Genomic DNA, 144,179 nt, shown 5'->3' on the forward strand with positions numbered 1-144,179 from the left:
AATTGCTTTAAAATTAAAAAAAAGAATGAATACGAGAAACTGTACATTCTATTGTTTCTTCCAATGAAAGGTTGAAACAATATTAGTTTTCTTTCACTTGGTATCGTTTACTTGAATCTTCACATTGATGTAAAGGACTGCAATCGATCAGTCTCCGATTGACATATGTGCATTCTGTGTGTTTTGCCTTGATATTGCCTTAATTCAAATGAATTATAAGCAAAGATGGATAGTGGTTAGTAGTGGAATCCAGGAGGTGTGTTTCATCCTATTCGGGACTCGTCAGCTGGATGCATTTGCATACCACAGTAGTCACTCAGTGAACATCAACTCTGGAATGTAAGTATATTTAACTAACAAATCCCAAATCGGTTGAAACTCGTATCCTATATTCCACTGTTAACCATCATTCATCTCTGCTTATAATGCTTGTGAATTTAAACTTCACTCCATTGCACAAGTAGCTGTGTATCAGGAATCGTTAGCTAAGTGGATAACGCGATGGTGTTTGAAGCGAACGATACTAGATTCAAGTATTGGAGTGAATATCAACTCTGGGATATAGGTACATCCATCTCATGAGTCCCAAATAGGGTGAAAAGCGCATCTTAGATTCCACTATCCATCTTTGCTATTATTATATATAATAATGATCTCTAAAAATAATACAGTAAATAAACATTTTACTTGTAAGCAATACATTTTTCACTTATTAAAATGTGAAATGGTAATAAATGTCTAGTTGATATCTCCTATATTCGTTTGTTGGTAGAGACTATAATTTATGGACGAACCAATCAGGAATAAGATAACAAGTCTCGAATTTCGGTGTGAAATTCATTCATCCATTTGTCTAAATACAAAATTGGCATTATAACTGATGTCAGTTCATGATGAAAACCCTAAATCTAGTTCTTAATATTACCATAAATTGTAAATCATAATTCTAATTCCTCACACAGGTTTATGACCCTCATTTAGCCGTATTATGTAGGTGGATATTCTTAAGGTCTTTTTAGTGTCGCTCGAAGGTCGTCCACAAATTATAGTCTCACCGTTTGTTGCGTACCATGATGATGGACTGTGTAATTGAATTTATTACAATATACATTAAAAGTGACAATGTTAGTTGAATTCCCTTAAATATTTTAATGTTCCTAGTACACTAGTACTTAAATTTTCAAATCATTTAATTATTAGCGTATATCAAGAGTTGTACTATCATAACAGAATACTTACTCGCTAGTTACAAAGATGTATACTATAAGTATGAACTACGTTCTATGGAATCATATGAAAACATAAGAGATAATACACAATTTAATTCAAATTTGCCTCCAAAAGATCACCATAGGGTAAATAAGTTATCATCTGTTATGCATATGAAATAAATCAATGAAGTACCGATGAGTTATTCCTTTTTTCAAGGAACCCAAGTATAGTCATTTTCAAGTTATTAGTATCATAACTTAAATATAAAGTTTATTGCATTTCCCGATTAAGATAACAACAAAAAAGTACTTAATAACACTTATTATCATTATACTCATGGAAACTATGAAATCTGTTAGATGTTTGTTTAAAATCTAGATGTATATACTTAAGTATATGATGGGATAAATTAAATTAAATGACGAGTCCTTTAAATGAATCATTGTTATCATCCTATAACAGTTAACCTCTAAGTAAAGAAAAGATAACAGATATACAAAATATTTGTGAAACGATTTGAAAGTTCAATTCTACTACCATAGATTTGTACTTCATCAAGAAAATAATCAAAATAGAAATTATTAATAATATTTGATGATTGAATTCATGAGTCGATCTAAGCTAGACCATCACTGAAAATATGAAAACACTAGACAACCGCTTCATCCTAATATGAGATTCGTCAGCATTGTGCGTACACGATCCCGTGTGTTGGACTCGAACCCTGGACTTTCGATTTCGCTTACAAAAGCTTGATCCCTGAACTAGTGAGCCAGGACCCGACGGTATTAATGTCTAACTTCAATCGACCCATGATCTTGAGAAGGTCCTGCGTCCGAGTCCCGCATGAGGGATCATATATGTGCACTGCCGAAGTTCCATGCTAGGACAAAACGGTCGTTCAATGTTCCCGAACTTTCAATGGTGATCTAGTTTAGATTAACGCTTGAATTCAACTATTAAATTCACTATAATCTCCATAAATCCTCACTCTCATAATAATATTTAAGCTTGTAAATAATGATATATGAAACAACTGGACAATCATATTAAGATGTTGATTGATATATCAATATGAGTATTAGTCGTTTAGGGTGAATTATAATAAAGTTGTATCATATGATATAATGTTAATCTAACTATTTATTAAGAATTATATGATGAGGAAAAATGTAGACAAGTAATAAAGGATTAAACTAATGTTAGTGAGAAAAAATGTAATTTTTTCATAGGATCAATGCATTATTATTCACGCAACTTTAACAAATCAAGAGTGAATTAGTCTTTATAATACCTAGTTATTATTATTATTATTATTATTATTATTATTATTAGTAGTAGTAGTAGTAGTAGTAGTAATAGTAGTAGTATGAAATATTATATGTGACTTTGCATAAATCTAAGCAGTATGTGAGCAGTAATTTTAATGCTTCCAAAGCTATATTATTACTATGAACGTTATTATTACTCTTAGTTTCACAGAGATTAATGTGATAAAATGGATCAGAGGGTAGAAACTAGGGTGATTGTTCCATCTGATGGAAGTTTAGTTTATTTTCTGACGTCATCAAAACAACCAGTAGAAAATAAGAAACAATCCATCAATCTTTAGTCAGTAGTTTGGTTATCTTTGATACTTTGAAATAAAAATTAGTGAGTTTCAAATCAGCTATACAAACTTAAAACATTCTTCCTTACAAACAACAGCTGTATGTTTTGTCTGATGGCTGGATAGGGCAAGTTCATTGTTGAAGAAAATCAAATTAAGACGAAATAGATCTTAAGTACTTTATGCCTTCCACAGATTTGTTAAATTCATCCTAAAATCTAAACTACATAAAACTATAATGAATATTCTTAAAATGTACGTTTGTTTAAGTTAAGTGAATTATTTCCTATTTACCACAATTCAAATTCAATAGATATTGCTTTACCGACGAAATAATAAACAAACAAATTTGTAATTATCAGAAAGGTGTTTTGTGGATAATATAGTGATTTTAATATTTAAATTAATGAGTTAATTGAAGCTAGACTATCATGGAAAATCTGGAATCACTGGACGGCTGTTTCATCATGAAGCGAGCCTCCTCACCATCCATGATCACGCCTCAGGAGATTCGAATCCAGGACCTATCGGCCTAGCGCTCGATCACTTAACCTCTAGACCATTCAACGGTTTTAATTTCTAACGATGAGACTATAATTTATGGATGACCTTTGGACGACTCTAAAATAACCATGAAACTGTTCATTTAATAACTAGGACTAAATGCAGTTTATAAAAGATTGTGAAAAATTAGAATTATGATTTACAGTTTATGGTTAGGGTTGGCAATTAAATTTAGGGTTTTCATCATGAACTGACATCAATTATAATGTCAAAAACTCTATTTAGCCAAATGGATGAGTGAATTTCACGCCAAAATTCGAGGCCTGTTATATTACACCTGATTGGTTCGTCCATAAATTATAGTCTTGCCTAAGTTTATAACAAAATTTCATTTTTGAGTCAGTTAAAATGTAATTTATCTTTCCATTGATTCAACCTTACCGATCACAATACTCTAGAAACTGACGACTGTTAAGATTAAATGTTTTAAAGTATAAAAATGGGAATAAAACAGTAATGGTTTAATTGATTTCCTTCAGTAAATGTGAATGTTTTTTAATTTTTAATTTTTTAATTTTTGTCTATAATAGTTGAATTCATGAATTGATCTAAGCTAGGCCATCATTGAAAACCTGGAAGCATTAGATGAGATTATGAATGAGCACTACTGATGAGTCTCATACTAGGATGAAGCAGTCTTCTAATATTTACAGATTTTCAATGGTGGTCTAGCTTAGATCAATTCATGAAATCAACTATTAAATTTATTACAATCTCCATAACTCCCTATTCAGATTATAATATTATAGTTTTAAAAGTAGATTATTGAAACTTTACCAACTACTGATTACTTCGTATTACTTTCTAGATCTATATCTATATACATACTGTTTAGCTTCGGAAAGAATAAATATCCGATTCAATCGATGTTTAACAATCATTATAAGTCCAAGATAATTATATTGTGTACAAGTATCCTTTGTTTATTATTTATTTAATAATCAATTCTCTCTTATTTATTCTCATGAATTTATACTTAATAGACTATAATTGATATTATAAAATAAATGATTTATAATGCATATGATCTATTATAGGTCATAATTGTTTGTTAGATATAATTTAATATAAAAACATTTAAAGTAGATTTGAATAGATTTAGGTTTGCATTATTATCTTCATAAATCTACTCATTCCATTTTTAAAATGAGTTGAATGGACTTTAAATATTTATCTCGTTTAAAGATAATGATTTATTTTTTAAAACATTTTGCTGATCATAAAAAAATTTCGTATACCACAAATGAAATCTTCAATATTTTGAACGTATCAGTATGAGTTCTAAATGTGAAAGCGCAGATCGGTAAAGCAAGAGCAGAGTATTGACAACTGAAGGACATCTGGAACTCAAGGAAATTGTCAACCAACACCAAGGTCAGAATTTTCAATACAAATGTCAAGACAGTTCTATTGTATGGCGCGGAAACTTGGAGAACTACGAAAGCAATCATCCAGAAGATACAGGTGTTTATTAACAGTTGTCTACGCAAAATACTTCGGATCCGTTGGCCAGACACTATCAGCAACAACGTACTGTGGGAGAGAACAAACCAGATCCTAAAGAAGGAAGAAATTAGGAAGAAGCGCTAGAAGTGGATATGACACACATTGAGGAAAGCACCCAACTGCATCGCAAGACAAGCCCTCACATGGAATCCTCAGGGATAAAAAGAGAAGAGGAAGACCAAAGAAAACATTACGCCAGGAAATGGAGATAGACATGAGAAAAATGAATAAGAATTGGACGGAACTAGAAAGAAAGGCCCGGGAAAGTGTGGGTTGGAGAATGCTGGTCCGCGGCCTATGCTCCAGTGGGAGTAACGGGCGTAAGTGAGTAAGTAATCAGTAAAGGTTTGTGGAGATTATTAAGTTGTTAATTGAGATCATGAACCGATTGATGTCAGACCACCATTGAAAACCTGGAAGCACCGGACATACGTTTAGGCTTATTGTGAGACTCTTCAGAAGTGCGAATCCACGATCTCGCTCACGGGATTCGAACCCAGGGCCCTGGGTCACGCGTGCGAACGCTTAGCCTCTAAATATCTAAGTTGACACCGAAAGGTGTTACGTTTTATTGTAACTTTTATTGAGGACCCCTAGCAGATGATAACCAATAGAAATATATATGAAACGACTGATGTTTTGTTTCATTGTTATTTAGCTCAACTGTTCACATTGTCCCAATATTTGCAGTACTTATGAATCTAAAACATTTGAGAAATATGTTTATGAAGTTAAAAGTGCTCATACTTGACTACAAACTGAAGGAAGTTGAGAAACTATCCTAATAGCGTTTATCATACCAACGTGATAGGTTGTGAATATTACTTGAGTCACGAACTAAGTCAAATTCCCTGTTTAATGCATTGGAGTCATATGTTGTTGTTCAACTATTGTCAGTTTGTAATGATGATAAAGTTTTCAGTGTACGAAACTTTCAAAAGACGGATTTCTGAATAGACAGTGCTGTCTTACGATCTGGTTCAGTTTCGTCTTGATAAACCATCTCATTTATGCCCGGAAATTCATTACGTTATCAAACACTCTTCTGACTTGAATTTATTGTCCATTTAACATTATGAACTACTGATCATATTCTAAATGTTATGTTTCTGATCAGTTTTGAATTACCAGCATGTTGTCAACTTGGATGGTCACAAAAATTGATCATGATTATTAAATCAATTAGATATTGACTTTGAAAAATCTTTATTCTATCACTTTATTAAACTATTTTGATGCCATGTAGATTCTTTGTACTCGACGATATCGATGGTAGTAAATGTCATAAATTAGAATTGTTAATGGATAGTTTCATTGTATTTTTATTTATAGAACAACATTCTCAACATTTAGAAGTGATTTTTTATATGGTTTTCAGTTTTAGTTGGAGTAAATATTAACTTGTTTTGCCTGAATTCTAAATTTTTTCCCAGCCGTGGCTACTACCTGGACATGATGGTCGGGTTTGTTTTTCTTGATGACACGATTGAGCTGTATTGGTTGGAATATTCATCATTACATTTTCGGGCATGTCGGCTGGTAAGCTATATGATTAAACACAGAGCGGTCATGGTCCCAAAGCGTTGTCACGCTACACTATACTCGAGAACAACGACAGTATGGTGTTCCTTCACACGACCGTGACCTACTACAACGATGCCTTCTCGTAACTGGTATGTTGGGTTTAGCAAGGCCAGCACACCTCGTCTTACTTCGTGGGTCTTCGTTACTGGCGACAATATTTTGAACGTACACAGCCAGTTCACCAAAAACCACTCACAAACATGACGTACATGTCAGGTCACAAAAGGTTGTTTTTTAAACTCTGTCAATAGCTTCCTAGGTACTGGAAAGCATTCTAAAGTCAATCTTGTTTTCAGGTGCCTTAATTAAAAGATTCTTCTAAGATGTAAACAGATGGCTCGGAAAAATTGCTCTCACACTGTTAATGTCAACTCGTTCATAATCTAATTTCATCTTCATCACCTAAATTTCTTACATATAAAATTTCTTAATCTAAATAAAGTCAAAATGAATCCCACAAGCAATTATAATAGCATAGAAAACTATGAGATAATATTGAATTTTACGTGTACGTATGTTTACACATGAATATAAACTAATTTAAAGGTAAAAATGAAAAGCGAAAAGATATCACAGATCCAAGGGAAGAACATTTACTTTATATAAAATAAATGTCCATTTCTCTCTCTATATATATATACTAAATGAAAATACAGAAGAGAGACTTGAACAGCACGGAAAAGAAACAAATTTATTCCTTAACTCATATTGTTCATATAATCTAATTGAATTTGACATTCATTTACTTGTGTAATTCTAATACCGTATGAATAAATAATAAATAAACAAAATTTTGGGAGATATGAATTTGATGTTTCCGCTAGATCGTATTAATGGACATTGAATACTATTGTATTTTTTAAATAATTGATCAAAATTCATCTGTTGTGACATTTTCTAAATTTCACCATTTACATCAGCTAGTTCATATATATATATTTCGTGGAGTTCTAGTGAGAAGTAGTGACCGTTAGTGTTCAATCGATTTTGTCGTCAGATAGTAACTCATCGAAGACAATGGTGGATGTGTCGGTCAATTTCGTGGATTAGTTGAAGTTAATCATTAACACCGTTGGATGTCGACTCAATGGTCTAGAGTTTAATCGCTCGCTCGCAAAACTGATAGGTCTTGGGTTTGAATCTCGCCGGGTGGGATTATGGACGAGTACTGCTGAGGAGTTTCATTTTAGAACGAAACAACCTTCTAGTGTCTCCAGGTTTTCTATGGTGGTTTGGCATCAATTGTTTCATGAATTTAACTATAAAATTAGTAAAATAGTTTTTACATAGCTTAGTAATAGCCTTTAGTTTAAAATACCACCGGTAACTTCTATTCATAACGAAAAGATTTCGATAAATAAAATAAACATTGAACTTCACAATGTAACCTACGTGATGATTACCATTATTTATAATGATGATTATTACATTTTTCAGTAGATTACATAATTGTAAGTATTATTGCCAAAGTCAAACATGATAGTTTTGAGTATTGAATAGAAAGTTAATTATAAATATATTATTTATGATATCCCAATAAGAAGAGAATAGTCGATTGGTTATTTCAATGGTTGAAATCATGAGTCAATTGAAGCTAGACCACCTGGAAGCACTGGACGGACGTTTCGTCCTAGTATGGGATCCCTCAGCAGTGAGCATTTTAAAGAAATGACTTACAATAAGTCACGAAATGTCAGAAATACAATTTGTCTACTCATTCGATTATCATAAATAGTATATTTATCATTAGAGTAAAAAACAAACGATGTTTCGGTAAAAATGACTCAATGGTTATCTGTTTTCTATTCTTCATTGTTAAGCTTTACAGCGGAAAATATTTGAAATGTTCTGATGAACTAATACTATTACTACTATTATAGTTCCTGTTATTTATATTGACAAACATAATTAGTATGTAGCATCAATCAAAAGTGGAATACCTGGACACAGAAAGCTATAAAGATTGTTCTGAAGAAAATACGAAAGAATTGAGAAGTGAAAGAATCCTACATAATGTAAATGACAACTGATAAAAGATTTACAAATGAAGTATTTAATGTATAGAGTATTGACACTTTACCAAGGAACTCTGTTATGTGTTCATTCACTTCACTTATACTGCAAGTCGTTCTCTTAAAGTATATTTTTTCAAATATCTTTATCATTATAGAAACACTGCTTATTACTATTCACTATATAGTTTGAAAAGTTCTGTTTATCTTTAAGACAATACAAACATCGTAACTGGATTTACTTCATTTAATATTATTGTTTTTCGTATAACATCAATTTCATTTATAACGCCTTTTGGATATTCAAATCAGTTTACTTTATCATAATAAAACAGTAAATTGTGTCCTATATACCGACATTATTTTTATGTAATGAATATAAATGTTAATTCATTAATTGGATAATGAGAGATGACCAATTTCATGGTTGCATTGTTTTTATTGACGATTTCATTGTGTAGATTAAGTTGCAGTATACTGACAAGTCCAAGTGATCATGCCTCTCATAAAGTTGTTTTTATGGTCAGAAGGAAATGGTAAGTTTCTTGCTAGCTGATACTGCAGTGAACAAGAACACTAGCGGGAACAATCGAATGTATTAAACACAAAATTACAGGACTTTTTAGTAAAATCTAACAATCATAAAGTAAATGCTTAATTTGCAAAATGTTCACCAATTGACTAAAAATGACTCAGACTTCATTCTTCTTGTATTTTCATACAAATTGCATCCTGTTTCTATTATTTACTGTTCGATCCTCTTGTCTCTCTACTGCCAGACCTTCTGTTCACGACTAACATCATATACTACTTATGACACACAACACAATACCAGCAAGTAACTTCTTAAATCTTATGGTTTTGATATGAAGAACTGAACCTCCGCTACTTAAAGTGATTTGTTGATTGATCCTCCACTTAAAATATATTACGCTCATTTATAACATATTAAGTAATCATATGGATATACAAACCAGAAATATTAGTCATAATTCTAATTGCCTTTTATAGTAATGAGGTATGTTAGACGTTCATTGATACATAACTAACGTCATTTCACTTAAAGTTGTTTATCAAAATGTATTGCATAGATACAATACGGTCTTTATTGTCGAAAATAAACTAATGTTAATGAATAAAGATTGTTTTAATTACACAAAAATATTGTATGACAACTCACAAGTTATTTCAAAATACTGGGCTTATCAAACAATATTTCAGTCAGCTTAAATAAAACGATATTATAGAAAGTATTTTACTGGTCGATAAATCGTTTTGAAAGCTTATTCATTATGTAATAATATAAAGATCGATATTATTATCGCGGATCACATCCCTGTGTATAGTAGTCCTTCAAATGTAGTTCTTATAATGTTTCATAAAGAATTTTAACACACACGAATAATATCAAAGGCCGCCTGATTGAATATCTGGGCTACCTGTTCCTACCATTTAAATATTTCAACAAGTTATCTGTCGTTTGTTGCCTTTAATAGATTATTGTATCTATGAATTTCATAACGTATTCAGGTACGTTTCTGAAAAGTGTACAACCTTTCATTGTACAAGTTGTAAAGGGTTCAATTAGAGATATTGTGGTTCCTGGGACTATACATCGAAAAGGATGTACATTATTTAGATGTCGATTGATTAGACTGCTAACTTCTAGCTGACGAACACTGAATATTTAACGTCAGGATCGACCAAGAAGTAAGAAATGGAAAGTTGTTGAAATACTTTGTGCTGAGAATTCTATATTGTACCAAAAATGCAATATTGAATAAAGCTAATAATAACAATTTTAAATAATAGAAGGTTAAAAGTTGACAATTTTATGGTGAGCGATATTTTGTAGAAGTAGATCTGTGGATTTTCGGATTGATCGCTTGAAATCTTGTAATCTTATAACTAAATAATGATTAACCACAAAAAAATGAACATCAAAAGGTTGAACATCTGATTAACCAAAGGAAAATTTACACAGCTAAATAAAGTTGGACGGTGGTGCAATTTCCTGGATTGGTTGAAGTTAGACATTAACGTCGTTGGATGCCGGCTCAGTGATCTAGTGGTTAAGCGCTCACGCGTGAGACCAATAGGTCATGCTTTTTAATCCCATGAGGCGAGATCGTAAATGCGCGCAGCTGAGAAGTCCCACAATAGGATGAAATGACCGTCCAGTACTTCCAGACTTTTCATGATTGTCTAGCTTCAATCGACTCATGAATTCAACTATTAAATTACTATAATATCCAAAAAACCCCTCTCTGCTTAAAATACGAAATTGTTTAAAATAAACCTAAACAGTTGACCCGTTCTAAATAGGATGAAACACGTATTGTGGTTTCCACTTCTAACCACCATCCATCGTTGCTCATAAATAAATCTAATAGAAACAATTGGAAGATATGCATTTTTTAAAAAAATCATTCCCCCAAAATTTACTTCATTATTAAAATTACCCATTTTCTCTAATATTCATATCGTAATTCCATTTGGTGAATTTTTTAATTTTTAAAAACCCGCAAAAAAATAATTTAATAATGTTATGTAATACAATATAGTGTATTGAAGATGTAACTACATTGGTTAAGTAATAATTATAATCATTTCTATTTCCTTCATTAATGAAACGAATGTTAATTAAACTAATGGATTCCATGATTTTACTGATGTGTATACCTTAATCAAACTTGAAAGGAAAATACTAGAAAGCTAATAAGTAGTTATTATGAAATGACGAAAAAAGATATCTGCTAATAGCTTTTATTATTAATTATAAACCATAACGATTGCATACTTTATATGATAAATAGAATCTAGTCGATAGTGACCGAAATAGTTGTAGGCAAGTCTTTATAATTGTAAACATAAATGTTATCAGTAAATAATAATCATTACATAACTGTCTAATACTTAGGTCTAAACGCATTCATGAACTATTGTTAGATCTTTTTTAATATATTATGTTTTCTTTGGTTGAATAACTCATGAATCGTTGGGTATTCTATGAGATAGTAATAACTTTTTGTATTAATAACATCAAAACCGAACAATAAATGGATGACTACCGCTCTTATGAAAATGAATATGTATTGTCTGGTATGGAGATTGACGCACATGTACTTCTGATAACGAAATTTAAAGAATTCGAAGGTGTGGATACTTAGTTTCAGATTGTGTGCTATTTTGTTCTATTACTGACAGTAGTCACTAAAAGAGCTGATCAAAATTTAAATCTTGGGACAGACCTGTATACTTAGGATATCTAACCATAGATAAGTCTGGTGAAATTGAAAACTAATTAAGAATACTATTACTTTGTATTCAATAAACACTCAGTGCACTAGTTGCAAATGATCTTCGAATGATTACGTAATCGGCGAAGATAAAAGGCTTTTCACAATATTTAGTCAAGTCACTGAGATCTTCAACTCCATATAAAGACGACATAGACTGAGAGTGAGCAACGGAAATGGTTGGGGATTTGCAAGCTTATCTACGTTCAACAAAACGGTTGTAGGTGGTACAATACTCACTCACAAACGCAAATACAAAGCCACATGAGTCTCACACGATCACACTACAGAGAACCAGATCGATCATATTTGCATCACTAAAATATCCACAAGGTTAATGGAAGATGTGAGAAGGAAGAGAGGATCTGCTTTAGCTTCAGATCACCACCTGATGGTTGCTGAGATGAAACTGAAGCTAAACAGGCACTGTACAACTGAGGACACAGCATTACAAAGGTTTCATACAGCCTTACTTCAAGATACTCACAAACTCAACCAATTCAAGAAGACTTTCAGCAACAGGTTCAAAGTCTTACAGGATCAACCCAAAGAAGAGGAGACTAGTATTTAGGACAACTGGAAAGGGATCAAAGAAGAGTTAACTTCAATATATCAGGAGGTTCCGGGTCGCAATTAGCATCACCAAAATGAATGGATCTCTACCGAAACCCTAAAGATGATTCAAGAAAGGAAGAACAAGAAAGAAGCCATTAACAACAGTTGGACAAGAACAGAGAAAGTCAAGGCACAAGCAGAATACACAGAAGTAAACAAGCGAGTTATGAGGAGCATTAGAGCTAACAAGCAGAATTCTGTGGAAGATCCAGCAACGAGTGTGGAGATAGCTGCAACAGAAAGAAATATGCGACAACTATATTACACAACGAAGAAATTGGCAAGGAAATATATTAAACCAGAGAGGCCGGTCAAGGACAAAGAAATAAAGACAATCACTGAGATTTAAGAACAGAAGAACAGATGGGTAGAACCGGTTGGGAACTCTTAAATAGACCAGCTTCATTGAATCCACCGGACATCGAAGCAGCACACAAAGACCTTCCTACAGATGTCACTCCACCAACGATCAAAGAAAACAGGATGGCCATCAAACATTTCAAGTGTGGGAGTAAGTAAGCAAGTACGGCTTTCTTTAATCTCCTAGACTTCATGCTCAGGTTGAGATAATATGGTATTTTCACTAGGTCTATCTCCATCACTGATGTAGGTAGTATCTAATATTGTTTGTATCGTACAAATCACATTCAAGTTTCATGGTCTAACTTGTTGAAGTACGATTATTGAAGATGCTTCACACCAAACAGCATCTCCTCTCAATCATTGAGAAGACTACACATGCCATAAATACCTCACAATATTGACTGCGCTTATATTTACTGATGTTATGTATTATCATTGTCATGATAATAGTTTGAGTGTTTCTATATCTCTATTACAACAGGTTTTCTGACTTATATATAAATGATTTCTTAACTTCACGTTACTTATCAGTTGACATTACCCTAATGGCATCACTTAACTAAACAAGTAAATATAGTGACATAAATAAACAAGGAGAATAATTAGATTGATGCCAATACTTAGTAAACGGATAAAGATCTTTGACTTAGATGAAACTATGACATTATTCAACCGAAACTCTGGAATTTCTGATATTAAAAAACAAGTTCGGTTAACTTAATGCTAAATGCAACTATATCCTAAAGCTGATAAGTTAACACGAACATTGAACTAAATGAGATGACTGTTGAAGGATGCTTTAAAAAAATTGTATCACTAAAGCACTGCCGTCAACTGCTAAACAATACAGTTCTGCTGGTTCAAGAAATATATAGTCATTAGGAATATCATTTAAAAATTCCTGACTTACTCATGACACTTTATTCAAATGATAAAGTATATCGTAAAAGATAAATTCAATAGATAACACCAATATCCGCTTAAAATTGCATTCGCTATTTTCTCAACTTGGATGAATACTTACTTACATACGCCTGTTACTCCCAATGGAGCATAGGAGGCTGACCAGCATTCTCCGACCCACTCTGTCCTGAGCCTTCTTTTCTAATTCTATCCAATTCTTATTCATTTTTCTCATGTCTATCTCCATTTCCTGGCGTAATGTTTTCTTTGGTCTTCCTCTTCTCTTTTTATCCCTGAGGATTCCATGTGAGGGCTTGTCTTGCGATGCAGTTGGGTGCTTTCCTCAATGTGTGTCATATCCACTTCTAGCGCTTCTTCCTAATTTCTTCCTTCTTTAGGATCTGGTTTGTTCTCTCCCACAGTACGTTGTTGCTGATAGTGTCTGGCCAACGGATCCGAAGTATTTTGCGTAGACAACTGTTAATAAACACCTGTATCTTCTGGATGATTGCTTTCGTAGTTCTCCAAGTTTCCGCGCCATACAATAGAACTGTCTTGACATTTGTATTGAAAATTCTGACCTTGGTGTTGGTTGACAATTTCCTTGAGTTCCAGATGTTCTTCACTTGTAAATATGCTGATCTTGCTTTGCCGATCCGCGCTTTCACATCCGCATCAGATCCATCATGTTCATTAATGATGCTGTCCAAATGTGTAAAGGTTTTTACATCTTCCAAACCTTCTCCGTCACTTGTGACTGGATTGGTGCATGCTGTGTTGTATCGGAGAATCTTGCTTTTTCTTTTTTAACTTGGATGAATACCATCACTTAATTCAATCAAAACTCTTCTCATTTCAGTTTTTGTCATTAAATTGTACTAGTTAATTAAGAATCGCTCCAAATGAAAATAGAACTGAATAGATAAGTAATTAACTTCTATTTTTAATAATTAAATTAAATATTCATTAATTACAAATACAATTATTTGGTTGGATACAAAATCACTTGATTACATTAAAATAATCAAGTGATGAAAAACATAATCGATTAATATCAGAAGGGGTTTTGTGGAGATTTTAATAATTTCAATAGTTGAAATCATGAGTCAATTGAAGCTAGACCACCATTTGCTCACTAGTAACTAACTTCAAGAGGCATTTCCATACCAATCACTCTCTGTTCTCGTTCTATTCTCTTCGATCTTCTTAACCTTCTGCCGCCAGACATTTTATTTTTGATCGGTGATACATACTAATTATATTGATTGACATCAGGAACACATACCATAATAGTACTGAACACATTCATGTTTATTATTTTAGGATATGCATTTTAACTAGAATACTGTTATCAATATTTTTATGTCCAACAAACTGTTGACTTGTTATGACGAAAACTTTTTTTACCTAATACTCTATCAAATAAATAGTTTTTTTCAGAAACATCTATTATCATTCTTTGCTTATAAAGCTCGTGATTTAAGGTAATCCGAACAGGATGCCCTTACACCAACAAGAGACGGATCAATTGAAGTTTTAAATAACAATGAGGAAATACAAGCAAACAATACCAAATGAATTTACACTTATTAAATATCTATATTCTAATGAATCCATTTAAGAAAACTATCATACGATACTGATTGGAAATAGTGGACGAGTTTTATGCATAGTTTACTATTACTAATGTCAAGTGAAATTACTTCACATGAATAGTATTAATAATAATGCATTGTATATGTGGTTTTTATTTTTGAAGGTCCTTTTTCTTATCAAAATAATGAAAGTGATAGAACTTCGATAAACAATCGAGTGAGCAGTTTGTCTTAATTTGAGACTTATCAGAATTGTTTATTTAGTATGTTACATTTCGTTATGTTTGGTGACTGACATTAAGTTCAAATATGGAAATAAATGCAGTAAATATATGTTCAATTGGCGTTATGTTAAGATGTCAGATAAAATTGGTCTAAACATCATTATGAAAAGTAATTAGGAGGATAAACTGTGGTGCGTGCTACTTATATGGATATAAGTAGTATATGACGCGAGTCAGGAATATAATGTTTGGCAGCAGAAGATGGGGAAGATCTAGAAAGGAAGAGCGGGAATAGTAAGCAATTAGTATGGAAATGCAAGTACAATGAAGTCCAAGACAATTATTGAACATTTTGCAAATTAGGTATTATAGTATTGTATTTTTCTATTTTACCAAGTAACTCTGTAATTTTGTGCTAAACATAATTTGATTATCACAACCTGTGTTCTGTTTACTGCAAAACAACATTAATTGGTCTGTTAATTTCATACTATTTTCTTAGATATGTGATTCATTTAGTAATAGCGAGTTATGATGAAATGTTCTACAATTACTGACTAACATAAATGCATTCACAATCAATATTCTACTTGGTTTATCTTTGTCAAGCGACTATTATAGAATATTTCACTGATTGAAGCTATGAGTCAATTGAAGCTAAACCACCATTGAAAACCTGGAAGCACCGGACGGCCGTTTCGTCCCAGTATGGGACTCCTCAGCAGTGCGCATCTACGATCCCGTCCCTCGCGAGATTTGAACCTAGGACCCCAAAGAATAATAAAATCAATTCAATCCTGACTGAATTTTTGTAATGTATTACTTAAATGTTATATAATCATGTTTCATTATGTAGCTGTAATAGATGTGTTTCTTTGATACAATGTAAATTACTTGTAAGTGTAAACAATCAAAATCAATTTTATTACAATCAACTAACTTTGAAAAGACAGTATTCAATTTAAGCTTAAAATATCGTCTACAAAAAGTGAATATTATTAGTTCTTTTTCAAAGAGCATTCTATTATTTCATTTAATCATAGTCATGTTTTCAAAATATTACACACAAATGACGAAAATATTTACATCCCTATTACTTCATAATTAGCACACAGTTTTCATTTTGATATTATTTTCGAGAAAAATGGATATTGAATATATCCCTTATTATCAGAAGGGGGCTTTGTGGAGATTTTAGTAATTTTATAATTAAATTCATGTGTCACTAGTGACTGGCTTCAAGAGGTATTTCCTGTCATTATAGTAAGAAGCAATAACAAGTGGAGTTCAACCAGGTCTGTTGTGAGATAGTAACTCACTGAACATAATGGTGAACGGTGGCTCAATTTCGTGGGTTGGTTGGAGTTAAACATTAACACCAATGGATGCCGGCTCAGTGGTCTAGAGGTTAAGAGTTCACGCGCTAGACCAATATATCCTGGGTTCGAATCCCGCGGGACGATATGGTGATCGCGCACTGCTGAGGAGTCCCACACTTGGATGAAACAGTAGTCCAGTGTTTCCAGGTTTCCTATGATAATCTAGATTCAATTGACTCATGAATTCAACTATAAAATTACATCCCTTATTATTGAATTTACTGAAAATTATACAGTAATTAGAATAGAAAATAATTAAATGATATATTTATCATTAATCAAACATGTACTGATCATTATACTATAGAACGCTTTAATACATGCAATATCCAAATTGATTAATTTCAATACATATTTTGATATTTATAATTCTCTTCAGTATATTTTCAAATTTGTCGTGTTGCTGTATAAAATATCGTGTATCCCTGTTGAAAAATAATAAAAAAATTTTCCATAGAAACAAATAAAATAAATCATACCCAGAAACAAAAACAAAAGGACTGTTGAAAACCAAAAAGAAAAAAAACAGTTATATCACATAAATCATTTTCATTATTTATAATTAGTTTATTTATTTTTCGCACAAATTATTTTTCAACCATTAATTTTGTTTGAAGTTTATCATTATTTAATTTATCATTGTTTTCTTTTAAAATTTTATTATTTATCTAAATTATTCCCTGAACAAATCCACTTGGTGTTGTTTTACTTCTATCCAGCTGACGAGTCCTAATAGGGCGAAACACGCGACCTGGATTCCACTGTTATCCACTATCCATATTTATTTATTCCCCGAAAATTTATGAAAAGATTGTAATATGTGGATGTGAACTAGATTAATGTTGAAAACCCGGAAATAGTGGATAGTCGTTTCGTCCTAGTATAGGACTCGTCAGTAGTGGATATTCATCATTCCAAATACGGGACTCTAGCTTAGATTGAATCATGAATTCATTTGTTAAAATTATTACAAAATTTACAAACCCTCATACTGATAAAAATCTAGGTATGTGTTGTAACATTATTGACGAATATATATAATATCAGGAGTTTTTGTGGATATTATAGTAATTTCAATGGATAACCTGTAATCACAATAGGACGAAACGGCCATCCAGTGCTTCCAGGTTATCCATGGTGGTCTAGCTTCAATCGACTCGTGGTCTCAACTATTAGAACTCCGCCTGGAGACCCCTGGAGGCTACTGCCGGTCCCAAGCCCGGATAAACGAGCAGGGTTGAACATTGGGTTAGCGGACCCATCCCGTAGAAAACTAACTCGCTAAAAAAAAACACTAACCAGAAAAAATTATTCAAACCACTTAAACTCTGCCCTGGAAGTCAGAAGGTCTTCATTTAGAAGCGTAATGACGCCTTATGATGAAAACCAAGTTCCTTCGGCAGTCACGAAGCTGATGCCCCATCTGACAACCAGAGCAACCATTTATTTGGGTACATGGAGTACTCGTACAATGTGGGAGACCAGGAGAGTCTTACAAATTGCTGCTATTGGAGTCTGTATTATCTAAAGGGAATGAATCTAAATATTTCAACTCCTATGTACCGTTTTTATTGGTTAAATGACATTCAATTTTTCTTGTAACTGTTTTATATTATTCAATTAGTATATAAGAAACATACATTTTTGTGTATTTACAGTTATATTATGGATCTATGTTAAACATTTGAACACATCTTATATGAACTATGTGTATGAACTTGTTTTATAATTCTATTAAACAAGCTGTACATATTCAAGTGAATATTTCCTAACTTTTCTCCATCTACATTCTTATTTATGTATAATTGTATGTAGGGTAATTCTTTTTATCTTATTTATTAACAATTTGAACTATATGAACCTACTCAATAATTCATACTTACTGACTGGTTATCAAAAAAACTCCACACAACACTATAGTTGTTTCCCACTTCAATTCGTATTGTACACAATTCAGTCCACATAATTATTTAATCTTTTCGCCTTTACACATTTAATTTAATAGTTACCAAGTATTTGAAATACTACTGTATTTCTAAAATACTTTATATGAGATTTTTCAAATCATGAATTTGATTACACAACAGAGTTAACTATACGAAATGAATAAGGATTTATAACTTATGTGAACAGATTAGTAACTCGATAAAGTTACTCGTTCTCTTTCTCTCTCTTTCATTCAATACCTTGATATATTAGTGTAACATATTGAAGGTCCTAAACACACATTATTACAACTTTGAGTAACCAACAAAAAAGAAACCATTATCTAGTACTTCATTGTTGAATAATCTTTCTTTTCGTTCTCAATACATCGATTTCAAGATAAACTGAAAAGGAATATGAAAACTTAAAAATGATATAAATCAAAATTGTTGTTATAAATCAAGATATCCATATAAACAATCTATTTTGTCATTCATATTTATATTTTTAATTTCTTGTTATTAATTTTTTTCTTTCTTCTTTTTTTTTAATTCCTTTAACCTTGAATTATCGTTTTATGAATCTAGAATGTTCTCTCTATTAAATTTCTTTTAAATATTTTATTCATCTTATAGTTTGTTTAACTTAATTAATTACCAGTTTGTTGTTTTCTTTAAAAGAAAAATAAATAATTATGAAGATATAAATTCATCATTTTAGTTTATTTTTTTTTCTTAGATTGTCAAATATCAATATAAAGATTATCATTTGACATTGATTATAGATAAGTTTCAATCTTTGTTTTTATTATTGTCATTAACGAAATAAATATGTATTTATATGGAAAGATTGTTTAAATTCGAAGTATAAAATCTATTTAATAGTTGAATCTATGAGTCGATTGAAGTTAGATCATCATAGAAAACCTGAAAGCATTGGACGGGCGTTTCGTCTTAGTATGAGATTTCTCAGCAGTGCGTATCCACGATCTCGCTCATCGGGTTGAAACCAAGGATCTATCGGTTTCGCAGATGCGTGTTGTTAAGATGTTCCATGTTAGGAGGAGACAGCCGTCCAGTGATTCTAGGTTTTCCATGGTGGTCTAGCTTCAAATGACTCATGATCTCAACTATCAAAATGTTTTTGTTACAATAATTAAAGGTCATAGAAGTGTAAAAAAAGTAAGTAAAGTGATATCATCAGCAATTGTGAATAAAATAATAGGAATATGAGATTTAAATAAAAGAGGAAATTCAGTAACGATAACGATAGGATGTACCTTTTTTGTACGCATAGTTCTGGCTTGAGCTTGTGGATGATAAGTGCTTCGGTTAGTTTTAGGAGTCGGATACGAAGAAATCTAAGTAGATCTGGATGAATCGTATATACAATCTTGAAATTAACCTGTGGATCAGTGAAATGATTACAATCGATTAGATTTTCATAAATATATATACTATTGTACAGCTTGATAATAAATTCGTTGAAAAGAGATCGCTATTCTGAACTTCGTGTTTTCAATGTTTACAGTTAGCTTAAAATTAGAGAATGTATTCCGTTTATTCCAAGTTCTTAATATATTTTTAGGCAACAAATAAATTTCGACTTTGAATGAATTAAATCTGAATTATTTCAATAACTAGGGCCCCAATATATATATATATATATATGAAAATTATATTTGAAATAATTTCAGTGAATGAAATTTATATGATCTCCTAACGTTTCGTCCAATAAACTTAACTTCTTCAGGATAATAATCAAAATCAAAATTATCAAAGAAATCTGTAGTAATTTCAATGGTTAAGATCATGAGTCAGTTGAAGCTAGAACACCATGGAAAATCTGGAAGCACTGGACGGCCGTTTCGTCCTATTGTGGGACTCTTCAGCAGTACGCATCTATAGTGTTCAAACAGTCAAATCAAATGATTATTGTGCTTGATGAAACACTAGAATCATACAGATTTTAATCATTGAAATTATTTCAAATATAATTTTCACCTATAATTACTTGTCTATAGTCGGTGTCCAATTTCTATCAAACTATTCATTCTAATATTGACAAATACTTGTACAAACCTAAATAGTTTATTTAGACAATAGTTGTAATTCAATTCCGATTTCAGACTGAATAGAAGATTAATTTTAGTTTCAAATTAATAATTTAATGATAAATAACAAATTCTAATTCTTTGTACGAGGCATTTATTATGACTATTTATCAGAAATTAATAGTAACATTGTGATATGAATTGTCCTAGACAAGTCGGAATTTGTCTCATTAAATGAATATTTGTTTTTATTAATAGAAGAATATAAAGTTTGATTTATGTAATCTGTAAAAGCATCCTATCTACATTGATTAACAGATTAATCAATAATAAAAATGAATCTGAGATCAAACTAGCCATTATCCATCCTTGCTTAAAAAGCTGGTGACTTAAGGCAGTATCGAGGCAGTCCGTACAAGGTGCACATATGCCAATAAGAGACCGATCAATTTCAGTCCTAAATAACGATGGGAAGATACAAGTAAACAATACCAAGTAAATTTAAACTTCACTTCAGGCAGCTGTCTATCAGGATTCAGTAACTAAGTGGATAACGCGATGGTGTTTGAAGCAAACGGTACTGGATTCACGTCCTAGAGTGAACATGAACTCTGAGATGCAGTTACATTCAGCTGACTAGTACCAAATAGGACGAAACGCGTGTCAAATTGGATTCCACTATCCATCAATGCTTATAAAGCCTGTCACCTAAGACAATATCGAGGCAGTCCTCACAGGATGCACATGTGCCAATGAGAGACTGATCAATCGCAGTCCTAAATAACAGTGGAAAGATACGAGTAAAATAACATCAAACCAGTTTTGTCGCTGGATAAATTGACAACATATGTGTTATATCCTAGTGAATATTAAATCACGAGTAACTTCCGAGAACTGTTAATGGGCTAATATTCCATAAGTGTTCTTATTGTATAACTATTCAGTAACTAGATTATATATATTTATTTTTCTCTTATTATAAGCTTCATTTTGACATGTAGACTATTATTATACGTTTCACTGTTCTTGAGTTATGTTCAACTTATTAATTACCGTCCCAACGTTCACAGCCACTTTTTGGTTTGATTTTTTACAGTTGTTATTTCCTATTTTATGGTGTGATGTGATTCGTTTTGGCTTGTATATAAACCGAGTACGTTTGAAATAAATGATTCACATAGTAGAAGCTGTTATTGGTGTTCTAAATTCAACTGACAGGGCTAGGAGTAAAAAGGACCAATAGGAGCGCTAGGCTGCTCATTGGCTTAGCACAGTACAAAAATTCAATAAGTCGTATTTCGATTGACGAATATATCACAACAATATGTGCTTACGTTCACTATATGATGTTATACAATGTATTTATGACATCTTCCTAAGTATATGTAAAAACTTCTATGACTTCGTCTACCTACTATAATATATTAACAGGCAATAAATTACTGATAAATTGTTGAATTTGTTTTGAAACAACTAAACAATATTTTCAGAAGGGGTTTTGTGGAGATTTTTAGAAATTTCACTGATTGAAATCATGAGTCAATTGAAGCTAGACCACAATGGTGACGGTGGCGCAACTTCGTGGATTGGTTGAGGTTAGACATTAACACCAATGGATGCCGGCTCTGTGGTCTAGTTGGTTAAGCGCTCGTGGGCGAAATTGATAGGTCCTGGGTTTGGATCTCGCGGGGTGCGGGATCGTGGATGCGCATTACTGAGGAGTCCCATACTAGGACGAAACGGCCGTCCAGTGCTTCCAGGTTTTCCATGGTGTTCTAGCTTCAATCGACTGATGATTTCAACCAGTAAACAATGTTTCTTATTTTTTCATTCGAAAAAGACAATAAATGAGGTTAGAAGCTATTAAGTTTAAACTCAGTAAACAACATATATTTATGTTGATCGTAATGTTGTAAAATACAATCTTCATCCTAGTTCAACTAATAAATAAGGATTAGTTATAATTCAATGGTTTGTCCTTATTCATCAGAGAGCATCGTGATAAAAAATTTGAGATTAAACCTTATTATCAAGTCTAACTTCAATAATCGATATTCATTCATTGTGTATAGTAACAAGATCTAGAATAAAACATTATGATTCACAACTACAACTCGTACATGAAATAAAATATCAGTATGATATGTGTACTGTTTTGCTGGCAAACTAGATTTCATGAAAAGTAATGTTCATTCGTATTATCAAAAGTTCTATCACTTCTAGCTGTGATTTTTATTTTATAGTTTAACTATTGGTTACATTAAGTTTCAGAATGTCAAAAATGAAGGAGGAACACCTCAACAATTCAGAACTAATAATTATACCAAATGTAATTAGTACTAAGGTCAAACTTATTAGATTGTTGGTTAATTGACTGATAATTAATTACCTGATAAAATTGTTTGTAAGCTTTATTTTCTTGATAAACCTGAATAATGGTAACAATAACCCTAACCAATGACGTTTTAGATAGATGGAATCAGGACAATGTTTGTGAACAGTTTAAAACGATTTCTATATAACAAAAGATATATATTTTAGAGACATAAAGTCTAAGAAAGAATATTACGGAACAGTAAGAAACAACACATGATATAAACGATTTTACAAATTATGAAACCAACTGTCAAATTAATACTAGGAACACCTAAGATATTTTTATCATAAATAAGATGACAAACGTTTCATATTCATAAACAAAGAATGAACATAAGAGGTCAGAGTAAAAACCTACAGAATCTCCAACAGTACAAGCTACTTGTGGTTTTAACAGGTTGTTTAGGAACTAATCACGTCTCAAGCTAAAACTAACAGTTTGATATTTTTTTAAGGAATAAGTGATCCTCAGAGAGATATTAGCAGTTCAGAAACAAGTGTCGGATTAGCGTTCATTCTTTGTAATGTACCCTGCCAACCGCTTCGTTGCCTCTGATTGCGTTCTACTATATTTTGTAAATCAGTGAGTCCTAAACTTTCTATATACTAGCCCCCCTGGGCTACTGCCGGTCCCAAGCACGGATAAAGGAGGAGGATTGGGCATGGGGTTTGACTCCATCTCGTAGAAAACTAACTCACTAAAAACACCAACCAGAAAAAGATCATTCAAACCAGCTGTAATTTATAATTATAGACATTAAGGGACTATAAATTAGAAAATGTTTCGTCTGTAAGCGTATAGTGGCTGGCCCTATATCGAGCCCATAATAGTTATTCTAGTTTCTGGACAGATAAATCTATTCATTTTTCTTAAACCACCTTTTGACCTTGTTAATTATTCGCCTCCCTCTGCTTAGCTTTTGTCCTGTATTTTTTCTCTTCGATTCGATTTGATTATGAATATTGAGTAACGCTTAATTGAGGTGAGTTCACATGCCTTCTCCAATTCGTCTCGCTTCGCTCTCTTATTTTCGCTTCATTTGCTCTGTCTCTCAGATTGTCTGTTTTGACCAACGATTGTACAAAATATGCATGTTCAAAACTTCATTCTCGTATTTGACTGATTACATTCCGTTACACACCAATGTGATTTAAGTCAATGATTATATACGAAGATTGGCGATATGTATGTTTCGATAGCAATTATCATACGAAACAATTAGATTCAGATATCAGGCCACTAAAGGCAGTATTTCCTGTCATTAAATCTTAATTAAAAATTTATAGAACCTCAAATATTTCTTAATTCCACAATTAATTATTAGTGATTTCTGAACTTTTCAATCCAGTATTTACTTCAGATGCAGTTGAAAATGTGAGCAAAATCTGATTTTCGTCGAAATGTAGCCTTTTGACCGAATTACTAAGTCAGAGAGGAGTTTTGTTGAGATGTAGTAATTTAATGGCTGAGTTCATGAATCAATTAAAGTTAGACAGCATTTGCGCGCGAGATCGAAGGTCCTCTGTTCGAATCCCCCTAGTGGGATCGTGGATGAGCACTGCTGTAAAGTCCTATACTAGGACTAAACGGCCGTCCAGTGCTTCCAGATTTTCCATAGTGGTCTAGCTTCAATTGATTCATGAATTCAACTATTAAATTACCAAGTATTCATTCAATATATTGTCAGTTAAACAGTGACACAGAAAAATATATGCCAGTTTTAATAATGATGATTTTATTCCAAGTTATATCTTACTTTGTAAAATAACTTGATTTCAATATATCACATCTTGCATACAGTTTTAAATTTTATGTAACATTAACACTTATAACGGCATATGTTAGAGCATTCGTGAAATATTATTTATTTGTATTGAAAACGTATTGTATCCCTTGTGGTGGTCAGTATTCAATATAATCCTTAAACATCGTATACAGGTCATCCTGATAACCGTAACTAGATAACGCTCCAGCGGTGTATTAATCAGGAGAATACGAAGTGTTGATTAAGTTTATTATTGCACCACGCATAGATAACCAAAATTATCAAGCATGAAAGAGTAGTGCCGAAAAGCAAACAGGCAAGCGAGTGAGCATGCGAGTCTAATGAGTGAGTCAGCGAGTCGATGAACAAGATTAAAATGTACATATATATACATAGTGAAATGAATGAATCATCGAATCAATTAAGCGACTAACAGTAAGGCTAGCAGAATGAATACATGCGTACTCAGTAAGCAATTATCAAGCATAAATATTCATACAAGTGCATCAATAATAAAGGTACAATGGTATACCCCAAACGGTTGATTGATTTCTTATGATCATCACTGAATGTTCAACACCAAAGTTTATCATAGAAGGTAAAATTCTTAGGTCTTAGTTATCCTTTCATTGTAAATTAGATTATAAATGACTGAATACAGTATATAATAGTAAAAATCCACTGATTGACTAGTCGTTAGATAATCAAACGAAAATGTTTATTATCTCTGAACACAAAAGATGATATGAAAGCACTTTAAAGTTGATATTACAGCAGTTGCAAAAAGAATTAACGATTTTATGCTTTATCGAATGACATAGTGCTCTAACAGTGACCATTTTGAAGTATCTCTCTGTCACAAAATAATATAATCATTCAATAAATTTTTAATAGCATTGGTCATAAATATATGGGAGAGAGAGAGCTCATTATTAGCCTAGATATCTTGCCTTTACACTCAGAAATAATCAACTGTTACGTCACTGTCGTCTGTTATTTATTCTTAAGATTTTATGACATGCCAACAGTAACATAATGCTAATAAATCATTCTATTACATAACAGTAAAACATTAACAGATGTAATAATTAATACACACGTCAATAATAATTATCATAAATGTAACTAATGAAGATCATTCCATGAATAAATTATTCAATATTTTATTGCTATCACATCATTCTGACTGGATGAATGTTTTGTTGTTGATAGTTAATATAAATGCATATATACATACATAAACAATATGCGCCCAAGACCAAAGGCCCTGGGTTCTAGTCACGCATATAGGATGGTTGATGTGCACTGCTGAATAGTCGCATACCAGGATGAAAGAGCCGTCCAATGCTTCCAGATTTTTATTAGTGGTTTAATATTGATCGATTTACGATCTCGATGGAAACTCAACAACCTCCACAATCCTATACTAATAATACGCTATTTGATTCAGATTCGTATTGATACATTGGATTATGCTATAAATATATATCTATTCAACAGTTCGTTCTATCTGGTTGGTAGACAATCAGAATTTCTTTTTGTCTTACTTTTTCTTCTACCAAGAAATCAGAATAGCATGAAATTTATTTAATATGAAAAATAACTTTCATTCCCTTTGATTATCTTCTCTAATCTTCATCAACATTTCTTTCTATGCACATGTAATGTTGTTATTATTATGCGTGTTTTTTGAAGTAATTTCATCTTAAACATTGATTGAACAAGTAGAGCCACAACAATGAAACTATTCAAAAAGTTATTTCAATGTTAAAACAAGTATTTTTATGATTCTTAATCTAATGGATAACAGAATGAGCATAAATGTTTTCTTCATGACTCATAAAGAGATCAAAGTGTTATATTTTGCTCGAATAAAAACAGGAGTCAATCTAAACTATCATTGATCATTTTAATATTTCCAGTGTTCATCAAGAGAATATTTAATTTGTAGTTCTATTAAATTGAATTCTTATTAGCATAACCATAGGCATTTATTCAGTTTGAAGTTAATATTCATAACAGATTGGACCCAATTACGGTATTGAACCCAAAGTCTTCAGTTCTCAAGATGAGAGTTCAATAATTAAATCATTAGGTTGACATGCAAAAGTACATATTCTTTATGTCCAATATATGAGAACATTTATTATTTATGTTATTCATGATAACGTCCTATGAGGATACTTTAAGCCAAGATAACAACATACTGTTAATGAGTACATACTTACGAATACATTTTGCAAATAATAAAAAACTAGTTTCCCATGTCTGCAAACAAAATAGGTTGACCGTGGATTAATTAGTTTCAGCATATAAATTAAACTAATGATCAAATAAACGTACACGTAAATAGATGTCTAGTTCCTCAATGTCTTTATGTTCATGAGAAACATTGACAATTAAAATTAATGAACAGTCATCAGGACAAATAAACCAGAACTATCCTAATTACCTTTATGTCAAACTGTTTATATATTCTGGAAGAAAATTATGCTTTGTTTCTGGACGGATCATCGATTAACGCTACAAATGAGCAGATAACATGTGACGAAATGATTTTTAATTACACGCATTTTCATTAGTTAATAAGCTGATGAAAAGCTAACAATATATTCTGTCAAACCACAATAAAATCAATTCAACAAGTAATTTTATTATATCTCCAAAAAGCGATCAAATTCTATTCAAAATCAAATCGGTGTTGTTTATTTGTATCTTCCCATCGTTATTTAGGACTGTAATTGATCAGTCTCTTATTGGCATATGTGCATGCTGTGAGGACTGCCTCGATATTGATTTCGGTGACAAGCTTTATAAACAATAATGGATAGTGGCTAACAGTGGAATCCAGTTTGATGCGTGTTTCGTCCTATTTGGTACTAGTCAGCTGGATGTACCTCATTTCAGAGTTGATGTTCACTCTGAGACTCGAACCAGGTACCGTTTGCTTCAAACACCATCGTGTTATCCACTTAGTTACTGATTCCTGATAGCCGCTCGCTTGTGCAATGATGTGAAGTTTAAATTCACTCGGTATTGTTTACTTGTATCTTCACATTGTTTAACAACATCAAGTGAATTTAAAACTTCATGCCATTGTACAAGCAGTTGTCCATCAGGACTCAGTAACTAAGTGGATAACGCGATGGCGTTTGAAGCGAACGGTACTGGATTCATGTCCTAGAGTGAACATGAACTCTGAGATGCAGTTACATTCAGCTGACTAGTACCAAATATGACGAAACGTGTGTCAAACTGGATTCTACTGCTACCCACTATCCATCTATGTTTATAAAGGTTGTGACCTATTCAAAATCTTTTATACTTTCAAGTTTATTCTCTTTTATATTCATTCACAAGAATCTATGAAAAAAACTTAGTCTTTAATGTTAAAAGCGTTTTCTTCACAATCTCTATATATTTACTGGTCATCAAGCGAATATCAAGTATAAACTTAAATTTGCCACTTTCGTTTATTAGTATTAATAACCAACTGAATGATTAAAAATATTTCCATTCATTTTATGATTAACTCAGTTACATTAATACAAATAACATCATACTTAGATATATGTTCTTAACAAGTAACAACCAGGTGGTTGACACTGATTTTACATTGATATATATAACTTAAGTCATATTAGTATAGAACTATGATGGAAACCTAAGTGAAGAGGAATATTCCTCATTAGAAACTGCATTTTTAAATTTATTCTAACCAAACTACTAAAGAAGACAAACATCAATCCTATATCATTTATAAGCTTCCTAAAATCATAAATCTACCTATCAACAATATCCTACAAAAAAAGAAACTGAAGGAAACTAAACAAACGCATGTCGAATTCGTCAAAAGATTACTAAAAAAAAACAACAACAGCTTAAGGAAACTAACTGTATTCATCGAATCCAAAATCAATGTTTTCACACCTTCTAAACTATAAGCCTACAAACTGTTGTTAAACTATGGGCAATATTTCAATTAGCTTTACTGGATGAGACATTTAAAGACATAAACAATTGTCTTAAATTAGTGTTTTTTTTCTTCATTCTTCCATACAACAAACAGTGTTAATTGATGCTGTCTATAAAGATTAAAGTATTTTTGTACAAATTCATTTCTATGTTATATACATAATGGAGAAAAAGTAGTTATGAAAATGCTTTTAACCATTCCAAGAGAAAGAGAAAAAGAAAAGAAAAGAAAATGGTGAAAAGTGACCAAATGTGGATTGTTACATAATTTAGTGTGAAAAATTTGTGTAAGGTTGATTGTATTTGACAATTCAATTACCATCAATGATATTAGTCCGTATATTAATCATATTTAGATTAAGTAAATTAGTGACATGGTAGTATTTCACACGTCGTTTTGAAAGGTAAGAACAGTATGGTTTGTAATTACTTTAAACTTTGTATTGATCTTTAAGATTAAAATGTTGGTTTACAATACGGATTGACTTAAACTAAATAACTAGCAAAAAAATTAGAAGTACTGAACAGTTGTAAGTACTTTCAACATTATCTGTTCATGATCCTATCAGAGATAAAACTTAAAACCTCCAGTTCTTGAGAGCTATGAAGTAGATATAGCTGACAAAACCAACGATCAATGAAAAAACGGTAGACTTTCATTTGAACAAATGGGAGACAAAAGCAGGAATTAAAAGACAATGTGCTAATGATAATGTTTGACGTTTCTTAGTTTGATTTCCGAAAACGTAGTCAGTTTGAAATACGACAAATCGATCAAATTATAGAATTAATCAAGCAAATAAAATACCTATGCGGTGAAATACTCTATAGATATATCATCGAAGTATTAATATACACCTAAATATTTGCATACAACAAAACAAAATCATTGGAGAGAGGTCAATTAAGACACAAGCTTGTACTATCAAAAATTTTAATTTTAATTGTTGACACATCCCCTCATATCCCTGAAGAAATATTTGAATAAGCTAAAAGTATCTGGCTTATCTTATAAAACAAATTAGGTGAGCTGTACTGTAAAGCATGATATATAATTCTATGGTAGTAATAAAATAGGCTTAGTATATTATTCGGCCTATTACATTCAATATATGTTGGTCAGCAAATAAAACTCAATCAAAAATAGTTCATTACTGTGATTGGACATAACTGATTTGCGCATTGAAAAAAAAAATCCTTACTTCTGATACCAAGTGAATGAAAGTCAATAGGAAATACAGTCGATTACAAACAGAAGTCAAATTTTCTTATTGTTTTGAAAAAGAAATTTCGTTCTATTTACTTATTTGTATACATTAGCAATATTATTCACACGGTGGGACAGCTACTCAAATGTTTGTTATTTCATACGTTTTACGATTTACAAAAGTGAGAATAAGGAAGCAGAAAGACATTACAACTAAGATGTTATTTGTCCTGACTATGTAATCACTGATTGATAAAAAACTACATTAAATAGCCCCACAAATTTTTTATTTTCATCTTCTTTGAAATGCTCATGTTTTACCTGATGAATTATTTTATAATAAAAACAATGATCACTAAAAACTCAATGTCTTTATACGTTAATTTAATAGTTGAGTTCATGAGTCAATTGAAAGTAAACCACCATGGAAAACCTAGAAGCACTTGATGGCCGTTTCGTCCTATTTTGAGACTCCTCAGTAGTGTGCATCCACGACTCAACCCTGTGAGATTCAAACCTATCAGTCTCGCACACTAGCGCTTAACCACTAGACCTCTGAGTCGGCATCCAACGGTGTTAATGTCTAACTTCAACCAATTCACCAAATCGAGAGACATATCCACCATTATGTTCAGTGAGTTACTATTTCACAACAGACCCAGTTGAACTCCACTGGTCACTGCTTCTCTCTAGAACTCCACGAAATACCTCTTGAAGCCAGTCACTAGTGAGCATATGATGATTATTACCAGAAAGGGTTTTTTGTAGATACTGACTCATAAACTTAATTATTAAATTACTGTAATATCCACAAAAACCCCTTCTGATAGTATTCATATTCGTTCAAATTATTAACTCTTAAGGCTACATAAAATCGCTTATAATAACATTTATAAATAACAAAACATTTATAACATATCTGATAACATCACTGATGATTTGATGTCTCTTAGTCTCCTACTTTCAAAAGATTACAACTTGCAACATTTACAAACCAAATTGATTCTTGAAAAAAGAGAAAAATAAGAATAATGGAGAGAAAGAGGGAGAGTTGATAAAAAACACTTTGATTTATTTGAATAAAATTGTAGAATAAAAGTTTTTATTAAAATGATATGATGTTCAGTAAAGGAAATCTTACAAAAGACAAGCAAAGAAATTGATTCATTCCTTTATCAATGACGAGTCAATGTCAAAGTAAAATATTTCAATTTCCTCAGTGTGATTATATAATGAATGAAAAACTGTTCTTGTCATATTTCAAACTTAGTGGTAACATCTCTGACTACGAAGCTGAGTGACATGGGATCGAATCCATCAAGGAGCACCAGTTCCTTCAAGATTTTAGGTACCCGTTACTGACGAGTGCAAAATAGCACGAAACGTAGGTACAAGGTTTTCTGTTAACTACCTCTAATCACCCATTTTATCATATATTAAGAAAGTCAGCAAACTGCATCACGAGGCAATCCCTAACTTGAAATCCTGAAGATAAACAAAAAAAGAAGAAAACTAAAGAACACACTGAGTTTGAAATTGTAAGCAGACATCAGAAGAATGATTATCAACCAGAAACAACTGGAAAAAATTTCCAAGGACAGAGTTCAATAGAGAATGCTACAGGGCAGCTTATGTTCTTCCACAAGAGTTAACAGGTGTAAGTAAATAATTATTGGGATTTCTTGATAGTAATTAAGAACAAGAATAATCTTAAATGTAAGATAGACTTGATTGAATATATATCTTTCGATAGAATGATCACTTAAGCGGTTGGTCAAATTTTTCAACAATAAAATTTAGTATCAAAAGGGGTTTGTGGAGATTTTAGACATCTCACAGATTGAAATCATGAGTCAATTGAAGCTAGACCACCGTGGAAAACCTGGAAGCACTGGACCGGTATCCATTTCTAGTGAGAAGCCGTTACCAGTGAAGTTCAACCAGGTCTGTTGTGAGATATCAACTCACTGAAGACAATCGTATACGGTGGCGCAATTTCGTGGATTGGTTGAAGTTAGACATTAACACCAATGGATGCCGGCCCAGTTGTCTGGTTGATTAAGCGCTCGTCGCGAGTCTGATAAGTCCTGGGTTCGAGTCTCGCGGGGTGTGGGATCGTGGATGCGTACTGCTGAGGAGTCCCATACTAGGACGAAACGGCCGTCCAGTGCTTCCAGGTTTTTCACGGTGGTCTAGCTTCAATTGACTTATGATTTCAATCTGTGAAATAAAATTTAAGATTTCTCTTTCTGTAGTAAATTTAAAATTTAAAAAAAACACTAAGCGATTAACGAGAATATCCTATTTCATTTTCATCACAAACACTTTTCATTATGTTAATATGTAAATGAGTTAAATCCAACTGAAAGTCACATAAATTCAACATTGAATCAAATAAGTTATAAGAGAATTGTATTTGCAATAAAAAATTGTTAAAACATTCATACATTGAAATGATGTTGTTAGTTTTCTTTGTTTTCTCTCAATGAACAGAAACACTCAACAGTCCTAACTAAAGTTACTTGTACAACGAATAAATAACACTTTCTCTAGTTAAATCATATTTGATAAAAAACGTTTTCAGTGAATGTTTGATTAAGTGGTCAGGATTTTTTTCCTTTTTTTTCTTTTCTTTTTATCGCGGATACTCAAATATGAAGTACGTTTTTCCTGTACTAGTCAGATAGGTTAGTGAGTATATATATATATATATATATATATATATATATGAGATCTATATTTTTTGTTGGTAAAAATGATTTCATAATGTATGTATATTTATAACATGGGTTTGATCGAATTGTATAAATGTTTATGGTTGGTTAATATTAGGGGAATGATGATAAATCAGTTGATGAGGTTGTGATTCTTCATCGACTGAGATGGTTTAGTCAAGTGTTGCGTTTACCTGAACATCGATTATCGCGGCGCGCAATGCTAACTAGTGTTAGAGACAGTTGGAAGAAAGTGAGGGGCGGCCAAAGCAAAACGTGGCATCAGTACTTGAAGTCACTAACTTCTAGTCTGAGCCATGTTGGTAGATGCAGACTACTTGGTTGGGGTCAGCACGACTATCGTAACCAATGGTTGGAGACTCTTGGTGACATGGTTCAGAATCGGTCACAAAGGCGTCGGTGTATACGCTTTCTGTCTTCCCTCAAACTATGAGATTAAAATCGCCTCATATCTTTCTTTCTACAAACTAATTCTTTCTTCCTGTACTATGTCCTTATATACAATCTTTCTTTAATATATTACCATCACTGAATTAATTGCTTCTATGAATCCGGTGTTCATTTTGTTGTGCCAATGAGGTATAGCAACTTGGACCGATGCACACATGTCCCTGGTCCTAGATTGTAGCTGACTGACTGAACTAAATTTAAGAAGGATTCAATCTTCTTAGTAAAAATTACCAACTACTGTTATATTTGTTTTAACCAACTATACACATTAAGAAATAATGTAACCATGAAAGTAATTATTGTTTTCTAATTCATTAATAAAATAACATTACTCAGCTCAATAAAATATATCAAGATAATAGAGAGAGGTGAAGACAGGGCAGTTCTTCAGATTTATCATCTACATCTAAATGAATACAACATAGTAAAGTTATATATATGCCAACAAGATGTAGATTTTATTCATTAATTGATTCCATGAAAAGAATTACACAACAACAAGAAAATAATAACGAAGTAACCAAATATATTATTACGCAATTTGCAAACAAACTGCAATAGTTTCGAAAATCATTACATGTGACGTTACTAACGTGAGTCTGATTTTCTTATTGCAGAGCAGCGAAGAGTGAATGTACTGGGAGAAGAGGAACAAACCCTACGTAAGTTGAATCTGCAGAACTATGGATAAAACTATTTTGTAATAAGTTTTCTCCTATTATATGTTGATGACGTTATTGCGTATGGCTGCACATCCAAACAACACAATGCTAAATTGAAAGCTGTTCTTCAACGCCTTAAACAACACAACTTAAAAGTAAAACCGTCACAGTTTTACTCTTGTGGTTTGTTGCATGATCACTCCAGCTTCCAAGTAAACGCTAATAGTACGTGCTAAAAAACATTTTTTTTGAAAAAAAATTATACTCTAGCATTTATTAAAACAATTAAATTAAAAGTCAACAGTCAAAACATTTTGTTACTATGATAGTATGAATGTTGAAATAATCAAGATGACAGTTGTTTTACAAGTAAGTTGGATTTTGTAAATGACATGATATTCAACAATGGAGAAATTTAAACAAATGGAATGTACTTTTTAAGCAAAGATGGATAGTGGTTGGCAGTGGAATCCAGGACACGCGTTTCGTCCTATTCGGGACTAGTCAGCTGGATGTTCCTACATCCCAAAGGTGATGTTCACTTCGGGACTCGAACCCAGTACCGTTCGATTCAAGCGCCATCACGTTATCCATTCAGCTAGGACGAAATGTGTGTCCTAGATTTCACTGCTAGACACTATCCATCTTTGCTTATAAAGCTTGTGACTTAAGGCAATATCGAGGCAGTCCTCACAGGATGTACTGATCAATTGCAGTCCTAAACAACAATGGGAAGATATAACCAAACAATACCAAGTGAACTTGAGCTTCAAATACTTTTGTAAATCACTGATCTTTAGAAAAGACATATTTAAGATAGTAACTAAATCAAATGATAATATTGTTAATAACTGTACTACTCAAAGTTCACTCCAAAAACTCTGCAATTACACATTCGTAATGTTCCCATACGCTATTCAAACTCCTCATATAAATCAGTTACACTTCTGTTATAGTGAACAAGAACACGAGTGGGGAAAATCGAATGTATTTAACACGAAATTACAGAGGATCTCAATAAAATCTGAGAACTATATAGTAAAGAGTTGGTTTGCAAAATATCAATCCATCGTCTCAAACTTGACTATTCCTGTTGCACACATCAATCCATTGCCTCAGATTTCATTGTTCATGCGTTTTCATACCAATTGCGTTCCGTTTCCGTTCTTTCCTTATCGATCTTCTACTGATATACATCCTATGCCTGACCATCGTTATATACTACTTATGTGAATATAAGTAACCCACACCACAATATAAGTAATTTATTTCATTGAGAATTATTCGTGAAAATAAAAGAAGAATGGTTGATGAATTGAAACCCTTCTCAAAAAGAATTAATATTATAAAAAAACAAAAAAAAGAAACTCATTGGTCAATAAAAAGAGTCAATTTTTTGTTTGGTTTTATTTCTTCAAAGTAAAATGTTACATAACAGTTTTTTTCTCGATACAATTTATCCCTAAGAACAATATTATTCTACCTCTTTCAATAGGTAACTGTAAAATTTACTACCATTTTATTGAGCATGTTTTGTTCAACTAACCAAGTATTCATTAAAAACTTTCAATTCAATTGATATTCATTTATGAAAGAAAAGAAAAGAAAAAAGACAGACAAATCATTTAGGAATCAAAAGGGGTTTTATAGAGATTGTAGTCATTTCAATGGTGACCTAACTTCAATGGATTCATGATCTCAATTACTGAAATTTAGAAATCATTAAGGAAAAAAACATATTTTTTCTTCATTTTCTTCTTGGATATTCCAGATCATAAAATTAAATTGTAAAATGTAATAAAAGAAAATGGCAAAGAAAGTAAAAACAAACAGAAGCGAAAAATAGTTACACATTTATTCATATTTTTTTAAGAATGTAGGTGTGATAAAATGGATGAAAAAGATTCATTACAATCATTAAATTGTATTCATTTTATTGTTAAAATATGATTTTGTGGAGGCCCGTTATTTAATCGTCATTTTGGTCGAACGATGTTGTCGAAAGGGCTCTCCACTTTAGTGGCCCGAGATCTGACTCCAAGGTGATCGTAATGATGATTGTTGGTGAAATATATATGTCTCCTATCCTCGTATATGATCATCGACTTTAATCGTGTTAGTCAATAATGGATTTAGGTAAGTCAAATAACGAGAATGGACTTTTGCGTACATATATATTTTGTATATGAAGCAAATGGAATAGAGAGAAGAGAAACGACGCCGAGTGGCGATGGCTGGTAAGCCAACTCCCATTTAATCAAGCGTTATTCAATAATTATAGTTACACAAAAGTAAGTTACAAACATGTGATGAGTAATGGGATAAGAAATGTACACACACCTACGCGCTCGTATAAAAAGTCAAGATTGATAAGCGAATAATTAACAAGGCCAGAATGTGACTCAAGTAGAATGAATAGAATAGGCTGTCCGAATGCTACAATAAGGTATATGGGCTTAGCATAATAACCGACACTATAATGATATTGAAGCTTTATGAAAATTATATGGAGACTGTCAACCTTAGTTAATATGTTTGATGTCTATACTAGAAATCAGTTATTTGGATTTATAAAAAATAAGATAATAGATTTGTTGTATTTCACTGGAATAAAAATAGAATTTCTTATGTCTAGTTATTTAGAATAACTTTCCTCGATCAATATCAAAGTGAGAATCTTTAATGAGGATGTCAAGACAGTTCTATAGTACGAAGCTGAAACCTGGATAACTAATACAACAATCATCAAAGAAGTACAAGTATTTATAAACAATTGTCTATGCAAGATATTCAATATCTGTTGACCGGATACCATAAGCAACAACCAAATGTGGGAGAGAACAAACTAACTTCCAGCTGTAGAGGAAATTGGGAAAAGACGTTGAAAGTGCATAGGACACACATTGAGGAAATCGTCAAATTCCATTGCAAGGCAAGCCCTAAGTTGAAATCCTGAAGAGAAACAGAAAAGTGAAAAGTCGAAGAATAAATTACGTTGGGAAATGAAAACAAATTTGAAAAGCATGAATAGCAAATGGAAAGAACTGGCAAGGATTGCCTAGGATAGAGTTGAATGGAGAGTGTTGCTGGGTGATCTATGCTCCTCCACGAGAGGTAAAAGGCGTAAGTAAGTAAGCAAGTTAAATTTCCAGAAAATAAATAACTAACTCAAATTAAAATTAAAATATTATAGAATAGTAATTCAAACTTGAAAAGTGTAATTATATGCTTACTCACTTTGATAAAAAGTAATTTAATTGAATAAAAAATAATTTAGCTTACTGTTCAGCTAGGTTAGAAGTTCCTTCACTTAAGAATCGGTTTATTGCTTCTGTGTGTGTGTGTTGTGAATAATCTTATCTGTCAGTTTATTCTTTTCACTTTCATAATTTCTTAAAGGATAGTTTTGGTCATATGACCCTAATTAAATAACGTTTTTCATCGAATAAAATCTAGTTGAAGATAAACATTTTATTCTCTGATGTAAAATTTTTATCAGTTAATGGTCTGTGCTATTGAACAATAGTAAAAGTGATATGACGATCTACAAAACTATTTAATAGCTTCAATGTGAGTTATTGTGGATAATATTCTGTACAATGTAATGTAAAACAACTACGCTGTGACTACAAATCTTAAAATGACATATATATTAAGCATGTGATATAAAATAGAAAAAGTCAATTTAGTTCGAGACCAATTAATTAGGTTTTAGTCATCAAATATTCTAGGAGTGGAGGGAATGAAACTTCAATAAATATTTTAATTATAATTATTCATGTTATTGATGGATTTATGATGTAATTTAATTAACTATGCAATTAAGAGTTAATTTTTGATTAACTTCACCTGTAGCTTACACTACTAGTAGCTTATCTACGGTTAATGCTTGACCAAATCCCGGGGAAAGGAGTAGGATCGAGCATCGGGTCAGCAACCCAATGAAAACCACCCTGCTAAAAAAATGTTAACCAGAATTAACAATTTAAACCATACCCTCCTAGTTGAAGGATCTATTTTCAGAAGAATTATGACGCACCACAGTGAAAACCGAGATTCTTTGTAAGTCACGAGGCTGATGCCTCTTCTAACAATCAGAACAACAATTAACATAGACACATGGAATATCCCAACAACATGAGAGACCGAAACGAGCGATCCAATAACTGCGCAAATGAGAAGATATAACTTGACGATTCTCACAATGAGTAATACCCATTCGACCCAAGCTGGACAGAAAAGATTAGATTCGGGAGAGATACAAATGTACGAAAGTTCTTAAGAAGAAAACACCCGACACACACAGGGAGTTGAACTGATGCTGCCCTAAGAAACAAGAAAAGTACTTATACGGTGGCAATCTCATGGATCCAGGATCACAAAAGCATCCTTCAAAACGAAGAAGGAAGGAATCACAATGAATGTTATCCAATCCTATGGACTCATCGACGAAACCAACGAGGACAATAAAGATCAGTTTGACGAGTGGCTGAAGTCGATCGTAGACAAGTGCCCAGTAAACGACCCGACCATCCTGATGGTAGATCTAAACGTTAAAGTTGGAATGGACAACACTGGATATGATGATATCATGAGACGACACGGACTGACAATGAGCAACGGAAATGGTTAGGGATTTGCAAGCTTATCTACGTTCAACAAAACGGTTGTAGGTGGTACAATACTCACTTACAAACGCAAATACAAAGCCACATGAGTCTCACACGATCACACTACAGAGAACCAGATCGATCATATTTGCATCACTAAAATATCCACAAGGTTAATGGAAGATGTGAGAAGGAAGAGAGGATCTGCTTTAGCTTCAGATCACCACCTGATGGTTGCTGAGATGGAACTGAAGCTAAACAGGCACTGTACAACTGAGGACACAGCATTACAAAGGTTTCATACAGCCTTACTTCAAGATACTCACAAACTCAACCAATTCAAGAAGACTTTCAGCAACAGGTTCAAAGTCTTACAGGATCGACCCAAAGAAGAGACTAGTATTTAGGACAACTGGAAAGGGATCAAAGAAGAGTTAACTTCAATATATCAGGAGGTTCTGGGTCGCAATTAGCATCACCAAAATGAATGGATCTCTACCGAAACCCTAAAGATGATTCAAGAAAGGAAGAACAAGAAAGAAGCCATTAACAACAGTTGGACAAGAACAGAGAAATTCAAGGCACAAGCCGAATACACAGGAATAATTAAGTGATGAAAAGCATTAGAGCTGACGAGCAGAAATACGTGAAATACCTAGCAACGACAGCGGAAAAAGCTATAAGAGAAGGAGATACGGGACAGCTATATGATACAACAAAGAAACTAGCAAAGAAATGCAGTAAACAAGATAAATCGGTCAAGGAAAAGGAAGTCAGGACAATCACTGAAATTCAAGAACATAGGGACAGATAGGTAGAATACTTCGAAAGTTTTTTGAATAGGCCAGCCCCAATGAATCCACTGGACATCGAAGCACCACCTAAAGACCTTCCTATAGATATCACTCCACCAAAGATCGAAGAAATCACGATGACCATCAGACAAATCAAGAGTGGGAAATCAGTAGTACCTGACAATATACCACCTGAAGCACTGAAGCCAGATATAGAAGTAACTGTAAACGTGCTCGACGTTCTATTTAGGAAGATTTGTGAGAAAGAACATGTGCAGATGAAGTGGAAAGAACGATACCTCATCAAGATACTAAAGAAATAAGGTCTGAGCGATTGTGAGAACCACAGAGACATCAAAGTATTGTCAGTACCACCAAACGTTTTTAACAGAGTGTTACTGAACGTTTCGGTAGATACCCAACTTCGGGATCAACAGGTTGTATCCCGTAAGAATCAGTTGTGCACATATCAAATCGCGACACTATGGATCATCGCTGTAGAGTGTGAATAGGAGAACATTATGGAATCTTATTCGACACTATCGAATATCTGAGATAATCGTCAATATAATCCAGTATTCATAAAACGGCCACTGCAAAGTGGTACATAGAAGACAGCTGACGGATGTATTCTAAGTAAGAATCCTCAAATATAGCACGGAGAACATCAACCTAATCACACTTGATGACGAAACTCTGAAAGAGTTGGAAATTTTTACGTACCTGGACAACATCATCGATCAACAAGGTGGATCTGATGTAGAAGCAAAAGCAAGGATTGGCAATGTAAGGGAGTCACTCCTGCTGTCGATGAAAATATGGAACTCAAACCATCCGCCAGTCAATATCAAATTGAGAATCCTCTATACAAACGACAAAACAGTTCTACTGTGCGGAGGTGAAATAGGGTATAAAAGGCAAGCAAATATTAGGCGAAACATGGTAATATTTAGGTATCAGAAAAAAAATTGCACAAATTTGAAATGAATTATTAAATTATTAGTTTAATTTAAAGTTGATGTCATTTTATTAAATGTATTTAGTTGTATACAGTATTCAATTAGTGAATGTAAATCATACTGAAAAGATAGTTAGATCAATAAATGATTCCGTATTTCAATGCTGTATTAATCAAAATGGACCCTTTTTTATTGTTTTAACTGTGTAGAATATATAAATAAATTTAGATATAAACTTTAACAGAACAATTAAGCTGATAAATCCTAAGTATTTATAGTATCTTCATTTCGAGATTACTCTTTAGTTTTCACATATCAATCATCCCGATAACTGTTATTAAATACATTCAAAATTCAATACGAAGCACCAACTACAGTTTATCATTGAATATCACATAAAAAGCTCTGAGCACACTAAATGAATTTGAGCAAGAAGGTTAATACGACCGAGCAGAGTCGAATCAATTAATTTGGCAAGGGCGGCCTGCTTGATCATCTGGGTTACCTGTTCCTGCCATCTAGATATTTCAACAAGTTATCTATTTTTGTTTGTTTTAATATATCACTATGTTTATTAATCGCATAGCCTATTCTGCTGCGTTTCTGAAATGTGTACAACCTTTCGTTGTCAAAGTTACAAAAAACTCAATAAGATACAATGTGGTTGCTGGCAATATACAACGGAAAGAATGCACATTATTCAGATGTTCATTTAGTGAAATGCTAACATCTAACTGGCGATCACTAAATATTTATCGCCAGGACCGACCAAGAAGAAAGAAACGGAAACTTGTTGAAATACTTTACGCTGAGAATTCTATATTGTACCAAAAATATAATATTGAATAAAGCTAATAATAATAATAATAATAATAATAATAATAATAATAATAATATGATTCAAACACATACATATATGGGAAAGCAAACAATTCATTGAGCGATATTTAAGCAACTAACATTTAAGCCAAATAGAGGAATATGTGATTAGGCTGTCACATGTGATATCAAGCATACATAATCATATAGACATGATAGTAATAATAAAAATACAGACATAAACAAATTGTTACTGTCTTGATTACGGTATCTGTAATATAAGTTAAAACAAGGACTTAACAAAATTAACCGTTAACAAACTTAATTGTATGAGAGGTGATATATATTATTTGTGAAAAGTAAAAAGCAGTCGATGATTTTTTAAAATATTGAGAAATGTGAAACAGTGACTGTAGTTGTCAACTTTGATAGCAAATAACTTTATCTTACAAAACAGATGTCAGATTTCTTTAGTTAGGGAGCTACGGTTTGATTTAGAATAAGATGTACAAGACATGTGACCTCAGACTATAAAGCATTGAATTCCAGAAAGTACTTCTATTTTATATTTTAACCATAAGATTTACCTTTCAATGAATATACAAGAGAATAGCATCATGAAATATCCTGAAAGTTCCAAAAAATCTTATTTATTGAGAATGGATTATTTCAGAAATGAATCCCTTATTTACCAGTATCCGTTTTTGGTTAGGTGAAATCTTCACCATGAGACTATAAAATTTTAGGTTTGATCTCTGTTCCATTCATGCGTCTCGTATAAAACGGAACAACTATTTAACATTGGTTTGAAGTTAGTCAGTAATGAAAACTATCTTCACACTAAACTTCTTATAATTTTCGATCAAATATAAGATGACATCAATTAAAATTGGATGAAACACAAACTATCTTTATAGTAGAATGTCAAAACTTTGAACTATAATTGAACCATATCGAAGCTTGTTATATACATAATGTAACCTGGTAATAACTAGATATATGCACGTATATATTCGTCTAATGAAATGTAACTACCTTTAAGTAAAAAATTCATAGACGTTCTATGAAATTTCTGAAAGCCTAATGTTTAGATCAGTCAATCAATAACATATAAGTAGGTACTGATCTATCCTGTTGTCTAACAATATCCGTTGTAAAATTCTATTTGAAGATTTGAACACAAATAAATTGATTGATCACTGGGTGGTGATCAATGTCATATGTGTCAGGTCCTTCTTACTGCAGATCGAATGCTATCAACCAAGTTGGAATGTGGTCACTAGTCTAGGTAACTCGACACTGCGTGCACTATGTTGAGATATGATGGTGATTTGAGGTAGTCAAAAGAAAACCCTGGATCCGGGTTTCCTGTTGAGTGAGTGAGTGTATTTAAATATTTCCTATCAAGTAGCGTTTTATTTTTTATGATTCCATGCAATTTTTGAATAATAAGACGAATATCAACCAAGTGTTGATTACTTATTTAACAATAATATAAATTTAATAATTGAATTCATGAGTCAATTGAAGCTACCACCATGGAAGACCTGAAATCAGTGAATAGCCATTCCATCCTAGTATAGGACTCCTCAGTAGTGCGCATCCACGATCCCACACCCCGAGATTCGAACCCGGGACATATCGGTCTCGCGCGTGAATGCTTTAACTCTAGACCACTTAGCCGACATCCGATGGTGTTAATGTTTAACTTCAACTAATCCATGAAATCGCGCCACCATCCACCGTTATCTTAAGTGAGTTACTATCTCTTAACAGACCCGGTTGAACTCCACTGATCACTGCTTCTCAATAGAGCTCCAGGAAATAACTCTTAGAGGCAGTCACTAGTGCTTCAATGTTTTCCATGGTGGTCTAGCTTCAATTGACTCATGAGTTCAATTATTAAATTCCTACAATCTCCACAAAACCTCTCTTTGATAATAATATAAATTTTGAATTTATATCTATGAAAATAACGATTAAAAGTTAAAGGATTGACTGAAATAAAAAAGTGAAGAGGTTAATTATAAAGTGTGAAGAGATTATTTAATAAATAAATCTGAATTATGTCATTATAAGGTTGGCAGTTTACATAATAATTACTGAGATAGTTGACCTAATTCAAATGATTGATTAAATAATATCTTTGATTATTATAATTGGTCTATTCACCTTCAATCACTTCCGTAATTATTTTCGGTAATAATTATAAATTCGTAATATTATTCATCAACATAACTTCAGTTAGTTGGTATAGATTTCCCTATCAAATGTAGAACGTATATCAAGCTTTGAAACCATTTTCATTATGAATTAGCTTCAGCTAATAAACCACCAAATAGCTGTTACACACTTTTTTAACATTGTATATCCATGATCCCTGACCAGGTTGTGTGCAAAACAGCTACATCTCGTGGCAACCAATAAGTCCAACACATTGTCTTCTAAGTACCAACGATTTGTTAAGCTACCAAGTTGAGTTGATCAGGTTATCATTGTAGGAATAATATCAGTTCAATTATGGTAAATATGTGAATATCGAGAGATAGGTAAATCTTAATGAATATTTTTATTGTTATGGTTTTGTGGAGTTTCTGATAAATTATCTATGTCTTTTATTATCAAGGAACGTAATGACGTGGAGATATTTTGGTGTAAGATAAACTTCCCTGACAAGTTATAACTAAAACGTTCAAATAATTCTGGCTATCACAATAGTGAACTGATCTTTGTTTCCTGATAACTTTATCTATATTTAACACCTTCCCTCTCTAGTCATCTGATTGTAAGTGTAGACCGTGTTTGTTAATATTTTGTCTGATTTAATCAGCTCGAAATAATGTCTGGGATTTTTTTTAAATTACTACAGATGTATTGAACGAAGAATGAAGGTGGGGAGGACCAATTTATTGTTTAATGCATAGTCACACAGTGCTTTAGTAAACTCTGTAAATCATACATCAAATACATCATTTGCAAAACTCCTTGAATTGTCTCTTACAAACTTCATTGTCCCTTTATTCCTGTTTTTATCTTGATTACTTTCAGTTATCTTCTCTCTTCTATTCATTTCAATTTTCTCAATCTTCTGCTACCAGGCATTTTACTTCTGATTGGTGTTACATACTACTTATATCTGTCGACCTAAGTAGCATACACCACACAGACAATGAGCGAAATATTTGGGTAAAAAGCAAATGAATCTTAGCGTAATCAATGTCTAGTTAACCTATAAGACTAAAGATGATACTTATTAGTGAAATACAAATATCTACTATAAATTATGTTATAAAGGCACTGATTGACCGGAAATTCGGTAAAAGTTTTACTTCATTTCTCTGAATCACTGAAATTGATTACAATGTCAAAAATTTCTTGACTGAAAGTAAAAAGTATTAAAAATAACGTTTAAGTTAAGCGTTATGTAAAGAAGGTAGCTGTTTTAGTAAGAAAAGAAACTTTGCTATTAGGAAACTTAGATAAATGATCTTCAGATGTAATAAGATTATATTATTTGTATATTCATTCAAAATCTGTTAACCAAGTTATTAACCTAAATTCATTTAGTGTTGTTTGGTTTGATCAGTCTCTTGTTGGCATATGTGCATCCTGTGCCGACTGCCTTGATATCGCCTCAAGTCACAAACATTATAAGCAATAATGGATTGTGGTTAGCAGTAGGGAGCTTTACCTGGTTAATCGTAGTAGAATTCTTTGCATAAATTCATCCATAAATATCTATCTATCTCGTTAAGAAAATCAAGCCAGTAGCATATAAATATATATCTTCCCACAGAAAGTCAATTCAAATCTTATCCAATAACGTACACTCGTCAACAGCCCACACATTATTTAGCTTTAAATTAACATGTCGGATAAGTACAGCATATCATCTGTCCTTCTTGATAAAATAAACTTTACTTTTTGAATTTAACTACAGGAGTCGAGGTGAGTAGGGTTGAAATGAATCACAACTTCAATTGAATTCTGAGTATTGACGGCAAATTACAAACTATTAAAATTGTTTACCATTATAATTTTATCAGAAGGGGTTTCTGTGGATAGTATAATAATTTCAATAACTGAGATTATGAGTCAATTGAAGCTAGACCACCATAGAAAACCTGGATGTGTCGCTCAATTTCGTGGATTAGTTGAAGTTAGACATTAACACCGTTGGATGTCAGCTCAGTGGTCTAGGGGTTGAGCGTTCGCGCGCGAGACCGGTAGATTTTGGGTTCGAATGTTGCGAGGCGGGATCGTGGATGCGCGCTACTGAGGAGTCCTGTACTAGGACGAAACGGCCATCCAGTGTTTCCAGGTTTCCCATGGTGATCCAGCTTCAATTGACTCATGATCTCAACTATTGAAATTACTATAACATCCACAAAACCCCTTCCAAGATTATCATATGTTTAATATGCATCTAGTATAAGTAACTGATTCTGTATATTTTAACGTTTAAAATTGTAACAATTCAATTACGAATGAAATAAATAAACATATATCTTGTACTAACATTGTACGATAACTAGTTCATTCTCAGACAAGTTTAAAGAACCTGGTCTTTGTCTCAATGTAAAATGAATGATGAGAATTAATGGAATGTTTTTCTTAATATATATTTTGATTTTCAGTCTACATAGATATGTAAATAAAAGATTTAATTCAAATTTAATCCCTTATTAAGATTTTATTCACAAGATTAAACAAGTAAACTAAACGAAAATAATAAATTTTTGTTTGAATTCATGAATCGATTGATGTTAGACTACCATTGAAAACCTGGAAGCACTGGATGGCTGCTTCGTCCTAGTGTGACACTCCTCAGTAGTGCGTGATACCGAAGGTCCTGGGTTCGAATCCCGCGTGCGGAATCGTGGATGCACACTGTTGAGGAGTGTTATACTAGGACGAAACGCTGTCTGGTGCTTTGAAGTTTTCAATGGTGGTCTAACATCGATCAATTCATGATCTCAATCAAAAACTTATTAATTTTCACAATCCCATACTGATAAAGATTTTAATGTAAGGAATATTTTAATACATTTTTTATATTTTCTTCCAAGATTTTCTATTAATCAGATACACAGAAAACTATGATGAATTGAAAAGAAATGGGTTTGAAATTTTTTTCTATGGTAAGAGTTTCATAATCAGTTATTAGTTAAAATCATAAACTGAATTAACCTAGAAAAGTATTAAAAATTAATGAGTACTGACCAGTTGATTATTTTTTCTATCATAGAACTGTTTATCAAAGCATACAATTCCACCTAGGATAGAAGCTAAGACCTTTAGATTTCTGATAAGATACCGTTCAAATTAAATAATCCCAGCGAAATATTATGTCCTTATGCCCGATTAATTATATCACGTGATATGAGCGTCAATTAGAACACTGACTTACTGACCAGGATAATGACTCAGAAACCTGTACGAATAGCTTACGTTTCTTATTAGTCTCATGAGATAGTAGCTTCTCGTTTAACCCAGCTGATTTAGTCCAGAACCCCAATATCAGCCTCCACGATAAAATATTTGGGCCACCTGTCCCTGACCTCTAGATATTTTAACAACTTATCTGCTTTTGCATGTTTCAACACATAATTATGTTTAATAATCGCACAACTTTACAACCTTTCGCTATACAAGTTACATAAAAATACAATCACAGATATCGTGGTTGCTGGTAATATGCATGGAAAAGAATATACATTATTCACATGTCGATTCCTGAACTGATAACTTCCAACTGGCGACCACTCAATATACAAGATCAAGTCAAAAAGTGGCTGTGATTGTGAGATACTGTAGTAACTAATAAAGTGGGAATAACTTAAGAATGGTAAATCGTATAATAACAGTTAACAGGTCAAATAAATGCTCATAATGAAAGGAATATGAATATACATAGAATATAGTTACTTAATGTTATGTAATAATCCACAAAATAAATCCCAGAGGTTACTATTCACTTATTTTTCGTCTGGATATAACAGAGATGTACACTAAGTAGTTGCACATCAAAGTTTTGATATACAATTAAGACTATTGTTGATTAGCTTATCGATTTACACTTAAAAAATGTTGTATATTTGTAAGGGTAGGTTGAACTTGTTCAATAAATAACACTTGTCATATTTTTAACCATTTTTAAGTAAATTTATAAGAGCTTGCGTATTTTTGTTGTTGATGTGAAGGACTACACTTGATCAGTTGTTATCAAAATATGTCTATACTCAGTAAATTACCTTGATATTGTCATTTAATAATTATAATAAAGTTGAACAATTGATAACAATGGAATCTATGATGCACATTACATCATATTACGAACTCGTAAATGTTGTGATTCATGTACATCTGGCTGATTAGTCCCCAAAAATTAGATGAAACCCATATCGTAGATTCCATTGTACACTACTATCTAACTTTACTAAATACTGAACATTTAAATCACCTAAACTAGAAAAAAATTACTAGAGTACATTAACAGAAACATTGATAAACATAGTGATTGTTTTCAACCAAAACATAAGTCATTTTGATACTTTCTATGTAAATAATTCAATATGTCCTGGCAAACTTGTTTATCGTATACATAAAATGAAAAGATGATATTTATATCACTGAATAAAGCAATTTTTTCCAATCACAACAACAGATCAACAGCTTATGTTGTAACTTCATATTGGTATAGCTCATTATTATCTCAGGCGATATCTAGGATATTTGTGTTTATAATAATACTCCAATTAAATGTGTTAGTCAGTTGTTAAATTTATTGTTTTGATGAATAACCTATGGAAAAAAATACCCTTATCTGACAATTGTAAACATGTTAAATATTTTGTTTTTGGGATTTACATAAGTTCTCCAGTTGTTATCGATCCATGAAAAACATTCAACTTTAACTAATTGCTACAGTGTTCGTAATTTAACAATATGTCAAAAGGGGTTTAGTGGACATTGTAGTAGTTTTATTGGTTGAGATCATGAGTCAATTGAAGCTAGACCACCATGGAAAACCTGGAAGCATTGTACGGCCGTTTCGTCCTAGTACAAAACTCCTCAGTAGTGCGCATCCACGATACCGTTTCTCGAGATTCAAACGGAGGAACTATCAGTTTCGCGAGTGAGCGCTTAACGTCTAGACCACTGAGTCGATATCTAACGGTGTTAATGTCTAACTTCAACTAACTCACGAAATCGGGCGACACATCCACCATCGTCTTCAATAAGTTACTACCTCACGACAGCCAGGTGCTGAGGAGTCCCACAATAGGATGAAACGGCTGTCCCGTGCTTCCAGTTTTTCAATGGTGGTGTAGCTTCAATAGATTCATGATCTCAACTATTAAAATTCACAATATGTATTATTGCTAATAAATGAATTTTGAATGAGTTCTTGAACTTTTAATGAGAATTCATTTATTGGTTGAACTCATCAAACATTAGGATTTAGACAGTTACCTACAAATAGTATTGGATTGTTGAAATATAGCATAAGTTGACTGAAACTGAAGATATGGATTATTACATTCTTATTCAGTGATCTGACAATAACAAATTGATTACAAGATATGAAAGCTCTAGATTCAACACTTCTAGTAGCATTGAATACATACTGTTTAAGAACCCTACACTTGAAAAAGCAAATGACACAACAAAACTTGGTTTCTAATCGTATAATAATTATTATATTTTTCTATGATAACATTAGATCACAATTTCAAATAATTACCACGAACCTCTGTATAACATATCAAAGTAATGTTCTTATCTAATCTTTTAATATCCAATCATTTTGTATACTTCAATAACATAAATTAAGTTTTGTTTTCTTTGAATAACAATTGAACAATTAGGCATTCAATTCATAAGGTACTGATCAGTGCAAAACAATAAAGATCATGTATCTCATCGATATTATAACTCAAAAAAAAATGTATATATTCTTTATGATTTCCGTTTATTAATTATCTTTTAAGCTATTAGCATTACGTATCACAAGAGAGGCATAAATATTGTTACACTAGACAAATAATTATATAAAAAAAACATACACATTAACATATGATTTGTTATAATGCCTCAGGATATAATAACAGACTAAAAACAATAACAGCAATTTAGATTTGTATAAACTTAACAAAAAAGGTTCTAATTAATTTAAGAATCAAAGCTAATGATAATTACTAATTTAATTAACTACAATGAATTTTATCAACCAATATAGGATAGTATTATTGTGGTGCATGCTTCTTATATTGACATAAGTAGTATATGACGCGAGTCAGGAATGTAGTGTCTGCCAGCAGGAGATGAGGAAGATCAAGAAAGGAAGAACGGGAATAGAAAGCAACTAGTATAGAAATGCAAGTACAATGAAGTTCGAGACAATTATTGAACATTTTGCAAATTAAGTATTATAGTATGATTTTTCTATTTGACCAAGTAACTCGGTAATGGTGTGCTCAATATAACTCGGTTGTCCTCACTTGTGTTCTCCTTCACTGCATTATCATGAACCAATTTATTATTTGATCAGATTAGATAGAAAATGTTTGATACTTGCTTGGCAGATAAAAATCAATGGTAAATTTGAATCAATAGACTCTGGATCATGAAATCCATCAGTCATTAAATCATACTAGAAATCATACTGAAATAAGCCACTAACAAATTATTATTAGTTTAGTTGAAAGAATTTTATAGAATTCAGACATATCGGTACTGAAATCATTGTCATTAACGTCACTAAATTATTATTAAGTTTTAGTGGTTAAGCATTTATCTAGAGACCTGATGACTATGTGTTAAATACCTGATAGGATCATTAGTTTGTAATGTCGGTTATTATGTTAAGCCTACATAACTTTTTCTAGCTTCTAGACAGTCCAATTTATTCATTCTTCTTGTGTCACATTTTAACCTTGTCAATTATTCGCTTATTAACACTGACTGTTTTTATATGAACGTACATCTTATCCTACTCATCAAATGTCTGAAGCTTGTATTTGTTTGACTATAAATATCGGTTTACGCTTGATTAAATGGAGTTGGTTTATATATCTTCTCCACCGTGCATCATTTCGCTTCGCTCCTCTTTGCTTCGTCCCCTTGATTGCCTGTCCAGATGATAGCAACCGATGGTTAGAGACCCTGAATGACATGGCTCAAAATCGTTTGCAATGGCGTAGGTGCATACACTCTTTGTGTTCTCCCAAATTTTGATATCCTTATTCCTCCTTGTCTCTTTCTTTTTTCTCTTTCCAAATTTATTTCACTGGATTATACTCTTTAAATAACATCTCCAAACCCTAATCTTCCCGATTACTGCTTATACTCTTATTACATCTACCACTACAGGATTTGAATCGACAACTGCATCTCTGTGCTAATGTGGTATGGCAACTCGAACTGATGTACGTACGTACAAAGTTCTACGTTGTTACTGACTGACTGATTGCCTGTCCAGATCAATGGGTGTACAAAATATATGTATTCAAAATCCACTCTCACATTTGACTTCATTAATTTCATTATTCATTAACGCAATTTAAGTCGATAAATCTATACAAGAATAGCCAAGATGTATATTTTAACAACAATTATTCATACGATATAACTGAAATGAAATAATAGAACCATTAAAAGTTCACATTTCTAAGATGTTTCACATTAGAATCAAATAATTTTCTGGTGACCCATGATTTCTTCTTTTTTTTTAAAAAAAACAACAACATAGTATCCCAACTAAAATTAATCAATAATAAAATCAATACATAAATTAAATCCATCACCAGAAAAAAACCCCCTTCCCTAAATAGTTATCATGGAGATTAAAATACAAAAATATATTGATTAATAAAATTATTTTTATTAATAATGAAAAAAATTTTTTAATTAATATTTGATTTAGTATTGTAACTTATTTTTCATTATTTTATTCCCTTTTTTTCTTTCTTGTTTATTATTTTATTTAAAAAATTTTTTAAAAAAACAAACAAATTCTTCTTTTTCAATATTTTAGTTAAGTAAAAAGAAAAAAAAGAAAAAAAATTAGTAAAGAAAATAAAAGAACCATAAATTGTTTCAATTTGTTTTTCTATTTAGAAATTATAAAATGTAAAAGAGAAAATTTTATGAGTTTGAAAGAATGTTACATTTTAATAAAATATTTACAAATAAATCTTATAAGCAAAGATGGATAGTGGTTAGTAGTGGAATCCAGTGGATGAGCGTTTTTATCCTATTTCAGACTCGTCAAATGGATTTATCTGCATCTTAGAGTTGATACTCATCTTAGGATTTGAATCCATTACCATTCATTTTGAATGCCATTGCATTAACAACTTAACTACTGAGTCCTGATAGCCAGTTGTTAGTACAATTGAGTGAACCTTAATTCACTTGGTATTGTTTTACTTGAATCTTCTCATTGATGTTTAGGACTGCAATTGATCAGTGGCTATCAGGACTCAGTAGCTAAATGGATAACGCGATGGTGTTTGAAGTGAACGGTACTGGGTTCGAGTCCCAGAATGAGTATTAACTCTGAGATGCAGGTACATCCAGCTGATGGGTCCCAAATAGGACGAAATGCGAGTCCTGGATTCCACTGCTAGCCAATATCTATCTTTGCTTATAATACTTGTGAATTAGGGTTATATCTAGGTAATACGCAGAGTATTCGCCATATACCGATAAGAGACTGATCGACTGCGGTCCTAAACATCAATGGGAGTATTCAAACAAACAATACCAAGTGAATTTAAATCTATTTTCTTTTGGAATCAAATTAGTCATGGTTTAGCTTATCCATTTTATGAGATCTTGACTAAGTTTTGATCGGTATATGTACATCTTGGAGAGACTATAATTCATGGACAAATCAATCAAATTTAGGTTGACAGGTTTCGAATTATGACGCGAAATTCATTCACCCAATTGTCTAAATAGCGTTCCTGGCATTTTAGGTTATGTCAGTTCGTGACGAAAACTCTAAATCTAATTCCTATCCCTAACCATCAACTGAAAATCATAATTTTAATTCCTCATTTTGGTTTATAACCAACAGTTAGTCCTAGTTAGTAGGTGAACATTCAGGTCATTTTAGCGTCGCTCAAAGGTCGTCCATAAATTATAGTTTCACCTACATCCTTTTGTGGAATAGACAATGTCGGTAGCGGTCGACCTGCAGAGGTGTATTTTGCCCTGTTTAGGACTTATTATACGTATTACATAGGTAATTGGATATCTGGACTCAATAAGTGGATAACGCGATAGCGTTTGAAGCGAAAGGTACACCTAGGTGACAAGTCCCAAACAAGATGAAAGAACTTGGTCGAACAGGCTATGGTATGATCACTAATCTAAACGACTCAATATCACTTATACTTCGACTTAATCTTAAATAGTCGGAAGTAGTAGACTAGAAGCCATGGTTGTAAGATTTGTTTCGGCGGGAACTATTCAAAAAGACCAATCTGCATTCTTGATAAAACTAATAAATTTTTATAAAATATTATGATCTTTAGTTATTTTTCAGGATTAATTTAACAAAACATACTAAGCCATTATTAATATTATTAGCTATATTCAATATTATATTTTTGGTACAGTATAGAATTCTCAGCAAAAATTATTTCACCAAATTTCCTCCTCTTATTTCTTGATCGATCCTGATGATAAATATTGAGTGGTCACCAGTTGAAAGTTATCAGTTCAGGAATCGACATGTGAATAATGTATATTCTTTTCCATGCATATTGCCAGCAACCACGATATCTGTGATTGTACTTTTATGTAACTTGTATAGCGAAAGGTTGTAAAGTTTTCACAAACGCACCTGAATACGTTGTGCGATTATTAAACATAATTATGTGTTGAAATATGCAAAAGCAGATAACTTGTTAAAATATCTAGATGGCAGGAACAGGTAGCTTAGATATTCAAGTAGGCTGACTTGTCAGATTGTACATTGCTTACTGTTAGCATCAAATAACCAATCAACAAACTACAGCCAACAAAAACGTTTACATAGCATTACCTCTCCCCAGAATAAGTGCGGACATATCTTCCTTCTATAATGGTAATAAATAACAATAGGATTCCAAATATAAAAGAAAATAAACAGTTTCAGTCTAAGAATAGATTTAGAAGATGAATCGAATATGTTTAGGGATGAAAGGTTTGATGGGACTGTTCAGTAGAAGTATAGCTTACATTACTAGATGATTACAGAGAAACAACCACATAAAGGCCACCTAAGGGTCGTTTCCCGAAAATATGAAACTTTTGGACGTGCTTCTCTTCAGTCCAACTATGTATGAGACCAAAGTGTCCCAGACCTCTAAACAAACGAGTGAACTTCAGACTAGTGAGTTAGCAAACAATGGCTCACATTTTCAATTCGTTCACTTTGTTGATACTCACTCTTGAGGAATTTTATACAAGGGAAAAACAAATGCCAACTGTTTGCTAGTTTTCTACTTAGTTTTTCTGTTTCGTAACATTTTTTCGTATTGCACGATTTATCGATTTAGTTGTCATTAGCTTATAATGATAACATATTACTGACAGCTAGGTGTACAGAATTTCGACAAACCATTCGGGCAATACACCCATGAATTTCAGAAGATAGGTGAATAACCAAGTGAGTTTTAAAGCGCAGGGAAAAAATAAATTCAATTTATCTATAAAGTTTTCTTTAGACTTCGGATAGTTGAGCATATTATCAAGTAAGATTTGACATACACAATAGTAACACCCATCCTAACAGTTTTGAAGATTCATAAAAATATATGTGATATGATGATTCAAACATACTGAAACTTATAACAAAAACTCTATCTAATTCACTTAAAATCCACATATCCCAACTAAAATCAACAAAAACACTATACAGAATATCAATGAAACAATCTAAATCTTTACGGATAAACACTATATTTATTGGATAAGTTACTGAAATAATGGATAACGTTTTGGAGCTTAAAATAATATGTACTGGGTTTCGTTCTCAGTGTAATAACAAATACTGTGATACAGCTGACGAGTTCGAAACAGGTAATGAATACCATTGTTAGACATAATACAAATAAGCTGGAAGCATATTACAAAAGATTTGATCGAGAAAAAATCAGTCAGGATGCTCATATACCAACAAAGACTGATCAAAATAAAATCCTGAATATCAAAACTGAATTGATTCCCAACCCATACAAATAAATTGTACTATTAATGTTATTATCTGTCTGCATACAATTCATGAATATGTCTAGAAACATTAGTGATAGATAGTATTTCCTGTTATTTTCAGGTATTTTATCATACAGACTTAGTTTTCCCATTATTTTTCTCTCCATTATAATTACGTGAAAAAATCTTTTGTTGATATCCTGAAAATGATTAATATCAACCAGTTGATGAATTAATTTCTACCTAAAATGATTAAGTTTCTCCTTTTTTACTAATTCTTCTAAATGAAAAAATTGTTATCAGAAATGGATTTTGTGGAGATTGTAGGAATTCAATAGCTGAGTTCATGAGTCAATTAAAACTAGACTACCATGGTAAACCTGGAAGCACTAAACGGTCGTTTCATCCTAGTATGCGACACTTCAGCAGTGCATATCCACGATCCCGCTCGTGGGATTCAAACCCAGGACCTTCACTGGAAGATAACTTACTTCATGAATTGATATCAGCAGGAAAAGCAATAGAAAAACAAGACGCACGAGATACGTTTTGACCTGATGTTAAATACTAGTTCTCAGCTTGCATAGTGATTGCTTCAGTTTTAGTGACAAATCGTGAATGGGGTTGAGCAACGTCACATCATCAATTAACAAATGTTCTGACTGTAGACTGCCGAATTCCCAATTGTTGATTTTGAAATATATTCTTCGCCGAAATATATATGAGCGGTTGGGCTGAATACCGCGTAACGTTACAGGTGCATAATGTCAGTGAGTCTCAAAATAGGAAGAAACACCTATCACAACAGACGACATCATTTCATGATAAAAAGCCTTCAAAAATAAATATTGAAATTCTGGTATTACAATACTGTTATAATCTATAATTTGCTAAGACATTTGCTTATCTATTGAATCTGTTCAGAATTACAGCTCCAGTCATCACAAACTAGTTCCACAAAAGGTTTTAAATAGAATTTTAAATCCCTATTGTAAATTGGTTCCAAGAATTAAAACGCCGTTTATTTTGCCAATGCTGAACATTATCATAACGTACCTCTTTCGTGATAAACATTACTCTTACATCTATTAAGTAACCTGATTTTCAAGTGTTTAGACTTTTTGATTTTAGATTTTTTCTTATTATCAGCAGTTTGTGATGTAACTAAAAATTACGCAAATAATGATAAGACAGTATTTCTTCAAAATATCTTTATGTCGTGTGATTTATTGAAGATTTCTTTCAGTGATTTGGAAGCTATTTCCCCAAGCAGTAACATCAGTTCTATCACTGACATCTTAAACAATTTAATTAAACATTAAAATATTCAAAGTTAACAAACTGATAATTTCATCGTACCACCGAATCTTAAACCTCAACTATATGCATTTCAGAAGAATAAGACAATTAGCCGACAGATTGAGTATACAACTATATATTAGGGTATAAAAAGTCAGTCAGCTACAACGCTAGACCAGGCACATATATGCATCTGTCCAAGTTGCCATACCGCATGAGAATAAAATTCCATACATAAACAGTTATGCACTTATAATCAACAATGACACACTGCAGAACTATTGAAAATCAGGATATAACAGATTATTATTTCCATTTTAGTTTGAAATTCATCAGCTGCACAAACTTAAGTCAAGACATGATATTGAACGAAGACCTTCATATCTTGTATCAAGAATGTAATTTTTCATTACTTAAACTAAGACCGTATATAAATAAATACTATATTTGTAATATCCCAATCAGTAGTAAAATTATTAGATTTTCTGGTGTTTCGTGACTTAGTGTAAGCCACTTCTTCAGAGAATAAATAACCAAATTAAAATTAATCCAAGTTTAAATAATACAATGGAACAACACGAATATTATTAATTTGGTCATTTATTATCTGAAGAAGTGGCTTACACCAAGTCACGTAACGTTAGAAAATCTCATTTTTCTACTCATTGAGATATTCCAAACATATTCGTTTTATTTATAACAATCTACCCAATGCTCAATTTATTCGAAATTATCAAATCAAACCTTGGTAATGATGTCTATAAGACCGTATATGTTATTAAATTTATAATTCAATGCATTAAACATACACTGATTTGTAATGATTAGAATGTTTCACTTATCTTGTAAATAATAATGTTTTCTAAATAGTTGTAAAGCATTTTACATCAACAGTCCTATCAAATTGAATGTAGGCATTATATTCAATATAAGAATATAATGGTACATAGAAAAACTTACCTGCGTTCTCTATTTATAGATTCTTCAATTTAATTAGCAAGATATTTAGATGTTGGAAATTATATCATTAGTACATTAGTACAACCTACTAAATTAAAACTAGGTGATTAAAAACACTATTGTAATGCACTAATCCAAATATTAACTTTTAATATTATAGTGACATTTAGTAATTTTGACAATTGACCTTAAAAAGAAAATCAACCTTAACAAATCAATCATTACGTAATCAAGAATTGTAACCTATAGATGATTTCATGATGGATTGTCATAATTTAATTCCGACTTGTCAAACTTATTGATGGTACATCGTATTGTATCAAACTAATAAGTTGGCAACTAGGTTGATAATTAGATTAATATAGTGAATAAAAGGTTGTAAATAAATAAGTACCAATCCATCTAATATTAAACCATAAAAGTTTTTCTTCTGTGATGAAAAAAAACAAACGATTAAATTGATTGAACAGATTGATTGCTTGATTCGACATGATTGGTACAGTAGAATGATAAATACTTATGAAAACCGACTTATTAACATAAGAGCCCAAAGAATGGATATGAAACAATATACTAACGGGTCAGAAAATGAAATTAGTTTAAAGTAGCATAAGTATATAAAGATATGTAGAAAATTTAAAATGAAAATAGCTACATGATGATAGAATTCGTATTTGACAGATGATTAACAAAGAAATAATCATATGACCCAGTTATTGCCTCTACATCAGGTCGTCTTTCAGAAAAACCTAAATATTCGATAACGTCTAGAAAATACTCAGTGTTCATATATTAATCAATCCACTTTAAATTTTAAAACAAATTAGGTAACTTTACATAAGTACCAAGTAGTTTCGTGATATACACAACACTGATTTAATAAACACCTAAAATAGATAACATTTGGTAAATTGAAGGTAAAATTTGAGTACGTACTTTATAGACCATAGCTTCGTTTATATGATGCAATAAGAGCTTAGCTTCACATCGAATTTGCCAACGTAGCAGTACAATTAATTATGGAGAGGACGGATAGAGAAGTCTTGGTTGTATTTAATTCATACAAGTAAGTAGTCGAATAGTCAGTATACGACAGTATTTAGCTTTACCGTGTTGTAAACTAGGAATATTTTGATGGGGTTTTGTTCTCTGAGCTCAGAGAACAAAACCCCATCAAAATTATCCACCTGAACAACAAATCTTCTCCAGTATCTCAACACTAGGAATAATTAGTCGGATGTGTAAGTGAAGATAATGATTATTTGGTTACACTACAACTCCCGTGCACTATAAGTTTGAGATAAGCACTAGTAGATTTGAACGAAGAAATTCTACCGAAAAACCGAAACTGGTGAATATAAAATTGACTGGAACATTAATAAAATATTCGATATACATCCAACAATTAGTGAACGTGTTTTTATGGTCGAATCATAGACTCAAGACTGCATGGTTCTACTGAGAATTAGACCAAATATTTGGATACCCTACATAAATAGAACATTTATCCCAAAGAATTTTACTTGAAAATGTTTATAATTTGATTAAAAACATCTCTGAAGATATAAAATTTACAAGAAAAGAGTCACAAAATAAAATTTCATTCTTGGATGCCTCAATAAGTAAAGTAAATGAAGGAACTCTGCGAACACAAATGTACGGAAAGCTAAGTTACATAGAAAAAATATTAAATTGTAATAGTAAGAACCTACGGTGCGCACTAGAAGAGTTGTGTATAGATACTATTCACAAACCCTATGACTCACTACAGCAGTCTCACTATGCAAAAAAAGCCCATCTTATATCTGTCTCCATTAAAAATGACCACTCCAAAAACTTCATTAAAACGTATCTTGTAGTTCGTCCCTTATAGTAAAACTAACCTCTCAAAGATGACTTTTTCTCACACGCATGTTAATATTGTTATCGCTACGAAGAGTATGAATTAGGAATGTGGATTATTTTTAAAGAGTCGACTGACTACTGATTTAGTATTAGTAGACTGAAACTTTTAATGAAACCGTAGTGCTCTTTGGATAGGTATCCATTTTGATGAATTTATTCAAAATAATTCGTTGGAATACCAATAGCGGAGAACCTAACATTTAAAAAACTTTTGTATTGTCAGAATTCTGGAGTAAAAAAGCCAAAGAATGAACACTCGCCTACAAAAACTACAGAGCCATGATTAAGATAAGTTGAGAGAAGTCAGTTCGGATCTTAAATACTTAGTGATTGTTCTACGATAATCGACGCCTTAATAATCTTTTTACTTTCTCAAGCCTAAATATCGAACTTTTCCAATGGTAAAATCTGATGGAACAACTTAGTAGAAAACATTGGGTCATTTCTTTCTTCATATGATTGAATCATTTGAGAAATCTTTAATTGTCAGACTCCAGTGTTCTGCTGAGAATATCCAAGATTTCTAGGATTGACCAAGTAATCGAGAGATATCCAACTAAAATCGGGAGTCTTGTCATATGCTGTGTCACCATCTAACTTACTAGAAGAATACAGAAACCCCCCTTGCTAAAAGCAGTTAACATGTAGTCAAGAGAAGTATCTAAAGAGAATTCAACGATATACGACGATGGTAGATTTGACTAAAGGAACAGTAAATATTCTGTAAACCACTGACCATAAACTTCAGGTAACACGACTGGCAAGAATTGAGCCTGATGCTCATAACTTTATTGGTCGAATAGTAAGTGGCCTACGAACTGATTTCCTTCAACCACCAACGTCAACTTATTTCTCGTATTAATATTTTGCACATTATTATTATTATTATTATTATTATTATTATTATTACACCACCTTACACTAATCTGCTCGTTATTGTACTTTTTCTTCGGATTCTTATTGTTTTGTGTGGCGCATATATATTTGGTGCCCTCTTGTACCAATATTTATGTGTTCAAATAAGTAAATTTTGTAAATAGGTACATCATTTTATTGCATTAAAAGAATTCTTCATGGTGGTGCCTTGTACTTGACCTCAAATTACTAAATAACTTGTGTCACTAATTTGGTCTTGTGAACAACCATCACTTAGTCACACTATAACACTGCATATCATCGATTGAAGCTCTATTTGAACATGTAGATAACGAAGTCCTGTTTGATGAGAGCGATGAAACAGTCCAAAGACCTTTAAAATTCTTACGTAACAAAACAACAATGGTTAGGATTTGTTTCGGTCTCTTTAAATGTAAATTGTTATTTTACGATTGGTCAGTACTTACACATGGCTTAACCACAGGAAGTGAAGTAATTGGGTTATAAAATTACTATACAGCTAATACCTGACCTAAGAGGTACATAACAAACGTAAGTTTTTAATACCCAGTTATAAAACCCTTCAAGGCATTACTCGCAGATGAGATCACCAACTGATTAACAGTGAGATTCATGAAGTTGTGTACGTTTATAAAACAAGGCAATTGTTACATAATACTTAATACCAACCATCGCCTATCCCTATCTACAGATTTCCTGGTATGAGAAAACTAGTAGTGACCAAATTAAGACTAAGAATCAGTAGATGAAGCCACTGAGTGTTAGACTGAAGCCTATCGAGAGATTAGGCTCAGAGTGGTGTTACTAATTAGCCGTTCAGCGATATGGCATACAATCAGCTGCATTAACACAGATCCACTCATTCTTTATATGCTCCTACATCATGAGTAATAATATTATTTCACACTTTATGCCCACCAAATCATTACTATTTTTTGAATTATATTTCCTTTGCTTAGTCTTTTTCATAATAAAATATACTAACATTACTTCGACTACCATGCCATTTATCCTACTAACTTCATGAAGCTATGCTAATGTAAAGTGTGGTAACTTGGACCAATACAAATTGACCCCAGGTTCTACGTTTTCATTGAATGCATTTAAAAATGTGGATCCATACGGATTCCTTATGATGTGAAATAAAAATTCATCACAAACAATGTAATTAACAACAGTTGTATTAGTAAATAAAGTGGAAACAGTTTAACTTCTGCATAATAAATTATTCCAGTTGATCTTACTCACATTGGGCACATAGCGTATAGTTACTGAAACACGTTTACCACGATGACATAACTGTGAGTGAATACTTCCCAAATCGCTAGCAGTCCAATTATGAATAACAGCAGCATTTTCAACCGATTCCTCAGGACGTTTCAAACAGTCTTCATAATTTATTAATAAGTCAGTTGTACGTTCAGTAATCCCATGCATATAATGTGTATACATTTTTTCAGTAACAATATTTAAGCTACGAGGTTTCAAATAAACTGAGCCAATATAACGATCATTAAATAACGTTGATTTTGTTTGCTATAGGAAAATACGATTATACTAACATAAATAGTTACTGGGTCTGCAGAAGTATCCAACGGCTCATAAAAGTCCAGAATTCCATAAGAATTCAGATTGATTGTAGCAACAACAGGATAGTAAAGTGGTCCATCATGATGAGGCTATTGGAATTAATTTTAAAAACATGAAAAATTAAATTCAACACAGTGATATCAGTAACTTTGTAAACATTGATTTACTGGAGTAAGTCTCACCTTCGGAACAAAAGCAAAAGAAATTTAATCAGGTTGAATATATGGATAGTGTGAAGTTTAACTAGTACCCAAGAAAAAGTCATAATCCAACTTTGCTGAACTTAATTATAACTTAAAGGTGGCCAAAATCGTAAAACGGAAACTGAATAGCTTATTACTAGGTCGGAAATATGTTATACAATGTAACTTTGGGCCCATCAATTAAGTTTATGCACTCTTAGAAATGGATATCACGTTTCGTGACCTAAAGTACTTCTTTAAAGGAAATAAGTAACTGAATTAAACCTAAGTTTAAAGTTGTGTCATAATTATTGTGATATTACAAAAACATCATTATGCATATGTATTGGATATATTCGTCCATCTATTTATTTATCCTATCCATTATTTGGTTTTGTAAATCAAATAACTAATTGGCAAGCTGATCGATTTTCCGACCAATCCAAATAACATAAGATTCAGCTCTCAAGTTAAAATTCGCATACCGTACGATTCGTCGACATTCATCTTCCTCATTGCCGATTAGTGTGTGCAGAGTATGAAATATCCAACGCATTTCGTATTTAATCTCTAAAGTCACGTTATTAGTTGAACTTGCTACAAAACAGGCTAAGTTTAAGTCTAAATATAAAAGTGACTCAGAATCTAGAACGACTAGAAACATATGTGTTTACATATATTATGTTATTTTACCCAGATAAACCCAAGAATGGCATTTATTAGGCCATATGATAAAAGAACAAGGAAAATTAGAGTCCATTCTCTAAATAGCTATATATAAGATGATACGATTTGAACTTATCAGGCTTACAATCACTTAAGAACTGCCATCATGATATTTAGTAACAATCTATGTTAAATATGCTGTCTTGTAAGTCAATTCTATATTGGCATTGTATTGTCAAACGCTGTCCATTAGAATTAAAAAACATGAATCAGACAACTAACATTTCATTTATTTTGGTGAATATTTAAATGCTTCACTATATATCTCGAGGAATAAGATCATCACGTTACTCATATTAACATTTCAAAAAAAGAAACAAAACGGTATAAGACTTCGGGATCCAGTAGCTAAAGAGAAAAAGTAAATGTTTTTATGCCATTGTGAACAATTCAGGGTCTGACCAGTGATTACGATAATTGGGCGGACCCCAACCATGTAATCTACACCGATTTACATGGGTCAGTTCAACAGTCAAATATTTTACAGACCAATGGTACGTTTTTGTTTAACCACGGACAGATTTCCAGCCTTCTCTCATATCATACAACGTCGCCCGTCAACGTAGTTGGTGGTTAGGCATACATAACACCCAACCACATCAGTTGAAAAATCATCTAGCCCACGCCACGGGTGGGAAAAGTTGGCAAAAGGCAACTGAGCTTTCTGAATACGTGTCAAGATTTCATACGACAGCAATGGCACATGGTAAGTGAACGCTTAAAAAGTAAATAATGAATGCGAATGCTATTATGTGATTGATTTTTATCAATATTAGGCCGTAAATAATCAAGAAGACAGATGAAATAAAATGTACAGAGGATTTTGAGGGAAACAATTAAAATCAATGATGGACGTAATTTTCATGTTTTAATAATGAGATTAAGTAAAAACATTCACTTACAAATATACCTTGCCCTGGTTCATATTCATTCACCAAAACATGATTCGCCTTATTATTGTTGTTATTATCAAATAAACACAATTCAGAAACATGATCCATGTACTTCTGTAGCCACTAAATAGACTAAATTGTTAACTCATTCATATGAATTAAAAAACCTGTGGAACGTTTTCAACTAACATTCCTTTAACATGTGGAATACCACCCCAATTTTGTAAGCGTCTACCACGTAGAGAAACCCACTTCGGTAATGGGGCAGAATAAATATGTTTTAGTAGTTCTTGTTCTTCTTCTTCATTTATAAAATCTGGTATATAAAGAATATTTGGTGGCAATGTTTTGACGCAGTAACTGTCTAACAATCTTAACATAACTACCTATATTCAATTAACACAGGATAAAAACGAATTTGCTGAAACTAAAATAACATTAAGTAGAATAATATGGATTTTATAAAACCTAGTGGTTAATCTAGGAGTTGAAAATATATAGTGCGCACAAGTATCAAAGAAGACAAATAATATATTAAGATGAAAGGTGAAACCTAAACTAAACAATAATTGGCAGAATAGCAACTCGATCACATTATTTCATATTAGAAACTGAAGACGTGGTACACTATTCAATGATTAAATGGCATGAAACCATTCCTGAAGATATGTTAACATTCATTAGATCCTGGTAATTTTCAAAACTAAGAGATAACATCTATATCTTGAAAAACATCAGTTTTCACGACATTTTGTAAAGTATCTTGAAAATAAACATATCGAAGATATGTCTTTAATATACGTTGAAGTTCCCGGATAGTGTTGTATAAAACTCCACTTTTGGGCTGAAATCTCGATAAATTAGGGAAAATTGCAAACGACAGCACTGAATTCCGACTTCTTTAGTTTACATAAGCAAAATCACAACTTTGCTGAAATTTTTCGGACACCCCGAAAAAGCCAGTGGAAGTCCCAAAGAAAAAACTACTTTTCATGAGACTGAAGTTATTTTAGATAGAAATCACAAAACGAATACAGCGCAGTTGGCGAAACATGAAGCTGCTAGGTACGGAATTAGTTATGCCTTTCAATCAAAAATCACAATCTCAATTACTTTTTATTTAAGATCATAGTTAATTACATACTCCGAGATCAAACTTCCGACTTTATTTCACAATGTCATTCTGGCACTAAGAAATGAAGCCTTTGTTTTGGGCCACTTTTACAACCTAACACTATTCAGCTGAGTTTGGTTATGACCTTTGATTAGTTCAGCCTATGCAAAGTTTACATTTCTTTTAAACAGATTATATGGAAAGTACTGAGAGATGAATATAAGCCAAGTGTCAAACTTGAATGGGCTGTCGTTGGTGGGCCTTTTGTAGTAGATCGAATAGGTTAAAAAAAGTTCGAAAAGCACGAGTCAGCCATGAATAAAAGTTTTCATCAAAACCGTTTTTGTCAAGCAAGAGTTTTAAAGTGTTGCTTCGTAAGGATCTCTCTATGAAAAACCTTGCAACCTCCCAAAGCTAGAAATAATTTCGAAACTTTGTCGAAGTCCCATTAAGACTCTCAGACAAAATCCAACTAAAACCCCTAAATTTTCCCCTGGTCTGAAGTTTTCCCTCGAAATTCCAACTTATCTTGAGAAAAACCTCAAACATTGCGGAAATGTTTGAGTTTCCCTTAATATTTCCCAAAAAATTTCCACAGACCAAAGCCCTGCGGTCAGTTCGTAAGTTGAAACAATTGTTTTATTGAAATAAAGATGACAAAACTGCCGGTGATTATCAGGAGCAATCTTTGTAAGTCCATGAAGATGATTTTGGTCTACATAATGACGTCAGAACTGGTGAGTACACCACATGAAACTAAAACCAAAATGGATACAATTGGTTAGAGATTCCACCGGACAACTCGCAGTAAGTCGAAGTCAGAGCAGACACTTTTGTCAGATGTTCTGTGTTCCGTATTCGAAAATGCTACCAGTCAGGAAAACGATATTATATGAACGTTTGGTACTGCGAGTCAGGATTTCTTACAAGACGCAACAGATAAAAAAATAAGCGTAGGGTGTGACCCGAAATAGTGTAAACATAAAACAATAAAAGTGCGTTATTGCATAGATATATATGCGTTCGTATATTTCGTCCATAGGTTTATGTAGAAACCACTGTATATTTTCACTTTCCAGATGGTTTCAAAAGTACTCATCGACGTCACTGTAATTTATTTTCGTATGTATTATCTTATATGACCTTTTGTAACACATGTACATTTCTTAGACATTTCCTGTGTGTACTCAGTCAGAAAAATATGAGCCAGGTTTTATGTGCTTTATTATATTAAGCAAAATTATTTTACTGGAGTGTCATTGCAGACCCATTCCACTGAAATAGTATTTATATTAACTTTAAATTGGTTGAATTGCAAACTAACATTTTAGCTTCTGACGAACATTGCGGATGAAAGTTGAAACTAAATATGTTTGGTTTCTAAATGTAACCTACATGAAAAAAAGCAGCTCCTGGAAAATGAATATATTTTCACTTCGGTTTACTATAGAATATTATATATTATATGTTAGTCTTATAATTATAGAGAAGCATCAACATATTATAAGTTATTACAAGCGTCCATGACGTGTGACTACTTTGATGTCATTGAGGTTGCATATATCATATGTTAAGGAACATTTACTTAGTTGTTTGCTGTCGGACAGTTTTACAGGCAAAGTGTTTCTGATATTATATAGCAGTATATTTCCCCTAAAGTCGGTGTAAATTCTAGGGGAATATTAGAGAACCCCAAAATGGAGACTCACCCTGATCTCCGAAGTTTGTGGTATTTTGGGGAAACCCACAAAGTCAAATGACCTTCACCATAGTTTGGGTAAATTTTGAGGAAATCCCCCAAGTCAAATGACCTTGTAAACCACCAGTCTAGATGATCTATGTCGAATAATCGGAGGCCTACTTGAGTTAGACGGGAATGGTGTGACGAACCAGCTAAGGTCGGAGTCACACTTTGTGTTCAGCACCTTATGTGGACTACTATAAATGTTTTGAAGACTGTACAACACAGATGACGTTATTATAGGAATATATGGGGTACAATTAACTGATGCGCGTTGTTTATACTTGACCTTGACAGGGAACGAAGATCGTTTCGATATTCAGTGACCCAACCGCTAGATGATATGGTCAGGGCTTAATGACATTTCGCCGGCCCCACAACCTTTACCAAGATTAAGTGAAAATTTTATGGAAATATTGTGGAATGTCCCCAGGTTTGGGGAAGTTTCGGTGTTTTGTTGCCATTTCCTCAAAGTTTTCTTTAGCGTCTTCCCCAAAATTTGACGAAATGGGTTGAATTTTCCTCAAAATTGTGAGCACGAGATATTCGTACGATGTTCTCTAACCGTAATTTACTCAGACACGAGAAAAAATAAAAGAATGGGTTTGTAGCGGTAAATAAATCTCCAAAATAAATAGCTCTAAGTTTTCGACATTGGATGCTGACCATATGTTTTAGTGGACTCATCTAGCTGAAGGCGCTCGGTCATGCATCCGTACCATATCACGTGTGGTAACGCCGTGCTCAACATCAACCGCAATCGCTAGCCAGATTAGATCAGAGAATTCCGATATATTGGTCATCGCCAAATATACTCTTCCGATCTCCTCGACTCTGTCTTTTGATTTCTCTGGGTGGGAACGAAATATATTAGGTGTTACTGGTAGAAGCGTTGTCAAACACTGAATACCTGTGACATCATCATAGGTGAGCCCAACGCGATCTGGTACACCTAATTGCAACTGTGAGTCTGTTCCTTTTTGGGATTTTTATATATCATTGCCTTATTTTTTATTTTTTTTCCCCTCGTTCATTATCGTACTTCATATTTCATCATGACTGAACAGACACCTAAAGTACTCAAGCTTAAGACTTTGTCCCCGCCCTCGTTTCAACTGATGCCTTTCTGGCCCGACAACATCGAAGCCTGGTTCTGCTACGCAGAAGCCGACTTCCACGAGCACGGCGTGATCGACACACGTGCACAATTCCTCTCAGTAGTCAAGGTACTACCGCGCGAATTCAACAGGTACGTAACACCTAGTATGTTTACTAGTGATGTTTCCGATCCTTACGAAATCTTAAAACGCTCGATTCTTGAACGAGGAGACCTAACCGATCGACGAAGGTTAGATAAACTCTTCAATAACATCGACCTGCAACACGGTTCTGCGACGGACATGTTGCAACGGATGAGAGAGGTAATAGGCCCAAGAACTTTCGACGAAGGTCTATTCAAACAACTCTTCTTGTCAAAACTTCCCCAACAGGTGCAAGCAGTTCTGGTCTCGTTTCAGAACAACGCCTTAGACGAGCTAGCTGCATCTGCCGACCGCATTTTAGAAATTACTAAACCTTCTACTACCGAGGTATTTTCAGTCAAAGAAAAACCTCAAACGACTCAGAATGATATAAACGACTTATTTCACACACTCACGCGTTATCTTAGTTTTCGTACCGACCGTAAGAGATCGCGCACACCACGTAGAAGCATTTCTCGTAAGCGATCTGTCTCTAGACCACGAGAGACAGATAACCCCGACTGGTGCTGGTATCATAACCAGAATGGAAAGTTTTCCAGAAATTGTAGAAAACCCTGCAATTTTCCCAACACGAAACCGACTGACTCGAAAAACAATTCGGGAAACTTCCAAGCCGGCACGCGTTAACGGCAACCGTAGCCGGCGAACATAGCCGTCTGTTATACGTCACAGATGTGACAACGAGAGTTCGCTACCTCGTCGACACTGGCGCAGAAGTTAGCGTTCTCCCAGCGAATTCCAACGACCGACTTCACGAATCGACCCTAAACTTACAGGCGGCAAATAGAAAACCGATCGCTACGTATGGCAAAAGGTACGTTTACCTTAACGTGGGTTTACGCAAACCCATACACTGGATTTTCGTTGTTGCAGATGTTTCTATGCCAATCATTGGTATGGACCTTCTACAAAATCACAATCTGATCATCGATACGCGCAAACGGAGGCTAGTAGACGGAAACACTAATTCATCCGTTTGCGTAACTTCCTTCTCTGGTTGTAAATTATCCCCAGTCACAATTAAACATATGATAGACCCACTCTATTAGCCACTTCTCGATAAGTACCCTGGGATACAACAAACTCAACCGAAACTACCGTGTGTAACCAGCAACGTTACACATCACATCACGACTACAGGACCACCTGTATTTTTTAAAGCACGACGACTAGCTCCCGAAAAGCTAAGGTTAGCGAAAAACGAGCTTGACCGTATGATAGACTTAGGAATCATACGACCGTCAAGTAGCCCATATGCATCTCCGTTGCACATGGTCCCTAAAAAGGACAGCAACGATTGGCGTCCAACTGGTGACTATCGGCGATTGAACGCGAAAACCATTCCCGATCGTTACCTGTTGCCTCACATTCACGATTTGACAGCTACCTTGAAAGGTACAACTGTCTTTTCGAAAATCGACTTGGTTAAAGCGTATAACCAAATCCCTATGGCTACTGACGACATACCGAAAACAGCTATCATAACTCCTTTCGGACTCTATGAATTTTTGCGAATGCCTTTCGGTCTAAGGAATGCTGCTCAAACATTCCAAAGATTCATAGACGACGTTTTTCGAGGTCTCAACTTCGTACACGCGTATGTTGATGACTGTCTAATCGCAAGTCCGGACAGAACAAAACACATCTCGAGCATCTGGATCTTGTTTTCGAACGACTTCAAAAACATGGCATTACTGTAAACGTTCAGAAATGCCAATTCGGAACCGACTCGTTAGACTTCCTGGGACACACTATCGATGCTCAAGGTATCCGACCCTTAGAACCAAAGTGGCGGCCATTCTGGATTACCCAGAACCGACCACCGTCAAGCAATTACGCACGTTTAACGGCCTGGTAAGTTTCTATAGACGTTTCATACCCAAATGCGCATTACTTATGAAACCGCTAACCGACCAACTTCGTGGAAATGCGAAATCCATCAATTTGGACGACACCGCACGAAAAGCATTCTCCACAGTTAAGGAACTGATCGCTAAAGCAACAATGCTCGCACATCAGGACACCGAAGCACCCATTAGTATCGCAGTAGACGCATCGGACTCGGCAATCGGTGGCGTCTTACAACAATGGGTTAACAACTCCTGGCAACCCTTGGCATTTTTCTCTAGAAGGTTGCTAGACACCGAATCGAGGTACAGCACATTCGGTAGGGAACTCCTAGCTATGTATTGTGTTGTACGGATTTTCAAAACTATATCGAAGGCCGTGAATTCACTCTTTTCACTGACCACAAATCACTCACCTTCTCTCTAAGCTCTACTTCAGATAAGTACTGTCCCCGTGAGTCTCGACAACTGGACTACATTTCGCAGTTTACTTCAGATATTCAACATATTTCTGGAGCAAACAATGTAGTTGCAGACGCCTTATCTCACATAACTTCCTTGAACAGTTTCCAAGGAATCGACCTTCTTAAACTCGCCGAGCTTCAAAAGAAGACACTGATCTTCAGCACGAGTTATCGTCCACAACACTTAAACTACGCATCAAACACATGGGAACAGGTAAGGAAACCTTACTTTGTGACACATCTACAGGTAGGGATCGCCCAATCGTGCCGAAACATTATCGACGCAATGTCTTCAATACATTGCACAAACTTTCTCATCCAGGCGTTCGTGCAACCATCAAGCTTATAGTAGAACGGTTTCGCTGGCCTGGCATGAATAAAGACGTGAGGGAGTGGGCACGCTCCTATGTAAGCTGCCAAAAATCTAAGGTTATCAGACACAATAAATGTCTCCTAGGCTCGTTTAAAACTCCCGATGCTCGTTTCTACCATGTTCATCTGGATTTGGTAGGACCTTTACCAGATTCAAATGGATACGCTTACCTCTTAACCTGCGTAGACCGGTTCACTCGATGGCCAGAAGCAGTACCTATCAAGGACATCACTGCTGAAACAGTGGCCCGCGCCTTCGTCGAACGATGGGTAGCAAACTTCGGCTGCCCTTCAACCATCACTACAGATCGCGGACGTCAGTTTGAATCTGATCTTTTCCGTCGTCTGACAACACTTTTAGGAATCACTCGCTTCCGAACGACCGCCTACCATCCACAAGCAAACGGGTTGGTAGAACGTTTTCACCGACAACTAAAAGCTTCACTATCAGCTGCAAACGTTTCACAGTGGACCGACGCTCTTCCACTCGTCTTACTAGCTATTCGCAATGCAGTGAAAGCTGACATTGGATACACTGCGGCTCAACTCGTTTATGGAACGACACTTCGACTTCCAGGAGAGTTCGTGGATCCTTCATCCTCTACAATGAACATGGATCTAACCTCCTACACGAACAGGCTTACAAACGCAATGCGTTCAGTTAAACCTGCTTCCACTCGACCTCAATCAACTGATGTATTCGTTCAACCTGACTTACGATATAGTACACACGTTTTCATTCGTCGAGACTCGCATCGACGATCCTTCGAATCAGCATACGAAGGACCTTTCAAAGTTCTTCAGTACGAACCGAAGTACTATCTAATCGGTAAGAACGGAACCAACGATAGCATCAGCATCGATCGCTTAAAAGCAGCGTATTTAGAAGGAAATCCTATCTACGTCGATTTTCCTTCGGTACAATCGAACGACACGACTCCTACACTCATAATTCCTAAACCGACAACCGACACTAGCGATGATACTCCGAATGTATCTGAAAATATACCTAAAACGACGAGTTCTGGAAGAAGAGTAAGATTTCCAGAACCTTTAAACGACTACTGCACGTAAGGCACTACTCGACATTTTATATCATCTCGATTTTTCTTCTTACGATATATGATTTTTTTGAAAAAAGGACAATTTTAATATGCTTATATACTTTTATTTTCATTTAAAAAAAACATAAAAAAACATTTTTTTAACGCTATTACGTGTGCTTGAGTATATTTTCCATTTTTTCGCCGACATTGTGTTTCTACGCCCATACGAGTGTATTTCGACATGCACTTACACTTTCTTTTTTCTTTTCCAGGACGGCTGGAAAAGAACGATGCAGGTTACGAGGAGTCGAAATTTGCGTTGTAACTATGTTGTACCTCGGTCCCATATAGTAAGGAAAGATGACCAGACGCTGCTACACTTAGTAAGCTATCAGAAGAGTGTTTACCAACGACAAACTCGTTGGGTTTAAACTTCTGACTGGCTACGTCTTAGGGTCGTCACTGCCCCACTAGGGGAGGAATGATCTGTAGCGGTAAATAAATCCCCAAAATAAATAGCTCTAAGTTTTCGACATTGGATGCTGACCATATGTTTTAGTGGACTCATCTAGCTGAAGGCGCTCGGTCATGCATCCGTACCATATCACGTGTGGTAACGCTGTGCTCAACTACTACTGCAAACGCTAGCCAGATTAGATCAGAGAATTCCGATATATTGGTCATCGCCAAATATACTCTTCCGATTTCCTCGACTCTGTCTTTTGATTTCTCTGGGTGGGAACGAAATATATTAGGTGTTACTGGTAGAAGCGTTGTCAAACACTGAATACCTGTGACAACATCAGGTTAGTACACCAAAGTTTCGCAACAAGCCACATTGGAACGCTAGTTGTACGTTGGCTTAGATAGAATTCACTACTCACTCTGTTCTAAATTAAGCTTGAAAATCAATACAGCCCATATGGTACCATCAATAATGATGTGCTGTACGATGTTTCCAGTGAATTAAATAGTAATATTATAATGTTTTGAAATAATTGAATTATAGCACGAACTAAGAGACCCAGAAATAATGCAATTGAATTAAGAAGTAAGACACAAGCACAAACGGATGTATTGTATTTGGAATTCGAAATCGAGCATTCAACAAGTACAAGGGTATTATTAGTTCGTTCAAACACCACAAATATGCTGATAAAAAGAGTGCTGATCAGGTTGAAGATGTCACAGGTATTCAGTGTTTGACAACGCTTCTACCAGTAACACCTAATATATTTCGTTCCCACCCAGAGAAATCAAAAGACAGAGTCGAGGAAATCGGAAGAGTATATTTGGCGATGACCAATATATCGGAATTCTCTGATCTAATCTGGCTAGCGTTTGCAGTAGTAGTTGAGCACAGCGTTACCACACGTGATATGGTACGGATGCATGACCGAGCGCCTTCAGCTAGATGAGTCCACTAAAACATATTGTCAGCATCCAATGTCGAAAACTTAGAGCTATTTATTTTGGAGATTTATTTACCGCTACAGGGTAATGCACCTGCTGTAGCCAAGTGCAGTATAACTTTCAAACCATTCCTATGATAGTGGTCCGAACCTCCAGTCAACGTTTTAATGAATATGTCAGTATTACTTTCAGTTTGCAGGAGACTTGTCTGGACGATTTCAGCTATAATTTGCTTAAGTGGCTGCTGTCAAACCTCTAGTAAAACTGATAACGTTCGTAGCACTTACTAAGGGACCAACTGGCATGAAAATTTATCGAAACCATCAGTGTCAGGTAAAGGTAAATTCGAGAATACAACACTATTTGTGATAATAGTTGTTGGTTAGGTTATCGACTAATTTGGTTTTTAGTTTCATGGCTTAAATCAACCATATTACGTGATTGATAATTTGAAACAAAGCTTTATGAGGATGTCGGAAAACAATTAATGATGGCTACGTATAGTTTTTATTTGATATTGACTATGGCAAAAAATTGATAGCACTGATTAGATTTCGAATATTTTCAATAGTCCTCCACGTGCAGTATACACAACACTCATCACAGTCGAAGATTCTCCATTCATTTATGACTCAAACACGCTGTTGTGTTGTATTATATTTATTTTTAGTCGTTGGATTGTTTGGAATAAACGAGTCATACACATTTATTATAAAAAACAATGTGACCCATACACACCAAAAGAAAGCAATCGGAAGAGGGGCGCGTGAGATTACTATTTTGTTAATTTGTTTTAAAGTGTGACAATAACAGTGCGTACAAACAACTTTCATTTTTCGTCTTTATTATTTGAACAAATATACATAGTTTAATAAGCCAAAATTTTGTTACATGCTTGGCTTAAGACAAAACTTTAGGTGTACCATTTTGAAATAATCCGTTTCGCCTATCTAACGTTTTGGTCGCCTGTGTAGAATTCTCGTTGAAACTAGTCAAATCTGTAATTCCTTCGTAAGATAATAGGTTTGACAATAGGTATAATGGTTCATAATATAGAAAGACCGTTCTATCAATACTTACCGAGTCGGTGTTTCCCTGTTTTGTACGATGAAATATTTCGATTTTCTCGGAACATTGTTTCGGCTGTGAATTCGGTTATCGATTTGGCTGTGGGAAACGTTGTGAATCTATCTATGCATGTCAGTAGATAATACAAGCCATTAGAACGTAGTAAAGAACCTACCAATTCTGTATTAACGCAGGCAAACTGTGCATCTGATTTTCAGAAAACTCCGATAGAAAAATTTGTGTGACGGTTAACCTTTGATTTCGGGCATACCAAACACTCTTTAACCGAATTGTGTACACTATTTTGTAAATTTGGCTATACGAATCTGGCATTGATTAGTTTGGTAGTAGCCTTTGTGCATAGTTTTCAGGGTCAAGGCATTGCCTTCGTTGCGTCCCAGTACATGAAACTGCCTTCAGTAGGTGATGGTTCTTCGCTGCAAATGGTTTTTGCAATTCTTGATACCGTTTATAATCGTCTCGAAACTTACTGTAGATTGTTGTATTATTTTCATTTCCATCCGAAATAATGCATTTGCCGCCCGATTGTCTACCTTTAGATATCCTTTAAATAAACTTAACGTACTGACCAGACACCGTCTTATGTATTCGATCTTAAGCTACATTGATTGTGTGATGGCTAGTACTACGCCAGTCGCCTTCATTTTTCGGACCATGTTTAGAGCGAATGCCCATTGGCTGTCAGAGAGACAAATAATACACAGCCGTATTGTGTGGTCAAATTAGACTCGAGCTATTTTAAGTTTATATATTGATATTCTCCTGGGTCTAGTAAACACAGGTGCAGCTTCAGTTCAGATCGTATGACTTACCTTTAATTTACTTTTTAAAGTCTGAGGGTTCGGTTTGGTTAGGTTTGTAAATTTTGCGAGTATATCATGGAATTTCCCAGCTGTTACTGAGGGAGTTTGTATCAAATTAAGACAAGTAATACGACTTTCTTTGCTATAGTGTACACGCAGGTGAATCGGCTCGTAAACTTGAACTCTAGTGTCAAAGCTTTCTGCTCAGACATCGCGCTCCTATTTTTGTTGGTATTTTTTAGTGTAACCGGGGAAATTTGTCGGCTTAGCTCAGTATTTATCTGAAGGATGATACCGGCATCTACCGAAAAGTTTAAACACGAATATCTTCTGATATAAAACAAGCGACCGTTTGGGCAGCCCTCCTTGGCCGTTTAGACCTGTGAAGCGGTTATTCGTTTTCTATATTCCTGGAAGCCTCATTACGCTATGAACAATGTTGACTGCACAGAGTTGACTTGGCACGAAACTTCCAGTAGTACCAACAGGACTGTCCAGACTGTCTGCACGTCTGTGATCTGCTCTGAGACTTGGGTCTTGGTGGTTAAGTTGACCCGCTCTTATCTCTATTGTTTATTTGTATTTTGGCACCAGCCTTCATTAAAATATTAACATTCGCAATTAGTTCTGTTATGACAGGATCTTTTGAAAATTCTTTTTGTGTATGATGTATTATACGTGATCCAGTGAGAGGGCGTCTTTCCATTATTCTAACTGCAGTTTTAGTGGTTAGAGTAGATCTTTACTCAAATCATAGGACAGGACAGTTGGAGCGCTAGTTTTTTTGTAAGCGCAGTTTCCAACACTCAATTCCGGCTAATGGAGAGTATAATCCAATTGAAATTATGAACGAACCAATCTTAACCCAAATGCACTGGACGGTCGTTCCTTTCTAATAGGAGACTCAGCAGCGAGTATTCACAATCTCACATGCGGCATTTGAACTCAGTACCTTTAACCTCACCAGAATTGTCAGCCCTAGACCAATTTCTAACGTCAGAAAATCCACGATGTCCTGTTTCCTTCAATTTTACTTTATGGCAATCACTCACTAACTGTAGTAAGATCATCTGATCTACTATCTGCCGGTTTGAAGACCCATACAAAACATGTCAGATAGAAAATTGTCACAGGATAAACCAAATTCACTGGTTGAGTGGATGTGCAGGTGATCGTTAGAAGTTAACTCTAACAAGAACGTGATAATGCAAATAAATACCCACGATGATTCATATCACTACACAATATGTGGAGCTGTATTACCTGAGGTAATTGACTATAAAGATTTATAAGTCATACTAAGCAATGACCTCAGAGCTGCAGGTGACTGATAGGCTGCCACTGCCAAAAACGTGATTATCCTATGGGCTATTCGTGCGTCATTTCATTACTTGGACAAAGAAATATTTAACGTACTAAATTGGCTTTTATAGGGCCACAATTAGAATCTGGGATTCTATCTGAGAATCCTTTATTCAAATATGAAGCGGATACGCCAGAGTTCCACAGAGGAGACAAAAAGGTAAAAGCTCCATCTGTTTCATCTCATGAAAGCGAAATGCAAGGCCTGAACTTACTACAGTTATCTTGCCACAGGTTACGGTGTGATCTAATACTGACTTAACATATATTGAACGATGAACTTTGTATTCATCTGTCTTATCTTTACCCTTCATCTAGAATTGACCATCTGAAGGTATATTCTGAATAACTTCAGAAGGTTAGATCAAACTGTTTACATCCGGAGTTCTGTTTCCCTCAACAAAGGAATGAGTTACTGACATTCTCTACCAGAACACGTGATATCGCCACTTTCCGTTGATATTTTCAAAAAGAAACTACAGACTGCAATGATTAATACAGGTCGACTGAGCTTTCCTTATATCTAACAGCCGGTGTTTGAATTCTCTGCATTCAGGGTCATTGACATTGTGACTGCTTAAATGTCGTGAATTATGACTGAAGGTGACCAGGAAAGCACCATAAAATATTTGCGTTTCGTCTTAGATAACTGTAAAGAAAATAATGTGTACCTAGTTTTCGATCAGGTACATAATTCCCTCCGGTCCTTATTGCTTAGGAAAAAGTATGCAAACCTTTACCAAAACATTAATTCCAGGAAATTAAAAAATGATGAAGTCGAGTCCATATATAGAACATATAGTCATCTGTTCAAAATTTCTGCTAACATTGATAGATCTAAAGCCTGTGTTGAATTCCTAGACGACATGAGTACTGTTTTGTACCTGATCACAACTGAAAATCCTGACTGTAAATTATGGTCATTGTTGTCTGAAGAATGTTGTCTGGCTTTTACTTCAGCACTAAAAACCTTGTTTTCGTCTATAAGATACAAGCAAGTTTCTAGCTTCCTTAATTATGTAGTGAAGTAATGTCAGTTACTGCACCAGAATGTCTGCCGATCATCAGCCACATCTGCTCCTTCTTATTAGATTTGAGCGAATATTCCAAGAATCGCAATGTATGCTGCAATTCACTTAGTACTTTGTCGCTTATCGCCCTCCCTGTAAATGTTTTTCATGAGGTGAATGATAACGCTGATGATTTACTCAAAGGTCATCTCGCCAATTCGTTAAAGAGCTTCTTACCAGGATTTTCCCAATCATTCTACAGAATTATAACCGCCAATCATAAGGTGTGGTCAAGTATCAGAGTGGTATGTACAGTACCCATTATAAATTGATCCATTCAGGCTGCATTCAATGCTTGGTCTTCCATACTGATTTCTGTTTTTCAAAACGAACCTGGTTCTAGTAACGTGCAAAAGAGTATGTTTCACTGTTCTAAATTCTATTTTATGTATATCATATACCTTAAACTCAGGAGTATATCGTAAGGAGGATAAAAAGTCGTTATAAAGTTTCATAGATATATGCAACTGAGTTTTTTTGTTGGATGTATCCTAAAATATATTAACTATTTTTCAACACTACCTGTATGTAAGGATCTCTTTTAAAAGACTGGTCTTCCACCTCCAAATCTTGTTATATTTGAAGGCAATATTAAGAAACATCAGCTAAACAACAGTAATCAGGTTAGTAAAATAACACATCAACTTATTTATCTTCATGGCGGTCGCATATTAGTGTGTCCAGACTAACTTGTATCCTTTCTTATCGTCGTTACTTTACATACTCAGATATACCTTAAAGTCATTCTTATATATTATAGTAGACCACTTTTTAAGGTAATTGTCATATCGCGATAAGAATAACGAATGGTAACTTTTGGGATATATTGATGAACCAATACTAAACGTATATTTCTATTGTATAATTATTAAGTAACTAAACTATGCATATTCATATTCCTCTTATTATAAGCTTTATTTTGACCCATAAACTATTATTATACGTTTTACCATTCTTGAGTTATACCTAGTATATTAATTACTACCTCCCTCCTTCACAGCCACATCTGGCTAATTCTTGTACAAATGTTGTTTCATATTTTATTGGTACGTTGTGGTCTGTTTGATTGATATATAAACTCAGTATGTTTGAAATATAAGGATTCATATTGGAGAGGCTGAGATTGGGGTTCTGGACTCAACTGACTGGGCTAGGCGGAAAGCAGGACCAATCAGGGCTCTAGGCTGCCCGCATGTGGTTTATGCGTCACTGGTTCGATCGATAGTTCATTGCTCTCTGATTGGTGGTATCGTTGCATTATACAGTAAACTGGGCACACAGGTTCACAAGTTGTAACAGTAATCACAAGGATTCTGTCAAAACTCCAGTTTTTTAATCTTCGATTTAATTCAGCAACGTCCTCTTCTTTCTTACTGTTCAAATCATACTAATGACTTTTTATGAATGTTTGCTTGGGTTATTTATCAAATAGAGTTATCCTCTGGGCATTTTTCTCCAAAGTTTCGATTTCAAATTCCTTAGCCTCAATGTGAACCTACTTTTCAAGTTTCTCTGGCCAGTAGTAAATCATTTACAAATAATCTACGTTTCTCCCGAAATTTTTGACTCATTTTCCCTAGGGCTTGGTCCTGACCCAAACAACCCTACACAGGTATAACGCTTGTTTATTAGACCTACTTCCCAAACGTTACTTATTTTCATACAGCGAACCGTCTTCTCTGTCATAACGAAATCACCAGACTATTTCAATGAAAATACTTTTACCTTAAAGTTCTACAGCTCCAGTCGTGTCGTCTGGATAACTTTAAGACTAAAAGCAGCAAGTAATAAAATAGACACCAGGGTTTGAATAAGGTCAGAGTTAAGTAGCATCAATCTACAAAATCACTGGCTGTTCAAATTTTCTGAGAAAGTACATACCTTTTAGTTCGAGCTGTGGTTTAGGATTTTGGACGGGTTATATGGTCCCAAATCGATCATGTTCGCGCAGTTGGATTGTTCAAATCCTGAGCTAAGTATTACGGAAATTTCGTTTCTCGACCTTTTCTTGTCCTGTTTGAATTTTATTTTTCACAATGGACGTTTCATCCCATTTGTATTTCTCATTCTTTGCTTCTCAGATTGTTGGGTTATCCTTCTGAGTTTAAGTGAGGTGTAACAACTTGAACGGAATACGTATTCTTAAAAGGTCTAGTGTTTAATATGACCAGATAAACTGCTTTATGCTGTATTAGATTTTAGTGAACAAAATACGTCATTGTTTCGTAACAATTTGAGTTGGAAATTTACGTGAAGTTCGTGTTTCAATTTAGAGAGCGCTTTTTCCGTTACCATACGTTTTGTGATTGAAGGGATATTAAAATTTGGTGAACAGCTATGAAATATGAAGGAACGTTGTTCAACTTTATTATTGTACAAGTTGTTTTTCCCAGTTTAGCTATCGGAATAATGTATGGTAAATTCGCAGACTGCTAACATTCTATCGCCTTTGTTTTCGAATCATTACTCTTATTTGGTGAAACAACTAAATGAACGGTCTAGAATTTAAGACAGTTCAGTTCATTAATTGTGGATAGGTTTGTTCTCTGGGATTGTCTATTTAGGAAGAGTGTGCCTGAGAAGTTTATTAACAACCTAAAAGCCCTATATACAAACACCTCGGGCAGAGTGAGGGCATACAACCACCTCTCTCCATTGTTCTATTCTAGCAGGGGTTAGGCAGGGTTGCCCAATCTCACCATTCCTCTTCAACTTTGCCATCGACGACATTCTGGAAACAGCTCTGATGGATGTAAGCAAGGGCGGTGTGGATCTGTTGCCTGGAGAAAGACGTCTCAACCTTGAGTATGCGGATGATATTGTCTTACTGTGCGATAATGCCCAAGGCATGCGATCCGCACTTAATCAGTTGGCAATCACTGTCCGTAGGTACGGTATGTGCTTTGCACCTTCGAACTGCAAAGTACTTCTACAAGACTGGCAGGATTCTAATCCTGTACTCACTCTGGATGGTGAGCAGATAGAAGTAGTCGAGAAGTTCGTGTATCTGGGTAGCTGCATAAGTGCTGGTGGGAGTGTGAGTGATGAGATCGATTCACGTATCGTGAAAGCCAGAGCGGCTTATGCCAATCTGGGCCACCTTTGTCGCCTTCGTGATGTTAGTCTGGCTGTAAAAGGTCGGATTTACAACGCGTCGATGAGAGCAGTTTTGCTCTATGCTTGTGAAACCTGGCTTCTCCGAGTTGGGGACTTTCTGTGTTTGATCATCGCTGTCTCCGAAGGATTGCTGACATCCAGTGGCAACACCATATTAGTAATGCAGAGGTTCGGCACCGTGTGTTCGGGCGCAGAGACGATAATGCAGTTGGTGTCACCATCTTGAAACACCGACTTCGGTGGCTTGGACATGTTCTACGAATGTCGTCCCAGAGAATTCCATGTCGTGCATTATTTGCTGACTCTGGGACTGGTTGGAAAAAGCGGAGAGGTGGTCAGTATATGACATGGTGTCGTGGCAAGAAAGAAAGCTGCAAAGGACTGGCTTGTGTCGGTCCTTCACGACTCCCTGGTTGGGGTCCGAGAGATGGTGCGAAATAATGGTTAGAGACGTTATCAGATATGGCTGAGAATAGAAGCCAGTGGCGATCCTGCTGTAACCTTCTTTTACTTTCTTCATAAAAAGTGGTTGTATCTTCCTTAACTGAAAGATTTCTTCTGATTGTATTCTTCTGTTCCCCTACTATTATTATTATTATTATTATAAGCCTTATTCAATATTATATTTTCGGTACAATATAGAATTCTCAGCACAAAGTATTTCAACAAGTTTCCGTTTCTTTCTTCTTGGTCGATCCTGACGATAAATATTGAGTGATAGCCAGTTAGATGTTAGCAGTCCAGTAAATAAACATCTGAATAATGTATATTCTTTTCTCTGCATATTGCCAGCGACCACATTATCTCTTATTGAGCTTTTTGTAACTTTGACAACGAAAGGTTGTAAACTTTTCAGAAATGCACTAGGATGGGCTATGCGATTAATATACATAATGATATATTAAAACAAACAAAAATAGATAACTTGTTGAAATATTTAGATGACAGGAACAGGTAGCCCAGATGCTCAAGCAGGCCGCCCTACCTTACACCAATCTCTTCGTTATTGTTTTTTATTTTTATTATTATTATTTTTTTACGTTCCTCACTTTTTTTCTTCTTAAATTCTCGTTGTTTTGTGTGGCGCATATATATTCAACGCACTCCTGTACCAATATATGTGTTCAAATAAATAAGTAATAATAAATAATAACTAGAATTTAAAAGAAGACTGCTACTTGGAATGCCAAGCTTGTTGATGAGTTAGTGAGTCCTCATTGACTATGGTGGATTGTACTTGTGTTACATAAATGGGACCGATGCCTAGGTCGATGTACAATGCTATCCTACACAAGATTAGCTTAAGGAAGAGCTAGGAGCGGCTAAGTTAAAGCCTGACTGTTGGTCTAAACTCACTCGATAAGTGTACACTGCCTGGTTAGGATCCGCGTGATAACTGTGTCCATTGTTAGAAAACCCTGTGTAAAGTAGCATTGACACAGATGCATCTATACTTTATCTTCCGTTAGGTTTTGAGTTATTTCACTCCAGAAACTCATACCTTTTGAACCATACTCCATATATTTAGTCTTAATACCATTGGTAATCTTAAGCATAAGTGGATGGTGGTCAGCAGGGATGCTAGTTGTCATCCACCTCGGCTTAAAATGCTTGTGATTTAACGGCAATATTAAGGCACATATGCTTAAAGATACTGTTAAGTTGTGGTCCTAAACGTCAATCATAAGATCTAAACAACCAATATATATATAAACTATTATTTATATTATTTTGATTCCCCCTCGTTCCAGTTTGTTAAGTTCATTTCGTCATCCTGACGTGTTGTGGCAACCTGGGCTGATTCACTGTTGTGTCACTTTAAATTAGTTGTAAATGGCTAGTTGACAACAACTTTGCCCATCGATTGGTCCTATCGTAGTATAGCTTTCAACACAGTCAGATATCTCAGAGTTTGAAGAACACTTAATCTTGTACTTTAGTTTTATCATTAAACTTTATAACTGTTAATAGTTGTTTTCCGATTGGTGATGAAGATATGGTTTGATTATGAATGAGTTAATTCCTCATTCTGTTAGAGGTGTGTTTTGATTGTTCGTTATCTACAAAAGCATATTTTATTTCGTTTTAGCAAAGTCTACAAAAGAGTGCGAACGTTTTACTTCCGAGTGGTTCAAAACAACTCAATCTCACATAACGTCTTTGGTCTCAAAAACTGTTGATAGTGTAATTCACACTCAGCTGGAGCTAGATGTAGACAGAAATGTACGACTATCTGCTGCGTTTACACACTGGCTGGGTGTATTACTACTAGAATGTCATTCACTGATCAATATTGGAGAAAGTCAGCACCTTAGATACACTGTAGTTTCTGGTCTGCTTATGTTAGCTTCACAGTCATCTTTAAGAAATTCGATATCAAACCAAAGTTCTCTCAAAGAAAGTAGTCTTCTGGCCCAAAAGTTATTAAGTGATTTCACCACAATTCATGAAAAGAATGTGAACTCTCTTGTAGTTCCTAAATCACTTACCAATCTTTTCGGTCATGAATTAATAAGAAAGGCTGGTTTTGATTCTTTAACAGAACAAGTAAACTTTCTTTTGAGTCAACTATTCAGTCTCCTAGGTAAGTTTATGTATAAAAATTTGCTTTCAACGTACAATAATTTCAGACACTTGTTAGGCTCCATAATTTTCATTTTACAACCGGAATTATGTTCAAAATTACTACTTTTGGGGAACGTCATTCTTGCTCGTTAGATTACTCTGTTTTCGTCTTTTAATTGACATCTTAGGCTTCCTACATTTCATTGAATCACAATATACATGACCGATCTTGAAAATCGTTGACCACGCAAAAATGTATGTCGTAATTTTTAGTCCGCGATTGTTGGATTTGACTGAAAAACATAAACTATCTTAATACCGACGTTAAGTAGAGTTCAACCCATAACTATGTGTTTTTCTTATGAGTACCCAACCTATGTGACTGAAATGATAAAGATCGTGTGGCAGTAATGGAGGTTTACTACATGTGGTTTTATACTTCATCAGTGGACGCTCAAAACCCATTTTAAAATCAGCTTGAGGTTCTCAGTTGCCGTAGTTATTAAATTGTAATTTAAACTAATGAATTAATTAGTTATAAAATAATTTTTTTCTCCCGAGTTGTGCTAATATGGTGTCACTTAGGTCGAAAGATGCTATCAAATTCCTACTTGATTTCTTGTATTTTTTTACATGATTCTTATATTCTCAACTATTGGATTATATATTCTGCCCACTGATTGTCAATCTAAGAATGTGCAAGTTTTCTAGTTAGAGTAACCAAAATAACTGTTCATTGTTTTTACTGATGCACACTTGTGCTAGGCTTCCTGTTGTTTACCCCATTATCTGTTTACTGATTATCACCGAAAATAATCTGAAATCCATAAATTCATTGATAATTAACACAGTGGTCCTTAGTTAATGTTCTCGAGTCTATCTAGTAGATTTCAACATCTCTTTTGTGACCCAGATGAGATTCTTACTGAGGAATCAACAGTTAAAACCAATGCCGAATTTTATTGGGATTTTTCAAGAGATATTATCGGATAGTTATAATTTCATGATTATTAACAATACTCCACCTCAATCATTTCAGTACATTTCAGTCCATTTCAATCTACTTCGGCTTGTCAGACAGGTAATGCAGTAAATCATGGCACAGTATACGTAACCTGCAAATTAATGCATAAGCTTTTACAATATTACGTTATCTAACTAATTTTATTGATTTCTGATTGCTGATTACATCTGTAATATAAATGTCAGTTAATATTGCCTTCTAATTGACTAATTTTCAGATGAATCACAACTACAGAAGCGATTAAGAACAATCCTTGGTCACTTAAATGTTTTAGGTAATTCAAAATTGTCCATGTTTTATATTTAACTTAATACAGTTGATAGATAAGGTCCCCTAACTACAGTATTTTCATTTCATTTATCCTATTTGTTCCTTAAATACCCATGTCGACACTTTAGAATTCCTTATCACATCATTGTATTTATGAGAAAGTGTGAGTGTAACAATTTCATGACAATTAATTGCTAGTTTTAAAATTGACGCCCTGTTTTCTCGTTTTTAATGAATTAAACGCCTAGAAAATTACTTGAAATACAACAGTATCACATGTTTTATTTGGAGAATGGCCGTGAACAGATGACCATACCATCCAGACTTATGTAATCTGTCTCTACATTAAATTATTTTCAATGATGCACAACAAATGGTCCCCTAAAGGAATTCCAAAAACTAACTCATTGTTACTGTTTACATGCTATTCATCATAACTGTAAGGATTCTAATCAGTTGTATCCAGTAAATTGTCTCACAATAATTATCAAGAAACCCATTAATAATGCATGTTTACTCCCATGCAAATACAATTTTTATGAATAAATTAATATACTTGTAATATCCCAATGAGATATTACAAATATATTAATTTATTTATAACAATCTACCCAATGCTCAATTTATCCGAAATTATCAAGTCAAACCTTGATAATGATACCTAAAAATTTTATAGTTAACATCATAAACTGATCTTAGTTAAAAAAAACCTCGGAAAAACAAGAAGCACTGGACAAGTGTTTCGTTTTAGTACGGGACTCCTCTGCAATAAGCATTCACAACCCTGCTACCTGTGAAATTTTGAAAATCTTTATAAACCCACCATTTTTAGTTAGTTTTCTTATGTCTGCCCGATACTCTGAAATGTCTTCAATATTTCAAACAGTGATTGACTTATTATCATTTTAATGCTAGGGTAACAAGATCGTCTATTTCACTGTAAATGAACGATTAATCTGTCAAAAAGTTTTTGTATTTTACAGTTTTTTCGTGTCTAACGATTAGAAACCTCAGTGTTTTGTTTTTGATTTTTATCTGTACTTGATTCAGATCCTGAGGATATTTGTACTTTTGTTCATTCATCTGAAAATTTTCATCGCTTTTGTTCTGCTTTGGCCAAATTTTTGAACTTTAATTTTAGTTCTGTTGAGTTGCAAGAATTAATCTATTTGTTGCCACTCAATTACGATCATAGTTCTGGTAAGTAAATAGAATAACTGAAGCTTCATATCCAATATCTACTATACGTTCCATATGTTTTGCTTTTTGTTTGAGGTATCCAAATGGTTGAAATGAAAACAAGCAGTTTTCATTGTTTGTATATGCAATATACATTTTTGTTTTGTGGTTTACATCACAGACTGTGTGGCGATTACGCACCATTGACATTGAAAGTTGGTCGCGTAATATCTCATATCGATTGAAGTTAAATATGTACACTGTTGGATGCCGATTCGTCACTTTAAGGTTTTAGATCTCGTCACGAGACCTCAATATTCTGAGTTCAATCCTAATAATTCCCACAAATCCTTCATACATATTTCAATATGTATTGCTCCAAAACCAGCTTTTAACAACTGTTTACCACTGTTTGCAGTATATGCCAAATGTTGGAAATTTTTGCTTGATAACCTTATAACCAAGGGGGCAGACGCTTTTATTGCTGAGATGTTCAACAAGTTAATTGTATCCGTATCAGAAGTACTTTTTAATGCTCTAAAGGAAGTGCTCCCAATTTCTTGATGAATAATGACTGTTCTAAAATCATTAGTATGAAGAATAGTATGTTAATCAATGATGATACAATATACCCGAGTGACAACTCTCCACGAGACTGAATTATCAATGTAAGCACCTAAATGAAGTGTTACTTAATAATAAGATATTTAACTGGTAGTATAAGTTGTTTTGTAGTAAGATTAGGTGCTTAAATACAAAATACTTGACACAAAAATGAACATCGACAGATCTTATAAGCTATTGTGGGATGTACATTGTTTTGATCACTCACATGTGAGTAAGTTAAAGAATGACTTTTGGACATTATTTCTGACTGTCATCTCTATTAGTGGCACTTTAGAGTACGTCACTATGTATTTAGTGTCCACATTTTGGTTTATTATGGCAATAATAATGTTAAGTTGACTGTCCATTACGCGAACAGTTAGAAGTTAGAAGAAGCCCTTACAAATTTTGTGGGATTGATGGTTCACTTACATGGCGGTGTTTATTCACTGATTACTACATGTGTATGCAGGTCCATTTCTGGCAGATAATGGTGGTCGATATGCCTCGTTCACAATCTATTTGTCTAGCTATCAAATGATGAACCGGTTTGATTACAATATATCGTAATTTATTCCGCTGATTAATGTGACTATCGGACTCATTAACAGTATTCCGACTTACTACTGATAATTACGCAATGGAATTGAAATTCTGTTGATTTTATCCTGCTGATTGTATGTAGTCTAACACTTTTTAATATCTTATTGGATTGCTTCTTAACGTAGCTTTGTCATTATACTTTGGAGTTATACACTCATAATAGAACAACTAAATTCAATCTCGTTTATTTTTTGCTTCATTATATTTTTTACTAGTTCATTGTATTCCCGCAAAATCTATACTACCGTGTAATTTATTCCGAAAGTCATTTCAATATTTTCGTGATCATTCAACATTGATGCTAATTCAGGCTATTACTGGAAAAATAGCATCTCAAAGTAAGTTTGTTATATATTTGTGAGATTTTGACTGATTTTTCTTTTTGTGTGTATGTTTAACTCTTCAATAATTGACACAGTGATTGTATCATCTCATTTTTCATGAATTAGCAATCAGGGTTCCTTCCCGATATTAATATAAGTAACTGGATTCAGTCGCATAAACGAATTGCCTGACATTAAAAAACCTAGATTTCATTCTTTTAGTAAAGTAGTAATATATGCCTACATATATGAGTTCTATCTTACGCTCGCATGCCTCGCAGTATGTACAACTATGTATAACGGAGTATTTGCGTAGTGCTTGTTACTTTTGAAATAGTAACTCGTGAAGTCAATCCCAGGTGTTATAAGACCCTGATTCAAACTACTATCTCTTTATACTAACCTCTTAAAAGTGGTGGATTATTTGAGTACTCCAAATCAATAGTTTGTTCATTAAAAGGGACCAGTGTCGATGTTACTAGTGGATGAGTAAGTCTAACGAAAACTAATGGGTGTAAATATTTCGTTAAATAGGGATGTAAATATACAGTTAAGTTCAGATGGGATGCTATTAAGTGGCTGAACCTACTAGTAATTCGTTTACTAGGTAGTGTTATTGTTATATCTTGTGACCGCCGATTAGGGGGCAGCGAATTATCGATCAGACCAAGGACGCTTAAAACACGTGCGAGCCGCCTAGAGTCCTAATTTGCCCTGCTTCCTGCCTAGCCCATCCAGTTAAGTCCAGAACACAAGTCTCAGCCTCTCCAATATGAATCCTTATATTTCAAACATACTGAGTTTATATATCAATCAAACAGACCACAACGTACCAATAAAATATGAAACAACATTTGTACAAGAATTAGCTAGATGTGGCTGTGAAGGAGGGAGGTAGTAATTAATATACTAGGTATAACTCAAGAATGGTAAAACGTATAATAATAGTTTGTGGATCAAAATAAAGCTTATAATAAGAGGAATATGAATATGCATAGTTTAGTTACTTAATAATTATACAATAGAAATATACGTTTAGTATTGGTTCATCAATATATCCCAAAAGTTACCATTCGTTATTCTTGTCGGAACATAACAGTTATTCACTGTCAGTTTTAGATAAAAACTGAACTTTTTGTTGAGTAAAAGGTATTTGTTCTGAAGGCTTTTGCATGTCAGTCAGTTATTTATGTATTCTACACTGAAAATACTGTTAATTCTCTGTATCACGAACTTTTTTCTCAAGTTTTTGTCATACTACATTGCTTTATATTTTGAAGGATATCACGGTAAATATGTTTCGTTCAATTTTTACAGGAGAAACAGTTGACTTATTTTTGGAGACATGTCGAGATATTATGGTTGAAAGTGATAATTGTCTACGTAATTCATGTCTTCTACTTATCATAGGCGCGATTGCTGGTTATATCTCTCGCGGTAAGCTATTCAATGGTGATAGTAGTCGATTTAATCTTATGTTCTCTCGTAGTTGAGATTTATTTCATTTACATATTAAAATGTTATTCGGTTACTTCTGTCTGTATTGTCTTATCGAAAAACGTTCTTCTCTTTTATTCGAAATAGATATCAAGTCCAACTATAACTAGATTCGTAAATGGGAGCGGTTACTCATTGTAAAAATCTTTGAATAAAATTAACCCTTAGGTCTGAACCCTAGCCTACTTATTTTGATTTGGTCATCTAGTTAGCATCGTTAACTTCCACATAAACAATTCAATTCAAAGATGAATGCCTAAGATTTGACTTGAAAAATGAGTAATACATATCCATGCTGTTCTGTCAAGTGATTTTCTTACTGGTCTTGTGGCGTTGTGATTTCGCTTCGGAAGTTAGTATTTAAAAACTTTCCCTATGACTTAAAAGTCTTTATTTTTTTAGTAAAGGGAAATTTACTAGCGTGTGCACATGTATAGTATTCATTACATTAGTAAAATCCCAGCAACTTGCATTTACCTTCATGTAAATCTTGAGTTTCGCAAGTCATTTTTTGCCTTCTTATATATTTCCCTTCGTGGTTTTCAACAATTTTCTAGTCCAAATCAGGCTAATCATCTGAGTGGAAACAGTCCTTCCTCTTGAGCGACTTTTCATTACACTGCCTAACTGAAAAGAAAACATAAAACTTGGCACAAATATATCCTACTCATTGCCTTCTCGTGGCGGGGGTGTTGTCTACGAAAATGAGAGGACGAAAAGCGAATGTCCGGCGCTTTAACCGGATTCCAAATCAATGGTGCACATGGGCTCCAGTATCCTGCGGGAACGAATGGCGTATGAACCAATCGTTGGTCACCGGCTACCATGGGACTGCATCTCCTTACGATGCTCCACTGCCTTGTGGGTTAGACCTTTAGGTCAAAGGCTCGGGGAGTGGCCCCTAAGATAACCACCTGCTTCGGTTTGGGCACCCGGGCAGTATCACAGCCCACACACAAATTGATGAACTCTTTATGCCTACGGAAATTACCTTTCTTGCTTTGAAAAACAAACAATTGATTCAGATTATTATCATTACATTTATTGTCATTATTAATACTGTTATTATTATTACTAGTATTATTGTCATTATTGTTATTATTATCATTATTATTATTATTTTCCACATTACTCACCCTCTTTTATACTTATACAGCGGCTCGTCTTTGGCGGAAATCCGACTGTATCTATACGTTCTCGAGTCACTGTCCGGTTTGAAAATTGTATGTTACCACCGAATACGAGGACTGAAGCAGATTTTCTGAAACCACGTGCACCATTCAAACTGGCTGCCTTCAACGTTCGCACATTTATGCAGGTCGGACAACAGATAGGGCTGGCTATGTCTTTGGAAAGTCTTAATATCGACGTGTGTTGTCTATCCGAGACCCGTATTCAAGACTCTGGCGAAGTACTACAAATTCGATCTCCATCTGTCGCTTCGAAAAGCTTGTTTTACGTGCGCTTATCCGGGGACCCTGTGGCATCTTCGTCTGGTCTTGCTGGCGTTGGTGTCGCACTAAGCGCTAGAGCTGAGGCAGCACTAGTCGATTGGATCCCCATTAACAGTCGGTTATGTGCTGTTAGATTAGAAAGTTCCATCAAAGTGAGAAGAAATCGGCGTGAGAAACGATGTCTTTTCGTCATCTCCGCCTATGCCCCGACAGATTGCAGCCCGGATGCAATCAAGGATGAGTTTTACCACCAGTTATCAGTTCTTCTCCAGAAAGTGCGTTCGACAGATATTGTAGTACTAGCCGGAGACTTGAATGCTCAGGTCGGGCGTCTAGGCACAGAAGAGAGTCGTTTAGGTGGCCGATGGGGACTCGTTGGTCGCAGGTCAGATAACGGGGACCGTCTACTGCAACTTTGCACAGACCACAACCTGTTCCTGGCTAGCACTAACTTTCGGCACAGTCATCGCCGATGTGCCACCTGGCGTCCTCCCTCTGCATCTCAAGCCTGGACTCAGATTGATCACATCGCGATCAGCTACCGCTGGCGTGGTTGTGTAAAAGACTGCCGCTCCTTTTGGAGTACCTATCTGGACTCTGACCATGCCTTGGTCTGCGCCAATCTTACCTTACTTTTCAGTGGACAACGAAGTGAACGCCATCAACGGATTGATGTTAGCAAGCTGGTTGCAACTTCTGTTGCAAGTAAGTATCGAACCGAGCTAGCCTCTAGGCTAGCTACCACTCCACCGAAAAGTATAGATGAGCATTGGTTGCAATTGCATGACGCCATGAAAATGGCGGGAACAGTCAGTTGTGGGTTTGCGAAACGTCCCGCCTTTAAGCACTGGGTTTCTTCTGGTTCCTTACAACTCATTGAAGCCCGTCGGTCTACTCCGGGTGACCGTGAGTTTGACCATAAACGATGGATGTTACGTAAGGAGATTGGGCAAAGCTTGCGTAAGGACCGAGAAGCCTGGTGGTCGATGCGTGCTAATGAGCTGGAAGCAGCAGCTGCATCTGGTAACTACCGGAAGCTCTTCCAGCTCATCCGAGCCACTGGCAGCAAGAAGTCTGGTGTGAGTGAAACAATCTGCGAGGATGATGGGATGCCAATCACTAACATCCATCGACGTCTTGGACGATGGGCAGAATTTTTCGAAGGGCAGTTCAACTGGCCTGCTGCTCCGGCAACATCGGTCAGACTGTCCTGCCCTACATGGCCGGTGACGACTGATCCACCTAATGAGGAGGAAGTCCGCAAGGAACTCCAACTCTTAAAGCGTTACAAATCACCTGGCCCAGATGACTTACCTCCGGCTCTTTTTATAGATGGTGGTGACTTTTTGACTAAGGAATTGACGACGTTGTTTACAAAGGTTTGGGAACTAGAGTGTGTACCAACGTCATGGAATGAGTCGATAGTTGTCCCTATCTTTAAAAAGGGTTCACGTCGTTCTTGTAACAACTATCGGGGATAAGTCTACTTCCGATTGCGTCTAAGCTATTGGCTTCCATCATTCTTCGTAGGTTGTTCAAAACCCGAGAAAGATTGACTCGCGAGGAGCAGGCTGGGTTTCGTTCTGGTCGAGGATGTATCGATCATATCTTCACCCTCCGCCAAATGTTAGAACACCGCCATACTTTTCAAAGGCCAACAATCGTAGTGTTTCTTGACATCAGGGCTGCCTTCGATTCGTTGGATAGGACTGTTCTCTGGGATTGTCTATTGAAGAAGGGTGTGCCTGAGAAGTTTATTAACATCCTGAAAGCCCTATATAAAAACACCTCAGGCAGAGTGAGGGCATACAACCACCTCTCTCCATTGTTCCATTCGAGCAGTGGGGTTAGGCAGGGTTGCCCAATCTCACCATTCCTCTTCAACTTTGCCATCGATGACATTCTGGAAACAGCTCTGATGAATGTAAGTAATGGTGGTGTGGATCTGTTGCCTGGAGAAAGACTTCTCGACCTTGAGTATGCGGACGATATTGTCTTACTGTGCGATAATGCCCAAGGCATGCAATCCGCACTTAATCAGTTGGCAATCAGTGTCCGTAGGTATGGTATGTGCTTTGCACCTTCGAAGTGCAAAGTACTTCTACAAGACTGGCAGGATTCTAATCCTGTACTCACCCTGGACGGTGAGCAGATAGACGTAGTTGAGAAGTTCGTGTATCTGGGTAGCTGCATAAGTGCTGGTGGGGGTGTGAGTGATGAGATCAATGCACGAATAGTGAAAGCCAGAGCGGCTTATGCCAATCTGGGCCACCTTTGGCGCCTTCGTGATGTTAGTCTGGCTGTAAAAGGTCGGATCTACAACGCGTCGGTGAGAGCAGTTTTGCTCTATGCTTGTGAAACCTGGCCTCTCCGAGTTGAGGACGTTAGACGACTCTCTGTGTTCGATCATCGCTGTCTCCGAAGGATTGCTGACATTCAGTGGCAACACCATGTCAGTAATGCAGAGGTTCGGCATCGTGTGTTCGGGCACAGAGATGATAACTCAATTGGTGTCACCATCTTGAAACACCGACTTCGGTGGCTTGGACATGTTCTCCGAATGTCGTCCCAGAGAATTCCACGTCGTGCATTATTTGCCGACTCTGGGACTGGTTGGAAGAGGCGGAGAGGTGGTCAGTGCATGACATGGTGTCGTGGTATGAAAGAAAGCTGCAAAGGACTGGCTTGTGTTGGTCCTTCACGACTCCCTGGTTGGGGTCCGAGAGATGGTGCTACACAGTGGCTAGAGACGTTATCAGATATGGCTCAGAATAGAAGCCAGTGGCGATCCTGCTGTAACCTTCTTTTACTTTCTTTCTAAAAAGTGGTTGTGTCTCCTTTACCTGAAAGATTTCTTCTGATTGTACCTTTTCGTTCCGTCGTTACTACCACACTACCTTACTCCAATCTCTTCGTCATTGTTCTCCTTTTCTTTTGCGTTCCTTAGTTTTTTTTTTCTTTCTATTTCTCTTCGAATTTTCATTGTTTTGTGTGGCGCATATATATTGGCGCTCTCTTGTACCAATATTTATGTGTTCAAATAAATAAATAAATAAATACTACTTTCAGGTTGCTACATTTCAAACTACAACAATAACAGATTCATAATTTAATGAATGCTAATTATGTGCATAGGTCTTCGTACTACTAAATGCAGACTTCAATTTTTCCGTTATAAATTCTACTCCCCTATCCGTTCCTACACTATCCAACATACAATGGTGTAAGTGGTTGCGTGGTATTTGTCAAATTGTGGTCAATGTCTATAAGATTGTCGGTAGATTAATTCTCGTTCACGTTCCCTCTGGAATTATTTAAAATATAATGTGTCGCTAATCTGTTCATTTTATTCTAAGGATTTTATTTTCTGTAGTATCTTATTACTTAGTAATGAAAAAAATTGAATTTGTTGAATATGTTTTTCTATATACAACTCTTAGATAATCATTGGGTGAGTGTACAAAGTGAGTGTTTGGGGTTCTGTATGGATCTACAATACTTGCGGCATTAGTAACGACTGAGTTACTCTGATACAACCGGTTCTGTCGCGTAAATCGATGACGATAACTAGCGCACTACACTCCAAAAATTGGCCACTTACAGGCCTCCGAATGCCATGGTACGGCCGAGGGTGGGGAGAGTCCGCTCTCCCTCTTGAAACGCTTTCACATGGCCACGCGTACATAGTCACGTCCAGGAAAATCCTACTCACTACCTTCTCGCGGCGGGGGTGCTTTTTACAAAATTAAGAGGATGGCGGTTGTTTGAGGCAAACATTTTACTACCATCGCACCCCAGTACAATCGACAGAACACCACCCTCTAACTGCAAGTTTTGTGGTTTTAGCCCTGCCGTTCTCCGACCAACCTCCCTGACACAGTTGAACATAGATGAATAAGTGTTCTAATCTCATCATAATAGGCAACACTGACTACCACACCAAGGTAGCAGCTATGGTCAACTGAGAACTCATTGTAAAGCTGAAGTTCTTTTCCGTTCCAATCGTAGAATAATTACCCATAACTCGCTGTAGAACTGTAAATGTACTTACTTATAACTGATTTCCATTTTTAATGCTTAGATTTCTGACTGACTATGGATCTTAAAAAGGATGTATAGAATTACTTGGTTATTGAAGTTTTACTATTTGTATATGGTGTGACTCTCACCTTCTTTATAATCAAGAATATTATGCGTTAATCAACTGTGAATACAAAATATTAACTTCATGCCATCTATGTGGAAATTATTACTCTGAGTAACCATTCTTTTATTAATTACAATATACATCTCTCTAAGCTTTTATTTTCAAATTTATTTTGTTTATTTTTTAAGAAGAATCTCATTTGATTTGTTTGTCTTTTTCGTGTCCTTCATATTAGATAAAATACCATGGAGTGAACGTGAAAACCTTTGTTTGTAAGCTTATTTTCATTATATTATATAGATTGAATGTTTGATATGTATGTGTAAAGTAAAATAAAGACTTGATGAAACTTTAGCTACACTTGATTTGTTTGTCTAATACCTGTATCCATCACATTGAATTAGAAAATAGAAAGTTGATTTAATCAACCTGAGATACAGTTAAAAACCATTTGCATATTGTTCACTTGAAAAACTAACTCCCTGTGAACCTAAAAAGCTACATAACTTATTATATGTTTGTAGTCTACCAAAAATGGTCACCCAGTTCTGAACAATAGATTTAGACATTATTTCGGCTGTGAATTCGGTTATCGATTTGGCTGTGGGAAACGTTGTGAATCTATCTATGCATGTCAGTAGATAATACAAGCCATTAGAACGTAGTAAAGAACCTACCAATTCTGTATTAACGCAGGCAAACTGTGCATCTGATTTTCAGAAAACTCCGATAGAAAAATTTGTGTGACGGTTAACCTTTGATTTCGGGCATACCAAACACTCTTTAACCGAATTGTGTACACTATTTTGTAAATTTGGCTATACGAATCTGGCATTGATTAGTTTGGTAGTAGCCTTTGTGCATAGTTTTCAGGGTCAAGGCATTGCCTTCGTTGCGTCCCAGTACATGAAACTGCCTTCAGTAGGTGATGGTTCTTCGCTGCAAATGGTTTTTGCAATTCTTGATACCGTTTATAATCGTCTCGAAACTTACTGTAGATTGTTGTATTATTTTCATTTCCATCCGAAATAGTGCGTCTGTCGCCCGATTGTCCTGACTTTTGACATGTCGGACATTACTGATGAACTGTGATGTGTAGTCAAGGTGTCGGACCTATGGAGGAGAACATTTATCATCTCCAACTTTTAAAGTATTGGCTAGTGGTTTATAACGTGTATAAACTATGAACTCCCCATCTTACAACATGTGTCGGAAGTGCTTAATGGATAGTTAGACTGCAAGACGTTCCCGTCCGAAGGTCTAATATCTAGTGTCTGCTGAAACGAATCATTTTGAGGAGATCGCAATCGTTTTTCAGGCGTTTCCAGTCAGTTTGTTAAGGACATCGCCTACTGCTCTGACTGAAGCGTCCATCATCGAGGAGAGTTGGGAGATAGAATTTGAATACGTTAACGTAGATGCTTGGGATAGTTTATCCTTTAGCTGTTCAACAGTCTTGATAGCCTCAGAATTCAGCCCAATTCGTTTTGGTTTCGCCTCAAGAGAATCTGTCAAATGTTGCATTGACCTTGCACGATCAGGTATGAATCTACGATAAAAGTTGACTAAACCAGGAAATCTTCTTAGTTGTGTTGAAGAACTTGGTTAAGCGGTTAAACCTCTGATACATAATTATCATAACTGAAGACTTCATTCACAAACCTTATTTTTAGTCTACATATGATATTTCTGACTATCACTGAAATTTATTTAGATTTCGTGTTTACATATTTTTGTATCTTTTCAGAAGCCTTATGAGTTTATACTTTGATCGAGACATATTAACATTACCTACGCGTCAATCTAAGTGTGTGAACACCACTAGTGACATTATTATCACCAACGGTAATAATGATATGGATTATTCGACATCGCTAGTTCATTTATCAAATGATAGAATACCTACCAATCATCTGTCTAATGTAAGCACATATAAATCATGGCCACCTGTAAATTCTAATGAGAATCCTGCAAAATCTGAAATAAATCAACTTGGAGATGTGAAAATGAATTCAATTACAATCTGTTTATTACTAGAAATGTTTTGTACTGTTTCACAGGTTAGCTTCGCTTGCTCTTTTATTCGTTAACATTAAATAGATGGAAACCTGTGTAGTTAAACAATTTCATTCTAATTTAAGTTTATTGCTTTTTTAGTGAGTGTTACTACTACTTATCATCAATGTCAATCTGTTAGGTTATTGGGAAAAACAGTCAACAAGCTTCAGCTAGCGACTACTGATAATCCCTAGGTCATTCAAAGTCTCATAATCTAGAGTTTCAGTAGCATAGCAGTTGAACGAATGACTTTTAGGACTGAAATATTTGAACTTATTAATTCGCCTTAGCATAAATCGACGTCATGTCACATCTAAGCTTAGTCGATTGAACCTGATCAACCTAAATTGGAAAACATGAAATTAACTGTTTATTATTAATCAGTTACTCTAAATAACTCAACCATGAATAGCTCGGTGGTGAAATCTTCGTCTCTGGGTGATACCGGTACGAATCCCATAGAGGATGTCGAATTGGAGATACCCTTTTTCAACCAGTACAAGACTCCTACCATTTTACCTCCGACTAATTGTAATAAAGTAAAGTTCACTCCATTCTCCACATTCCACAGTCCTATTAACTCAAAGGATTAGGTAATTTGTGTTTTTGTTTACTCATTAACATATGGTCCATCAGTTTTGGTCTATTATCCAGGTTCCTGGGAGAAAAAGCTTTCTTTCTTTTCTCATCTTTGATCTAATTTCTTCATAATGAACCATAGACTAAACACAATACTAATTTTTTTTCCAAATTAATACCAAGTTACAATTATTCAGTATGATGTTTAAAGTTATGGGTTATTGTGTATACATTATGTACTATGTATGCGTGTATATCAGGACACATAAATATCTACTTTTAGATATCCTTTAAATAAACTTAACGTATTGACCAGAAACCGTCCTATGTATTCGATCTTAAGCTATATTGTTTGTGTAATGGCTAGTACTAACACATGACTGCGCAAACTGAAGTAGATGAACTAGGCTTTGCAATACGATTGATTAGTTGAAAATTGAATGCACTGTGTATTTGTATAGCTTGAGAGTCGACCGTTATGTATTAAATACGTGCTAATAAATCTGTGTTGCATGATTCACCAGTGTTATATTTACATACTATACAAAAAGCAATATCATGAAAAATTAGATAGAATATGTAATAATTAACACACCATTGTGTTTGCAGTGTTATCACCCATTTTTGTCTCAGGGAACGAAAAGATTTAAAAAAAAATGAAAAATATCGATTTCGTGGTACCTCTTAATTTGATCGAACTCTGAATGTTAATTAATTCATAAAAGTTATCAATAATAACCTAAGTTTCCCTGACATTATTTAGTAAATTTGCATCTAATCTAATGACATGGTGGTTAAAGCTACTGAAACACAGGTTTATGGACAATAAAACCGGATTAATTCAATGTAATACACAAAAAGAGTAAATCTTTATACAAACTGCCAGATTCCTTTTTTAAATGATAGTTTAACTCGGAATGTGTTGATTAGTCCATTGTTCAATCAGTCTACGCTAGTAGGACAAATCGAAAGGATACTACAAAATTCTCAAATAACTCTATCAAATTCAGAATAATAAACCTCATTAAGATCATTAACGGATTTAATGGATTTTGCAGTTGCTGAAAGAATGTTTAGTGGCCCAATATCTGACCCCATTTAAATCGTGTGCTGATTGTTATCGAAATATGCATACCGCCAACTGTCGTATGTGTAATCATCGACCTAATTGTTTCTAGAGTATAACGGAATGAAATAAGCCAAATACGAAAATGAATTTAGAATACGTATATTTCCCACACTGGTTGGTCGGAACAGACAAGCAGGGAAACGAAGTGATTCTCAGCGGAGGAGAGTGAGCCAACACGTTCTGATCAAGCGTGACTCAATATGTTTATCCAGACGAAAATAATTTACAGACATGTAATAAATAGGGTGAGCAATCAACACACATACGATGATATAAACATGATCAGGATTAATAAGCGGATAATTGAGAAGGTAAAATGTGGCTTGAGAAGAATGAATAAATTAGTATGTCTAGAAGCTAGAATAGCCTATGTGGTCTTGACACAGTACCAGCCACTACAAATGTAAAAACATTTTTCAGAAAGAATTAAATACAAACAACTATTACAATTATTTTCTTATTTATCCTTCATAACTTACTACTTATTTACCTCATAATATTTTTTATTCATTGAAAAACAATCATCAAAAGTTGAATACATTAAATGTTAATAATGACGTTGAAAAAGTTCATACTGATCAACATTTCACTGAATGCTTACGTATTGGTTTACTTCCAACTATATCATTTGCTTCACGTTCTGATTTAATCGGTCAAACTGCACGAGTTTGTTTAGATCAAGTAGCTAAGAATTGTAAATATTCAAGGTTAGTTTTATGGTGTGTGTTTTTCTACAATTCATAAGTTGAAATTTCTTAGAGTTTCTATTTGTATCACTCACATAATATTTTATTATATAGAACATGTAACTGCTGAAGCTTGTTTGAACCATCTATCAAGCTTAATAATTTCACTGTATCTTCCTGAATAACTAATTTTATGGAATACTGAGGACATGATGTAATCTGATTTTTGAAAATCACTATGTATTTCGTATATAGTATTTGTTTATTTCAACTTAGTGATTAAATTATCTGCCTCAGAGAACTTTAAGCTATTAGAAAAAGCCATTTGTTGGATGTTGTTTGTGAATGAACGTTTACTCCCCTTTTCTTATATCGTCTTCACTGACCTTATAGATTTGCTCTATTTCCTGTGACGTAAATAACGTCCGCCAATTTGTTGAATGTCCAATATCGTGTTACTTTACTATTATTAATAGGCGATTTACACAATCTATAAATTGACTGAGGCTTTTGTAAATCACATCAAATTACTAGATCACTTTATATTAATTTGAACAAAATTGGAAGGAGATGGTATGATTTATTGATTCATTTGTTCACAGTCGTTCGTTCGTGATAAACAACTTGAAGTTTGTGTGCCTATGGTAACGAAAGTTGCAGATGATCAACGAACATCTTCCGACATAAAGTAGTTCACAATTCTGATCTGTTTCACGTTCAAATTCTAGATGTCTTTATTACAATTCAGTCCATGAATTGGTTTGATTCTTCTTTGTAAATTATATTCCATATAATCAAAATCACTTATTTTCTTCACCCTCTCTCTCATTCTTTTGATTACAGCGTAAGCGAACTGATTACAGTTAATGCTGACTACTTAGTTTCCAGTATAACTCTAGATTTACATCGCGTTAACTTATTGACTATGACAAATTCATCAAAAGGTAACACTGCAATTTCTCTGTCGAGTGAAGTTGAACAAAGCTTATTATCAGCTTGTAATGCTACAAACACTTTGTTTGAATACTGCACAATCAATGTACTGCCAGTTTTAAAACCGATGGTTACAAAAGTAATTTAATTATCTTAGGTTTTTTATTTTCCTACCGTTACATTATAAATTTGTTTCAATATTTTTATAATAGGACTTCTTAGTGCTTAGTCAAACTAATACTCAACATTTCATACACATAGTTCCTTTTATTATCCTAAAGAAAGCAAGAACAAAGATTGGTGCAGAATAATATGAATTCATTTTATTTCGTTAGGTTCTCATCAGCTGCTTACAACCTAAAATATTTGAAATTTAACATTACAGATATTGACATACTTATACATACGAGGGTGATTAATGATGCATAAATGTATCATGGTGCAGCGAAGATTCCGATAGGGTTAATGAGGTCATAAAGTTTTTTTTTTGTCTCGAATAAATAAAGTTTGAGAGGGAAAGTTCCGGAACATTGAAATAGTGATTAGAACTCATGAAAATAGATTAATGGTAATAAAGAGAATATGAATTGCAATCAGTCAATTATGTATGATGTAATTTAAAAGAGTTAGAGTAATGACGCAATAAATAAACAAAAAAATAAATAATTCACTTGATGTTGTTTTACTTGAATCTTCCCATTGATGTTTTAGGACTGAAATTGATCAGTCTCTTATTGGCATATGTGCATACTGTGCGTATGCCTCAATATTGCCTTAATTTACAAGCATTATAAGCAAAGATGGATAGTGGCTAGCAGTGGAATCCAGGACGCGCGTTTCGTCCTGTTTGAAATAAACAGGTAGAAATAAATGAATAAAAAAGGGAGGGGTATTGTTACCAGGGTAAAGAAAGATTTATTACTGTCTCTTTTTGTATACATAGGTCTGGTTTTAGACGTTTGATTGCTAACGCTTCAGCAAATTTCAGAAGGTTGGAGCTTGATTGTTTACTAATCACCTTGAAGGACTTCAGTGTATCGACTTCGTGTCCTGTGTCAAGGAGATGTTTTGCGATGGCACTGTTGAATGCTTTCAATCCATTTGATGTTAAACTTTTCGGGATATGTTCTTTGAATCGGACGTAGGCTCTCCTTCCTGTTCTACCAATGTAACTGCTTTTGCAGATACATGTGAATTTGTATACACAGTTGTTGGTAACATGAAAGGGATACCTGTCGACCTTTGATTGTGTCAAAGAACATGTTGTTTTGGACAGGACAATCAATTTTGTTGTAGGATAAGTTCCTGACAATGCAGTTTTTAGTCTCATATTGATTGATCCTGTGACATCATCACCTTTGAATTTTAGTTGAATAAAAATAGGCTTTTTATTTGCTGTAATTTCTTTGGGTTTTTTATCTTCACGTTTGCCATATTTCCTAATAAACTTCAGTGGGTATCCATCATTCTTTAAACATTTTTTAACATTCATAATTTCCTCTTCTAGTGTATCGGCAGTACATATTCTTTCTGTTCTGTGAAACAGTGTTTTGACCAGTACCCTTTTGTAACTGATTGGACAAAAGCTATTGAAATTGAGATAACTTCCATTCCATGTGTCCTTTTTATAAACTGAACGTTGAACTGTACCGTCCTTTCTTTGTTTTATCGCGATATCGAGAAAATGGAACTTGTTTTCTTTTTCATGTTCCATAGTGAAATGGATATTTGGATGGGCTTCGTTGAAAAACTCTAGCAGGTTTATTGCATGTTGTTGATTATTACATACGATGAAGGTATCATCAACATACCTCGAATAATACATCATTTCATCAATCGCTCCTTTGAGCTTGGTTCCTTCGAGGTTGGCCATGAAAATATCTGCTAGGACAGGACCTAACGGACTTCCCATTGCTACACCGTCGGTTTGTCTGTATTTGATATCGTTGAACTGGAACTGAATATCTTTTGTACAAATTAGTAACAGTCGTTTGAATTCTGGTGCTGGTAGAGGTAGAATGCATCATTAATCACCCTCGTATGTATAAGTATGTCAATATCTGTAATGTTAAATTTCAAATATTTTAGGTTGTAAGCAGCTGATGAGAACCTAACGAAATAAAATGAATTCATATTATTCTGCACCAATCTTTGTTCTTGCTCTCTATAAAATTACTCAACAGTTTATTCACTTCGACCACATTTTCTGGCTTACAGTTCTCGATATTTTCCCGCGTACACTGTCGATAATTTAAAGGTATCTATTTACAAAAAAAAATAGTTTTTTTTAGTCTTGTATACAAATTGAGAAGCATATTTAAGTTAAGACCATAATTATGTTCTATTTCACAGCAGCAGTTGATGAGTTTGAAAAACATGTAAGATTCAGTTGATTCTTTTTTAATCTTTAGGTTTAAATATTTCGCATTGTTTATAACGCAAGCTACTGGATAAATGGTGTTAAATTTGTTCAGAAAGTATCAGCTGATGTGCTAGCCAGCTATTAATTAAATTTACGAAACCATGTATTTTGTCGAGCTCAGTCAGTCAGTCAGCTACAACGTAGGATCAGGCACATATATGGATCGGTCCAAGTTGCCATACCTCATTAACACAACAAGATGAACACTGGATTCGTAAAAGTAGTTAATTCAGAGGTGGTAATATATAAACGATAGATTGCATATAAGGATATAGTACAGTAAGAAAGGATTATTTCGTAGAAAGATATGAAGCGATTTTAATCTCATAGTTTAAGGGAAGACAGAGAGTATATACACCGACGCCATTGTAATCGATTCTGAGCCATGTCACACAGTCCCCAACTATTGGTTACGATAGTCGTGCTGACCCCAACCAAATAGTCTGCATCTACCAACATGGCTCGGACTAGAAATTAGTGACTTCAAACACTGATGCCACGTTTTAGTTTGGCCGCCCCTAACTTTCTTCCAACCATCTCCAACACCGGTTAGCATTGCGCATCGTGGCAATCAGTGTTCAGGCATACGTAACACATGGCCCAACCATCTCAGTCGATGAAGATTCACAACCTCATCAACTGATTTACCATCATTCCCTAATATCCTGCGTCTAACCTCACTATTACTTACCCGGTGATCCCAGCAGATGCCAGCAATATTTCTAAGGCATTTGTGGTCAAATACTAGTAGCTTACGAGTGTCTTCTACTCTTAATGGCCATGTTTCGCCGCCGTAAAGTAGGACAGAACGGACTGCCGCGCAGTATACTTGTCCCTTAATTGATAGACGGATATCTCACCCTCGCCATAAGTCACGTAAGTTGGTAAAAGCCAAGCAAGCTTTCTGAATCCGTGCTGAGATTTCGCCAGACACTAACCCATTACGGTTGATCAGACTTCCAAGATAAGTGAAGTTGTCAACACGCCCGACTACTCCACTTCCTATCCTTAGTTTAGGTGTTGACGCAGACCAGTCCTGAAGCAACAACTTGCATTTAGAGGGAGAGAAGCGCATTCCAAACATTCTGGCATTGTTGCTTAGTGCTACAAAAGACTGCATTTTATCAATGTATTCACCAAACAAGACTATGTCATCCGCGTATTCTAAGTCGATAAGTGGACCTCCTGGTAGGAGATCAATACTCGAGAATTCAGTCGACGAGAATGTTATTTCCATCAGTAGGTCTATGATGAAGTTAAACAAAAATTGCGAAAGTGGACGCCACTTGAGGTTACAAAAGCAGATGACAGTTCGCCGTAAGCTCTGACTCGACTAGTAGTGTTCAAGTAAAGAGCCTTCATAAGGTTTGTGTACTTCTGAGGTACGCCTTTCAATGACAGACACTGCCACAGAATCTCGCGTTCTACGGAGTCAAATGCTGCTTTTAAGTCAACAGAGACCACGGTCACACACGACTTTTTTATAGGTAGTTTTTCTGTTAGCTCCGTACTTGTTAAGACCTTACCGCCGGAGACGGATATTCGTGGGATAAGGTGAGGTGTGCATTTTTAGGGTCGACCTTTTCTAACCCAACCCTTCCTTGTGGGAAGGCAGCATCGTTGTCATGCTGTTTGTCTGAAGGAAACACCTTACTGCTGTCACACCTCTGTACAGTCAGCAGTACGACTTAGCCTTCGAACCTTAGGTTTGTTGCTTTTAGTCTTACCGCTCTTCAACCGACCTGTCTGACGTGGTAGGACCTTGAGAAACGGTTGTTCCAGCCAGCATAGCTTGGTTGATTCATTAAGATAGGCAAGCTCGACTACCACGTCAAGGTAGCAACAACGATTGGGATTTTGTCGAGCTGTGGCTCAGTTGTTACGCTATTCAACTTCCGGCCTCTAATTTTCAGGTTAGAACGCCACTCCGATGACTGGTTTCGGTAACCGACATTTCTCTTTAGCCATCACGCTAAGAATGTGGCTCGAAGTCAAATAGACGAATCTATACCTGGTAAATGAACTTTAAAAAGTACACTACAATGCTTATGTTATGAATTTCAGTCTCACATAGATCGAATTGTTCTACTATTTGGCGTAACATCAGCTCTTTATTCTTACACGAGAATATAAATAATGTACGAACCTTACGTTCTGTGTAACTGTTAGAGATGATTACGGAATAAAAAAAAATGTACTCAAATTAGGAAACAGCGATAAAACCTCGGTTTTTATCGTATAAATGGAATATAGTTGGAATTAAAAATCAGGACGCTTGTTTCATCTTATATAAAACTGACCAACTAGATGTACCTAGATCTCAAATTTGATCTTCACTCTAAGATCCAAACTGAATTCAATTTTATTCAAACGCCCAACGCATTATCCTATTAGCTACTGAGTTCACATAGCCACTCATTTGAACAGCAAGTCTGAATTTTAATTTAATTTGTAATTTATCCACATTTCATCTATTCTACAAAAACTTGTGACATAATGAATATATTGAGGCAATTCTCACAAAATGCATATATATCAATCAAAATACCAACAGCGGAATAATTAAAAAAAAATCATTATAAATGGAATAAACCTTGATTTTTTTTCTTGTTCAGCTTCAGCACTACTTACATTCATTTTAAAAGTAGAACAATTTATTTAAATAATTTCTTTTAGTTCTTATTTTTGAAGGTGTTGTATTATTTTGAACTGGTTGATTTCATCACAAGGTTTTCATTAGCTATTTAAATAATATCATGAGTACATACTTCAAACATAACTGATCTATTAAATTTGGAAGTCATCAAAGTACTAATTAGAGGAAGCACAATGAAATTTTATTATTTTTACAATAAGAAAAAGGAATACTTTACTTTCAAAGATCAAATCATAGACGAAAGCAATCGGAATAAATATTCAAATAATGGTTAGACACTCATAAATAATAACAAACCTAATTACAAGTTAGTGGGATAAACAGTTAATCTTACTTACGTACGTACTTACGCCTGTTACTCCTCGTAAACGAGCCTAGGCCGCCCACCAGCATTCTCCATCCAATCCTGTCCTGGGCAATCCTTTCCACCTCTTTCCAGTTGTTATTCATCGTCTTCATATCTGCTTCTATTTCCTGACATAATGTATTCTTTGGCCTTCCTCTTTTCCGCCTTCCTTTAGGATTCTAAGTTAGGGCTTGCCTCGTGGTGCAGTTTGATGATTTGCATAATGTATGTCCTATCCATTTCCATCGTCTTTTCCTAATTTCTTCTTCAGCTGGAAGCTGGTTTATTCTCTCCAAAAGAAGACTTTTGCTGGTGGTATCCGGCCAATAGATGTTGAGTATCTTGAGTGAACAGCTATTTATAAATACTTGTACCTTCTTGATGGCGGTTGTTGTAGTTCTCCAAGTTTCAGCTCCATACAGTAGAACTGTCTTGACGTTTGTATTGAAGATTCTGACTTTGATATTGGTTGACGGTTGTTTTGAGTTCCATAGGTTCTTCAATTGTAGGAATGAGGCCCTTGATTTGCCAATCCTCGTCTTTACGTCTACATCAGATCCTTCTTGTTCATCGACGATGCTTCCCAGGTATGTGAAGGATTCTACATCTTCCAAAGTTTCGCCATCAAGTGTGATTAGATTGCCGTTCTCCTTGTTGTATTTGAGGACCTTGGTTTTACCCTTGTGTATGTTGAGGCCTACTGATGCAGAGACTGCTGCTACACTTGCTGTCTTTATCTGCATTTGTTCATGTGTATGTGATAGGAGGGCTAGGTCATCTGCGAAGTCCAAATCGTTTAGTTGGTTCTCAGCTGTCCATTGTATGACGTGTTTCCCTCAGATGTCGAGATCTTCATAATCCACTCGACCACTGAAAGAAAGGGGAAGGGAGAGAGTAGACAGCCTTGTCTGACTTCGGTCATAAACAACTAATCATTTGTGAATAAATTCTAATTCCTCACTTCTTTTTCAAGTAAATCCTGATGATATTATATAGAAAGGTAATGAGTGCTTTTACAATTAAACCATTTAGCTCCGTGAATACAATAGCTGCCATTTTTAAAGCTGTAAAATCGTAACTATATACTTATTTTTCAAGATGATACTAATTACAATAATAGTGATAATAAAATCCTGTTAAAGATGGTAACAATGAGGTAGAATAAACAAATGTATTACAACATTATTTTTATCAGGAAAGATAGTGATAATTTTATTGTTAAGGGCCTGAATATGCATCATAAAGGTAGATTTTCTAAAAAGAACATTCTTCGTATCAACTTTGCGAATAGTGTTCTCCAGCAGATAATAATCATAAGGATAAATAATCTCATTCGACCAACTCTGTGTGCATTGATCGATTCACCTGCTTTTGCGGAGCTAGGTATATAGGTCATTCGATGCGTACTTTATCCGAAAAATTCAAGAACATGATCCGGCTCGCCTAAAAAGAGGAGATAAAAGCTCAATGATCGAAAACCTTGTTAACACAAGTTACTCAATCAAAGCGGACTGTGTGTTTAAAGTCATCCACAAGGTAAGTAGAAGGCTACCAAATGCAGTTATATCCCATCTTAGTATTACCGAAGCATTAGCTATTCATTTGGAAAAACCAGAATTATGTGTCCATTAGAAACTGATACAACCTCTTCTATCATGGTCTTAATGTCTCATAATTTTCTTTCTTCTTCATACTTTTCTTCCTTCATAGCCATCTTCATCCCCTTCTATCCTCTTGATCATATTTCATTTCAATCTCAACAATTTATCTTATCATGCCCGGCCTTTTCCTATTTTAATTTCACTATTTCCATGATGAATATTCAAGCCCTTATCAATGAGACTCATTATTTTCCCTGATAAAAACATCGTTAATACCTTTGTTTATTCTACTTCACTGTTATCATGTTTAACAGGATTTTATTATCACTATTATTGTAATTAGTATCATCTTGAAAAATAAGTATAATTACAATTATACAACTTTTAAAATGAATTCGCCGAAAGGTGAACTCTTTGCTGAACCAATCTTTCTTTGTATCTTAATTAGTATATTCCATTTACCTTCCAAATCATCAACTTGATCTACAAATACTCTTCATCAAACATTTTTTAGTCTCCTTTTTGTATAAACTTTGCATAGCTGTCATGTTTAAATGAATTATTGTTTTCTTTCCTACCAGATGCTTTCATCATTAGATGTTACATATGAATATACAACGGAACTTTTCCTTACACCATTTTATCAATTAATGCAAACATGTCGTAAATGGAATGAATTATTGACAAGAAACAACAAGTCTTCAGACCGAGCAACTGATTCATCTCCAGTGGTTGAATCAATAACTAATCAACAGAAAATGGTAAATGTTTATATAAGTAATATATTCATTCAGCATACAAATTTTCTCGTAGATACATTTAACTAAAGCAAAAACCACAAGCGTAGGAGAATTATATAAATTTTTATCAGCATAGTGTTTTGTGGAAATTATAGAATTTTCATAGTTTTAAATTACAAACTAATCTTAGTTAAAATATCATTAAAAGCAAGGAAGCACTGGTCATCTGTTTTATCCTAGTGTGGGACTCTTCAGGAGTGCGCGTCCACCGCTTTTCCATAGGGAATTAAACCCAAGGCCTTTGATCTCTCATGTGAAAGCTTAACTTGTTGATTGCTAAGCTGTCATCCAACAGTAGTAAAGTCCAACTTTAATGAATTCACTATATTAGTCGACGGATCTGCCATTGTCTACCGTTAATAACTATCTGACATCCGACATGGTTGAACTTCACTGATCACAGTTTCTTGGTAAAACCCCAAGTATTGTATCATGAAGCTATTCATTAATAAGGACGCATGGGTTCGATTCACTGTGAAGGGGTCATGGATCTGTCCCTTTAAAGAATCACATACTGAAACGAAACATCGGTCCAGTGAATCCTAGTTTTCAGTGGTGGTCTACCTAAGATCAATTTACGATTTAAAGCTGTGGTAATATAAATCGTTTTATTTCATGATTTCTCTTCAGTCGCTTACAACCTAGAAACGATAATAATTACTATTTACAACCAATACGCATACTTTGCATCATATCCATAAAAATGTATAGACTAACAACAAGTATGGGAAAATTGTAAACTGCTATAATGGATTAATATTTATCTGTTATCATATGTAGGAATTCGTGAAGAAAAACTTCAAGACACATAAAGAGGTGTTTCTAAAAGGTAAAAAAAAATAATTAAAAAAGATGCGTAACATCAAGTGTAAAATTGGCTAGATTGAGTAAATGAAATTAGTAAAGCTCAGAAGAAAATGAATTGACAATTAACAAGAAAATGAAGTAATTGAATACTAAAAATTACAGATCATCAGAATAATGCGAGTTTTACAATTGTAGCTTCTTTCAAATATACAAGTTTAGTTTTAACTTTTTATAATAGCAATGTCATTGATAAAACATATTCATTTGAGCATTGTTTACTTTCAACATTTTTAAAATATCAAAATTATGTTTACCAACATAACAGATGACGAACAATTACACTGCTGTAAACACATTGACTTATTAATTTTTTTCTTATTGTGCTGCGTTTGCTGTTTTTCCTTGGTCCATTTCTTTTCGTTAATTATTACACTACATATATATTACCCTCAGACGAATTATTCAGAATGCAGCAAATCACATCTAACTGATTTATATCAAAAAACAATCAGTCTTGTATCTGAGACACGTTCACTTCATCACATTGAACCGATTAATCAAACTAATGGAGCCAATTATACTGATACCTTAAATCAACCAGAGAAAATTAGGATGGATCCTGTGAATGATGATATGGATAAAGATGAAAATCATACGTTTCCCGATCATTTACAAATAGTTGAAGAAGTAGGTAAATGTTTTCTCTATATGGGCTGTAATAAATTGTATTTCTTTCTAGTTCAGCCTACTCTGTTTTTTTATGATAAAAATGAATCAATTGATTATTCATGATCCATTTGGCAAAATTTTGAGGACATTAAACTGTTGTTTCATTTGGGTTTTGAACTAATAAATAAGACCTTCCTATCCTTCTGGCAGCAAGTAACTAAATATTCATTTAACAACTGGTAACTAACTAACTAGCCAAAAATTTTAATTGTCTTAGTTTGGAGCTCCTCAGTGTTGTGCGTCCACAACCACGTCTTATGGAATAAAACCCAGAAATGTTGGTCTTGCGTATGAACGCTTGAACTCCAAACCAAAAAGTTCATCACCCAGTGATATTAATATATGACTTCACTATATTCCATGACTATATTCTACCACTGTCGATTGATAACTGAAAGTTGAACAATCTTCACAAACCCGTTCTATTGATAAAAGTATAGTTTAATTTTTATACATAAGTAATTTGATATGAAAGATTGATAGTATTAGCGTAGTAACCCAAAATGTATCAGACAAATGGTCTCAAAATTAATCTTTAAATCCCATCTGCTTTAGGTTCTAAAATGTAATAAGTAATTCAAGGACTTCATATGTATGCTGTCTTAGATATATACGTATTTATGCTATCGACATATTCATTGCATATATACATGGTTGTTTACGTCTAATACTGTTATCCAAATGCATACAACTTATTAGTCCTAGATAGAACGAGACGTGCTTCTTTGATTTCATCGATAACCACTACCTAAAATATCGAGGCTTATGTTCAACGAGTTTGTTTCTTAGTAGCTTCTAATTGTTGTACTGATCTGTCGTCCAATTCTGCTTCTGTTATATAAGTTTCAACTTGCTACTTGAATGAGAAAACTAGATTAGTAGTGAGCTTTACCTGGTTAATCGTAGTAGAATTCTGTGCATAAATTCATCCATAAATATATATTTATCTCGTTAAGAAAATCAAGCCAGTAGCATATAAATATATATCTTCCCACGGAAAGTCAATTCGAATCTTATCCAATAACGTACACTCGTTAACAGCCCACGCTTATTATTTAGCTTTAAATTAACATGTCGGATAAGTACAGCATATCATCTTTCCTTCTTGATAAAATAGACTTTGCTTTTCAAATTTAATTGCAGGAGTCGAAGTGGATAGTGTTGAAATTAATCATCACTTCAATTGAATTCTGAGTATTGACGGAAAATTACAAACTATTAAAATTGTTTACCATTATATTTTTTATCAGAAGGGGTTTCTGTGGAGATTATAGTAATTTCAATAATTGAGATCATGAGTCAATTGAAGCTAGACCACCATGGAAAACCTGGATGTGTCGCTCAATTTCGTGGATTGGTTGGAGTTAGACATTAACACCGTTGGATGTCGGCTCAGTGGTCTAGAGGTTAAGCATTCGCAAGCGAGACCTATAGGTCCGATTGTTCCCAGCTTTCCAGTTTTATTATAATTTCTTGTAATTTGACTCTGTTTTGTTCAATTTATCAAATTGTACGTAATTATCAATGTGTTCCTTACAGATTTATTATGTGTTACTGTTTCAGATGTTTCAAAATATAATTTTGTTTCTTCCAATTCTTCACGTAATTTCAGGTCATGTTACGATGTATACATTTAATGGCTGATGGAAATCCTAAACTACGTATACTTTCTATGAATGTTTTAAAAGAAGGTTGTTTGACGTTAGAAAATGAAACCAGTAAGAGACTAGTTATATTAAAATGTTAACTCTTATGAATTAAATTGTAAATTTACTTTTATTATTATTATTGGCTTTATTCAATATTATATTTTTGGTACAATATAGAATTCTCAGCAGAAAGTATTTCAACTACTTTACTTCTCTTATTTCTTGATCGATCCTGACGATCAATATTGAGCGATCACCAATTAGATGTTAGCAGTTCAGGAATCGACATCTGAATAATGTTCATTATTTTCAGTGTATATTGTCAACCACCACGATGCCTCTGATTGTACTTTTTTGTAACTTGCACAGCGAAAGATCATAAACTTTTCATAAACGTGCCTGAATAATTTATACGATTAATAGACATAATGATGTGTTAAAACAAACGGAAAAAGATAACTTGTTGAAATATCTAGATGGCAGGATCAAGTAGCCCAGATATTCAAGCAGGCAGTCCACAACAATGTTAATAATATTTGTCATTTAATGTATTACACGATTATTCATCTATGTTGAAAATAAACAGTTAATTCTACTACAAACTAACCTAAAAATATTCTGGAACACTGTGTTTTTGTTTGCAAAGAATACAGGGACATAATTTTAGTCGCGTTTGGGTCTCGTTAGCTAAATGTATTCACATATCATTATTAGTGTTTAGATCTGAATGTCAATAACAAGAAAACTGAAACTCTACTACTACTAATAATAACACAATCGTATATCATTAATTTTACATTTGTTCATTGCTATTTAATTCACTATACTTCCTAACGGTATCATAAAGCATAATGTTAGATGTTTTAAATCCATGAGTTCTGTCATATTTTTCAAAACTTGGTTAGATTTGTTTTATTGTCTAACCGTGCTTTCACCGTACCTCTAACCCATTTACATTATAGTGTTCAGTAATAAAGCATCTGATATCAAACCACCAATTCTTTCTAAACTCTCTTTTTTTCTTTATAAATATGCTGTGAAATATATTTACTTCAGTTGTTTTTGTTTTTTATACTAAGACACAATCAATTCATCCTGATTGTTTGTTGTCATTCCTGTTACAGAATAATCTCAGATGTCATACATTTCAGTTATTGTTCATTTTGTTGAATTCATGATTTATTAAGATTGTTTGATCTTAAACGATAAATTTCAATGATTTCGTTAACATTTCTGTTACTTTACCTATGTTAATACATTAATTAAATTGGTAGTGTGATACATCTAGCGAAGATTACTGTATTATAATCAGACTGATGAACAATACTAATGGCAAGAGTTACTATATAAAACGAAATAGATCTCATAGAACGTACGAATAAAACGACATTGTTAAAGGGATAGGTTTGAACTCAGTAACTTAAATGTTAATAATCAAAATTATTTAAATAATTCATGGTATAATAATCCTAATAAATATGTTCTTTAAAACAATTAATCCCTTTGATAAATTTTTATAATCCAATGAGAAGACGAACGTTTTTAGAATTATGTAATATGATTTGCGCAATACATTTCGAATAATCTGATCACACATAAACTTGTTAAGACATTTTTATATGAAAACCAAAAAGGTCAACTAGACAGACTAAAGGTCTAGTTGACCTTTCAATTCAAATATGAGTTAATATACTCAGCTCTATTGTCCAAACTAACGGCTAATTGTACTACTCAACTGTGTAAAGTGAATTCCAATCTGTAACAACATATCGAACTGAAATTCGAATGCGTCAATTCACTTAATCAATGTTCTACATTGTTATTACTATGAAGCAGTATTTTTGTTTCTTTATATCAAGTTATAGATTTTTGATATTTTATTAATATTTTAGATTTATTATTACCGATTGTTCACAAAATATGGACGTCTTTAATGAAACGATTTCATGATAATCATGCTATAGTTGTTGAAAAAGTAAGTTTTGTAACCAATTTAAAATGATTTTTTCTTAACAAATGAGGTTACGTACTAATCAAGGGGTAAGGAAGAACAAAATTTAAGGGTCAGATAATAGTCCAATTGACAGATATGAAGAAAAACGACAAAACAACAAAGGTCACAATAATAGACTGAATAATAATCAAGAAAACTTGTAAAAGGTAATAATAATAAATGATTAGAGTTTAAAGTGCAAAATGTAATAATAAAAGTGCATTAAAAAAACACCTAGAAACATACCCATTAAGGGAATTAGGGCCAGGGTAGGATGAGAGGTTGGACAAATCGTTTCTGCACGCAAAGTTCAGGCTTTAGTTTGTTGATTAGTACGTAACCTCATTTGTTATTTATTGTCGAATCCATTTTTGTGATACAATCCATTCTATCCTTCTATAGACATGATTTTTTCTTTATATATTTTCATTTTTATTCATATTAATCTGCATCACATCGACTTACTATGATAATACTTGAGATCAAACAAATAAATACATACCTTTCGACATAATTCGGCTTGATTTTCCAGGGATTTACATGCTATTGGTTGAAAATATGATCTTATCATGTAGGAGACAAAAAATGTATATTGGTGAATGAGTGTACACATTCCATAATAGGCTTTAGTCAGTAACGTTACTTTTTCATTCTCGATCTTCTAATTCAAGTAATTGATTTGAACCTGCATATGGAAGTTTTTATATCAGTATCAAAATTAAACATCGCACTAACATAACAAAGTACAATTGGACTGTTAAATATATTGTTTTGAGTAGTCGTCAATTCTCGAACCATTATGTTAAGTTGGATTGATGGCAAAGTAAATTTCTACTGTAGTTCAGTAACTTTTATTCGTATCTTATATTACTAATAACAATTATAGAATCCTACCACTCTGTGTACTGTACATTACTATAGCTATTTTCCTTTTAACCCGGTCATGGTACACACCGAATTATAAAGCTAATTTTATTTACTATCTAATTGATCACTTAATTTCTTCAGTTTGTGGTAATTATGTTGTGTACACAATTCAAGAAAAGAAAAGAAAATATTCAATGGACTATTTATTTGTATCTACGTTTACGGTTTATTGAAATCTCATAATTGATGCTAATTGAATCCCTAAAATCACCACAGAAAGTATAAAAGGGATTAAATATGTATGAAATATACATTTGTTGATTTAGTCGAATTGTTTATGTATAATGTCTTAGTGAACATTTGTAATTATTTTCAGGGTCGTGTCCAACGGAGATTGGTAGTAATCAACGCTTGTTAATTGTAATTATTAACAGTTTACTTATCGAACTCAACTATTTCAACATTTTTGCATGTTGCAAATTATACCTAGATTGTTAGATTTTTTTCTTTAATAAAAATAGTTAAATAACACTGTTAAAACCACCACATTCCGTCGAAATGTTCGATTTGGACAATTTATTAGTGTCTTAAACTCCCTTCATGGTAAACGTAGGTGAATGTTCCAAACATAAATGAGGTTACAATTAGTTGTATGGTTGCATTAAATCTGCTAAAAGACAAATCCATATACCATCAAGTATAATGCTTCTTACTTTAGGTTTAAATGGTTATTCATTGAAAATGTGGTATTTCAAAATAAAAAATTAGTCTGTAGGGACTCATAGTTTCCAACGTTAACGATATGGTTATCCTTTAAAATTTAAAATTCATATTTTTCCATCACACTTTATCTTTTATTACAGGCATTCGACCTCTTGACTGTGTTGTCTAAAGTTGCTGGAAACTTTATTCGACAACGTGCATCGTCAGAGATAATTCCTCCTTTGGTGTTATTTTTAACACGTGGTGCTACTGTAAGGTTAGTAGCCCTATCCTTATCATGTATTTGATGTTAACTATTTAATCTGAATCTTTATAATACAATTGCTAGTTAAATGCAAATTATAAGTGATAATTTTTTATTTCTTAAAAATATACTTGGCTAACCAGAAGTTCTGTTTGGTCAAACTTATTAGGCCGGAATTCAGGTATGGATTCTGTGAGAAAATTATATATTCATCTGATTCGGTTTAATGATCATTCTGTAAGCATTTATTGTAGTGTTCTATCACACAACTTTTTCACCATCATATCCTCCAAAATATCCTGACTTCTTTCCTTACGAATGTTGAGTTTCCACTTCAGATGGTTTGTTTTTGCTTGTTTTATAGTGCGTCGGCATCAAAGTCTTACAAATACCTTACATCTTATCGTGTACAAAAACGATTACTTAAAGAGATCGGACCTCTTTGTATACAAGTAAGCTGATATATCCTCCTTTTTATTCATGAATCATATTTAATTTTATTTAGATGGGATTATTATCACAATCACTAAGACCTGTGATCAATGTACTTGCCATGTATTTAGATAATTCACAACCGGAAGGACTACAACAGGTATGATGTCTATTATTTCAGTGTCGTCTTATCAATTTTTCACTCCATCTCTTAGTTAATATGCTTCTACTTTTATCGACAGATCGGTGTACAAGTCGACTGTGCTGTTGTTTTTATTTATTGAGCTTAAAAAATAGCTGACACAATCATTCTAAGCGTCACATTGAAATAATAACACTAAATAGATTTTAAAAATTTGTAATCCAAGCGAATGATTTTCATGATACGTCCTCTCAACCGAGTAGTTCAATCCTTCCGGTTTCATTTGTGTGCTGAACATCACCATTAGTACCTATTTTACACATAAGTCACAAATAATCATTCTATTTGTCAATTTATTTGCTTATTTTGTAGAAAATGTGACTAGGTTTCTATTAAACTGTCACACCTTCGTCACTTTCTACGAAGATATCAGTCCGTAGTTGATCAACTGTACTAGAAAACACACCAATTTTTCAGGTCAAATGAAATATATATCAATCTTAAGAATTATTCAACTGTTATTACGAATCATTGACAAAATTTTACCAAATATCATCATCATAATCATCCATAGTCATTCTCCATTCCATGTTAAAAAAAGTAATTCCTAGAGCACTCTAAGCTTCCTTTCTGTAACTTCATAACTACACTAGAATTTTATAAATAAGTTATTCATGTATAACCAGTGAAAGTAATATATAATCGGCGATAAGCGAAAAAAAAACAGATGTTCAGCTATGTGAAATGTATAAGCCAGTATGTCTTATTGTAAACTCCCTCTACTACTGATTTCATCGTGCTGTACACTGAATCCCACACTGTGTTAATGAACAATTTTCTGTCTCTATGATCTAGCTCTCAGTTGTCAGTCGGGTGTTGTGTGTGTGCGTACTATGGGGTTTTCTAGTATCTTAATCTGGTGTATCCGGTTGTGGTATTCAGTTGAATGTCATCATATTTCATAAAAGAGGTTATATCTGTTAGTATTTTCCTCATTACAACATTACTCTTGGTCATTCTTTTGAAGAAATGAAAAAAGGGTTACATTTTTTCAGGTGATATCACCCATGTTTCTCAGTTATTTACTATTGTGTTTCTCGTGAGATTTAGAATATACCTAAATATGTGAATAACTAATAATTCTCTCTTTCTCAATTGATAAATTATCCAGTCTACAACCAATCCAATCCACAGTCAAGTAAGGTTTCCCAACAGAATACTGGTTATGCGTTTTGAATGATTATCTGTTTTGAATATAGACTTTGCCTTGAATTAACATCAGTTGAGAAACTAGGAAATATTAGACAACGGTTTTCGAACGTCTCAAAGCAATATCCACCCACAAACCTATATGGTATTATGTTAAGAACCTTCAAATTTTGTGGTGATCATTATGCTCCATTGATCACTGAGTTAAAATATAGCGATCCACATTTTCAATTCACAATATGTTGTAAAGTTCATTGGAACAACGCACTCATTTTCGAGTCAAGTTAGATGACGATCTTGACTTCTCAGATTATTTATATATGAGTACTTAGAAATAAATAGATTTTTCTACTATAAATGGTAATTGGGTTAAGTTAAAGTTTACATCCAAGATGATAAAATTAGTCATAACAGTTAACTGTTAGTACTGACGATTACGAAAAATGACCCATTCAGTATGTTCTGATAAGTAAAATATGCATTAACCGATAAAACAGTAACTAGGTCACATATTAATCGAAGAACCAAACGGAAAAATCTGTCAGTAAAATCTTGGTTATTGATAAGTAATATAGTTACCATACACAAACCCCACATATAGTGCAACAATTATCCCATGTCATCGCTGGTTATTATAAGGATCCATCTTGATGTTAGTCGCTAGTCAGTACTTCGTTGTAAAATTGGATATATTTTTTTGACTGTAACCTTATATTTTCAGCTGTAGTTACATGTTTTGCACGTTTTAACTAAGTTACTCAGGTCTCTTGAAAACTTTTTAAAAAGAGGAGAAGGACTACTTATAATATGTAGTCTACTATTATTTATTATCATGGTTTAATTCGAAGCATTGTTTACAGGTAGTGGGACCACCAGCTGAGTAATGCTCAGTTTAGACGTAGAGTACTAGGTAGTAACAGAAAGTAAACTGATAAAACTATGAACCGTCATTGACTGAAATCAAGGATTAATGACATTACATTAACTCACTTGCCTTTTCTTATCTGACCCATGTTAGAAGTTACAAACTTTCCTACTCTAAGCCTAAACAATAGATTTTTACTAAAATGTGGTGAAATTCTTTGCAATTCTACCTATTTTCTACCGTCTTAATTTTCAGTTAAGTATTATTCTCTACTTCCCTTTTTTAAAGTCTCATTTGTTTATTTCAACTTTGTCTTAGATTTCTATCTTCATTTGCTTGTTATCTCTTTAAATTTAAAAAATCCATTATGAAGCCTATCTCTAAACATTTTAAGTAGAATCGTTGAGGAATGTCTATTACTATTACTACAAAAGGTCACTCAAGATCCGAATCGCTAAGTGGTAAAATCTTAGAGTCCAAATATGACTGACTCGAATCTGAATCTCACAGAGAACATTAGTTCCCTTAAGATTATAAGTGCGTCTGGCGACCGAGGTCCAGGATTTCATGTTGACTACGATCACCAAATATCTTAACACAGTGCACTCAGTGTTGAGTCGCTTATATTAGTGATCGCATTACAATATGGTTGATAGAATTCAATCAGCATTTAGAGGATTAGACAAACACGATATCGGTCATTTCTTAATGATCAATTAATTGTCTAGCACTTTAATTTAAGTGAGATAGTAGAATTCTATGTGACTAAAACCATTAGTGTTTATTTTATAGTAGAGTTGTAATTCCGTAAAGTAATCTCGGACCCTCGAAAGATTCTGTGATAGCAATTTGTGCAAGTAATAATTTATTGTTGTATATGTTGACATCATTTAAAGAAAATCTAATCATCTTACTTCTGAGAATGATTGATTTGTTATGGAGGAGATGCGTTTTGGAATCACTGACGGGTTGAACGTTGAAGCTTTTATTGTCCTTCTAGACAATATAAGCGCAAACTCCAGATAGAGCAACTCAAATAGCTCACTTCTATCTGTTTATGTTAATGATATTGTTTTTACGGACAATGAATGTTTTACGTAGCGCTCACAAAATGCAACACCATTAAAATCATCATTCTAAGCTATAAATTTCGATCATCTGAAAACTGATTGATTACACAAAATTACTTCTTATTGTAAAGTTGTATTTTATCATTTTACTTCAGTTATATAAGACTTTTATGTTTTTCCATACTTGTGTTATATTTGAAAAAAGAATCTGATTTTACTATTTTCAAAGTAGTTAATTTTTTTACCCTCTCATTTTTAAATAGGCTTCTATTTCCAGTATAGAAATTATATGGACTCTTGACCCTGGAAGTACATGGGCTCTTCTTATTAATCATCTTTCAGATTCAGATATACAATGCATATATTCTCAGAGATTAGTTAAACCATTTGAAATTATACAAGTAAGTACTATCTTCACATTGATATGTATGTGTGTAATAAAACATTGCTTTATAGAATAGATAGATTGTGGGCAACAAAGGTATCCAGGACACATGTTTAATCTCATTTAAGACTTTTCAGCTAGATGTACCTGATGTTCTTAATGGGACCCGAACTAAATATCTCTCTCTTGAAATGACAGTGCATTATCTAATTGGCTGCTAAGTCCAGATAACCACTAACTTTTTCGACGAGTATATTCTCTCTGTGTGTGTGTGTGTGTGTCGTTATTAATAAGAGTTTGAATTATCCCATTGTTGCTATTTGAAACTGAGTCTTGATCGGCATTCATTGGTATTTGTAAATCCTATACAGATTGCCTTGATACGCAGCCATCTTGTCACTAGTTTCGTAGAATAGGTGGATTGAGGCGTCTACACACAATTCACATATGATAACAAAGATTGATATAAAGTCAGTCCTCAAAATTAACAACAAGATAATTAAAAGCCGTACTAGTGATGATTTAATCATGCTTTGTCAAAACAACGGCCTTGTTAAATAAATTTTTTTATCATCATCATATTCAGTTTACAGGTTATAATCGGTTATTATCTTGCAAGTCAGTTGGATTTAGAGCTTTTGACCATCAGATCTTGACTCGGTGGTTTAAACGTGACGCGAAGCTCAAAACTGCTAGGTTTCACCTATGTTATGGTCATAAGTGCCTACTTCCAGAAAAACCCCTCAGTGCGGTAAACGAGATTTCTGGTGATCTGTAGTTTCCATTAGTTTGCCACTTAATATCAACTGATAGCGATTCCTTTGAAGAAAATTTATCATCACTTACTCAACTTATACTCAATTTGTGAAGAGTAAATGATGAAGTAGGATAGGTTTAATTCTCTGTATGGTGTTACAAATGACCACAAATCAAACTCATTTTTAATCATGCTGATCAAGTAAACTACAGCTGTCAGAAAAATTCTAAATACCCAGGATATTTCATCAATTTCTCTGGGTAATTCGGGGCTACTATCTATCAAAATAATAATTTTTCGTCAAGAGGAAGTTAGAACCTCTCTTTTGTCAACATGTAGCTAGAAGTTCCAAAGTTTTGTTTTTCTATGTACTGAACATTTACTACTCTATACATATCCTGATACTCGTCTACATTTATTTTGTAATAGTTTTTCTCTCTTCAAATCACGGACAATATATTTCCAGATAAATAAACGAATATTGTCTTTTAGTCATCAAACCTGAGACTTTACATTTTACCCGTTATCTCGACTGTTGGAGTTACACAGAGCACAGTTGAAACTGTTAGTAATGTTGAAGTTTAATAATTATACGATTGTATGACATGGATTCATAAACATCAGTTTTCTCTCAGATTAAAATTATGTTTTATGCTATTGCAAAAGACATAACACCTAGATTTGAATCTTATTTTGTAATGTGTTCAATTGATTCAATCTCTTAAACGTCTTTATTCTACATTTTCACCTGTTATACACACATAATTGCTTCTAGTTTACCAAGTAATTAGAGATTTAGAACACATTTCTTTTTGCTGTTGATATATTAAAACAGATATTCAGTGGATTAATTTCGCGTTTGTGTAACCGACAGTAAAATAAAGTGAATAATTTATGAAATGTAAGGGAGGAAACCACCCTTACATTTCTTACCTTTATTACAAACTATAAGTGCAGCGGTGGCTTGCTGAATCAAACTCTCACTTTATAACCTTTAGGTTACCCGCTCTAATTCCATTCTTTCATTTTCAATTCGTTTACCTGATTGCGTAAGAATAGTTTTTTTCTAACAATAATGTACTTGATAAATGAGAAAAATATATTTCAGTAGAGGTTTTTTGTAGATATTATGGTAATTTTAATAATTGAGATCATGAGTCAATTAAAGCTAGACCACGATGGAAAACCTGGGAGCACCGGACGGCCGTTTCGTCCTATTATGGGACTCCTCAGCGGTACGCATCCACGACCTCGCCCCCTGCGAGACTCGAGCCTAGGACCTACCAGTCTCGCGCAAGGCTCTTAACCAACTAGACCAGTGAGCCGGCACCCGATGGTGTTAATGTCTAACTTCAACTAATCCAAGAAATTGGGCGACATATCCACCATTGTCCTATTGTGGGACTCTGCAGCAATGTGCATCCACGATCCCGCCTCACCCGAAAATTTCATATATATATATATATATATATATATATATATATATATATATAATGCTATATATAGCTTTTCGGTATATTTAATAATGAATTTAAACGTTATTTACCACTTTCATAACAGGTTTATTATCATCCAATTGATAGACACAAAGATTTAAATTTGAAACTTCAGAATATATCTATTCTTCTAAACAAACTTCATGAAATCTCTGATGAAATTACGAAATGAGCCAAGTTTTTTTTCTTTTATGTATATCCCATTATTTTTTTACTACAAAAGAAAACTTGTATCTTCCCTAAAGTTTATATCCAATGTATAACTGTTGAATACTTCTTCAAACTTCTCTTTTTGCGCAAATATATTTTGCAGAATCTTTTTTAAAAAATGGAGATAATTGTTGTTGTCTCCATATTAATACATTCGTTAAATATTATTGATCATTGATAATAGTTCGCGGTAATTCTAAAGTTTGTTTTTGTTATATCTTGTGGCCTGTGTGCCCTGTTAATGTATAATGTAATGATACCGCCAATTAGAGAACAGTGATTTATCGATTGGACCAATGACGCACAAAACCCGTACGAGCAGCCTAGAGTCCTTATCGGTCTTGCTTTCCGCCTAGCTCAGCCTGTTAAGTCCAGAACACCAATCTCAGCCTCTGCGATATGAATCATTTATTTCAAACATGCTGAGTTTATATACCAATCAAACAGACCACATCGTATCATAAATTAGGGAACAAGATTTGGCCAAATGTGGTTGTGAATATGGGAGGTAGTGACTAATAGACAGGGAATAATAATTCAAGAATGGGAAATCCTATAATGATAGTCCATAGGTCAAAATAAAACTTATGATAAGAGGAACACTAATATGAATAGTTTAGTTATTTAAAAATGTACGCATAGTATTGGTCCATAAATGGATCCCAAAAGTTACGATTCATTATTTTCATCGGGATATAACAGTTTTCTTTTCTTTTTAAGGAGGCGTTATTGTCATGATAAGTGGATTATTATAAAAATATTTTATTCAATATCTACTAGAAAGTCTGATTTTAATAATAATAATAATAATAATAATAATAATAACACAAGTTATATAATTATCATCTGTTTCATAAAACTGTTAATCTTTTAAGCTGATGGTTGATTCAAGTCATATATGTTTGTTTCATGAATTTTAAACCTCTATAATATTTGATAATTAGGTTACATTTTGTATTGGGCATTTGGACATCATATTCACTCAAGTGATATGTAATATTACAATGATACTTCTCGAAGTATAACGTTTTACAATTCTTACACACTTCTTACAATAACATGTATCTGTATATGTAAAAAAACTTAGACTTTACTCTATGAATGTTTCGATTAATCTTTCAAACGAATGATTAACTTATATAAGTGAATTTCTAATAAAACTACTGCAAGAATAAGAAGTGGATGATCAAAATATAATTAGTCCACTTTTGTTCTAATTCATATTAATAATACATTTGATGATAATTTACTTCTGTTTCTGAATTTGATTAACCGGTAAGTATTAAAATTCGAAGATGAGCTCTCGACATTTACGTTAAAAAGATGGGTCTAAGATATTATGAAGTTCATTCACCTCATGGATATACTGTTTCTAAGTCAATCATCAAAATTCAAACCTACCGAGTGTTTTATTTGATTAGCATAAGGTATTCGGCATAACGTTTTGTTGTATTTATTTCTAGATATTTTGTTACGGTAAAGAATAAGCTACGTAAATTATGCCGTAAAAGAAAAAACAAATCTATCCCTTATATTCACTTGTAAATATACAATAATATGTACAGAAGTCTTTAAAGTAGTGTCTAGCTCCAACTTACCTTCATTCTAGGAATTTTACGACCAGTTTTACATCTACGAAATCTTTTCATCACGAAATATATTTGATATACAGGCCCCCATTGTAATCGCTTTTTTTGTTCCTCCAATAGACAGACTAGGGGAGAAATATTCTAATCACCCCTGTGGGTCATTTATGTTTGCAATAATTAGTTTCATAAGTAGGCCGTGAGCTGTTTCAAAATATGTGAGGTAAGGATCATGAGAACTGGTAAAGGAAGGTGTTCGAAAAGTATGAGCGTTCAGAAAGTGACGATGCGTTATTCGTATATTTAGCATGGAACTTGAACATACAGATCGACATTGACTTGAATAATGGGAACTTTAGGCTATCACTAAAATCTGTACTGAAATGAAAAAATTGGTTTCTGTAAGTAATAGTCGTCATGGTGCTTGAAAAACATTTTGAACAGAACCATTTCGGTCTCGTTCGTCCATTCAAAAGTGACTGGTTAGTGAATGTCAAAAGGTAAGTAGCTTCATATTGTTATCGATTAGTCTTACGCAGAAGTTGATCTAACACATTAATTTCCAGACATAAACTTTATCGATCGACACCCCCATTGTCGTTTCTGCCTTTGTGATTGTTATAATTGGTATCTAGGGTCCCTCACAAATCCCATCGGAATTTTTGCGAAACGAATCATAATTTATGGATACGCAGATTCCACACTGTAATTGCAGGTAGACAACAACGTATTTATTTATTTTATTTTATTTGAACACATTGATATTGGTCAATGAGGCACTAAATATATATGCGCCACACAGATCTCATTTGATTTGTGCAAGGGCTGTGATACTGCCCGGGTGCCCAAACCGAAGCAGGACAACAACGTATACTGGTTAGTGCTATCACTGACCAGTCCTATTGAAACGTATTTCACTTGTGAGCTGACAAACGTGCGATGAAAAATCAGTGTTGAAAGGTCAGCAATCTTTTCTGAAAATTATCATTTGTTACGCGCGACATTTGAGTTAAGTTCAGCCAATACTAACTTTCAGAGCACTCCAAGTAAGATGCCTGAAACCTTTTTCAATGGCTGTGATATATATATATATATATATATATATATATATATATATATATAAAGCTTTTATAACCTTTAAATGAATTCAATTAAATAAAGAATGAAATATAAATCCTGCTCAACTTTAGATATACTTTGTTGACGTTAAGACAATGCAGGAGTAGAATTCCCACTTTGTTTCGGAAAATTACATTTCAAACACATGTTTATCCAGGCAGTTGGAGTGTTATTTGTTATATTCGAAATCCCAGACTCCGGTATAACTGAGGTAACGTCACTTACCAGATTCAATCAATCAGCCAGTTGCCTCCCGGGTTCCGGCAGGCGACTGGCTCTCAGCTTTCGCCCACACGTTCTACCACTTACCAGATTAACAACCCTCAAACATTTGCGTCCAAAGGTTAAGTAAATTCATTGATAACTTACAGCTGTGTCTGGAATTTTGTGTTCCCTAGGGCTGGCACAGTTGTCCTCGGGACTTCGTCATCACATACAATTTGCAGCTTTAAAAACAGTTTCCTAACATTTCTTGCTAAGATTCGCTTACTTGTCCTCAACTCCGTCCTCCATAAAAACTAATCCCCTGAAGTAGTTCTTAAGATGCTTGTTTTCCCCTGAAAAGTCAGAACGTATCATCATCAAGTGACCTTCAATTATACTGCTCTCCAATAGAAGAATAAAACTTAGTCTCCAGACCATAGGACCTGGGATATCCCAGTCAACTAGTTCACTTGTCTACACACATAACGATATAATTGAACTGCAACCTGTCACGTTAGAACAGCTTTGCCGTCACTAACATAAAAGTTTTCAGGTCGTTTATATTAAAAACTAGTTTTTTGGTGTGTCAAACTTCTATCATGAAAGTTCCAATGTACTAATCTGTTAAGTGCTATTCATTTATAATGCAACTTAATACACCACGAATACAATAAATCATGCGTGTCCCAGTTCTTGTCGATTGACCAGCAGCCGGGGTATTGAAATATTAGATTACTTTATAATACAAATCAGTATGTATATGATCCTGTGTCCAAGCTAGAAAAGATGCTCCTTTCATCCGTATTTAGTAGAATGTAGATTCATTAGCGCTCACACTAGACATTTCGAGTATTCGCAATTTAAAAGTAACTTCGTAGTACACCGTATCATTTTCAATAAAGTTACCAAATTACTGTTACCAGATCGCTTTCTATAATATTAAAGATAGCATATATGTTTGTTCGACAAAGCCTTTACACGTACCACCTTTATAATCGAAGTATGCCTACCCAGTCAAACAGAAGTCAGTGATGAAGTGGTTCGATGGTATATTTGAAAGACTCGCGATTTATCGGGCGGCATCTGATCTAAGCTGGCTGTAGCAAGTGATGCGTAATATAACGTTCCCATTCGCGATCTGCTGTGGATGCTTGACCGAGCGCCTTCAGCTAGGTGTGTCCAGTGAAGTTAATTAGGTCAGTATCAATGTTGAGATCTTGCAGAAATATTTATTCTGGGGATTTACTTACAGCTACAATATGATATATTGTAAACAAGAAACGTTGGACAGATTCATTGTTATTTTGCGTTTCTGGGTCTGGGTCTATCCGAACGATTTGGAATGTCTTGGGACAAAAGTAGTCTAAACAATTGTAGTTACAACTATTCAATAACATGACAAGTCTGGACACGTTTGATGTGCAAAAAAATGATTGTTATTTGTGCTACTTTCCTTTTCCCAAAAGTTTCAAAGCTGTTTTTTCATTGTATCTGAAACTCCCAAGTAAATAGACGATAGCCAAGTAAGTATATGGAGCTGTTATGTAATTACTTTGAAACCGAAGTTGGATTTCATTCTACGAGCATAAAGACCTTTGTCAAAACATTTTTAATACACCATGGACATCTTAATAAACATATCAAAATGCCCATAATTATTTTGGTTTGTACCACGTCTCATACCCAGAAGCAAACATTCGCTAGAAACATACAGTGTCATTAAAAAGTTCGGTCTATCATCTTTTTAATAAATCGAGAACGGATTGACCAGTTTTAAAACAAAGTGAACACATTAATATCCATGTTTAAGTACTTGCTGACTGAATAAGGCTGGTTAAAAACTAGTCACTACCGCGTGGTCACTGAGTTTTTATGTTTCTGATTATTCTGCTCAGTCTGCGTGTATCTATGAACTCTACGTTTGTACAGAAAAATTATTTGGAGCGTTAGTTGTTCTCAAAGTTATACTCCCGAATTCCACAATTAAATGCACCAGACGATTTGTCAGGTTACCTGATACATAAGAACAAAGGACAGTGTTTTCGGTTTTCAAAAAAATTAACCTTACTAATATTAACGTCTCATTGTTGCGACTGACCAGGTCTGAAATCCTAAGCAACATAAATGTCTCAAAAAGCCCGGGTAATACTCTTATAGTTTTTGCTCTGTTATTTATATCACGTACACTCATTTGTAGATGACTACTTGATTACAAGTCCTGTGGCGTATAAACTATCACGTGACTAAATCGTCAACCAGCACATGACCTATACATCCTTAGCACTGTGTCAAAATAATGGCGTGTTCACCGGTACGAGCAGACTAGAGTACTTATTAGTCTGTAGTGACTCACTTTTATCACGTGAACACGACTGATTTAATGAAAACAATCATTAATATGTAGTGACTCACATTTATCACGAGAACACGACTGAGTTAATAAAAACAATTATTATTATAACCAACTGTACCAATGCTTGTTTTAATGTGCTTTTGTTTGACTGTGCTAATGACAGCTATATTTTGCTTCCATTCATATACACACACTTTGATTAAAACTTCGCGCGGATTCGGTTACGTTCTGTAACCAAGCTTCTATCCTGGCACGATCTCGGTATCCTTTCGATGCCACGAGATCGCCAGCGAATATATCCCGATTTGGTCCAGTAACTGTCTTCTGACATTTGGCTTCTCGGGGATTTTATGGATTTATTTGGTTACGTTCAACTTTCGCCTTCTGATTTATTTGGCACGTGTTTCTTGGTAGCGGTGTTCCTAGTCAACCGCGACTCGACACCACGCTACAAATATAACCAAGTGTACCAGTGCTTGTTTTAACGTGCTTTTGTTTAACTGTGCTAATTACAGCCACTTTGTGCTTCCATTACCTTCCATCATTGTTCCGCGGTTGTTAGGTTCGTTCGCACGTACTCCACTTTCCTGCTTCCGCTTGTACCATTCCTTGGCACGATCTTGGTATTCGTTCGATACCACGAGATCGCCAACGAAATAAGTCTAGTTACGTTCAACCTTCGCCTTCTGATTTCTTTGGCACGTGTTTCTTGATAGCGGTTTTCATAGTCAATTGTGACACGACGCCACGCTACAAGTCCTTCTCCTCTAGTCCTTCCTGTTTGAGTCCAGAACACCAGTAATACCCCCCACTCTGCGAACCATATATTTCAGATATGTTTGGTTTATACACATGCAAACCGGACCCCATCAAACTAAAAAATAGAAAATAACAATTATACAAGACCAATCCCAAAAGTGGCTGTGAGTGTGAAAGATCATAACCACTAAATTGAGAATAAGCTAAAATAGCATATCGTGTAGTGGTAGCAATTGATTTAATGAGAGCTTATAATAAAAAGACTGCGAGGTAACATGTAACAAAGTTACTTAACAGTTGTATAATAAGAATATATGTAATAATAGTCTATTCATTTATTCTTCCTTCGAATATAACAAATACCTTCAATGAATTTTAGATATATTGATGTATTTCTGAGGTTGCTGGTAACGTCATTGGTACAGGGCGACCAATTTTTTTAAGATTTTTTTAAATTAAAAAACCCTAAATCAGTAAATTGAGTTGGAATAAATCCTACGTTGTCATCTAAGTGTATCGTGGCCAGTAACCACGACTATGTTTTCATTTATTCGGTCACTTAATTGTGAATATTTTAGAATTATCTATGCTAGAAATAATTGAAGGTGTAACTCCTGATATGTTGCGATATATCTACAGTCATAACTGACTGCGCTACACTTGACACGTCCAGGGCATGATGAAGTGGTAATGTTGCAAAACACTTTCCACTGTTCATGGCTTTTTTATGCAAACCTTTTGCGGACAATGTTAGTAATGGATGTTTCGAGGCTTTATTAATTTTCTAAAGTTGCTCTTTGAACTAGACAAGAGAAGAAGGAGAGATGAAGACAAATACCGGGAAAATAAAGGGGAAAATTTTTGAAATAAAGAAAAAATAAGAGAAAATTTCCTGGAAATTCTTAATTTGCCCCCTGTTGCAATGTCATGTGCTATGTGAAGCCCATATAACTTAACCTAGCTTAAGGTAAACCCAATCTATTAATTCTTCTCAAACCACATTTTAATCTGTCATTTATTGGTTTATTAATCCTGACTGTTTCTATATGATCGTTTATGTTTTAACCGCTTATCCCACTGATCAAATGTCTGTAGCTTATTTTTGTTCTGATTATAAATATTGATCGGCTCGCACGCCATCTTCACTGCATGTAATTTCACTTTGCTTTCTTTGCTTCTTTCCCCTGACTGTATGTCCAGATCAGTGAGTGCACAAAATATACATATTCAAAAATCCATTCTCGTATTTTTTTATCTAATTCCGTCATTCAGTAACGTGGGTTATGTTGCAAATTATATATGAGGATAGCTTGCATGTATATCTCAATAGCAATTAGAAACGACCCAACTGGGGTCAGAATTAGAGACACTGTAGTGACTCACGTTTATCACGAGAACACGACTGGTTTAATAAAAACAATTATTATTATAACCAACTGTACCAGTGTTTGTTTTAATGTGCTTTTGTTTAACTGTGCTAATTATAGCCATTTTGTGCTTCCATTACCTTCCATCATTGTTCCGCGGTTTCTGGTACTGTTCGCACGTACTCCTGTCTTCTGCTTCCACTTGCACCATTCCTTGGCACGATCTCGGTATTCGTTCAATACCACGAGATCGCCAACGAAATAAATCTGGTTACGTTCGATCCTCGCCTTCTGATTTGTCTGGCACGTGTTTCTGGGTAGCGGTGTTCACAGTTAATCTCAACTCGACGCCACGCTACAATTGGTGATCACAAAGTTTGGAACACGCCTCAACCTCGGGTCAAATCTTCCAAAGAAGCCAATTTGGTGAGTCTATTATTTATCTATCCACGTCTGTCGTATATTTTCATGTTAATTTGTAATATATAATATACACGACATGACGGATAGCGATAAGAATACTATTAATGTTATAGACTCAGACGTGCAGGCCATTCATTTTCGACCTGTATCATTTATCCCCACGACCCTGAGGTCTGGTTTGCTGCGTTAGAGTCTCAGTTCGAGACTCGTCGCATCACGAGCCAAAGGCAAAAATACGCCTACGCTCTCGAGTCATTGCCCGGGGACCACTTAGTAGCTGTTCGTGAGGTTGTCCTCAATTCTAACGTACCTAATGTTTATGATCGCCTCAAAGAGGCAATTCTCCGACATTTCCTCCCATCGAGGGAGGAACGATTGAGGACACTGTTAGCACGTCACCCCCTGGGTGATGCTAAACCAAGCCACCACCTCACGCGCCTGCAATCTCTTGCAGGACCAACAGCAAGTGACTCAGAAATAGTTAAGGAATTGTGGCTCGAGTCACTACCAGCGCATATCCAACCCACTGTGACGGCACTGCTCGAGGACTCACCGCTTAACCAGGTAGCCTTCATAGCAGATAAAATTTTGGCGAGGACTAGCAATAAAGACACCTATGTAGTTGCTTCAACGGCACGTCCTAAAGTAGACTTGGACGCCGGTCATTTCTCAGCTCATGGCGACAGGGACGGGTGTATTCACACACGTCTTAGTTTTCGAGACCGTTGTAACGTACCCCAACCCTACGTCCCCGAGCTCGCTCAAGTTCTCGCAAACGCGTCACCACTCGCCCAAAAAGGGCATCTTCCAGGCCACGCCGAAAGGCGGCTACGGAAGCGAGTGACAGTTGGTGCTGGTTCCATAGGTCCTTCGGGTCTGGCGCCCGCCGTTGTCGAGCACCATGCTCATACAAGGCGGGAAACGCCAGCGCCGGCGAGTAAAAACGGCCGTACTCGCCGGCCCTTCACCCCAGGTTGGTCGCCTATTCTATGTTCACGATCACCGCACGAACGCTAGGTTCCTAGTAGACACTGGGGCCCAAGTTTCTGTCGTACCACGAGGTAGCAGCAAGTCACAAGCCACAGTGCTTCGACTACGCGCTGCGAATGGCTCAGTCATTCCTACCTACGGTACACGACAACTCGCGGTCAACCTGGGCAACCGACGACGGTATCTGTGGACGTTCATCATTGCTGATGTTCCCACAGCCATACTAGGTATCGATTTTCTACAGCACTATGAATTGCTTGTCGATTCACGTAGGCTGCAGCTAATCGATACTTCGTCGAACAGCAAATTCATGGGCTGTAAAGCCCACATGAACGCGTACCGGATCCTCGGCACTTTTTACTCGCGTGACGATAAATTCCACGCTTTATTCGAGAAATTCCCCGTACTCACTAAACCACTCGAGGAGCTTCCATCGGTGACCAATCGTGTGGTACACCACATAGTCACCCGCGGACCGCCAGTCACGGCACGACCTCGCCGACTGGCACCGGACAAATTAGCTTTCGCTAAGCGTGAGTTTGACAATTTACTAGCTACTGGTATTATTCGTCCTTCTCACAGTCCATGGGCCTCTCCTCTACACATGGTGCGCAAAAAAGATGGGGTTAGTTGGAGACCATGCTGCGACTACCGAGCTCTAAACGTAGTTACGCGCTTTGAAAGCTACCCCATCCCCCACATACACGACATCACGGCATCGCTCAAGGGCACGACTATCTTTTCTAAGATCGATCTGGTACGAGCATATCATCAGATCCCAGTCGCTCTTGAAGACATCGAAAAGACTGCTATCACGACTCCTTTCGGTTTGTTTGAGTTCCTACGAATGCCATTTGGATTACGGAATGCTGCTCAAACTTTTCAAAGGTTTATCGATAGCATTGTACGAGACCTCGAATTTGTTCACGTCTATATTGATGACCTGCTAATCGCATCATCAAACGTAGATGAACATTATCAACATCTTACGCTATTATTCCAACGCCTTTCGGATAATGGAATAGTAGTTAACCCAGACAAATGCGAGTTAGGTAAACGAGAAATCATATTTCTGGGTCATGTTATCAAGCAAGAGGGTACTTTACCTTGTGAGGACAAAGTGCAAGCAATAAAGGAGTACAACGAACCGTCCCCACTCAAGGAACTGAAGGCCTTTCTCGGTTTGGTTAACTTCTACCGCCGTTTCATCCCACACGCGGCAGAACGGTTACGACCACTAACCGACTTACTTCGCGGCAACCCATGCAGATTGGAAATGAACGATTCTGCACGTACTGCATTCACTGAAATCAAAACGGCTCTTGCGCAAGCCACTCTTCTCGCCCATCACGATCCATCAGCCACGCTTAGTATAGCGGTTGATGCATCCGATGTTGCTATAGGAGCAGTCATGCAACAAAACATCTCCAGTAGTTGGCAACCTCTCGAGTTTTTCTCACGACGCCTTACTACCACGGAGACGAGATATAGCGCTTTTGGTCGCGAGCTGCTAGCAGCCTACTGCGCCATCAAACATTTTCGGCACGCAGTAGAAGGACGTCAATTCATTTTATTCACCGACCATAAGCCCTTGACGTATGCTTTGCATACCAAGTCTGACCGCTACTCACCACGAGAGTGCAGACATTTGGACTATATCTCCCAGTTCACGACAGACCTTCGACACATCCAAGGCAAGTCGAACTGTGTTACCGATGCTCTATCACGAATCCAAATGAATGCAGTTACCCTGCCGGTGCTCGATCTTCCTGCTATGGCCGCTGCCCAAGCAAACGATCCCAGCTGTACAAAAGCACCACACTCTACGTCCCTTCAGTATCAGGAAGTACCTCTAGCCACGACTTCTGGCACCATTCTATGTGATACTTCTACCGGTTTTCCTCGACCCATCGTACCCTCTGCTTATCGCCGTCTCGTTTTCGATGCCCTGCATGGATTATATCACCCAGGTATCGCAGCTACATTACGCCTCATCGCTGCACGATACGTCTGGCCGTCCATGAATAAAGATGTTCGTATGTGGGCTAAGCAATGCTTACAATGTCAACGATCAAAAGTGCACAGGCACGTAGCCGCCCCCCTCGGTACATTCGCTATGTCTGATGCTCGCTTCGATCACGTTCACTTAGACATTGTAGGACCACTGCCACCATCGCACGGGTATGATCACATACTCACGTGCATCGACCACTTCACCAGATGGCCCGAAGCTATACCCATCACGTCTATCACGGCGGAGACAGTTGCTCACCGCTTCGTAGAACGATGGATAGCTCTATATGGTTGTCCCTCGACTGCCACGACTGACCGATGACAACAATTTGAGTCCGCACTATTCTCCTCACCTACTCGGCTGCTTGGTACGGAACGAATACGCACTACCGCCTACCATCCAGCTTCAAACGGTTTAGTTGAAAGGTTTCACCGGCAACTTAAAAGTGCTCTTCGAGCACACGAAAACGACGACTGGTACGAAACCTTACCGCTCGTTCTTTTAGGTATCAGAACGAGTTTAAAGGCAGATATCCAATGTTCCGCCGCTGAACTTGTATACGACACGACATTGCGTCTGCCCGGGAATTCTTCACACCACGGAGCAGACCTAATTTCGCTAAATCAGACTACGTCCATCGACTGTCTGCATTTATGCGAACGCTGCCTCCGGTGTCAACTCGAATACAACATCGACAGGTCGCTCTCCCTCGAGAGTTATCTACCTGTTCACATGTTTTCATACGAGTAGATTCGGTACGCAAACCTTTGCAACAACCTTACGAAGGCCCTTTTCGCGTGATCGCTCGTCACGAAAAGACCTTCAAGGCTGATCGACACGGCCGCGTCGAGATCGTCAGCATTGATCGTCTCAAACCAGCACACGTCGATGACAGTGCCCTATCTGATAAGCTGAGATTCAATGCTAGACCTATCAAACCTAGCGGGATCCTTAAATCCTCTTCAGGTCCCACGCTAGATACATCTGAGACCTCATTCTCACGTCCCAGTCAACAGCACGCGTCATCTGCAACGTCTACGGATGAGACGACAGCCTCACGTCCAGATCAGCAGACCACGCCGCCCTTGACTTCGGATGAGATGGCAGGCTCACGCGACGCGAACGAGACTATCGTCTCACGTTCCGGTCGCCGAGTACGGTTACCCGTACGCTTCCTCGACTAGTCGCACAGTCGACAACCGATACGGTGTAGGAATATTCCTATGCTACTTGCATGCTACACTCTTCTCTTTTTTTGATTTTCTTTTTGTTTCCTGAGCCCTCGCCCTCGACCATCTCCGTTTGGTTCCGTCGACTTCAGTCAACTTTGGCGAAAGCTGGATTGGCCACCCATGCTCTTGTCAACGCACTCAGTCGATATATTGGTTTCGAATGCTTGGCATACGCTTGGTCTCGAACTTGGTCGTTATGGTCGCTTCTGGTCTTTTGGCTCAACGTGGTTTCGTCCTTCGTCTGCAGCGTTTCTGGTCCGCATTCCCTACGAACGCAATCTTCAGATTCTGGATACAAACCACTCTCGTGTAGCATACCAACTCAAGCAATAACTACAACACATCGCTCCTGGTACCGTCCTCCGAAAACGACCTTCGTTGGCAACTCGACGATCAACGATCGCTTTCCTGTTCGCCAATCCTTCCGTCCTACAATCGCTCGTCAGCCGATCAGTCCCACGATTCAAACCGCTTTTTATCGAAAGTGTAAACCCTTTCTAGCGGGGGGCTCCTGTAGTGACTCACGTTTATCACGAGAACACGACTGGTTTAATAAAAACAATTATTATTATAACCAACTGTACCAGTGTTTGTTTTAATGTGCTTTTGTTTAACTGTGCTAATTATAGCCATTTTGTGCTTCCATTACCTTCCATCATTGTTCCGCGGTTTCTGGTACTGTTCGCACGTACTCCTGTCTTCTGCTTCCACTTGCACCATTCCTTGGCACGATCTCGGTATTCGTTCAATACCACGAGATCGCCAACGAAATAAATCTGGTTACGTTCGATCCTCGCCTTCTGATTTGTCTGGCACGTGTTTCTGGGTAGCGGTGTTCACAGTTAATCTCAACTCGACGCCACGCTACAACACTAAGGCCTACCATAGGGAAATATTACGAATATTACGGAAGTAACGACGATTTCATCGTAACTATTGTTTGCTAGAATTTACGACTGCTTGTCTACTTCTGTTTTACAATTACACACAATGGCCTGCTGCTCACCTGAATGTTCGTTGATTAAATTCAAATGTATCTACACTCAGACAAAATTTTCCTTACGCTTGTGTTATTTTTTATCCGTGTAAAAACGCTTCTACCTAGTAGACTTGGTATAAATATCCATCATAAAAAGTAATCTGTTTGCAGAAATGTAAACATGGATCTCAAGAAAAAAAAGTTACCAGTTAATGAGTTTGTAACAGCTTAGGTTGGTTGGTTTAGAGTTGACCCCAAACAACCAAGCATATGCCAAGACAGTATTGTCCAAGTATTCATTCACTTCCTTATTTTGTATAAGCGTTATATTCCCTATTATCTTATATTGAATGTTGAGAGCCTTTGTTTGTCTGAATAGATAATCCCACGCTCCACTGTGACTGCGCGAAGTTCGAAATAAAGACCTATTCACTACTTGTCTGGTTTCTTCTATCAATAGCATGAGGGTTACCTTAAGGTAAGAAACTGGTAAGCCCCTTTTGAACGCAAAATTTAACCTCATTTCTGTTATTAACATTTTTTTACTTAATCATAAAAGTAGACCTGATTATCCGTAAACTAAGTTGAGTACATAACTAGTTTGTCCCGTATTATCTTAAGTTATTCGTGTTATAGTAACCACTTTTTGTGCTAACTTTATTGCTATATTTGTCACATACCTCATGTCAGACTCAATAGAAACCCATAATCTGGAGGATTTGTCACCAGTGGAGATAGACACTGTTATGACTACGAAATCCCGACTTCCAGAATTTGATCGTAGTGATCCTGAGTTGTGGTTTGCTCAACTAGAGCATTATTTCACGAGACACAATATCAATCTGAAGGGATTCGCTAGAGAGACTTGTGTTCTATCCTTCCTCCTTCAGTCGCCAAAGAAGTCCGTGACTTGATTTTAGATCCACCATCACCACAACCATACACCATCTTAAGACGAGAGATAATGAACCGTTTATCATTATCAGATAGTCAAAGAATCCAAAGACTTTTTCAAGGTGAAACACTAGGTGATCGATCGCTGTCACAGTTTTTACGTCACCTCCAAGTCTTTGTGGGTGATAACACAGTGGGTGAAGCAGTCCTAAAACAAGGATGGATACAAGCTCTCCCATGCTACGTCCAACACTGTTTGAATGCACAAGATCCTGAAACCTCATTATCTCATTTAGCGCGTATAGCCGATAGAATAATGGAAAGAGGTCCTCCAACTGGATCAGGCACAATAAATCACACACAAAAAGTAGAATCAGCAAAAGACCCCGTCGTAGAAGGACTCATTGCGAGTGTTAAGAGTCTCACTGAGGCTGTCACCAGAATGCAAATGGGTCATAGAAACAGGAGCAGGTCACCACAACGACCACGAGCCAAGTCACAAAACAGGTCACAAATGTCCAGACAATCTGGGCAGTTTTGTTGGTACCACTGGAAGTTTGGTGTCAACTCAACCAAGTGCATGCAACCATGCGCCCGGCCTAAGCATAATTCTAAGACAGCGGGAAACGAGTAACCCCTCCCCAGGTCGCGACGACTGAGGAGGGGCGCCTAAACAGTCGCTTGTTTTATGTTAGAGACAGAAACTCTGGCTTGAATTTCTTGGTGGATACTGGCGCTGCTCTTAGCATCATCCCTCAAAATAAAACTGAGATTAGTCGAGAAACATCATCAATTACACTTCAAGCTGCAAATAAAACTAAAATTGCGACATTTGGGCAGAAAACTTTAACCCTAGATTTGGGGTTCAGGAGGCAATTCCCTTGGGTTTTCACGGTAGCCGACTTAGATCTGGCAATACTGGGGATGGACTTTCTAGAGAGATACGAATTTCTAGTTGACACCAAGAAATGGCGATTAACACCAAAAGAAACTTCGTATTACACAAAAGGCAAAGAAAGTCACGTCAGCTCTCTTAACTTGATTCAAACTCCTCCAGTAACAACAGCGAAATTCCAAGATATACTCGCGGAATTTCCAAACTTAACTAAACCAAACCCACAGCCTTCTAAAGACAAACTAAAAGTAAGTCACACTATCAAAACCGAAGGTGCACCGGTTTTTGCAAAACCCAGGAGACTAGCACCAGATAAGATCAAAATCGCTAGGGCTGAGTTTGATTATATGCTACAACTGGGTATTATCCGTCCCTCTGATAGTCAATGGGCATCACCTTTGCATATGGTCCCAAAGAAGAATGAAGGTGACTGGCGACCGTGCGGGGATTACAGAACCCTCAACCGTCAAACCGTACCAGATAGGTACCCAATACCTCATATCCAAGATTTCACAAACGGTTTACAGGGTATGAACATATTCACTAAAATTGACTTAGTCAGGGCATATCACAATATCCCAGTGGCTGATGAAGATATCCCCAAGACAGCTATTACAACACCCTTTGGCTTATTCGAGTTTGTGCGCATGCCATTCGGCCTGAGAAATGCGGCACTACCTCAGATATTCTTGTTCCACATTCTCACACTTTCTCTTGAAAGCACGTAGCAAACCGTCAGCGATAGTTGTAGAAGAAATCACATGCTACAAAATAAAATGACAAGCTAGTAAATGAAGAGACACCCATGGACTAGCGTTGACAGCGTCAGTCGTCACTGATTGTAAGTCAAACAGTGAGCGAGTTGATAATTTTCCCTTGGGATGAGAAATAGAACTAAGGTGTTTTCGATAGATAAGTTAATCGAACCGACGTTCCTACGGAAGTCGATTTTAGGGGGAAGCTAATGTAACAGCTTAGGTTGGTTGGTTTAGAGTTGACCCCAAACAACCAAGCATATGCCAAGACAGTATTGTTCAAGTATTCATTCACTTCCTTATTTTGTATAAGCGTTATATTCCCTATTATCTTATATTGAATGTTGAGAGCCTTTGTTTGTCTGAATAGATAATCCCACGCTCCACTGTGACTGCGTGAAGTTCGAAATAAAGACCTATTCACTACTTGTCTGGTTTCTTCTATCAATAGCACGAGGGTTACCTTAAGGCACGAAAAGTTAACTAACATGTTTGTCTCAATTTAAAGCTCAATATGAAGTCATAGACACCTAGAACACACCTTTTTATGTCATCTTTACGTATTACATGTTAGTAAGAAAGCCAATGCATATACAAGATATTGTTTATTAGAAAACTATGATTGCTGTGCAGACAAATTTGAATTAAAATAATACCAAGTTTCCACATTAACTTTATTAATCAGAACTGCATTTCTAAGTCCCGTATAAGATAATTATAGTTATCTTTTTATCACACCAACATACTTGCTGTCCTAAAGACTTGTTTATTCAATACTGTAACAAGACTTGACAACAAAAATGAGGGATGTTAGTTTGGTAGACTTGGTTATCTAATTGTTTTGCTTCTATTATGCGGTTAAGAACCGAAATTGGAAAATAAAATGCATAAAGAGCCATGTAATTGTGGTGTTTGTATGAACTAATGATTATTTTGTACTCGATGTCTACCTGATTTTGGATTGTAAACACAATACGTTCGTTTGTGCTCACATAGTTCTGTTTGGCTTAAATTGCGTTAATTTAGTGATACCTAGTTCTTATAATCATCCAAATACTTCTGAATATCACAATAACTTTGCAACTTGCGTAATACGAATGTAATCAGTATGATATGACCATCAGCTATGATGCTTCTTGAAATCGAGTTGGCACTACTAGACCGATTATTTCCTTATTATCGCAAAGTATGAATGAAAGACTTCAGTACAGGAACAAAAATCAAAATCAAACATTTCGTTTTCGAAAACACTTGGTTACGTAACAACTGGTCGGTAGCTTTGGTAAGTCACCTCTTTCATACAAAGGCTAGACGTTAATCTTAGTTCTACGATGATACCGAAAATTAACAGTTGACCATTCAGACCATTTAGTTTCAGAAGGAACAAAATAAGAACTAAATATCTCCGTTATCAAGACCTGCTTTCTGACACAAGGCAGGTAATGTAAATGAACAGTGATAAGGCTTAATCGTTTTAGCGAACTTTCTAAGTTGATTCAATTGTCGAAAGTGCTCGTTGTACATAACACTGTTATGAAGTTGTAGGTCATTTTCTAGCCTATTGAGGCAATCAAAGCATAAACGAACATCATAGAAAATAGTCTTAACTTGGAAGGGTAAATGTTTAGATTTGGGTTTTTCTTCATTAGATTGCAATGTTATTGGCTATCGTTGGACCAGAACATGCGATATCTGAGAAGATTTGCATTCAACACTGTATAAAACATCAAAAATAGGAACGCAGAATTACTTGATCGATATGACATGACTCGGCCATGCAGGTTCGGGTCACTACTGTGTAACACTTTCCTTGTCATAAATAATATGTCACATATATTGGTTAATATTATTACATTTTTTCTATGCTGTCAGAACAATAGATCTATTCCAGAAATACAGATTTTCCACGATGTGACTGTGTTGTGGCATTGGGCTTTAATCACACAATCCTCAAAGCTGAACACGAGACAACCGGGAAAATAGACATTCAACATTCAACGCAAACAAAACCCACCAATGGTAAAAGCAGGAAAAGTTGATTCAATTCATCGGATGGCATGGCTCAGCCTTGCAGGCGTAGTCATTCTTATATGACCTATCCCTTTTATTCATACTAAAAATATATTGTTCTGCCTCCAGCTTAATTGCGTTCTCGATCTTATATTGGTGGTTGTTGCGATACGATAAGTCAATGCAGACGATGATGTGATTTCCACGTAAGATTTTATTGATTAGGCAGTTGCATCACAACAAATCTACAGTTTTAGTATTAGGTCTATTATTAGAGCAGTTCTAATAACGAAGAAGATCATAATTCTCCAACTACCTTGTCATTCAAACCTTACGTGTAATTCGCATATACTGACTTGTCCTATCATGACAGAAAATATTTGTGGCTAAAGACTTCTGAAAAATACATTTGAACTGGAAATCAAATAATTGATATAATATGCAAAGCAAGAGGTTACATGACGATGACCACATCCAAATGGCCAAGTCATATTATATTGATCGGATGCTCTCGCGTTCGCCATTTCTGACCTTCTCTATGGTTTTGAATGTAAGTCTTAGTCACCGTATATTCAGCTTCAATGACAGTCTTTAGGACCAACACCATTACACCACTCTCCTACCAGGATCAATATGGCTTCATTTCGATACAATACCAGGTGAGATCAACGCGCTCACATGGTTACTAAGAGAATAGTCAGAATCCTCCAGGTGTTAAAAAATGAGATATGTAGCAAAACGATAGCAGTAGCAAATAAATAGCTATGTGCAATAATTTTAAAACGTTTGGTTTTATTTTCAGCACTCGTAAATCGAAAATTTACGTGCACATCATTTGAGAGAGAAACCAATTTGAACTACTATACTGCAGAATGGTTTGGTATTAGTAGATTTAAAAAACTCATATCAAAATGTGTAACAGCAACCGTTGGTTAACAGCTTAATGTGAGAACAGCGCAAGTACTTGATGCTCAGAGTTATGTAAACAAATGCAAAGACATTCAGTAATGTAGAAATGTTGATATTATAACTATAGTTGACTTCATTCGGCAAATTGGATGTTAATGCCCGTGTGCTGACAGTATGTGTTGATTTATAATTGCATTTGCGCTAGTAAGCTAACTGAAGGAACCAAAGTATAACCACGTAGAGGAAAAATTCCAACTTTTTTGCCGGTTAGCCTTTTGGGCTTTACAACATTTATATATTTCTTCCTTACTCCTTAACCGTAACATGACTTAGTAGTACCATTAATATCAAAAATTCACTCAGTAAGTGAACGTTTTGATAATTGTTTAAAATTCGGACAGACAGCTTAGATTAATTCGCCGAACATGAGTGTATATATGAAAGACATGAACTAGACTCAATTTCCTGATGTACGATAAAAAATTATTTGTATTCATACTGATCGCTTGATGGTGCAATCAATTAGTTACACGTATGAAGTTAGGAACAAGGTAGAGACCAACTTTTTTGAGACAGAGGGATTATAAGCTGTTGAATTCGGTAAAGCTTGTATGTCTCAGATCTAGGAGACATGATTTTGTCCGTTTTCAGCTAAACTAATATGTGAGTGCTGCGTATGCCATTATTAGGTAGAGCGTAAGTTGTAACCAAGACGTCTACCACCTCCAACTCATGTTTATGACAGTGATATGAATCTTTGTCAGTGTTAGGGTGTCAATTATGGAATGCAATGAGTGGTGTTGAAGAAGTGAAAGCATTAAGTGTTGGAGGTGCGAGATGTAGGACATAAGATATGGAAGCTATGTGTTAAGCAATTGTCATAAATGGCTAGTATATCTGTGGATAACCAAATGTTTATCGAGTCTCAAGGCAACATGCGTTGATAGAGTATCTACTTACTTTCAGATGTAGCTATATTTATCTGGCTTCAGAGGTAAGGAGGTTCTTTAATTTCTGAGGGGAGCGGAGACGCGTTCATCAACACTGTGAAACTAGTACATAGCAATCGCCAGTATCAACTATATGAAACCGTTAATGAATAGTGAGATACCAGTCCCTAAATTCAGGCTGGTATTTGATAACTATCCGACAAAAGATTGGCTATCGTAATATATTGAACATAAGTCTGCGCCATTTACTTTGATTTGACCTTGACTGAACGGTGGACTTGTATCTATTGTGCACACATTTCTTTCCGTAATTCTTCTATGTAAATGAAAGTTTCTTCAATTTTAAGGACAGTTCGTAGAAACCTGCTATCTGTGTTTGCACCCACCTTCACTGCTTATATAATTTACGTGGATTATCAAGCTTGCAAAAATTATAAAGTTAGTTTGTGTGTTATTATATGACATCTCACATAGGGATCGAAACTTGCAAATGAATCTTCAGGTGTCGTCGGGTAGTCTTCGGATGGGTTTGTTTGTGACGGGAATAGTAGCTGGTGTTTTTGGTTCCTATGCACTTTTCAGGTGTATTCCTGTGAATGAAGGAATGAAAGGTAGATCAGCACTTTATCGCAATAGGAAAGTTCCAGCCGGTGAAGATCCATGGAAGTACTAGTGCTTTAGTTAATGTATAAATAAATAATTCGTAGCAGTAGAATGTCTTTTGTTTTAATGCCCACGTTGTAAACATTCTAACCATCCTTATGTTTTCAGTGCTCTGCTACCTAAATTATGGAAAGTGTATCAAAGCGGAATAATTTGGAGGATGATCTTAAGAATGTGGAGTTTGAGACATCTGAAAATATCGAAGTAATCCCATCTTTCGATTCAATGTGTCTCCGAGACGATCTACTACGTGGGATATACGCTTATGGTAATAACCCCTAATTTCTTTAGTTCATCTCATAGGATTTGAGCGGCCTTCAGCGATTCAGCAAAGAGCTATCAAGCAAATAGTAAAGGGTCGAGATGTTATAGCACAGTAAGTACTTCATTATTAACTTTTATCCTGTTTTAGAGCTCAGTCTGGTACTGGCAAAACCGCAACATTAGGTATATCTATTCTGCAAATGTTGGACACTCAGCTAAGAGAAACTCAAGCTTTGGTTTTGTCTCCAACCCGTGAACTAGCTTCGCAAATACAGAAAGTCATCCTCGCCCTAGGTGACTACATGAATGTCCAATGTCACGCCTGTTATGGCGGGACAAACATTGGAGAAGATATTAGGAAACTAGACTACGGACAGCATGTCATATCTGGAACTCCTGGTCGTGTATTCGGTGAGTAGTATGTACTATTGAAAATATTTATCTACAAATGTACACACGCTTTATAGTTCTATGTGTGTCTTTTAGCAGTTGTACTGTTGATTAAAACGACTGGGGTAAAAAATTTAAAATACTGACTCATAAGCAGCCAGTATCATATATTTAGAGAGGGAGATGTCATAATAGCATGTATAAAGCAATACTGAATTTAAAAATGTGTCATAAACAGGATAAAATATGGGGAAGTAATTTGTCACTAATTAGTCCGTCAGTTATCAACTTTAGCTTCATGAACATGGCTTTGAGTCACATTGTTTTTGGGAGGGATAGTTGCATTGCTTATTTGTTAATAATGCTAAATTTTTTCTTAGTAGTAGTAACTAACCATAGCGATCTGATTTTACAAACTTTACTGAATATTAATATTTGGTTTTCATCTCACTTATCGTTATGTATATTTGGAGTACATTATGAATTTAATGTACGTTTTTGTTTTGTGCAGATATGATACGCCGTCGCAGTTTACGAACAAGAGCTGTTAAGTTGTTTGTTCTGGATGAAGCTGATGAGATGTTGGATAAAGGGTTCAAAGAGCAAATATACGATGTTTATCGGTACTTACCCCCTGGTACACAAGTAGTTCTTCTATCAGCCACAATGCCTCATGAGATCCTCGAAATGACGTCAAAGTTCATGACTAATCCTGTTCGGATTCTGGTAAAACGGTAAGTTAGCTTCGATATTTTTTGCATGAGATCATCAAGTGAATGTTTAACACTTGTTCGATCAAAAGATCCACGTTAAATCAAGTGAATGTGAATCGTCTGAATTCTAATTGGAGCGAGCATAGTATTTCGTGAAATAATTGTCATCTCATTAGATTTGTGTTAGGGCTGTGATACTGCCCGAGTGCCCAGACCGAAGTAGGTGGTTTTCTTAGGAGGCCACATCCGGAGCCTTTAATCTAAAGGTCTGACCCACTAGGCAGTGGGGCAACGTAAAGAGATGCAGTCCTATGGTAGCCGGTGACCAACGCCATTTGTTCCCTCAGGATACTGGGTCCCATGTGCACCATTGGTTTGGAATCAGGGTTTCCCAACTCCCCTATGTGGACCCTCCGTGTCCACCAACCCGGTTAAAGCGCCGGAGTTTCTCTTTTCGTCCTCTCAATTTCGTGAAGAAGAGTAATGCCGCGAGAAGGCGGTAAGTAGGACTTCCCTGGCAGTGGTTGTGTGCACGTGGCCATGTGAGAGCATTTCGAGAGGGAGAGCGGACTCTCCCCACTCTCGGCCGTACTAAGGCATTTGGGGGCACCTCGCTAAGAGTTGGAGGACATACAATAGTTTGCTACTCAGGTTGATTGGAGATCGTGGATAACTGAAGTTTAGTTGAAGGCTGGTTGAACTGTTCTCTATGGTATACTGCCCATTCATCCAATCTCCTGGATTGAGAGTGAATAAAAGTCCCATCTTTCTCCGAGACTTTCACTAACAGCCGAATTTCTAATAACCGTTTCGTTGGTAAGTCTGATTGCTAATCTACTTATCGCTGCTTCTCATTGTGTTTAGAGCCTGCCAATATGAGTTTACGAGTATCCATCAGTTTAATAGACGTCACTGAAATCCACTGAATTTTCTTGGCCTTTTGATTTAAGTTACTAATAGATATTACTGCTGTTTCCACAGCTTTCTGGATATCATTCCAAGCTACATCTAAGTGGACATAGCTTTCACGGTTGCATAACGTTTTCTCTGTTCCTGAAATATATTCTTGACTTTTTCATCATTAAGCTAGATTCTAACGGGTTTTTGTGCTGTGGATTTTCTACGTCCAGTAAGACAGACAAGTAGGTGCTTGAACTAAGGCATGATGAGTCCAAACATGTGCTTCAAAATAAGCGACGGTCTCCTATCGAGCCTCTCCAGCGTTGGCTGATGGTAATGTGGTCTATTTGTGTCCACCGTTTAGTCGATTTTGAAGGTCGTCACGTCAGATGTTGTTTTTCCTCATGTTTAAAATTGGTCTTTGCTATAAATAGACGGTGATCGGACCGTGAGTTGTTGCTTTTGCTCTTACCGTTCTCCACCCAACTCGTTTCAGCCAATATGACTCGGTTGGGTCGCCGCAATATGCAAAGCTGACCACTACGTCGATGTAGCAGCTACGGTCGGGATGAGGGCTAACAGTTCTACTCAATTATTGAGGTAAATTAGTATAGATTCCATCAAACTACTGTGATGATAAAAAATACTGCTAAATATGGCTAGAAAACATTTCGTCTCTTGTTTCTGTAAGCCTACTTCATTTTACATTCCCGGACTCGTAAAATCTGTATTTTTTTTGTTCAGTTCTATACGGCGATTGTATGTAATTGATAATAAGCTAGCAATGTAGAATAAAGTCATCTTACTCTATGAGTATTGTTCTGTTTCCTCTGACGTTATTTATTTACTTGAAGGCGAACAGTATGGGGTAAGTAATGAGATTACACTTGAAATGGCTACTCGCATGTGTAATTACTGTTTAATGTTTTTTTTTGGCTCAACTGCTTTTTCAAGTATGTAAAGTCAACTGATACCTTTCATCGTTACATGGTAACTTGGTACATTCGAATCTCATCAGTCACATTTCTTGATCGATTATATATATAAGATAAAAGCTTAATAATTTGTCAATCTTGAATCATCACAACATACCTAGATATTCGGTCTGAGTTCTTTTCACTGTATTATGAAAACTGTAATTAACAGAAACGATTGTGACTTTTACATGCTCACAATAGTGGGTAGGATACTACTCTTTGTAAATAAACCGGTTTCGATAAACAGATACTGTTACTCGACGTTTCACTTATATGAAATATATGCTTTATTAGTAAAATTATGTAACATGATTTTTAATGCGTGTCACACAAGTGCATTACTGTTTTGAAACATCACATGAAATGTGTAAACATCTTGATATAAGTTTGTTTTTTTTTGTTAGAATTGTGGTTGTTCTAACCAGGGTATTTGGTGCCCCCTTGTACCAATATTTATGTGTTCAAATAAATAAATAACTCTTGTTTCTGGTATTTTACAGTGATGAATTAACTTTGGAAGGCATAAAGCAATTCTTTGTGGCAGTAGAACGAGAAGAATGGAAATTTGACACTCTTTGTGATTTATACGATACACTCACTGTCACTCAGTCTGTTATTTTCTGCAATACTAAACGTAAAGTTGCATGGTTGACGGAGAAAATGCTTAAAAACAACTTCACTGTGGCTTCTATGCATGGTGATATGGTTCAGAAAGAGCGAGAAGAAATTATGAAAGATTTCCGAGCTGGGGATAGGTATGTCCAAAGTATCCTGGTTGTTCAGCGTATTTATTTTTTACATTTTTAAACTAAACACTTT

General features: G+C 35.0%; 3 protein-coding genes across 5 annotated transcripts in view; 2 read left to right on the forward strand and 1 right to left on the reverse strand.

The window, feature by feature from the left end:
• Positions 1-60,632: 60,632 nt before the first annotated feature.
• ALKBH6_1 (Alpha-ketoglutarate-dependent dioxygenase alkB 6) lies at positions 60,633-66,008 on the reverse strand (the record flags this gene model as incomplete). Of its 2 annotated transcripts, none has more annotated exons than XM_051215126.1 (6): positions 65,834-66,008; positions 65,682-65,799; positions 65,558-65,643; positions 62,868-63,244; positions 61,042-61,146; positions 60,633-61,003 (listed from the first exon to the last, which is right to left on the reverse strand). In XM_051215126.1, the coding sequence occupies exons 4-6, from the start codon at positions 62,964-62,966 to the stop codon at positions 60,674-60,676; spliced, it is 534 nt and encodes a 177-aa protein (XP_051068305.1). In that variant the 5' UTR covers positions 62,967-63,244; positions 65,558-65,643; positions 65,682-65,799; positions 65,834-66,008. The 2 variants fall into 2 exon arrangements, with proteins under 2 accessions (XP_051068305.1, XP_051068306.1); XM_051215125.1 differs by having other exon boundaries at positions 60,674-61,003; positions 62,868-62,981; positions 63,026-65,643.
• A 9,902-nt stretch (positions 66,009-75,910) lies between these two features.
• On the forward strand, positions 75,911-120,215 carry MS3_00010825 (uncharacterized protein). Of its 2 annotated transcripts, XM_051219221.1 has the most exons (22): positions 75,911-75,974; positions 76,017-76,095; positions 76,129-76,686; positions 76,723-76,798; positions 81,648-82,142; positions 83,365-83,421; positions 84,468-84,617; positions 86,021-86,143; positions 87,446-87,565; positions 93,462-93,498; positions 94,974-95,286; positions 97,524-97,699; positions 98,522-98,750; positions 106,218-106,397; positions 107,697-107,930; positions 109,585-109,690; positions 111,514-111,596; positions 113,345-113,460; positions 113,813-113,900; positions 113,954-114,040; positions 117,430-117,567; positions 119,869-120,215. In XM_051219221.1, exons 3-22 carry the CDS (start codon positions 76,402-76,404, stop codon positions 119,974-119,976), a joined length of 3,201 nt encoding a protein of 1,066 aa, XP_051068308.1. In that variant the 5' UTR covers positions 75,911-75,974; positions 76,017-76,095; positions 76,129-76,401; the 3' UTR covers positions 119,977-120,215. The 2 variants fall into 2 exon arrangements, with proteins under 2 accessions (XP_051068308.1, XP_051068307.1); XM_051219220.1 differs by having other exon boundaries at positions 75,911-76,095.
• Positions 120,216-139,681: 19,466 nt separating this feature from the next.
• The window catches only part of EIF4AIII (Eukaryotic initiation factor 4A-III), a 6,950-nt gene continuing 2,452 nt past the window's right edge, over positions 139,682-144,179 (forward strand). Inside the window, exons 1-6 of the mRNA XM_012939007.2 lie at positions 139,682-139,891; positions 139,928-140,384; positions 140,420-140,492; positions 140,529-140,791; positions 141,282-141,504; positions 143,861-144,115. Coding sequence (XP_012794461.1) covers positions 140,243-140,384; positions 140,420-140,492; positions 140,529-140,791; positions 141,282-141,504; positions 143,861-144,115 — 956 coding nt within the window. The 5' untranslated portion in view covers positions 139,682-139,891; positions 139,928-140,242. The remainder of the gene's footprint in view (positions 139,892-139,927; positions 140,385-140,419; positions 140,493-140,528; positions 140,792-141,281; positions 141,505-143,860; positions 144,116-144,179) is intronic.

Source organism: Schistosoma haematobium, chromosome 2 (assembly GCF_000699445.3).
Source record: "Schistosoma haematobium chromosome 2, whole genome shotgun sequence".
Classification (NCBI taxonomy): Eukaryota; Metazoa; Platyhelminthes; class Trematoda; order Strigeidida; family Schistosomatidae; genus Schistosoma; species Schistosoma haematobium.

Bases quoted from the DNA above. Each gene is read 5' to 3' on its own strand.
- MS3_00010825 (XM_051219220.1), top strand. From the start codon at position 76,402: ATGTCAGTTACTGCACCAGAATGTCTGCCGATCATCAGCCACATCTGC. The intron at 76,799-81,647 runs GTATGTTTCACT...ATTTCGTTTTAG, and splicing joins TTCTAGTAACGTGCAAAAGA to CAAAGTCTACAAAAGAGTGC. The intron at 86,144-87,445 runs GTAAGTTTGTTA...CAATTTTTACAG, and splicing joins TGGAAAAATAGCATCTCAAA to GAGAAACAGTTGACTTATTT.